Source organism: Oryza sativa, chromosome 1, assembly GCF_034140825.1.
Source record: "Oryza sativa Japonica Group chromosome 1, ASM3414082v1".
Classification (NCBI taxonomy): Eukaryota; Viridiplantae; Streptophyta; class Magnoliopsida; order Poales; family Poaceae; genus Oryza; species Oryza sativa.
The window spans coordinates 32,380,573-32,520,515 of NC_089035.1; the positions used below are offsets into that span (position 1 = coordinate 32,380,573).

At 45.3% G+C, this 139,943-nt stretch overlaps 12 protein-coding genes and 3 long non-coding RNA genes across 21 annotated transcripts; 6 read left to right on the top strand and 9 right to left on the bottom strand.

Moving 5' to 3' along the window:
• Positions 1-14,736: 14,736 nt before the first annotated feature.
• Positions 14,737-17,176, top strand: LOC4325145 (gibberellin 2-beta-dioxygenase 3-like). The gene is made up of 3 exons (XM_015793860.3): positions 14,737-15,281; positions 15,384-15,729; positions 16,416-17,176. The coding sequence occupies exons 1-3, from the start codon at positions 14,887-14,889 to the stop codon at positions 16,656-16,658; spliced, it is 984 nt and encodes a 327-aa protein (XP_015649346.1). The 5' UTR covers positions 14,737-14,886; the 3' UTR covers positions 16,659-17,176.
• Positions 17,177-26,814: 9,638 nt separating this feature from the next.
• LOC4325146 (uncharacterized) lies at positions 26,815-30,813 on the top strand. Its single transcript, XM_015793869.3, has 11 exons — positions 26,815-26,932; positions 27,033-27,176; positions 27,299-27,354; positions 28,116-28,181; positions 28,265-28,372; positions 28,600-28,666; positions 29,090-29,174; positions 29,543-29,703; positions 29,864-29,965; positions 30,181-30,403; positions 30,529-30,813. Exons 1-11 carry the CDS (start codon positions 26,930-26,932, stop codon positions 30,672-30,674), a joined length of 1,161 nt encoding a protein of 386 aa, XP_015649355.1. The 5' UTR covers positions 26,815-26,929; the 3' UTR covers positions 30,675-30,813.
• A 168-nt stretch (positions 30,814-30,981) lies between these two features.
• LOC4325302 (uncharacterized) lies at positions 30,982-34,188 on the bottom strand. The gene is made up of 5 exons (XM_015793877.3): positions 34,027-34,188; positions 33,741-33,899; positions 32,094-32,333; positions 31,387-31,446; positions 30,982-31,289 (listed from the first exon to the last, which is right to left on the bottom strand). Exons 1-5 carry the CDS (start codon positions 34,141-34,143, stop codon positions 31,185-31,187), a joined length of 681 nt encoding a protein of 226 aa, XP_015649363.1. The 5' UTR covers positions 34,144-34,188; the 3' UTR covers positions 30,982-31,184.
• Positions 34,189-38,857: 4,669 nt separating this feature from the next.
• On the bottom strand, positions 38,858-40,747 carry LOC4325303 (interactor of constitutive active ROPs 4). The gene is made up of 3 exons (XM_026024615.2): positions 40,532-40,747; positions 40,302-40,458; positions 38,858-40,198 (listed from the first exon to the last, which is right to left on the bottom strand). The coding sequence occupies exons 1-3, from the start codon at positions 40,543-40,545 to the stop codon at positions 39,230-39,232; spliced, it is 1,140 nt and encodes a 379-aa protein (XP_025880400.2). The 5' UTR covers positions 40,546-40,747; the 3' UTR covers positions 38,858-39,229.
• Positions 40,748-45,166: 4,419 nt separating this feature from the next.
• On the top strand, positions 45,167-45,773 carry LOC136355545 (uncharacterized). Its single transcript, XR_010739816.1, has 2 exons — positions 45,167-45,304; positions 45,425-45,773. It is a non-coding gene; the product is annotated as an uncharacterized lncRNA (long non-coding RNA).
• Positions 45,774-49,610: 3,837 nt separating this feature from the next.
• On the bottom strand, positions 49,611-54,197 carry LOC4325304 (pentatricopeptide repeat-containing protein At4g21190). Of its 3 annotated transcripts, XM_026021092.2 has the most exons (7): positions 54,068-54,197; positions 53,779-53,876; positions 53,589-53,687; positions 53,085-53,228; positions 52,653-52,865; positions 50,876-51,264; positions 49,611-50,427 (listed from the first exon to the last, which is right to left on the bottom strand). In XM_026021092.2, the coding sequence occupies exons 2-6, from the start codon at positions 53,866-53,868 to the stop codon at positions 50,923-50,925; spliced, it is 888 nt and encodes a 295-aa protein (XP_025876877.1). In that variant the 5' UTR covers positions 53,869-53,876; positions 54,068-54,197; the 3' UTR covers positions 49,611-50,427; positions 50,876-50,922. The 3 variants fall into 3 exon arrangements, with proteins under 3 accessions (XP_025876877.1, XP_015649404.1, XP_015649411.1); XM_015793918.3 differs by lacking the exon at positions 49,611-50,427 and having other exon boundaries at positions 50,635-51,264; XM_015793925.3 differs by lacking the exon at positions 49,611-50,427 and having other exon boundaries at positions 50,635-51,264; positions 53,584-53,687.
• Positions 54,198-54,305: 108 nt separating this feature from the next.
• On the top strand, positions 54,306-59,992 carry LOC4325305 (DNA polymerase eta). Of its 2 annotated transcripts, XM_015793887.3 has the most exons (14): positions 54,306-54,489; positions 54,614-54,734; positions 54,833-54,944; positions 55,033-55,200; positions 55,282-55,446; positions 55,550-55,653; positions 55,772-55,891; positions 56,099-56,222; positions 57,322-57,435; positions 57,544-57,735; positions 58,083-58,179; positions 58,260-58,408; positions 59,328-59,415; positions 59,494-59,992. In XM_015793887.3, the coding sequence occupies exons 1-14, from the start codon at positions 54,414-54,416 to the stop codon at positions 59,766-59,768; spliced, it is 1,905 nt and encodes a 634-aa protein (XP_015649373.2). In that variant the 5' UTR covers positions 54,306-54,413; the 3' UTR covers positions 59,769-59,992. The 2 variants fall into 2 exon arrangements, with proteins under 2 accessions (XP_015649373.2, XP_066160236.1); XM_066304139.1 differs by lacking the exon at positions 57,544-57,735.
• A 63-nt stretch (positions 59,993-60,055) lies between these two features.
• LOC4325306 (bifunctional riboflavin kinase/FMN phosphatase) lies at positions 60,056-63,715 on the bottom strand. 3 transcript variants are annotated; one of them, XR_001548115.3, is made up of 10 exons: positions 63,583-63,715; positions 63,271-63,457; positions 63,054-63,184; positions 62,617-62,686; positions 62,353-62,418; positions 61,660-61,814; positions 61,484-61,573; positions 61,190-61,348; positions 60,845-60,937; positions 60,056-60,606 (listed from the first exon to the last, which is right to left on the bottom strand). XR_001548115.3 is itself a non-coding variant. In XM_015793899.3 (10 exons), the coding sequence occupies exons 1-10, from the start codon at positions 63,647-63,649 to the stop codon at positions 60,508-60,510; spliced, it is 1,098 nt and encodes a 365-aa protein (XP_015649385.1). In that variant the 5' UTR covers positions 63,650-63,715; the 3' UTR covers positions 60,056-60,507. The 3 variants fall into 3 exon arrangements, 2 of the variants coding, with proteins under 2 accessions (XP_015649385.1, XP_015649397.1); XM_015793899.3 differs by having other exon boundaries at positions 61,209-61,348; XM_015793911.3 differs by lacking the exon at positions 60,056-60,606 and having other exon boundaries at positions 60,844-60,937.
• Positions 60,601-62,093, top strand: LOC136351801 (uncharacterized). Its single transcript, XR_010735021.1, has 2 exons — positions 60,601-60,957; positions 61,631-62,093. It is a non-coding gene; the product is annotated as an uncharacterized lncRNA (long non-coding RNA).
• Positions 63,716-64,202: 487 nt separating the features above from the next.
• LOC4325307 (heavy metal-associated isoprenylated plant protein 28) lies at positions 64,203-65,352 on the bottom strand. Its single transcript, XM_015790471.3, has 3 exons — positions 65,213-65,352; positions 65,032-65,107; positions 64,203-64,937 (listed from the first exon to the last, which is right to left on the bottom strand). Exons 1-3 carry the CDS (start codon positions 65,216-65,218, stop codon positions 64,543-64,545), a joined length of 477 nt encoding a protein of 158 aa, XP_015645957.1. The 5' UTR covers positions 65,219-65,352; the 3' UTR covers positions 64,203-64,542.
• Positions 65,353-74,549: 9,197 nt separating this feature from the next.
• Positions 74,550-75,630, bottom strand: LOC4325308 (dof zinc finger protein 5-like). Its single transcript, NM_001406236.1, has one exon. The coding sequence runs from the start codon at positions 75,520-75,522 to the stop codon at positions 74,887-74,889; it is 636 nt and encodes a 211-aa protein (NP_001393165.1). The 5' UTR covers positions 75,523-75,630; the 3' UTR covers positions 74,550-74,886.
• Positions 75,631-83,355: 7,725 nt separating this feature from the next.
• On the bottom strand, positions 83,356-89,382 carry LOC4325309 (phosphoenolpyruvate carboxylase, housekeeping isozyme). The gene is made up of 11 exons (XM_015775415.3): positions 89,278-89,382; positions 88,725-88,931; positions 87,503-87,894; positions 87,177-87,261; positions 86,814-87,036; positions 86,628-86,731; positions 86,456-86,546; positions 85,846-86,000; positions 84,763-85,761; positions 84,169-84,555; positions 83,356-83,854 (listed from the first exon to the last, which is right to left on the bottom strand). The coding sequence occupies exons 2-11, from the start codon at positions 88,890-88,892 to the stop codon at positions 83,558-83,560; spliced, it is 2,901 nt and encodes a 966-aa protein (XP_015630901.1). The 5' UTR covers positions 88,893-88,931; positions 89,278-89,382; the 3' UTR covers positions 83,356-83,557.
• A 5,584-nt stretch (positions 89,383-94,966) lies between these two features.
• Positions 94,967-101,627, bottom strand: LOC4325310 (phosphatidate cytidylyltransferase 1). 2 transcript variants are annotated; one of them, XM_015766561.3, is made up of 12 exons: positions 101,402-101,627; positions 100,581-100,672; positions 99,880-100,133; positions 99,597-99,748; positions 98,762-98,903; positions 97,912-98,068; positions 97,648-97,695; positions 97,466-97,552; positions 96,462-96,590; positions 96,309-96,365; positions 95,495-95,578; positions 94,967-95,415 (listed from the first exon to the last, which is right to left on the bottom strand). In XM_015766561.3, the coding sequence occupies exons 2-12, from the start codon at positions 100,656-100,658 to the stop codon at positions 95,326-95,328; spliced, it is 1,278 nt and encodes a 425-aa protein (XP_015622047.1). In that variant the 5' UTR covers positions 100,659-100,672; positions 101,402-101,627; the 3' UTR covers positions 94,967-95,325. The 2 variants fall into 2 exon arrangements, with proteins under 2 accessions (XP_015622047.1, XP_015622048.1); XM_015766562.3 differs by having other exon boundaries at positions 101,397-101,627.
• Positions 101,628-114,147: 12,520 nt separating this feature from the next.
• LOC9271377 (uncharacterized) lies at positions 114,148-115,724 on the bottom strand. The gene has a single exon (XM_026021100.2). It carries the CDS (start codon positions 114,972-114,974, stop codon positions 114,387-114,389), a length of 588 nt encoding a protein of 195 aa, XP_025876885.1. The 5' UTR covers positions 114,975-115,724; the 3' UTR covers positions 114,148-114,386.
• Positions 115,725-122,193: 6,469 nt separating this feature from the next.
• LOC136356231 (uncharacterized) lies at positions 122,194-122,916 on the top strand. The gene is made up of 2 exons (XR_010740900.1): positions 122,194-122,437; positions 122,541-122,916. It is a non-coding gene; the product is annotated as an uncharacterized lncRNA (long non-coding RNA).
• Positions 122,917-139,943: the final 17,027 nt, after the last annotated feature.

Sequence of the window (139,943 nt, forward strand, 5' to 3'; positions counted from 1 at the left end):
TGCCAAACAGTCCCTTAATTATCTGCCAGTCTTATATGTGTCATTTAACGATTTATCATCGAATCCACATGTCATACATATACGAGAGTCCACATGTTATAAACTATGAGCGGCAAATTATTAAATATCACATCTTAAAAGTAGCAAATAGTTAAATATCCCCGCAAAAAAAAAGTTAAATATCCCAAAGAGAAGCCCGTTCTAGTAGAATTCAATAGAGCAGAAAGGCAAAATCTTAACTAATTAAAAGATTTGGATTTTTCCAATCGTCACCTAATTTTTGTTAGTATACGCGCTAATTTTTCGTCCGTATATACTAAAAAAAAATTACTACGTGCTTGTGTCCGCCTTGCTCACGATCCCCTTCGTCCCTTGAACAACTTTTGTCCCTCTCTCCGTGAGAAACGGATCGAATCAGATACAAGCACGGACACATGAACAAATCAACCCAAATTCCCTACCCAAAACCTAATCATATGAAAAAAAATCGGAACAAAAACTTCTTGAAAAATCAAGATCAAGAAGAAAATAAAGATAAATGGAGTCGGAGAAGAGAAAAAATAAATTGTACACTGATCCTGTAGAAGGGGGAAATCGCTCTGTTCTCTGGGGTGGACGCACTGGGAGTGCCCTCGCTCGATCCGTGCCATCAGCACCCAATCCGGGCTTGATCCACGTCGCCCCCGTCCGATCCAATCTTCTCCAGTCTCCACAAACGCGCCTCTTATTCAGAACTCCAACCGGCACCAACGAGCTCCAGCTGCCAGATCCGGCCACAAAAGCTCGAGGTCGGCTAAGTCCGGAAGGTAGGAAGAGGGCGGGGAGAGAGAAGAGCTCGAGGAGATTACCAAATCCGGAAGCTCGAGACGCCGCCGTCGCCGCAATAATCTTCCTCCTCTTCTCCTGTTGTTACCGGCGTCGTCTTCTCACAGGCCGCCCCACCGCCTCCCTGCACAAGCTCCGAGAATCCCATGCACCGGATTCGGCATCCTCTCCTCCCTCCGGCTGCCAGATTGGCTGGCCACGAATCCAAAGTCACCAAGTGTCATGCCCCGAACTAGTCCCGAGCGGAACTAGCCCGTGACGCTCCAAATTAACCTGTTAATCGATACCAGTCCCAGGAAACAGTGCTGGTATCACAGGAAGACAGAATATCACAGCAACAGAGGTCTCTTTATTATAGAGTAGGAGTACAGTCATGTTGGGCTGCGGACAGATCCCGAGCTCACAACTGCATTACAAAAGGGAAGCGGAAGCCAAGACTTGGACCAACATCACAGGCGCGACTTGGGAACTAGGCCGAAACCCTAAAACTCACCGTAGCCGGCTTGCTCCTGGAAGAACTCATCGTCAGCGGGATCCGCTTCATCTTCTTCAGCAACTTGGGGGGGATTATTTATATAGAGCAAGGGTGAGTACGGGAGTACTCAGCAAGCCATGGGAAATAAGTGTTTAATGCAGACTTCAAAGAAAGGCCGTTGTTTTTGCGATTGATTTTATTTAAACTCTTTTCTGAAACAACTAAGGGAGTGCTTCTCAAACGACACGGATGAGACAGTGCGTCTCGTCCGGTCGGAGTATATGCAATGTATCAGTCTTTTGAATTGATCAAGATTGGCACCCGGCCAACAGCTTTCAAACGGCCACCCGGGCCTGGCTGATCCCATCAGCCGCAGATTTTCCAAACATCAAACCCATTCCACAACAGCAAATTTCACAAGGCAGTAGTCAAACAAAACTACGCTAGAAATCACCTCACATCCGCCCATGACCGTGGGCACGGTTGTTCGAACAGTTTTAATAACCTCTGCAGAGGGGGTACACTTTACCCACACGACATTACTAACCCGGATCATCCAGCTCGTGGGGATCAGCCACGTCGGGAGACCTCCAAGCTTTCATGACAAGGCATTTCCAAAGCCGACACATGTTTACCATATGCTGACGAGAGGGGTCCCAGACCAACAACAGGTTAGGTCCCAGACCATACTGTGCCAGGAAGCCCAGGGGTCCTCCCCGACACCACCCCGGCGAATCCACTTGTCTCTCAGCATCAAGGCTCCCCTGATTAGCTAATTACTCAGCCAGGGGTGTCCCATTCCACCCATGTGGTCGTACTTGTCTTATGTTCGGATGAAATTCCAAGGAAACGGTCCTTAAGTGCAAGAGCGGGAAACTGTACACCCGGTACGTTCCCCGGTCCTCAGTTTTGGAAATTCATTTAGTTCGCAAGCACCGACCCAAGTGTCGGGTTTTCCAAGTCTTTTGTAAAACCCAAGTTTTACCCAAGATGTTTCTCAGATTTTAAGTTTGAAGGCGACCGTTGATACCCGTGCAGAGAGCACGATTACCGAGGCACAACTAGGTGGGTACAAGGGAACATGGTATAACAATTACAATGGAAGGGTCAAATGCAACAAATTAGGTAGGTCCGCCAATCTGCCTTGCAAACGGGACAAGCAGATTAAGTGCGATCCTATCAATGCATAATATTTTTCAAGCAACATAATTAAGTTTAAATATAGGCTCAAGTTGTTCAAAGGTGGCTTGCCTCGCTCGAGATCTTGAGCTTGATCCTCGAAATCCTCGCACTGCGGGTCTTCGGGCTCCGAAACTACACGCGAAACGGGACAACTCAGCAAACGGCGAAAATAAAGCCCTATTATCGACCTCTAAGCGTGCCATTAGATAGATCTCGAGATTTGAGGAATTTTGGAAGTTGAACGGAGTCAAACGGACTTACGGTTGGGAAGATATTGAATTTCTAAGATTATTGGATTTTTGGTCTAAAGGAAAAGGATTTATTTAAATCCTTTTTGAAAAAGAAAAGAAAAGAAAAGAAGGAGGGAGGGAAATTAGACTTCCCTCGGGCGGCTAGGGCGCGGCCCGAGAAAAAAGGGGCGGCTCGGCCGAGCTTAATGGGCCGGCCAGCCCAAGAAGGCGGCCCAAGGCGCGCGCGCGAGCGGGGAGGGGAGAGAGAGCCGGTGGGCCGGGTCCATCCCGCGTGGTCCCGGGTGGGACCCGCTTGTCGGCGACTCGGCTCACCGTGAGCGAGGTGCACGCGGGGCGTGCTAGGGTTTGGGAAGGGAGGCGCGGCGCATGCGCGCGGTTCGCGGAGGACGCGGTGCGGCGGGCCCACGCGCAGCCTCACGGCTCGCGGTGGTCCGCGCGCGCGAGGGGGCGGAGGGAAGCGGCGGACCGGGGTTTGCTTGACCCGGTCGCGGCCGAGGTGGCGCCTACGTGGCTGCCACGCGGGCCGGCGGGAGGTAGATGACGACGCCAGCCGGAACGGACGGCGGACGACAGCGGCGAGCGGCGGAGCGAACCATGGCGATACAGGCGAAGGCGAGCACACTGGGATGTTGCACAGGACGAGGGGAGACGAGCCAATGGCTCGGATTCGCCGGGGGATGCTCGACGGCGGCGGATTGCGGCGGCGGCAACCGACGGCGGGAGAAGGGGGAAACGGCGATGAGGTCACGAGGGGCCGATTCCCGGCGGTGAGAGCATCTACGCGGCTACGGGAATCCGTTGCTAGCGTCGGATTGGGCGGAGCGACGCCGAGCGAGGCCGGCGACGAGCGGGCGCTACGGAGCACGGGCGGCGACGGCGGCGAGCACACAGCGAGCGGCGGCAACGGTCGGGGCGGCGCCAGCTAGCTACGGGAAGGCTACACATGCTACTACCGAAAACTAAGGGGAGGAGATGGATCGAGGAGGGAGAACGGGGGAATGCACTACCGAGATGAGGCGGGGCGCTGTGACGAGAGGCCGACGGCACGGGAGTGATCTCTCCGGCCTCGGGCCGGGGAAGAGGAAGTAGGCGAGCGCCCGGAGTCCCCTTCCGTGTCCTCGCTCGTGCCGGCTCCTCCGACACGTGCGACGGCGAACGGCGACAGCGAACAGAGCACGGGAGGCGGCGACAATGGAGTGGAGGCGAATGGGAGAGCAAAGGAAAGGGGGGAAGCTTGGGTTTATATTGGCGACAATGTCGGTTTGGTAGAGGGGAACCAACTTTGAACGGTCAAGCCAGCGAGCTGGCGCTCCGGCTAGCAGCCAAATCGGCGACAGGGAGGAGGGGAATGACGCCGGCGGAGGAAGAAAAAGGAAAAGGAAGGAAGAAAGGGGGCTTGCCCCTTGCCACTTTGGGAAAAGGAGGAGCTCTGCCTCCGTCCCTTGGAGGCTAGCGCGCGGAGGTGGCGGGGCCGGGTCGATGACGACGGCGATGACGGCGGACCGGTTTGGAGTGGAGCGGCGACACGGGCGGCAGACGCGGGGCAGGCGCGGCAGGCGCTGACGGCGGCGGCGACTGGCCGGTCGGCCACCACGGTGCGCACGCGCGCGGGCGGCGCGGCGATTTGGGCGGCATCGGCGGGAACGGCAGCGAGAGCGGAGAGGGAGGAGGGCTCGGCGCGGCTCACGGGCAGAGCGGGGGGAGAGAGAGAGAGAGAGCCGGGGAGGGAGGGGGAGATGGGCCGAGAGGGATTCGGCCCATCGAACCCGAGGGAGGCAAAATAGACTTTTGCGGAGGGATTTGATTTGGGAAGGATTTGTATTCGTGATTGAACTCGACGATAGATCGGGGATTTGAGATCTGAGATGGCACGGACACTAGACAACAAGCAAAGAAACAGATTTCGCAACTAGGGTTATTAAGAGATAGTTTTCTCGCTAGGCGCCACGACGGAACGGGCGCTACACCAAGCAACGCAGATGGATGCATTAGTGGCAGCGGGCTGAGGGGAATATCGGCGGCAATGAGGACGAGAAAAGAGGACGAGGGGAACGAACCGCTCACGCGATAAATTATCGGAGCGGCAATTCTGTTTCTTTTTTCCTTTTTTCTTTCTTTTCTCTAACCACTCACGCTCACGCGGATAAGGACGGAGGCAGCGAGCTGACGGGAATCACCCCAGCGAAGAAACGACGCTCTTTTTTTTTTCTTTTTTCTTTTCTCTTTTTTTTATTTTTTTTCTTTTCTCTTACTGCTTACAGTATAATTGTGACATATGAACATTAGATTAATTCGTGGATTAGTACTTTTCAGAAAAATCTTTTGTTACGGCATGTTTGCGTGTATAAGAATACTTCTAATTGACTAATTCAAATGTTAATATGATATTTTATATGATAGTATAGAGATAACTCACCTAACTAAATAAAAGGTGCTTATACACACCGTTTCTCTTATGAAAGTAACTAAATAAAATGGTATATTAGCTAGACTAAATAAATACAAGCAACCAAATAAAGGAGGCATGCGTATCCTCTTGGCCATATCAAACTCAGGCTAATAAATACAAGCAACCAAACAAAGGAGGCATGCGTATCCTCTTAGCCATGTTAAACTCGGGTTGTATAAGGGAGATAAGCCAGGCTAAGGAGATATGAGCTACCAAACACACGGGAAGGACGGGGTAGCTTTTGTTGATGATGCTGATGGTTCTTCATTCAAGGATGTTCTGGTCGAGTACTGCTTGAAGAACTTCTATTCCACCATACTTTAAAAAACATATTTTTTCAACTGTCACGTTTTATTTTGTTTGTCGGCTACGTGGACCACGTTGAATCGCGCGATTGAGTCATCCAACGCATTAAATCGCTTCGGTAAGGACCCCGAAAGTTAGAAGGAATTAACCCGCCTTGCTATCCACTTACCAATTCGATCCAATCGTTCACCATGCACACACCTGCTCCACCCTTATCCCTTATTCGTTTCTCCCATCTCTCAGTCGATGATGGGTAGGTACTGGCACCTGCTGGTCCCCTCCCTCGATCACCTATCCGTCGTTTACGCGTGACACGATCGGTCTGCACGTGATTTCGCGTACAGTTTTAGAAATGCTACACAATACTTGAGAAAGGGCGAGTATTATGAGAATATGAGTATATCAATATGCAATAGTAGTTTTTATCCGATTGATATTCTGATCAATACTTAGCCTAATAAATAATTTATTTGTCTTTTATCCATAGCTCTGTAGCGAAGCACGAGCATTTTGCTAGTATATATAAAAAAACAGAGTAAAGAAATCGTAAGCATATCATTGACATAAATTAAATATATAATTTTGGGGGCCCTAATTATATTTTTAAGGATCTTGTACGGTGGCACATCTTAAACGTAGGGACAGTCCTCTGTACGAAAACAAGGCTAAATTAAATACGCGCGCGAACCGGGACTCCTCTCTCAAATCCCGCTAAAACTACTATCAAATTGTTGCAGATCGAGGATGGTTTGAACTATGGACTTCCTTACAGAGATGGAAAAAATTTGTGTGCTCCGCATATATACACTAATACACACATCGATCAACATCAAGTGGCGCACGTACGTAGCTAGCCTTCCAAAGACCATGCAAACTTCTCCACTCAGGCTCCACCCCTCCACTCGGGCATGGGTCGCATGCAGTTGCCGTCACGAGGCTAGCTGCACGCGCCTTCGACGACACAACGTACGGGTATTTCTTTTTCCGTGTAGTGTCTCCTCGAGAAACGTAGAGGCAGCCGTCCACGCGTTTAATTAGAACGGAGTCAAACACTAGTTAGACCTGTACTCCATGCGGTACACTGCATGCACGCTGTCCGATTACGTGTTCCACGGATCGGATCCGTTGTTCTCTTGAACCGCGGATAAAACAATGGTGCGAGCACCGCATTTCTGCAGTGAAGAAACCCCCTTTTCCTCTGCATGCAGTCAAGAGATGATCCGGGCTACTAGCTTTTTTCTCAGATATTGTTACATGCACGTTACATGCCTTCAACCACAGCCTCGTAGTACAATGTTGCTTCACTCTTGTTTACGATAGTACACCGCTAAGGATCAGGGTGTCTGGAAAAACAAAGAAAATATCTTACAGCGTTTCTTTACGATGAAAGCAAGAATGAAATGATGAATAGTGAATGATTTCTGATAATTATTCGAAAGTAATTTATACTATATATGAAGTTCTTTCTTTAGAAAAACACCATTTAGAAACTGGGGAGGCATTTGCCACTATACCATTCTCATATAATGAATAGGCACTACTAAAATACCTACTTAGGTGCCTGTTGGAAACCCCACATGGATACCGGATTCCCCGACCGGCACCGATGAGGTGCATGGTTTGAAAAAAAAAAACTGGATTAGCTTGATTTGAACAAATGCTTCGAGCCCAAATATTTCCCAAATTTTTCTTCATCAAACACATTATTATTATCAACATCACAAATCACAAAATGAATCATAAATTTTTGGCATAATGCAATAATACTCAAATTAGAATACATCTGCTACCCAATACCTAACTATCCATTGCAGCATCAAAGGGAAAAACAACATCCCCAAATCCTTAACAGATAAGAGAACCGAATAAACTAAAGATCCCCAAATCCTCAAGATCAGCCGTCGCTTGTTGTTGGTTGTTGCCTCCATCATCGTGGTCCCATCCGCTATAGTCCGGATCTAGCCTTAATTAAGCTTGCATCAGCGCTCGACTGGGAGAAGGAGACGGGGAGCTTGTGGCAGCAGATTTCCCTGCCCTCGAGCTTGTGGCGACGGATCAGCTGGCATGAGGAAGTGAGGAGGAGGAGGCGATGCTGACTGCGGATGCGAGAAGTGGTTGTAGTGGTGGATGCGAGGAGTGGTTTGAGGCGGCAGTGGATGCGATGAGGAGGGAGGACGCGTCCGGGACGACGCTATGTGAGGTAGAGAGACGAGGCGGATTATGTGATCGAGTCACGCGTGGATGCAATCGAGTCTCGTGTTAAAAAAGTAGGGCAGCTGGCTGTCTGGTGGGCTCGACTCCCTCTAAGAGATCGATTTTTTAATAAATCGACACCAATGTCCTACATATGAGTGAGCTTTTTTGTCACGCCTCGAACTAGTCTCGACCGGAACTAGCCCGTGACGCTCCAAATTAACCTGTTAATCGATACCAGTCCCAGGAAACAGTGCTGGTATCACAGAGAGACAGAGTATCACAGCAACAGAGGTCTCTTTATTATAGAGTAGAAGTACAGTCATGTTGGGCTGCGGACAGATCCCGAGCTCACAACTGCATTACAAAAGGAAAGCGGAAGCCAGGACTTGGACCAATCATCACAGGCGCGACTTGGGAACTAGGCCGAAACCCTAAAACTCATCGTAGCCGACTTGCTCCTGGAAGAACTCCTCGTCAGCAGGATCCACTTCATCTTCTTCAGCAACTGGGGGGGATTATTTATATAGAGCAAGGGTGAGTACGGGAGTACTCAGCAAGCCAGGGGAAATAAGTGTTTAATGCAGGCTTCAAGGAAAGGCTGTTGTTTTCGCAATTTATTTTATTTGAACTCTTTTTCTAAAACAACTAGGTGAGTGCTTCTCAAACGACACGGATGAGACAGTGCGTCTCGTCCGGTCGGAGTATGTGCAATGTATCAGTCTTTAGAATTGAAACAAGGTTGGCACCCGGCCAACAGCTTTTCAAACGGCCACCCGGGCCAACAACTTTTCAAACGGCCATCCGGGCCTAGCTGATCCCGTCAGCTGCTGATTTTTCAAACATCGAACCAATTTTCACAACAGCAATTTCACAAGCAGTAGTCAAACAAAACTACGCTAGGAATCACCTCACATCCACCCATGACCGTGGGCACGGCTGTTCGAACAGTTTGTTAACCTCTGCAGAGGGGGTACACTTTACCCACACGACATTACTAACCCGGATCACCCAGCCCGTGGGGATCAGCCACGTCGGGAGACCTCCAAGCTTTCATGACAAGGCATTTCGAAAGCCGACACAGGTTTACCATATGCCGACAAGAGGGGTCCTAGACCAACAACAGGTTAGGTCCCAGACCTTACTGTGCCAGGAAGCCCAGGGGTCCTCCCCGATACCACCCCGGTGAATCCACATGTCTCTCGGCATCAAGGCTCCCCTGATAAGCTAGTTACTCAGCCAGGGGTGTCCCATTCCACCCATGTGGTCGTACTTGTCTTATGTTCGGATGAAATTCTAAGGAAACGGTCCTTAAGTGCAAGAGCGGGGAAAACTGTACACCCGGTACGTTCCCCGGTCCGCGGTTTTGGAAATTCATTTAGTTCGCAAGCACCGACCCAGGTGTCGGGTTTTCCAAGTCTTTTGTAAAACTCCAGTTTTACCCAAGTGGTTACTCAGATTTTAAGTTTGAAGGCGACCGTCGATACTCGCACAGAGTGCACGAATATCGAGGCGCAACTGGGTGGTTACAAGGGGACATGGTATAGCAATTAACAATGGAAGGATCAAATGCAACAAGTCAGGTAGGTCCGCCAATCTGCCTTGCAGATGGGACAAAAGATTAAGTGCGATCCTATCAATGCATAATATTTTGCAAGCAATATAATTAAATTTCAAATATAGGCTCAAGATGTTCAAAGGTGGCTTGCCTTGCTCGAGATCTGGAGCTTGATCCTCGAAATCCTCGCACTGCGGGTCTTCGGGCTCTGAAACTATACGCGAAACGGAACAACTCAACAAACGACGAAAATAAAGCCCTATTAATGACCTCTAAGCGCGCCATTAGATAGATCTCGAGATTTGGGGAATTTTGGAAGTTGAACGGAGTCAAACGGATTTACGGTTGGGAAGATATTGAATTTCTACGATCATTGAATTTTTGATCTAAAGGAAAAGGATTTAATTAAATTCTTTTTGGAAAAGAAAAAGAAAAGAAGGGAGGGAGGGAATATAGACTTTTCTCGGACGGCTAAGGCGCGGCCCAAGAGAAATGGAGCGGTCCGGCCGAGCTAAATGGGCCGGCCGGCCCAAGGCGGCCCAAACTCGCGCGCGCGCGGAAGGGAGGAGAGAGAGAGCCGGTGGACCGGGCTCACCACGCGCGGTCCCGGGTGGGACCCGCTTGTCAGCGGCTCGGCTCACCGTGCGGAGGGAGTACGTGGCTTATGCGCGCGGGCGGGGGAGGGACGCGGTGCACGCGCGCGGCTCGCGGTGGACGCGGATGCGGCGGGCCCACGCGCAGCCTCCCGGCTCGCGGTGGAACGCGCGCACGGGGAGGGACTGACCGGGGTCGGCTCGACCCGGTCTAGGCTGAGCTGGCGCCGACGTGGCGCCTACGTGGCGGCCACGTGGGCTGGCGGGAGGTAGACGACGACCCAGCCGCGAATGGACGACGGGCGGCGGCGGCGAGCGGCGGAGCGAACCACGGTGATACGGGCAAAAGCGAGCACACCGGGTGGTTGCACGTGATGAGGGAAGACGAGCCAACGGCTCGGATTCGCCGGAGGGAGCTTGACGGCGGCGAATCGCGGCGGCGACAACCGGCGGGGAGGGAAGAGGGAAACGGCGGCGAGGCCACGAGGGGTCGATTCCCGGCGGTGAGAGCATCTACGCGGCTTCGGGAACTCGACGCTAGCGTCGGATTGGGCGGAACTACGCCGAGCGAGGCCGGCGACAAGCGGGTGCTACGGAGCTCGGGCGGCGACGGCGGCGAGCACACGGCGAGCGACGGCAACGGTCGGGGCGGCGTCGGCTAACTACGGGGAGTCTACTCAAGCTACTACCGAAAGCTAGGGGGAGGAGATGGAGCGAGGAGGAAGAACGGAGGGAGGCACTACCGTGATGAGGAGGGGCGCTGTGACGAGAGGCCGGCGGCGCGGGAGTAATCTCTCCGGCCTCGGGCCGGGGAAGAGGAAGGAGAGGGCGCGGCCGAAGTCCCCTTCCGCGTCCTCGAACGCACCGGCTCTCCCGGCGCTTGGCGAAGGACGGCGGAGGCGAGACAGAGCACGGGGGCGGCGGCAACGGTGAGGAGGCGAATGGGAGAGGAAGGGAAAGGGGGAGGCTTGGGTTTATAGGATGGCAATGTCGGTTTGGGAACCGACTTAGGGCGGTCAAGGGCGCGAGCTGGCGCTCGGCGGTCGCGGCCAAAGCGGCGACAGGGAGGATGACGCCGGCGAGGAGGAAAAAGGGGAAAAGGAGGGGGAGAAAGGGGGCTTGCCCCTTTGCCGATTCGGGAAAAAGGGGGAGGGGAGCGGGGGCGACGCGGCAGAGAGAGGAGGGGCGCGGCCTCCTTCCCTTGGCGGCTTGCGCGCGGAGTGGCGGGGGCCGGGCGGTGACGACGGCGATGACGGCGGGCGGTTTGGAGCGGAGCGGCGACACTGGCGACAGGCGCGGCAGACGCTGACGACGGCGGCGACCGGGCGGTCGGCCACTCGGCGCGCGCGCGCGGGAAACAACGGGCGGCGTCCGCGCGGGCGCGCGCACGCGAACACGGCGCGCGGGAAGCGTCTTTGCGAGCGGGGAGCTCGCGCGAGGGGAGGGGCGCTCGGCGCGGGCGACTCCCGCGCACGCGCGCGCGGTGCGCGGGCGGGGCGGAGGGGGGAGCGGGGAGAGAGGCGCTCGGGGCGGCTCTCGCACGCGCGAGCAGCGTGCGGGCGGGGAAGAGAGAGAGAGAGAGAGAGAGAGCGGGAGAGCGCCCGGGGGGAGAGGGAGAGAGGGGCCGGGGAAGAGGGGAAGATGGGCCGAACCTCGGGGGAGGCAAAATAGACTTTTGCGGAGGAATGTGATTTTGGATTCGGAAATGAACTCGACGATAGATCGGGGATTGAGATCTTGAGATGGCACGGACACTAGACAACAAGCAAAGAAACAAATTTCGCAATTAGGGTTTTTAAGAGAAAATTTTCCCGCTAGGCGCCACGACGTAACGGGCGCTACATTTTTTTTATAGAAAAGGCACAAATATCGTTGGTGCCGATTTTTTTTTAAAAAAAAGGTACTTACAAGGGGGGTTATAGGTGTCGGTTCTCTCAAATAACCACTCGCAGGCACGCGTTCAGGTGTCGGTTATAGACTTTTCGGCACCTATAGTATCGTCTCTTTTTTAGTCAATATAGTACTGATGACGAGTGGCTCCGCTATTGACATATGTATATCTATTATTGAACGGATTGTTTCAGTAGATTATCTACTTATTAAAGAAATAAATATTTTGAGAATTAACAGACATGTTAGAATAAGAGTGGTTTAAGCAATACAATACTATAAAATTATTTAAGCAAACATGTTTTTAACCCATGAATATCACAATAATACTAATTCGGTAAAGTAGTTAAAATAAACTCGAGGTGTACCCGAATCACGAGGGCAGTTAAACGAAGGTGTCCAGCTGATTGTTGAGTCTCATGAACACATGAGATCGCACAAGGCCCAAGAACTCCACGTCAGGAGAAGTTAGTGATGCAATATACTGTACACACCGTGGTTTCCTGGCCAACTGATCTCTGTCCCCCCTGTGGTCAGATCTAGTCATTCGAAATGGAATATGGTCAACGACAGTTCCCCGGCCTGTACCACTGGAATCTCGAACGAAGGCAGTTTGGGGATTACTTTGCATGGAATGTCTGGTTGTACTACATGTGTGCGTGCTAGACATGCATTTCTGGCAGGTGTGCAATGGAGGAGTACAATAATGGAGGCTATAATGTAATTATGTAATGTGTGAACGTATCAACTTCAAGGAACATACCGTAGCCAACTTTATAATCCAAAAGGCAGTACTAGCAGATGTGTTTTATAATCCAAAAGGCTGTCCCATAGAGCGTGAGAAAAAGGCCTAGTTGCTTCAGCGGCATTGACTAGGGGCGACCTTTTTTTTTTATGAGATCGAAGTGTCCAACTGGCCTGCCGGCAGGCAGGCCGCCACCGTTGATCGCCGCGAAAAAGGCAGGATTAGATTAACAAAGGTTACGTGTGGCACGGATGTCAGCCGCGAGCCCGCGGCGCCGCTCATGATCGATCTGTGCGGCTTTGCTTTTCTATGTGCCGAATCAGCGGGATTATGCAGAAATCGTTCACGAGCCTCTCTGCATCTGCATGGACGTGAACGCCCCCGTGACTGATGAACCGATCCGATCGTTTATTATTGAAGTCCACCGTTCCCTCAGCAAAGTCAGCATTGCTTCCCTCTTCCCGATGCCATTGCCACCCTAGCATAGGTGACCCTCGCGGCCCTCATGCTGAGACCGCGAGACGGTGAGCACAACAATGGTACGGTCGTCTCGGTCTGTCAATATATAATCAGCAGTCAATTAATTTACTTACTTCGAAAGAAAGCTTTGCCTGCTCCTCTTTATCTCTTCCATAGGTTTCACCCCCATCGTTTATCCACGGGGAGAACCGGAGAAGAGAGCAATGGCGGCAATGCTTAATTATCTGCTGGAGTAAGAGATTAAAGCAGGCTCTAGCACGAGGGAAAACCCTTTAAAAAGACAGACAAGGCAGACGACGCATATGCATGCATGGTGACCTAACTAAGCAAGCACGGACGGTAATGGTATGGTGGAGTGTGAAGTGCGGACTAATAAAGCACGTATGATGTGAGGTTTGGAGTAGAAAATGAAGTGGATCGATCGGACCTGAGCACAAATCGGCGGGGTTCTCTCTCTCATACGTTCGCCGATCTCATCAAAACTACTTTTGCCAAATTAGATCGACCGGAAATTTTGGCTAGACCACAGCGGTACCATGCATGCTTTAATCGTGCGTGTGAGCTACTGCCGCTAATAATCTATCTATCTGTATCAATCGGATACTTCAAGAGAGTTCTCACGTTAACGTAAAAGAATGTAGTTATTGACTGGATGGATCCAGAAGCAGAATTTCATTGGTTTTAGAACCCTTTTAGTTTTAAAAGCATACTCTCATGAAACTTACTTGTAACTTAAATGAGAGTTGTTGTATTACTTACCTCCTTGCACAAATGTAAGACGTTGGTTAGTTTAATTTTTAGCTAACCAACGTCAAACAAAAAAATGGAGGGAGTATAAAACAAACTAACTAATTTTGAATGCTGAAATTCACCATACGTTATACAAGTTGTTTCTAAAATTTAAATTTTAAACTTGATTACTATTTTCTCCATCGAAATATTTTTTTTAGCATTTGACATTTAAATCACTAAAGGCATGTGTTTCATCCATTCTATTGCTAATTACTCATGCAGCTTATAATTAGCATTAGCCAATGGCAGGGGCGGATCCAGCATGGGGGCGGCGGGGTCTCGAGCCCCCACTACTGGCGTGAAGACTATGAGAGACCCCACAAAGACCCCACTAAAAATTTTTACCATATATAGATGGGAGGGGGACTGTAACTCTATCTAGTTTGCTCAGACCCCACTGCTATTTTTTTCTGGATCCGCCAATAGCCAATGGAGTCTTAATAGTTTTGAAGATCAAAATTAAAAAAATATAAAGTTGTTCTCCCAAGTTGCTGTATTTTAAAATATCCAAAATATTTAGCATAACCACAATATTGACAACAAATATCCCGTACCATACTCGACCAAAGATATTTCTTTTGCGTGTTCGCGTACACTGTGGCTAGTGGGTTTTTCACGTGAGGAAGATGTGCGTGCCTGGATAGCATATGCGATCACCTTATATGCACCTATGCAGCCATGGGCCGGCCGTTTCCCCGGTGGATCGTGTTCGGACACGTCGCGGCCCCTCCACGACGGCCTTGGCTCCATTGCCACCACCAGATAAAGTAGGCGTGCATGCGCCCCACCCCCAGGCGAGTCAGAGCAGCGCGCGCGCGCGCGCGAGCGAGCGACGCCGTGAGAAACCAGAGCACCAAACCGAACCGCCGTTTCTCGCGTCTCGCCCTCTCCGTGACTCTGCCCGCGGGGACCCGCGCTGCAGGGGGAGAGGCCCACCCAACCGGCAGGTGCCCTCCCCCGCTCTATATATACGCCCGACCTCTCCCACTTCTCCCCCACATGCACTTGCAGTCAGTGGTACAACACCACAGCAACGCACCACCGGCCATCAACCTCCTCTCCCCTGCTTCTCGCTCGCTCTCCTGCCCTGTTTCTTGGAGAAGTGAGCTTAAGTGAGAGCCTCTGTCCCTCGCACACGCTATTGGCCATGGTGGTTCTCGCTGGCCCGCCCGCCGTCGATCACATCCCGCTGCTGAGGTCGCCGGACCCCGGCGACGTCTTCTCCGGCGTGCCGGTCGTCGACCTCGGCAGCCCCGGCGCGGCGAGGGCCGTGGTGGACGCCTGCGAGCGGTACGGGTTCTTCAAGGTCGTCAACCACGGCGTGGCCACGGACACGATGGACAAGGCCGAGTCGGAGGCCGTCAGGTTCTTCTCCCAGACGCAGCCCGACAAGGACCGCTCCGGCCCGGCCTACCCGTTCGGGTACGGCAGCAAGCGGATCGGGTTCAATGGCGACATGGGGTGGCTCGAGTACCTCCTCCTCGCCCTCGACGACGCGTCGCTCGCCGACGCCTGCACCGTCCCGTCCTGCGCGGTCTTCCGGTGAGCCCTCAAAACCGACGGCGATATATAATATCAGCCCCGTCCGTTTCTCTCGGTTTTTTACCTAGTGTTTGACATGGTGCGCGCGCGTCATGCATGCAGGGCCGCTCTGAACGAGTACATCTCGGGGGTGCGGAAGGTGGCGGTGCGGGTGATGGAGGCGATGTCGGAGGGGCTGGGCATTGCGCAGGCGGACGCGCTGAGCGCGCTGGTGACGGCGGAAGGGAGCGACCAGGTGTTCCGCGTGAACCACTACCCGCCGTGCCGCGCGCTGCAGGGGCTCGGCTGCAGCGTCACCGGCTTCGGCGAGCACACCGACCCGCAGCTCGTCTCCGTGCTCCGCTCAAACGGCACGTCCGGCCTGCAGATCGCGCTCCGCGACGGCCAGTGGGTGTCCGTGCCCTCCGACCGCGACTCCTTCTTCGTCAACGTCGGCGACTCGTTGCAGGTACGTACGCGGTACAGCCCCGACCCTTGGCGCTGCCACGTGACACCAATTCCATCAACGCGCTACCTTCCTCTTTCTTTACCATACTTTTTCCTTTTTCCAGAATAATTCCCATTAAACTAGATGGTGTAGATTAAATTACTAAATTAAATGACGTGGACACGGCTGAAATGGCTGCGCCTAGTGAGCGGGTCAACCGGGACATCGTTCCAGTTCACATCGGTATTAAAAAGAAAGAATCATCATCTGGACGAATATACTAACCCAATTAAGACGAGACAAGCAAGAAAAGGAAAGGGGTTCACCTGCATGATAGCATATGGTACGATGGCCACAGCCCACACGGCAGGGACTGGGTTTCGTAGATAACTACGACACTCGAGACCCAATAACTGCCGCCACTAACGAGCAGATTCAGTACATGAACATATATATGTGTGTGTGTTAGGCATGAACACTTCTGTTATGCCTGCGTGGCATCTCATTGCGTCATCATGCACACACTCTTAAACACTTTGTGCACTTCCCATATACAGATGGACAATATTTCTTTATCCGTTAGCACAAGAAGCACAGATACGTTTGATTAATTTTTCGTGCTGACTATTACCGTATTACGCATGCTGATTATAACCGTATTACACATATGCTGATAGATATACATGTGGTTTCTTGGTCCTGTACAGGTTCTGACCAATGGGAGGTTCAAGAGCGTGAAGCACAGGGTGGTGGCCAACAGCCTAAAGTCTAGGGTTTCCTTCATCTACTTTGGAGGGCCACCGTTAGCACAGAGGATTGCACCATTGCCACAGCTGCTGGGGGAGGGAGAGCAGAGCCTGTACAAGGAGTTCACATGGGATGAGTACAAGAAGGCTGCCTACAAATCAAGGCTTGGAGACAACAGGCTGGCCCAGTTTGAGAAGAAGTAGCTAGCTAGATGCCTAGCAACAGAACTGGCCGGTCAAGCAACAACGACTTTACTGCATGGCAGCTAGCTACCTTAGCTATGTCTCACGCACACGTACGGTACACCATGACCACGAGAAGATGAAGCTGCTTAAGAGAGAAAAAGAAAAGAAAATAAAAACAGGAAGAAGATAATAACTTCAAGATGCACAATGTACAGCCAGGTTGGATGGATAGCTAGATTTTTCTCGTGTGGCTAATCACCGTGTGTGGTGAGGTGGGCTCCTTTCCTGTTTCGGAATACTGATCGATGGATGAACAGCCTCCAATAGTTAATGTTAACCAAATATAGCACAACAAAGGGGTTCTTTTCTTCCTTTGGTTGTTTCTTTTTTCCTCTTGCCTTTGATTTTCTCGTCATGCTTTCTGAGCATTAATTATGTGTGCGTGTATTTCGGTATACGTAACGTACTTTTACCTATGTGTGTATAGTACGTGGCTTGTGTTAACAAGTAAATATTATAGTCTCTCTCTTTCGTTATGCAACTGACTTCTGCGCGGTCCAAATGCATTGATGGAGATATATCTATTGGTGTACAATGTCACCTTCAAGATTAATGAATTTTCATCACTCAGGATATCCCTTTATTATTACATGTCATCTAAATAGTTATCAAAAAATTACTAAAATAGATTAATATGAAATATATCACTCCACTAACATGCAAGACCAAATTTGATTTGTACAAGTTACAATAAAAAGAACAAGTTAAACTGAAAATAGTTACCGTACATTCACATATATATTTGTTATTTTTGTTGTAACTTGTGAGAGAAAACCTAGATTGGATGAACGCCGTGCGTGCAACTGAACAATAACAAACTTACCAGCCATCTTAATCCGTTTGCATATGTGATAAGTTCAAAGTAGTTTAGCTAATCTAACACTGCCCCTCAATCTAAACATCTTATATTAAGATAACAACTTGTAGAAGTTAAATTTTAACTTACATATTTGTATAGTGATATATTTCATATTAATCTATCTTGTCTTTTTTTTAATTTTTTTAAGACTATTTAGGTGACATGCACGAAACGAGTTAATATCCCCTCCATGGATGAAATCATTTCCCAGATTTCAAGGGCTTCATTCTTATCAAATTTTGTTTTGCTTTTTTTCCCCTATCCTGCTTGGTGCAAGTGCATCGATCAGCTAATTTCTAGGATTCTCCATCGGAGCCTAGTAGCTTTTATCTTCTCTAACTGTCGTGCGTGCAACTGAACATGAGGTGCATAGGAGTCGTCTTGAGCAATTTATGGTTATCTTGTGGTATTCTCTTGTTCACCACCACAATAGACGTTGTCCGGGTCCCCCATGCATGCGTCCTTTTAAGTTGAATCAAATTTTTGCATCCTCCCTCCCTTAATCTCCAACCATGAGCTATATAACACCCACACTTTGGAATTAAAAAATGATTTTCAACTTACATCTCGTGCATTTTATGGTTGTCTTATGGGAAAACAATCAATTTTGCATGCACCTAAGTAGTAGATATCTACCCACCTTCCACACTGTTGGATGTGGCCTATATATAAATGTCTTTACGTACACACATAGGAGCATAAGTATGATATATCACAGGTTCATACTAAGAGCAAGTTTAATGCATAGTATAGCCAACTACTAGCTCCAAAATCATCTATAGCCAATGTAATAGTCAATTTATACAATAGTTGCTTACTACAAAATTAATACAGATCTGTAGCCGTTGTTCTTCTCTCTCTTCTTTTATCTCTTTAAAATATATTTATAGCTGGCTTATAGTCTGTTATTGTACATGCTCTAATACTACACCCCTCATCACTCGCTAAGTACCAGCTTAAGAGGGCCGGTCAAGATCGAAAAGGCCAGCATGGGAACAAAAACTGAATTTAACCGCCATTGTTTCATTTTCTAGCACATGAGTGACTGATGATATGTATTACAGCATGTTTCTAGTTGACTAGTTGACTACTTCCTCCGTTTCATATTATAAGACTTTAGAAAGTCTTATAATATGAAACGGAGGAAGTAGACAACAAACAGAAGCGGATTTGTGGTAATTACCTCGTGTTTGACCACAATATATAAAAACAAAATAAAAAACTACTTTATCCATCCCTAAAAGACTATAATTTCAGCATAAGTATTTGTCTCACAAAAACTGTATTTTTAGAGTAGGCCTACTAGCTAGATATTTTTAATATATTTTTTTCTCGTTTTAGCTATCGAAGTAGTAGTACTTCCTCCTTAATTAGCGTTTTCTCTCCATATTATCGAAGGATATAAGTTTTTTAACCTCCTAGTACTTAATTTGTAGTTGACTAACTATAGTCTTCAGGATGGAGGAAGTTATTAATGAGTACCTTTACGGTGATCTTATTATCAATAAAAATAATGTTAATTTATGAGTTCTACTATAAGTATAAAATATCAGGAATTGAGGTGATAGATATATATGATCTATCAAATTAGAAAATATAGATGGCCCAGATTGATTCTAGTGTCACGATCCATTACTGGAGAACTGATCTTTCGTGGGTCGGCCAAAAATCACATTAGCCTCTAAACTTTTTTTTGTCCCAGTTAAAAAGCACAACACCACTTTATAATCTTTACCAACCGGGACTAAAAATCATTTTTAGTTCCGGTTCAAAAAGCGTCTGGCCCCTACTATCTTTAGTCCCGATTGGTATTAAAAATCAACGTGTCATATGTAATGCCTTGCACTTATCCTCTCATCCTCGATCGCAAACTCCTCCTCATCTTTAACTTCCTCTCATCCCTTCCTCCTCTCTCTTCTCTCTCTTATGCTCTCCTTTTCTTGCAGTAGCAGCAGCGAGGAGCGAGCGAAGGCGATGGCGGTGGCGGCCCGTGCGGCCGTGTTGCCGACGCTGGCACAGGTGGCGAAGCGGGAGGGGAGGTACTTGGCACGGGTGATATGTTTGTCTGTAAATTTATTGATTTGTGATGTCTTTAGATCTGTAAATTTGTGATGTCTATTTGAGTATATTCATTCAATCTGTGAATTTGTGGATGACTTTGTGATGTTTCTATGAACGTGGATAATTTAATTGTTGAGTTTGGTTCAAAACCAATATGCAAACATCAAAAACAAATGACAAGAAAAAGAAAAAAAATAGACACGGTTGGTAACATCATCCGGGACTAAATATCGATATCTTTAGTCCCAGATTCGTGGTCCCAATTTACAACCGAGATTAAAGGGGTTACAAACCGAAACTATTATGGGTTTCTCCAGCAGTGACCATTATAAAACCTCTCTAGTGATAATGCCTTTTGGATTGGCCCTACTCCCTCCACCCAAGGCATGATAGTTGCATCTTTCACTAATGCTCGTCCTTTCAAACCACCCTCCGTTGCTATACTCTTCATTTGTGCAGCAGCAGAAACGATATATGGCTGAGGAAGAAAGGCCATTGAAGACAACCGTACCACCAGCACGAGCAGGAGCCATCCAGCTAGGTTACCATTCGCGTAGTAAAGGCGGCGCCAGCGGACTGTACGACCCGCAATCCAGCCTCCGCGGACCACGGGGAATAAAAGAAGAGAGGGCAAAAGCTGTGTCAAACAGGGTGGACTGCGTGCCTGCGGTGCGGTGGGCAGCGACGCTCGAATTGAGCCGGTCTCTCGCGTGGCTGACCGCTTGATGCCCTGAGCGCAGCGCAACGCATGCAGGGCTGTGGTGGTGGCCACTAGCTGGGCACTGCGGCTGGACCGCTGGATGTGCCGCCTAGATGCCGATACTGCTGCTGCTACCGCGCGCTAGCCAGCCAGCTAGTACACTGGTATGTTTTTGTTGTCAAAGGCTCTGTGAGATTAGTGGCGGATCCAGAAAATCGATTCGTTAGTGTCAGAACATGTCTATCCGTGTTATAGTATGCTAATTATTCTTAGATCATGGTGTTATAGCATGTGGATAAACAGTTTCGCTATAGGTTTTGTTAAAAGTTGTCGGTGTCGCTTGACACCGGCCCTTCTACTGTAGATCCGCCTCTGGTGAGGACGCCAGGAGCCCAACGAGGATGCAATCAATCCGCGAGCAGCCCACCGTATTTGCAACGCACGCATTATAACGCTGTATACATGCACCGTCGTGGTCGTGGTGGCAGTAATACGGTCGGGGCCTGCACGCATGCACGAGGTAGTTCGAGCATTAGCCAAACATCAGATCGATCGAGAGTGGCGTGCATTGGATGCATGCGTGTACGGACGACAGCCTCTGGCCATCGCCCGTACTGCTGGCAGTCTGTTGCTAGCTGTTTTGAACGGATGAATGCTGTTGCTAGCCGATCGACCTGTGTATGTTTTCCGTTCCCTCTCGCGTGGAGTTCTGGATTTGGCGGGGCCACCGGCCGGCGGCCGGGGACCAATTGTGCCACGCCGCGCCCGCTAATAGCTACTGACGCGTGTGCTACCGGTGGCTCGGTTGGGGGCCGGAGTAGATCGATGGATCCGTGATTGATGAGGCCCTGTTCCGAACTCCTTTCCAGCAAAGAGGGGGGCTTTGGATAATCTCCTCACACGGCCGCTAGTATCTGGCATTACTGATGACAATTGTAACATTAACTGCCTCTCTGTACTGTATTGCACCGGTCAGTTACATTGATCGATATTATTGCGAACCTCACTATCGCGCTGACGGGCGAACGATCGAGATCAGATCGTGCTGTACTGTTGATAATCTCACTAGATGACCTAACGGCTGGAAGCCTGGAACTATATAGCTATAGCTAGCATCGCTCTAGCTAGGTCAGCTGGTCCTATGCCCGCCCCAAACGGGCACATGCATGCAAGGTTAGGACTTTGGTTAGGAGGAATTAAATCATGCATCAGAGCAACGTACGTCCTGCATATATCATATCGAGTGCCCAGGCTTTACGAGTTCTGTAGCCTGGAGTCTTGTGGACCCTATATACTGTAGCTAGCTAAGCTAACCTATCATAGTAATCAATGGATATATGCGATTTTGCGAACTGCATATATCCTATGGCGAGTCGCGCGCTAGCTTGCTCTAGCACGCGACGGTGCGGCGCCACCAGTTTTAATTTTCTCCCAACCACGCGCGTAACGTACGTCGTCGTTCTAGTTTTGACCCTAGTGCGAATTCTCTCTTTCACGTCAGGACACCAGCTAGCCACCATGACCATGCCATGTTTGTGTCACTGTGTGTCTACGTCAAAGAGTCATGCAGCGGCTACTGTGCTCGTACCTGGCCGAGAGAGCATGCACGTACGCACGTCGGATATCCACACGTATATATATCCAACGTGCGAGAGCGTGTGACCGATGTAGCCGGGACGTCGATCGATTGGCAAGTTAACAACGACGACGACGCAGAGATATCGATCTATCGACGGCGATATTGTCTCGCCGGCCGGAGACGATCGCCGGCGAGCGCTAGCTACGTACGTTACAGCTAGCGTAGGTGGCCGCACACGTGTTTTTGGGCAGTGCCGCAGTTGATGTGCCGCCTGCAGGCTACAGGCTGCGTTAATTTCCGATGGCACGTCGCACGGACGCGTGTACGGTGGATAACGCAGGTGCATGCATGCGACGCGAGCGAAGTGCTCGTGCACCAGCATGTCAGAGCGGCCCTGGGCCCGGGCGAGGCCACGAACAGGTTGGCTAATTGGGCCCTGCATGCTGAAGTGGCTCAGGCTTTGGGCCTATCAACGCATCCAAGGGCCGGTCCAGCGTTAACGTTGCACCAGAAAATCGATCGAGCTGCTGGATCCAGCAAAGCAGAGAGACCGGACCAGCTTTCCTCGATGATTGTGTTTATTATGAACCTGGCACACTGGCAAAGCCAGAGAGATCTTGTTCTTTCCCCCTGGACGGGATCGCCAAAGCTGGAACGGAAAGTGAGAACAGAACGGCTCCCCTTCTCCATCATTCCCGTCCTGTCCCGTGTTAAGGTTCATGCACCAGTGATCACCACCAGTCGGAGACGCTAAACCAGTAACCACGACACAACCGGCAGTGCAGTTTCGGCTGCTTGTGTTGCCTTGTCAGCTGGGGTCCCTGCTGCATAGGTGCACTGCATTGTGGAATTGCCTTTCTATCTGCTACTATACCCCAATAATTCTCGAGAACGAACTCGTCAGAAATGAGTAGTACCTTTTGTTTCACCAGATACATTCTCTGAACATATTAAAAAAAAATCGACACGTTCTTGCAAGAAGGCTGCGTCGCCAAAAGCTCGAGAGCTTGCGGTGTGGCAACTTGCTGCTGGGGACAGCGAGCAGAATTGCGACCAGTTAATCCAGATCTGGGGCAAGCAGAGAATATTTTGTTTTAATTATTACGGAGGACCCCTAAAAACCTCACTGAACTGACAGGACAGCTAGCGGAGGAACGTGCGGCATAAAATATGTGTATTTTGCTTATGAGATTGAGATCCCGGCCAGGTCACATGTGAATCAGAATTCAGAATGCATGTGGTAGAAGAACAATGGTGTCATACTGGGATTAGCTCGGTGACGCAGCGTGGTTTGGGTGTTTGGCGCCGCCGCTCTCATCTTGCGGCGGCCGCGGCTGCTACTCGGTTGGCCGACTGGGCGGTTCGGTATCGTCGAGGAGCAGAAGCAGAGACAACGGTTCAGGGGACCAATTCGATCGTGAAGTTTCGTATGGGCTAACAAGCCCATTTTGATGCGTCCACTTCCTGAGCTGCGGTCTGGGCCCAAATAAAAAAGGCCGTGTGGCATAGGCCGGCCCGTTTAAGGACCTCGAGTTATACCTTGTTTGTCTCTCCGTGTCTAAAAAATGTTCTGCAGATATGTAGGTATGGGGATGGGATACGATTGATCTGGGATTGTGGAAGATGGAAGTTGTGGACTTGTGGTGCACTGCTGTCATTGAGTTGTTTTGTGATGTGCAGTAAGGTTTGGTTGGAGAACTTAAAATTATGAGAAATAGTGATCTGAAAACCTTAGGTTTCTCAACATTCGACTTCTAGTTTATTTTTCAGACTTTTAACTATATATTCTTAGAATCTAAATGAATAGTTGTATTTTTTTGGATCTTCTGATTCTAAGTGAAGCTACAGTTACCATAAGCTCTCCAAACAAGTCCATAGACTGCATTGGAGCTACCGCTGCTCATAGATGTGCACTGAATTATGGATATTCTAGTTCTTGGCGTTGGTAGAAAGCATGTTCACTTGTTGCCTCTTAGGTAAAATTTTGCTATAGGACATAGTAAACATAATCTTTGCCACATGACACCAAATAACATAGGATACTTGATAACAATCCGGCCCAGGTGAGGTTGGCCGAGGCCCCCGGACCCCAACAGTTCATAGGCACACCCACTCGGGGAAAGGCCCAATCACCCTAAAAGACTAGTCCGATAGGAGAAGGGTGGCTCTCTCTTTTAAGGTGGTTTCCTCCTCCTCCCAAGCTAAGCAATGTGGGATTATTTAGAGGCTCACACAGTCGCCGCCTGACTTTGGCGTCTTTGCCAGCGGGTAATAGTGGAGGATGTCCTCATCATTCACCCCTTAACAAGGACCCAGCTCTGATACCAAATGATAACGATCCGGCCCAGATGGGGTTGGCCGAGGCCCAATAATTTAAGGTTGCCCGGACCCCAACAGTTCATAGGCACACCAACTCGGGGAAAGGCCCAATCACCCTAAAAGACTAGTCCAATAGAGGAATGGTGGCTCTCCCTTTTAAGGTGGCTTCCTCCTCCCAAGCTAAGCAATGTGGGATTATTCAGAGGCTCACACGGTCGCCGCCCAACTTTGGCGTCTTTGCCAGCGGTAATAATGCAGGATGTCCTCATCAACACTTTTGAAATATAGTAATTTTTCTACCGAATACCACATACAATATTTTATCATTTGTGCTTTTGGAGAAAAAAAAAAGTGAAACGACAAGAGTGTCCTTGGACCAGATAGGATTATGTATCCTTAAGGGTGGCAACAGGCCGGGACCGGGTTGGGCTAGAACGTCCCAGCCCCCAGCCCCACAAAGGCAATCGGGTGAAAATCATCACCCGTACCCGCCCCTGTAAGGGACCCGACGGGTAACCGAGGTCCTGCATCACCCGGATGAAGTTATACTCCATAAAATATGACAATACACCAAATAATAGTATGAAAAAAATTTCAATAGCAATATATACTCATTGATCATCACACCCATACGTAAAGCACATGGTCAAGGTCAATCCACTAATACACGAAAGTAGCACATATACATACATGACACATTATGATTAGCACGTGGCAGGTTGGACGGCGGCTGGTTGCTTTAGGTCATGTATAATGGTCTTTATTAGCGGTCTCTCTTTATTATCATGTAAGCATATTTGGTGACGTGGAAGAGAGAGAAAGAAGGAAAGAGAAAGATGGTTGCTACGCATGACAACGGCATAGAGTCGATCTTAGCATTTATAAGGAAATTTTTCGTTGCATTGAGTCTAATAAAGGAAAGATGACTAGTAAAAAAGTATTTTGGTACATTAATGGTTAGATACCGTATTTTCTTAACTATTGTAATGTGATAGCCTCTAATTAACGTAGAGACCATACTAGTCTCTACCTTTGTACTTACCCTTAGTGACTCGATGACGAGACGACGTGGAGACGAATCGATGTGACGAAATAGGCGATAAGGAAGGGGAAAGCCGACGTCGATCGGGGCACCGGCCGCTGGAGACAAGCTGCTGCGGAGGAGTAGCAATTGGCGGCCTTCTTGCCACGGTTGTGTCTAGGATTGGGGGCACTGGTTAGTGGCTTGCTGCTCGCAACGCGTGTTGGGGCGGTGGGGTTTGGTTGAAGGAAGGAAAGGGATTAGGGTTGATGGGAAATAGGGTGTTGAGTTTTTATATGTCAATTTGAAATGGGCTTGCTGGACTTGTATTGTTGCAATGGGCTATTTTTAAAGAGGTAACTCACATCTGGGGTCACTTCGGGTCACCCACGGGTTTACTTCCGATCCTCGCCCTGGCCCGGAAATTTACGGGCCCCGTCCCCACTCACCCGTGGGTGAGAATTCTCCCCCGGCCCTGGCCCCGTAGGGGCGGCTCCCCAGCCCCAACAGGAAAAATGCCACCCCTATGTATCCGCTTTGACCAAACCATATGTTAGAGTGGCCACCTCCCCCTTAAACTTTAACTACAGCATCTGGACTAGTATAGTCCCAAGCGTATTATGGTTATTTTGTAAATTCTCTCGTTGAGTTGGCAAAAACAATAAAATATTGTAGGCGGGGCCTTAAAAAAGTAACAAAAAATCACATTTTTAAATGCCTATGAGCGACGAGGCCACGTTTTTTCCTCTCCAACAAAGACCGTATTTTTGGAATATCTTCTGATAAATTTTTTAATTTATGTAAATTAGTATGCAATGCAACTATACAATTTTCTAAAGGTGGAAAACAACTAACTACATGCATAGCATATGTTGGACATGTTCGACTGACCTATACAATTCTCACTGCCACCTTATTGCTAGCTGCTACAAAAAGTGAATTGGTGCAGACAACGGGGTAACACTATACTACCTCCGTCAGGTTATAAGACTTTCTAGCATTGCCCAAATTCATATTCATTAACATATATATGAATGTGAGCAATGCTAGAAAGTCTTATAATATGAAACGGATGAAGTATTAGATAGCCGAACAAGTCCACTACCCATATATAAACTAGTATAGAGGAAGTAGTAGACTACTTGAACATAAAAGCCATGTTCAGCCGGAGGACCCAAAGTTGCCGATGGACCACAACATTGTACTTTGATTTCATGATTAATTTTAGGCCGGTCATTGCTCGTGTCCTTGTTCTACGCCTACGTTAGCTGTCTAAAAAACCTACACTGCCAACGATTTTTAAAGAATTAATCAACTCCATGTATAATTTGTGAATTGTGGGCAGGTTTGCATCGCTGGTCCAGCAGCTTTGAACACAAGCACGGAGACGCAATTCTGGCATCCTGCGGGGAGGAAAATGCAGCGGCGGTGCAGTACTCTCCCCGGATCCGCATCCAGATCCTCCCCCGATCTCGATGGCATCTGGACAAAACTCCCGCGGGCCCCACCAACTGATGCCGGCCCCACCAACTGATCTCCCACTGTGTACCAGTCGCTGTGCCCGCTAGCTCCCCCAGTCTCCGGGGAGACCGACCGTGCGAGATCGCGACCACGTAGTGCGGCGCTCGCTCTCGCTCTCCCCCGCGGCAGAGTCAGGCGCCGCCCGGCGAAGCGCGAGGCCCGCGGAGCAATGGCGAGTCACGGAAAAGCCTCACTCGCTCTTCCTTGCGCGCTTTGCCTCGCGCGCGCTCTAGTTTCGTGAGATCAGCTGTTTCCTCATTCTTATTTCACAGGATTTCAAGGGGTTCTGGGAGTCCAGATTCGGGGGCAAGAAGGAGCAGGAGCCGGAGCAGAACGGGCACGCCAATGGGGTGGCGAACGGGAGCGTCAGGAAGAGGACGTCCGATTTGGCGGTCTACGAGCAGTTCGAGCAGCAGGTATTTCCGTGCGTTAGCGATCCTCTTTTGGTATGGAATGGTTTGCGTGCATGCAGGTGTTCTTGGACAGGCGTCTCGTCTCTTGTGTAGTCCTTGATCCTCGATCGGTGTTGCTGTTTCAGGCCAGGCAGACGGAGGTGCGCGCCGCGGCGATTCGCGATGGGAATGCTGATGCGATGTGAGGACTCTTTTCAGTTCATTGTTTTCTCTTTTTTCCTGATGGAATCTCGAAGCAATGCATGTGTGATAGAGCATCTGGCTGGGGATTGCTTATTAGATTAGATCTGAACTTTTAGGTTTGAATTAGCCTCGTTTTTGTAAGAAAGGGATTTTGATTCGCTGAAAATTCAGAGAGATCTAACCATCGTACTACTTTGGACTGGAATATGTAACCATTGGCACTTCATACAGACAAGATGTTAAGTTCCTTGAATCATGGATGTGTGATCCTGTTCTTCAAAGGAGTAGCATCAGAGGAACCTTAGAGCTAGAAAAAGGTTGTGTAAGGAAAAATCCCTGCTGATGAACATTGGTGAAATTATCCTGGAAAGATACCAAGCTGATAATTTGGTTTGGACTTGTGGCTTAAGCATTATATCTCACCCTGCTGATGAAGGCTAGATTAAATTGAATTAGGGCGTGCAGGCTTTCTTCTGCCTTGTCAAAAGCCTATACAAGATTGACATGCAGTTTATTTGTTAAAGGAAATAGCATCAATCATCTTTAAATATGCTTAAAGTAGCACACAACAAAGTGGCAAACTAACATATGAAAAATCATAGATACTAACACTCTAAAGTCTCGGTGATTCATTACTGGCATTTCAAGACACTTATTCCTGAAATAATGCTTTTCTCATGGCCAACTTTGATTTATTAAGACATTAACTCAATAAAATTATGCTCTCAAACATTACGATTTTGGAGTTTTCTTTTGCAGCCAGAAGCCCCTCCTACCTTCGTTTGAGTCAGCTGAAATGCGTAATCTTGCAGAGACATTGTTGCGGTAATTCAAGATTCACAAACTTTCGAAAAATAGGAAAGCACAAATTTGGCCATTGACTATATATTCTTGCCTTCATCTTTCAGGGACATTATTCGCGGCAGTCCAGATGTGAAATGGGAAAGCATCAAAGGACTGGAGAATGCCAAACGCCTTCTAAAAGAGGCAGTTGTCATGCCCATAAAGTATCCCAAGTAAGTTAGCTGTTTCATGTTTATTGGAATAGAAGGACATGGTCTCATACTGTAATTTACAGCTGTACAATAATTCAGCCTTTCACTAGCGGTAGACTGGTGGTATCCAGTATTTAGAGGCCAGTTATCTAGCTCTATATTGCAAATGTACAAAATATGTTTTGTGTGACATACAGATAATCAATCAATCTATCAGTTATTCATAATCATATTTTGGACTATTTCAGATACTTCACTGGTCTCTTGTCACCATGGAAAGGCATTTTACTTTTTGGTCCCCCAGGAACTGGGAAGGTTTGTATATGCGCTTGATTGATATGTTACTTCTGCTAATTGGTCGAGTACATCTATGGAGTATAGCAATACTTTCTTACCTTTTCCTATATTTGAATGCAACCTCTTAAGTAGGTGTCCCTAACTACTTATCTAGTTTATAAAGTACAATAACATATAACCTTAACTCCTTAAGATGTTTAACCTAATAGCGTATGACCTAAGGATTTGTGAACCGACAAACTCATTTAATGATTGGCAAGCTACCTCTAACAACTGACATTCACCACTGGCGATGGGGTAATTTTTTTTTTTATGAACATACATCGTTATTTTGTCATGCTATATTTGCATTGTGAGTACTTTGAAATTTTCTGATTTTGCAATATCTCTGTCTATTACTATATACTTCGGTAGTCAGTTTCAAGCAATTCCTATTTGCAGACAATGCTGGCAAAGGCTGTTGCTACTGAGTGTAAAACTACATTCTTCAACATTTCAGCATCATCAATTGTTAGCAAATGGCGTGGTATGTTTCTTTGAACACCTGGTCCTGACCCCATCTTTCTTTTATTGCACAGAAAACAAGTTGTTTTTAGCTATTCTTTTTTGTAGAGTTGTCCTAGTTGTTCTCTCTTTGACCATTTAGTTTCTATGTTCGCTGATAGTGATAAGAGGGCAAGAGGCAGTAGTTAATTAGTGAGTTCTTGTTGTCATCCTCTTTTTCATCAAAGACACAGACATCCTGGTCGTTGTTGAAAGTTTTTTCCTCCTGTGCTCCCACACAATTATTTTGATCAATCTAATTCAATCATGGAACTTAAAACTTTTGATCAATAGAAGTATTTAAATATTTAATTTTAATGTTGGTATTTTTCTGTGTGCGCGCTAATGCAGGGGATTCAGAGAAGCTAGTTAAAGTTCTGTTTGAGCTTGCTAGACATCATGCACCATCGACAATATTTCTTGATGAAATTGATGCTATTATCAGCCAACGTGGTGAAGCTCGCAGTGAGCATGAAGCTAGTCGACGCTTGAAGACTGAGCTACTCATTCAGGTTTCTGCTTGTTTGAACATATCAAAATTAAGCTTGCTAGTGTAGCACTCCAAGTCACGGTTTCCTACTTCATAATCTTTCAGCTTGAAACTGTCCCAACTCCCAACAAACAATACGTCAGATTTCAAAGTTTCTATATTTCTGTCAATGTTTACTGCAGATGGATGGCTTGACAAAGACGAACGACTTGGTATTTGTACTTGCAGCAACAAATTTACCTTGGGAACTGGACGCAGCTATGCTCCGCCGGCTTGAGAAACGGGTACATTTTTTTTACATTCCGGTACTATAGTCCAATAAGTAGGGGCGGGATTAAATTTGTAAATCTTCTTTGTAATAGTCATTTGAGCTTTGCCTTGGATGGATTTTCTTTTCTTGGTGCATACTTTAGCCTAAAGAAACTTATTTTAGGACATTTGATAATGCTCACTAAACATTTGAAAATTTTGTTGTAACCTTGGTGCCTTTGGTCGTCAGATTCTCGTACCTCTTCCTGAGGCTGAAGCAAGGCATGCTATGTTTGAGGAACTTTTGCCATCAACTACCTCAAAGCTAGAGGTTCCATATGATACTTTAGTTGAGAAGACTGAAGGGTACTCTGGTTCAGATATCCGTCTTGTGTGCAAAGAAGCTGCCATGCAACCACTAAGACGTCTTATGTCAGTTCTTGAAGCCAGAGATGAGCTGGTGCCTGAGGAAGGTTAGTTTTGGTTCTTTTCTCAGTGATGCTATTTTTTTTTCTGATGAAATTATACCACTGAACTGAAAAAAAATTCATGCTATTGTTACACATTTTTATGTGATACCTTTTCTCTTGGGTTGCAGAATTGCCCGAGGTTGGTCCTCTCAAACCTGAAGACATCGAAGTTGCTTTGAGGAACACAAGGCCGTCTGCGCATCTCCATGCACATCGCTATGAGAAGTTTAACCAGGATTACGGAAGCCAGATCCTTAGTCAGGAGCAAGCCTGAACTTCTCAAAGTTCAGACATACCATTTTCAGGACGCAACATTTTTTCTGCAGCAGTTTAAGTTGTGAGGCGAACGTTACAAACGGATGTTGCTGCTGCAGCAGTTATGAAATAAATAGCATCATGAATATCGAACGCAATTGCCTCCTTTTATATGTGCTCCGCATCGTCGAAGCAGAAGGCTGGATCCTATGCTGCCAGTTTTCCTTTGCACCGGCTAATACCACTAGTATGGTACGACCAACGTCCACATGATCCATCCCATTTATAACGGACGACCAGCGATGGAGCGCGCAAACAACATGACATCGCAAAAGCGGCCATTGGCACATAATCATTCCATTAAAGGCTGATCACACGCAGAAGTGATAATATCACACGAGAAGATGTTTTCTTCACAAATGAACAGGCCCGGCGTGACCGATTTCCAGTTCGTTACATGCAAAATAAGATAACCAAGTGCATTCAATCACAACGAACTGGCTCAGCAGAGCCAACGCTTCGGGCAAACTCAAGGTAATCCCCTCACTGAATCGGCGGTCTTCCCAGACCTTGCATCAGACCAGGCCTTGGCTATTGTGCGCTTCATGTCTTCGTCACCTTCCTCATACATGTTCTGCAGACATAAGTAGCACAACAGTCAGAACAGGATTTCCAGACTAATTGTTCAAGTCTGAAGTCATGACTCATCATTATGACGGGTAGGTGTTTACCTTCATCAAATCCATAATTCCAGACATTGGATCCTTCTCCTTAGCCATGCTTGGCTTGAACTGTCAGCAAATTAAAGTTAGCACATCTATATATCATTATCAGTACCATAACCAATTATTTTAGGAGCCAAACAAATTCTACATGTAGGTGTTATCCAACTTGCCCAGACAGACTATTGAAATGACCAATTTTATTTTCAAAAGAAAAACTGAACAAAGTAACTTGGAGCAATGATTGACCAATGACCAGCAGAAATAGTGCAAGACAAGTGGATACAGAAACTTCAAACAATTGGTCAGCAATGAGATTATCGGTTTAATCATTGCACAAAAGCACGAATAATACTGAAGTGCCATAACATAAAGTTAATTATGTTAGTTGTGATTGAGAACATACGAGCATATGATTTATCATGGCAACAGAAGGATCAAGGGTAAATTAGCATAGTGAGCTTTCAGTGCTTCCTCATTGATATACATGTACGTAAGTACATAAAATGCCACATGGAGAACTAACTCAATTCACGAATGTACACTCTGGTCACCAGTTGGCATCACCGCTACCATAAATTATTTACACTGGAGAATCCAATATTTTTGGAAGTATGTTCTTTGGTGTTCAGGTTAAGAAAATGCATTAAAGCAACAATCATTGTGCATTAGAACAAAAACAAATAAATAGCTTGGCATATCAACTAGACAATTACCTTATCCTCCTTGAAATGCAAGTCTAACCAGTTGCCTTTGGAAGCTTTGTAAAGCGTCACAATAATCTTTGTAGGCTTGACTAAAACCTTGCATTTCTCAGGAACAATTTCTTTGTGCAGCTTAGGTATGGCACATCGGTAGTTCTTGCCCTTCACATCATGGAATTTTGTATCTACTGACATAGGCTTAAAAGTAGTCTCCACCTTATCTTGCTCAACACCCTCCAGGAAAACATAAATCTGAAGATGGACAAAGCTAGATTATTATCTCAATGCTCATAAAGTCTCCACATGCAAATGCCACAGGATTTGATTAATAAACAGCATAAACTTTACATATGCACTTATCATATTTTCGTCATCTTCACTAGCCCTAAATGAAGCTAATGATCCACAAGATACTGACTGACATCTCATTAAGTAAAGCAGGATACATCACATTATTGTGCTTCCAAGTTTAACAACAGAGAATTTCCTCCTCATCAATCACTATTAATACATGAAAACCATGAAACACAATATGGTCAAGAATTATTATGCCTACAAAATATCATATTATTGTACTTGCCAGAAATATATTTGATATACGACATAAATTGAATTTAAGCTCAATTGAACGGAGCATAGGAAAATAGTTTTTGCTAACATGAAATTCTTAAAGTTTTTTTAAAAAAATATATAATTGCACCTTAGCGTTAGCATGGGCATATTACTAGACACTATTAATATATGAGAGCCATGAACTAATGTCTACGTAACACAAAATGACCAAAACAATCCTAAGGTCTTGTTCGGTTAATCCCTCTTTCAAGAGGATTGAAGGGGATTTGATGGGGAATAATTCCAGACCTATTGAGATGTGGAATTAACCTCGTTCAAATCCTTCCAATCCCTTTCTCCTAGGATTAACGAAACAAGCCCTAAAAATAGAAGAATTACGGAAGTTTGTATCACTGAGTTTTCTCGTAGTTGATAACATGGCAAGCATATGCTCACCTATATAGTTTAACAATCTTATTCAAGGTACATATAAACAAAACACTAAGAAGTTTTACGTTTTTTATTTCACTTCATAAAATCAAATCATCATTAAACATCCAAGATCGTCGATCTCTTCTGTATTTGCAATTCTGCATACAGAATACTTATATCGTTTCACTATCCTCTACTCCCTTCGTCCCAAAAAAAGGCAGACCCTAAGTTTCCGTACCAACGTTTGACTATCCGTCTTATATGAATTTTTTTTATAATTAATATTTTCATTGTTGTTAGATGATAAAATATGATTAATACTTTATGCGTGACTTATATTTTTTATGCGTGACTTATATTTTTAATTTTGTTCATAATTTTTTCGAAAAAGACGGACAGCCAAGCGTTGGACACGGAAACCAAGGTTTGTCTTTTTTTTGGGACGGAGAGAGTACTAGTCAATGCAATCATTCTGCTAATTGATTCCACATATACAACAGGAATCCCTAATCAAACATTGCAACTTCTAACATATCAAATGTCCCGCAAATTTACAAGAGCTTAAATTCCAACATTAACTAGATCATACTAGCAATCACAACCATCGATCCATCATTGTTAAGCATATGCCAACCATCGAACGAGCAAAATGTTTCATTCTCCAAAGCAACATACCTTTATCTTCTCAGCATCCTGATCCCAGCTGAACGACCCCAACGTCACGTAGCTCACCCCAGCAGCAGCAGCAGGTGCCGGTGCCGCCGCCGCCGCCACTACAGGTGGCGATCCCGCCGCGACGGCCTGCGGTGCCTGCGGCTCGGTCGCTTTCGCCAGCTATCCGCACACAAAGACAAACGTCAGGAATTCCGAATCCATACGCACCACCCAAGCCCCGAAACGAATCGGCGAAGAAGATCGCGAGAGTGAAAAAAAAAAGAAAGAAAAAAGGAAATGAAACAACCTTGGCATCGACGGCGCGGATCTCGTTGGCGAGGGCGGAGAGGACGCGGGGCCGCTTGGCGAGGCCCTCCAGCCGCCGCAGCTCCTCCAGGTCCAGCCGCAGCTCGTCCGCCGACATCTCTGGAAGCTTAGCTTTCCTCTCTCCTCTCTCTCTCTCTCCGTCGCCTCTCGTGTCTTTCCGGTGGTGGGATATGAAGGGTTTAGGTCGGAAGTGGAAGGGAGGAGAACGTTCTAGAGGAATGGAGATGCAGCGACGATTCCGTGGAGGCGTCGAGAACGAGGGGCGGGCCGGCGGCCCGAACCGTTGGGCCTCACCCGAGTCATGCCCAGGAGAGAAGATATTGAGCCTTGAAAATCCGGCCCATCAAATTGAAACTGTTTTGGGGGTTATTTTTCTCGCTTTTCCAAATTTTCATGGTCCGTTCAAAATTCAAATTCCTGATCTACTACTACTTCAGGAATTTTCAGAGGCCGTTCGCTGTATGGATGGATGGCATCTTCACTTGCTTTTAACGGTGACCAATTGCAACCACTACACCAATAGTCTTCCAGTACGAGTGTGTAGGACGCGCAATGCACACTCGCCCCTACATGTCGCGAACACGTACCGGCTCGCTAGCTAGCGACCTAGCGTGCAAATTAATGTTGGGCTCCAGCAAGAAGAAGCAAAGGAAGATGCAAATGCCATCCATCTGTACGTGCCGTCGTGGCGACGCAGCCGACCCCCAACACCGCGCGATCCACAGTTCAGCACTTGAATGTTGCGGCCTTGCATGATATGCGGAGCAACAGACTAAAGGGTGTGTTTGGTTCACGGTTAAGGCTGGATGGGATATGACGATCCATATTTTGTTGGATATGGCGATCCAGTTTTTTTGGTTGAGAGAATATAGTGATCTAGTTTTTTGTTTGGTTGTAGGGATAAAGATGGATTTGGTAATCCAATTTTTTGTTTGATTGGAGGGAGTAGGATGAATTTGTAGGTGTGGTCACTTCTCACTTGAGATGGTGAGTATAACCCCCATCAAATTAATACACAATACAAATCATAAAATTTCCACAAATTTTCACTTCTATCTCCATTATAAATACACATAGAAAAAAAAAGAGGGAAAAAAGCCGGCTAGATCTGGGCCTCTCGGGGGCTCGCCGCCGCCGCCGCCTCCTCCCGCCGGCGGGGACCTCGCGCCTCCTCCCCCCGGCCGCCGCCTCTCGCCTCCTCCGCCGCCGCCTCCTCCCACCGGCTCGCCGCTGATCCCTCCTCTCGCCGATGCAGCACGTCGTCGTCGTCGTCGCCGGGCATGCATCGGCATCGCTGTCGCCGCCCGCGTCAGCGCTCGTCGTTGCTCCCTCCTACCGGCCGCAGCACGTCATCGTCGTTGTCGCCGGGCACCAGCCATCTCTCTCTCTCTACGGGGTGATGCGACCGCTCGCCCGACTCGCTCGGGCGGCTAAATCCGGGCAAATCAGCCGGATTCATCCATCCGGCATCTGAGGGAAATATTCCCCTCTGGGCCACCATACCCTACTCCAGCCCACCAACCAAACACCTAAAAAAATGAGCCGCCATATCATATCCATGGATCCACCCAAAACCCTCTATCCAAACACACCCTAACAGTAGCTCGGGGACTTGGGAGGCAGCTAGGTCTCGCTGTGTTGCGTCTGCGTGCATGGACGCCCGCGGTGTGCCCGGCGCAGCTAACACACCACGCTACCCAATGGTTAGCATTAATAAGGAACTATTCAACGAACTGAAACGCATGTGTCAATGTGTGCCCCCCCTTGTACGACTTAACTCCGGTGCAGTCGCGACCGACTATGCATTGGCAGCCTGCTGCAGATGTTACAGCGCGCGCCTTACCCCCACATGGGAGTAGCATGGCAAGGATCAAGTTACCAAGTACTAGTACTGGTCGTGCCAAACTGCCAAGGACCAAGTTAACAACCAACCAACACCTTTGGTAATGGCGTGCGGTTAAATTGCACCGCGTCAAGAGATGTCTCCCAGTCTCCCGGCGCGCACTCACTCTCCCAGTTGCACCTGACGCTAAAACCGGTGTGAATACACTGTTATCTCGTGGGAATGCATCGGATGCTGCAAGGCGAGAAATCCCGTAGACAAGAGGTTGATGAGCTACAGCATCGTGCAGGCCGGCCAGCCGCTGACAGGCGCCCCGCCACTACTCCAGTCAAAAAGGGCGCAACTACTCGGGCGACCGCCAATAAAGCGACGAGGCGGAGCGCAACCGATCGGATCGGACCCCGCCAACCCCGGTGCAGTCCATGGTTCACACGCCCACCGCCCACCGGCCATCGGATCGGCAGACAAGACAGATCCACGGTCAAGCTAGCTGAGATACACGTTGGCAGCGCGAGGCGTTGCGGCGAGACGCGACCACCAGCGCGGAGCAGCCTGCAGGTCCAGGAAAGCAGTATGGCCAACAGGCCAAGGCCAAGAGCCCATGCCCAAGTGAATGGGAAGAGAGGGGAGGACTAGTGCTACAGTCTACAGGTGAGTATGTAGCGTGCGTGGGCCAAGCAGCAACAGAGCTCCAACAGCCAGCGACATGCCACTCTGCCCTACGGCCACCGCATGCGTGCCGTCCTCTCCTCTCCCCCAACAGTGGCGGGCTCGCTAGCTTTGCCATTGCCTTTGCACAGTGGCTTCAGCAAGTTTCGCAGTTCTGATGATGCAGACGCTGAAAAAAGCTCGTGGTTTGCATGCCACGGTCGAGGAAAAGCCAGACCCAGAGACGCACCGCTTCCCTTTACTCTCCACGGTGATCTTGCTAGTAGTAGTAAAACGTTTTTTTTTTTTTTGGGGGGGGGGGGTGGGGTTTGATTGACTGGTAGAGTAGCTCGATGCCTCGATCATGGGGAATCATGTTGATACAATATGTACTAATCGAGCCTTTTGGTTAGACAGTAGGCACCTCTCTGTTCTCTCCCAACCTCTCTCTCTTTTCGTTTCTGAACAACCTATGGGCTGTTTGTTTTCTATTATTAAGTCCCTTTCACATTAGATGTTTGGATATTAATTTAGAGTATTAAATATACACTAATTATAAAATCCATTCTATAAGCTTGGACTAATTCGCGAGGTGAATCTTTTGAGTCTAATTACGCCATGATTTTGACAATGTGATGCTACAGTAAACTTTTGATAATTATGGATTAATTAGGCTTAAAAAAATTGTCTCACGGATTAGCTCTCATTTATGAAACTGGTTTTTTATTAGTTTATATTTAATACTTTAAATTAGCGTCCAAACATTCTATGTGACATAGGATAAAAGTTTTAGCCCCCATCTAAATACCCCCCTACTCGATCATTCATGTGCCCCCACACCACATGCATGTCTTTTCCAGATCCCGTGTGGCCCAGCGCCTCGTCGTTTGCAGTTTGGCACTGCAAAGGTTGCCAAATGCACAAGGGAAAAGGGTTACTTTTGTTTCGTAACTCCACTGTTTCAGCCGGCCCTTTTTCAGTCAAATAATCAGGTGGTCCAAACACACGACCTTATTGCTACTATCCGCTATCCGGGAGTTTTCAAAACGGATGCAGAAGACATTATCACCTATGCATGCTCAAATCTTTGTCTGCATCCCCGAAAAATCCTCTCCAGAGGACTATCATGGTATCATCGAACAATCGACAATACTGTATAATGATGAGCTATTCAATTTCATTTATCTGCCAACGATTTTTAGAATAAAAACATATTGCTGTTCTCATACTATAGGGTGAAAAGATGTTGAGAACAATTTCAATATCATAAATGAGGACATATCCGGTGAAAATGAGCTAAGTGTTGAAAACTCGTGAAAATCATACCTAAAAGTTTCGTAAATTTATGAAAAAAATACTAGAGATAGGTGTAGATATAAAATACATTCTCACCAAATCTTAACTCCAAACTCAAGTTCGTTTATGAGAAACAAAAAAGACAAATTTCAGGTGAATAGTGTCATGTTACTATTCACCTGAAATTTGTCTTTTTTGTTACTCCTAAACGAAGTTGAGTTTGAACTTGAGATTTGGTGAGAATGTATTTCATATCTACACCTATCTCTAGTATTTTTTTCATGAATTTACAAAACTTTTAGGTATGATTTTCACGAGTTTTCAACACTTAGCTCATTTTCACCGGATATGTCCCCATCATAAATGGCTCAAACTTTGTCGCTATAATGGGCTGTTTCAGCTTGAAAGGAACTTCATGCAGTACGAGTTAGGAAATACTTCCTCCGTTTCACCATGTAAGACTTTCTAGCATTACCCACATTCATATATATAGATGCTAATGAATATTGAATGGAAATTCCAAAATAATTCTTCAAACTTCTAACTTTTCCATCACATCAAAACTTTTCTGCACACACAAACTTCTAACTTTTCTGTCACATCGTTCCAATTTCAACCAAAGTTTTAATTTTGATGTGAACTAAACATAGCCTGTAACTATTTTGACAAACTGTCACGTACGACAGACCTAAACCACAATACCACAACACTGCATATCTGACAACGAATTTATATCAAAACTAGATTAAGATTTAAGAAGATCAGAAGTTCAGAACACTAGCACTGTTTCCGTTATGGAACTAAAAAAATATTATAATTTTATATCTACATCTACAATTCTACAGTTTTGTGACAGTGTCTTAACGTGAAATGTTACAATATGCGGTTGAAGTCTATATTTTCTTATATTTTTTATCAAACTATGCAGTTTTATAAAGTTTGCTTAAATATGTGGTACTAAGTAATAAGGATGGAAAATCCAAATCCAAGCAATGATAATAAGACTAAGCATGGCAAGTAATGCTAGTTACAACATCCTGGAATCAGTTCATAACATCGAGATTTTTCAGAGTTAGCATCATCCCAGCCTCGAGTTCGTCTTCATGACAAAAATCCCAAAGGGCGATCCAGGATCAACAGCACTCTAGCATTACAGGAAAACACCAAACCATCTTGGTTGCTCCATAGTCAATGTAATGCTCCGGCTGTCCGGCACTTCAAACATAGTTTAATCTCACGAACATCATCTCATGATCATACAAACATAAGTGAAATCCGAACCAAAATGCAGTAAACGACGGTGCTAGTTGTTTATGGGTGCTGGAGCCAGCGAGCTGAGGCAGCTCACCACCGTGAACAGTGATCGGATACAAGCCTTGGCCATGCCATGTCACCTTCACTTGCTCCCCTTCTTCTTCCACAGGTCGCCAAGCATCCGGATACCGGCTCCCTTCCTCTTGCCACCGAACCCCTCGTCGTCGCAGTCGTCCGGCATCGTCGCGGGGGAGCCCCAGCCGTTGCCATTGTGGCCGACGAAGTGGGCATCCCCGCCAATCACCGCGGCGGCCGCCTCCGCGGCCTTTCGCCATTGCTCGGTCTGCACGCGCAGGCGCCGCATCTCGGCCTCCAGCGTCTCCCGAGCGGCTTCCGACGCCCTCAGCTGCTCGCCCATGCGGGCCTCCCGCGCCGCTCTCTCCTTCAGGTCCTGCTCGACCAAGGACGCCTTGGCCGCCGCCTCCTCCTCAGCTTTCTTGGCCGCCTCCGCGGCTTCACCAACCTGCTTCTTGAGCTCGGCATTGTCGGCCGTGAGTATGGCGACCTCCATGTCCTTCGCCATCAGCTTGGCCTTTAGTTCCGCGACCTCCGGGTTCTCCTTCTCGCCGGAGTCAATGGCCGTTGCGTCAATGCTCTCCTCTTCGATCATCTTCTTTGTCTCTTCCTCCTCCAGTTCCTTCTCAGCCAAAGCGGCCTTTATGCCACAGCTCACCTCCTCGCCGTCCTCGGCGCCGGCCGCGCTCTGGTTCTCCTTATCCCCCGATTCGGTCCGGACGACCTCGAACACATCCGTCGCGGGGGAGTTTATGCTGCTCTCCTCCTCGGCCGGCGGCTCCGTCACCTTCAGCTGCTGCTCAGTCTTCTTGGGGGTTTCGACCGCAACCGGAGATGGGGAGCGCGGAGACGCCGCGGCGGCGGAAGCGGGGCTCCCCTTGGTGCCAACGCGCTTCTTAGCCTCCTCGAGCGCGACCTGCGCGTCCTTCTTGGCGGCCTCGGCGGTGGCGAGCTGCTCCCGCAGCTTCTTGAGCTCGTCCTGCACCTTGCCCAGCTTCGTCTCCAGCTCAGCCACCCGCGTCCCCGCGCGCTTCTTCTGTAAACCCACCAATAACCGCCAAAAGCGATTGAGCCGCTGCTCCTTGGCCTCACCGGGAAAACTGAAAACGGAAGGAGAAGCTTCGCAGCTTATTACTTACCTCATGCAGCGGGCTGCGCGGCGAGTGGCGGTCGGCGAGCTTGGGGCTGCTCCGGTCGACGACTGTACGGTGGTGCGCGCCATTCGCATCCGAGCAGGCCGTCGTCTTGAGGTGCAGCGGCGCCCGCGGCGACGCTCGCTGCGGCAGCTCGGACCCCCTGCAATCATCAACCGCGTCAGAAATGGGAACACCTCGACGGGGAAACCACCTCGCTATCGCAGGTCACGCACCTGGATCTCGGCATGCTCCGCCGCGAGCTAGCTAAGCCGGCAGCCGGCGCTGGTTGCTCTGTCCGTCCGCCCGGCCGCCCCTGGTCTCTATCCTCTCGCCGCGTCCGTCGGTCGCGGCCTACGATGAGAGCAAACGCGGGGAAGACTGGCTCATGGAAAATGCAGGCGAATGTGGCGCTGCGCAGGTAGCGGCGAAAAGAAAAGGAGCCCTCGTGCAAGGGAAAACGGAATTGTTTGCGTATTAATAAATCGTGGCACCGCCTCCCACGAGGCCACCGCACCGGTGATTTCAAATTTGAACGCAGCTGGAACGCCTTGGGAACGCCACGCCACGCACCGCACACCCAGCCGAACGTTACGTGGGTCTCTCTGGTTTTCTGGTTGGTGGCGCACCGGCTGCACGGGCGTTAATGCGCGGGGTGACGCGCAGAGCCGGACCTGGAAGAGCCGTGGGACGACGCGGGGCGAGCGGTAGCCTGTGCGCGGAGCCGGCGCCGTCGCCGGGGTTGTGAGCCACACCCACATGGGTCATGGCGGGTGGCCAACTTGCAGGCACTGACCGTCTCGGCAGAGGGCAGGATGACGAGCCAGCCGGCGTTGATCGGCTCAGGGATCGCTGCCGCTGCTGCTCGAAAAGCGCATCGCTTGTACGGGTACGTGACAGGGAGATGCTTTGGCTTTGCGTGACCGTTTGGCTGCTTGCCAAGGGGGGGGGGGGGGGGGGGGGACAGTGCAAGCCAGCAGCTCGTGGACAAACGGGGCTGTACGCCAGAAGGACAAGCGGGGGCTGGAGTACAAGTACAAACAATTGAAATCGTAGTACAGTCTACAAGAGGGGGGGGGGGGGTTTCATTTTCATCGTGACGGGGTTAATACACGTAGTAGTAGTAACAGCTACGACAAGTGAGGCGTACTCCACTTTTGAAGCAATCAGGCGGCAATCCACGGGCTCTGATTTGCTTTGCCTTTGCATGCACCATTAGTAAGCTCACATGCTTCAGGCCCTCTCCACTACACTCGCTTTCGCGGTGGTTTGTACTGAACTTTTGAGCTCTACTAACTACAGTAGTTTACTGTGTGTGCTTCTGATGATTGTTGAATGTCCCCTATCAACTTTATCTCACATGTAGCTTTTCTGCAATCCTTTCTTTTTACAATTCTCCAACGAATACTACTCCCTCCGGTTCCATATTAATTGATGTTTTGGACAAGATTGAGATCAAATTTTTATAACTTTGACCATCAATAACTTTAAAAATATTTAGTTTAAAGAAACTAGAACAACATATATAGATTTGTCTTTTATAGCACTATAATAAAAGTAAACATGCATTTATTTATCTATTATATAATTAAAGAAAAAAAAAAGGAGCATCCACGTTCGCTGTCATGGCCTAGAAATTCTCACATTAATCGGAGAAAAAGAAAAAAACAAAGTCCATATAGAAATACAATTTAGAAATAGCTGAAATTCGGAATTAAAAAATAAGAAATATTAGAAGAGGTGACTAGAGTCCATATAGAAATACACTTTAGAAATAGCTGAAATTCGGAATTAAAAAATAAGGAATATTAGAAGAGGAGACTAGAGTCCATATAGAAATACAATTTAGAAATAGCTGAAATTCGGAATTAAAAAACAAGGAATATTATAAGAGGAGACTAGAGTCCATATAGAAATACAATTTAGAAATAGCTGAAACTTGGAATTAAAAATAAAGAATATTAGAAGTAGAGTATAGAGTCCATATATAAATACAATTAGGAAATAACCGAAATTCGGAATTAAAAATAAGAAATATTAGAAGTAGAGTATAGAGTCCATATAGAAATACAATTAAGAAAAAATAGAAATTTGGAATTAAAAAATAAGGAATATTAGAAGTATAGTATAGAGTTCATATTGGAATTTAATACCAACTAAAATTCGAAATAAAAAGGAGCCTCCACGTTCGCTCTCATGGCCTAGAAATTCTTACATTAATCAGAGAAAAAGAAAAAACAGAGTCCATACAGAAATACAATTTATAAATAGCTAAAATTCAGAATTAAAAAATAAGGAATATTAGAATATGAGAGTAGAGTAGTTATTACACATAGTAGTTTTGAAAAGTTATTGCAAAATTTAAAATTATGTTGTCATTGTAATATATTTTATAATAATATAATGAGAAAACATATATGCTATTATATGAGAGAAAATATAATTATGCTAGCCGCGCAATCTGCGCGAGCCACCATGCTAGTTATATATATTATAGTAGAAAAATAAAGTCAAACATATATCTTGTAGGCCATATCATTGTCCAAAACGTCAATTAAAATGGAACCGGAGGGAGTACAGTTCTAGGGAAACCGACAAGAAAGAGAAAAGGGCAATGCTAGAATTGCCGCAGGACAACTAGTAATGGACACAAATGAAGGAATTTGGATGGCTCAAGCCGCACAAGCGAATGGGCAGCAATTGGGAAATCAATGTACTAGGCCGGACCGCCATTGCTCGCAAGGAAGGTTGTCGACGCGCAATCGGCAATAGGTATGGTATTTATAGACTAATAATCTATAAACTGGAGTAGTTTTTAAGTAGGCTGCGAGGGAAGTTGAATTTGCAAGTGTAGAAATATCGGGCACGCACAAAAAGTCGTCAAGAGAAATCAGATGCCCGAATTGATCGATCGATGCGGCAGAAATAGATCTCGTGGCAAAGTCAGATGGAGCAGCTGAACGAATGCTACTTCATACCTAGCTAACTGATGTGCGCGATGTTACCAGCATATCTATAGCTTATTAGGGCATGTTAAATGCGTGACCCTAGAGAGAGTATCCCTAGCGATGGCCGTTTGCTTTTCCGTCCACGTCGTCCCCCCACGATGGAACGCGGCTCTCTCTGCGCCTCGCCAACTTTTTTGTGGGGAGTCGCAGCCAGGCGCCGCGTTGAGCGCATGTGGAGCTCGTGGGCATGGCGTCGTTCCCCCAAGTTTCCCCTTGCACCCTCGCCTCACTCTCGCTCTCTCCTCAGTCTTGTCGCACCGCGCCTCCTTCTCCGCTTCGTGCGTCCGCCGGCGCTGGGGTCAGAACGAGGAGCTGCGGGGCGGAGGGGTTGGCGCCACGCCCGACACCGTTGGCATCGCCACCATTTCCATCCCGATCTAGCCGCGGGAGGGCCAAATCCGCTAGCGTTGGCACCGGATTTGCCGCCCCCGGCCGGCGACGGCGCGAGGCGGAGGAGGCCGGGGAGGATGACAACGATAGAGAGAGGCAGAGAGAGCGGTGGAGCTAGTCCGCCGTCAGTCAACCGCCGTTCGTTGTCGGCCACCCCGCGTGCCGCTTGCCGTCCGCCACCGCACCCGGCACCGGCGAGGTGGACGGCAACGAGCTGCGGGGAAGAGAGGGGGAGATCGACGACGAACGGTGGCAGGAGAGAGAGAGAGAGGGCGTGGAAGAGGCAGACGGATCTGGTGAAGCGGGATCTGGTGAAGCGCGGTTAGGTGGACGGCGACGAGCGGCGGTGGGCCAACGACAGCGTGGAGGAGAGAGGGAGAAATCGGCGGAGTGGAGGAGAGGAGACGAGAAGAGACGAGGAGAGGGGAGGAAGAAAAGAGGAGCGCGTTGGTGGGCAGGGAGGGGTACTTTCGGAATTTTGTACTTGGGGCTACCTTGGACTAGACACCCATTGTGGGCTGAAGTATCTTCGTCAAATGGCCTCAGATTTTAAAGAACCCATTAGGAGTATCCTTCATTGGGAGGTGAGTTTCCTATAGAGTGTCCTCGGTTAGTGAGGACACTTTAATGGTGGTTTTGATTGTACATGCCCTTATGCTTACTCTGAGCTGGTGTTGGAATACGTCTCCTATGCAAACGAGCATATCTTGTACATGATAACACGAAGGTCTTCCGAGTTTTAGAAACTCAGAGGGTGTTTGAGCCATCTCTCCAAAAAAAATAAGTCCCTAGCCTCCCTCCCAAACACTCTCAGATAGCAGTATCTCGAAAGGCAAACATGACTATTTTTACTGTAAAAGGTTCCTTTTTTCTCAACAGCCAAGACTAAATTCCAACAGGCTGCAAAATATGGATGCTCTAGTAGGAGTAAATAAAAGATGGACAACGTCATACACGTACATGATGTACTGAAGTCAAGAGATCGATCCATATCTTGTGGCCGGCTGCGACATCACCTGCTCACCTACATGCGCATAGATCCAAGCGGAAATACCATAAATGATCACGACAGGTCACACACCTACTCCAACTTGGAACACATATAACACGAAGTATGGGCGACGAGATCGATCACACAAAGGAAACAAGACGCGCACTGCACACATGAATGATCAGGTCATCAGGACATCCGCTCCCCCACACAACTACGACTGTGTTTTCAGCGCAAAGTTTAAATTTTGGTTAAAATTGGAGATGATGTGACTGAAAAATTGTGTGTGTATGACAGGTTGATGTGATGAAAAAGGACTATAGTTTAGATTCAAAATCTAAACACAGCCTACACAAGCGAGTACTACCATATACCCTGGACCGGAAGTAGAGTACCAAGAAAAAACAACGCGTATGTATGTGCAAGGACGCATAAACTGTGGGGCTTGAGGACAAACGAGAAAGAGGGGGGGAAGGGTGAGGAGGAGATAAAGGTGCCAAAAAAAGCTCTCTTGTTGGAATGCACGTCAAGCCATGGAACATGGCGAGGCACGGCGAGATCAGTGAGATAATGAGATGTCCATGGAAGGTCGTGTGCGTGGCGTGGATGCTTGCGCTCATGTGCGGTTTGGTTCCTTTGCTGTCACTACAGCGGTCTTCTCGTTCCTAGTTTCTGCTGCTGCTTCTTTCGTCTCGAGGAAACTAAACTATTCCATTGGAATTGGCTTGTTCCATTTGCAGGTGATCGAAAACGCATGGAAGGGCTGCAGCTGCACTGCCTCGCGGAAGGCAAGGCGCATGGTGTAGGCAGGGGTCGCCTGCGCGAGCTTTGTGGAAGGCTGTGACTGAGTGAGAGCAATTTGGTTATAATCCCTCCAGTTAACAATATTTGAGTTGGGAGTATCAAGTTTAGCCACGTCAATTATTATCGAATAGAGAGAGCGACAGAGAGGAGGGCCTTAATAAGATTTATTTTCCGGATCTTCATGGTTTGAAAGTTGAAATATCAATGGCATCATGATCTAAGGTTGTATTCCTTGGTGCCAGTTAGGAGTCTTGGAAAATAAATTAATATAAATTTTTAAGCAACTTTCTTAAAGAAACTTTTGAAAAAAAAACACACAATTTAGTAGTTTGAAAAATGTGCACACGAAAAACGAGGATTGGGAACAAGGGGTGCCGAATATAGCCTAAGTCGGTTGAAAACGTTCTGCATCGTATATATCTTGTTGGGCCAATTGATATTTATAAATTTTCGACTATCCATCTACCCATTGATAAATTAATAGATAACACCTCTAAAAATAATACGAACTTTCAAACATCCAAACATCTGATAGCTGCAAGATTCATGGACACCCATAAACCCTAGTTCCACCCCCCTCTCCTTCCTCGTTCCCTTCTCACTCCTAGCACCGTCATGCGCGATACCAGACACCATCGCGACGCTTGAGCGCTCGGTCCCGAAACCACCGTCGCCTGCCTAGCCTCCCTAGTTGGTAAAAAGACACCAATATCCTCCCGACTCGCCTCTTCCCGATCTCCTCTTGAGTCGACGGTAGTGAGGTGCCCCGCCTCACTGTCTTCCCCGTCTCTTATTGCTCCCCACTACCAGATCCACCACCACCAGCCGCCTCATCCTAACTAGTCACTCTGTTTTGCCCCCACCATCCTCCTCCATCGCGATAGCTCCATCGATGCATCGCCTCACTACTCGCCCTAGTCCAACGTCCACTGCCAGTCCTCCGTTGCCCACGGCTATCCCTCTAAGCCACAAGGAAACCCCTATCTTCCCCCTTCCTCTGCCCTTTCCTATTTAACCCTCCAATCCCAAAACCCCAAGTGACTGAGGTTACTGCCGTCCCGTGGAAGCTACCATGACTTGTCGGAGTTGAGGAGAAGGAGACCAACATGAATTATATTTTTGCGTAAATTTAATGGTCCAAATTCGATAGAAATACTCCCCTCCTAAAAAAAGAAAAAAAATCTTTTGCAAAAAGGTTAACAATTCGGCAAAATTTAATATGGCCAAACAAATGTATTCAGTTTCATCCATTTTCATGGCTAAAATTGCAAGGAACCAGTTTCCTACGTTAGAGGGACGTTTAACTCACGATCTCCATCGCTTGTGCACCGGACAACTCCAGTCCGTCCTTTGTCCTTCGGCCCAGAAATGCAAAGTCCAGCATGCTCGTTCCGCCTATGCTCCACTGGGGCTCGTGGCACAAGGAAGCTCCAGCCCTCGGAGCTGCCACTCGACCCGTCGTCGTCTAGCCGGGGTATGCGGTGCTGCCGCCGGCGAGGGCGGATTCCTCTTGACCTCGATTTTGCTGCCAACCCTAATGTTTTGATAGGGCGGCACTTTGAAAATTTTAGTAAGGCCTGGTTTAGTTTCTAACTTTTTCTTCAAACTTCTAACTTTTTCATCACATCAAAATTTTTCTACACATACAAATTTTTAATTTTTTCGTCACATCGTTTCAATTTCAATCAAACTTCTAATTTTAATGTGAACTAAACACATTCTAAGGTAGGAAAATAAAACAAGCCTTTAATTTGTTTAGTCTGATGTGCAGCTAAGCAAACATTGGCCCTGTTTAGTTCCAAAGTTTTTTTTTCCAAACTTCTAATTTTCTATCACATCAAATCTTTCATATATACAACTTTTCTATCACATCGTACCAATTTTAACTAAACTTCCAAACTTTAGTGTTAACTAACACAACCAAAGTAAAGTAATGCTTGCAAATCTGCAATGCTGCGCCTGCCAGGCCTTGCTCAACGTAAATTGGTCAGCACGAAACTGTCGAAGTCCTCACTCCTCAGCACCTAAATGCAAATTGAGGAGTAATCTAATAATTGGAATGCGTTAGTTCAGAATAATAATTGGAGTCAGTAGTACCAATCAAACGCTAGGATATTACACTGTCAGTGCAAACATTTCCACGTGGTTCTCGTACTATGACACAGAATTGCGAAAAACAAATGCACTGGCTGCTCTGCACTTTACAGAATAAAGGTAAAGCTGGCGATGGCATTGGAACAGGAACTAAACAGTGGGTAAATTATGTATCGGTAGCAAGGCACAGTGGCGCCACACAGCCTCACCGAGGGCTACATGGAAACGGGTTGCCTCAAGCTGTAAAGGCCTCTGACAGACGGGGTCCCGTCTCCCGACCCATCCCGTTCGTTTTTGCACGCTGCAGCAAGCGGCCAAGCAGAGGGGCCCAGCGATCGGATCGCCCCCCCTCCCCGTCCCCCTCTATACGATACCACTGCTCCTCTCCCCCCCCCCCTCCCCCTTCCTCCTCCCCTTCTTCTATTCCTACTACAGTACATTAAAAATTTTTTTAAAAAAAGTTAAAAAAATTTATGTATAGAAATACTATATATAGAAAATTTAAATTCAAATTTAAATTTGAATCAGGTATGTAAACTTTTGACTTATAAACTTTAGGTCTATAAACTTTAGATGTACAGAAATACAATATATAGAAAATATTTGAATTCAAATTCAAATTTGAATCGGATATAATTCAAATTCAAATTTGAATCGGGTATATAAACTTTAGGTCTATAAACTTTAGATGTATAGAAATACTATATATGAAAAATATTTGAATTCAAATTCAAATTTGAATCGGATATTTGAATTCAAATTCAAATTTGAATCGGGTATATAAACTTTAGATGTATAGAAACACTATATATGAAAAATATTTGAATTCAAATTCAAATTCAAATTTGAATTGGATATAATTCAAATTCAAATTTGAATCGGATATATAAACTTTAGGTGTATAAACTTTAGATATATAGAAGTACTATATATAAAAAATATTTGAATTCAAATTCAAATTTGAATCGGATATATAAACTTTTGGTCTCTAAACTTTAGATGTGTAAATTTGAGGTGTATAAACTTTAGGTGCATAAATTTACTAAAATAGGAAAGTAATACGGTGCCAAAAATAGAAACCAGGTGGAGGGAGGAGGGGGGGAATTTGATCGCTCTGGGCGACGCGCTCGCTCAATAACATTTCCGCAAGCTTTGGCCCCCGCTCATTTCCACCTCGCATTCTCTATACTACAGTTATTACACCGTGCGTATCGGTCAGCGCACCGTCTTTTACGGTTTTACCGGAGGTGCCGCTTCCGTGGTTCCGTGCCGTGTAGTGGAGGACGTACTACCCGGCCTTTAGAGCAGTATAGCCAAATGTTACTAAGTCCAGATCACTTATAGCTAATCTAATAGTCCATTTATATAATAGTTATTTATAAAAATATACTACACCATTAATATCCGATCCCACCTCTCATACACACAAAACATCTTGGAGTCTATGTTACACTTGACTATAAATCCATAACCCGTTTGCTTCTCTTTCTCTTTTCTTCACGATATGTGGTTATAGCTAGCTTATAAGCTGCTATTGTACTGGCTGAGTCCCGGAGCAAAGGCTGTTGCCTTGTTGGCGTCGGGCGGTCGGGCCACGACGCACCGCACCGTCCCTGCCGCGTGGTCCGGGGACGCCGGGCCGGCTGCCTCCAAGGTTCCAAGTCCCCAACGGTGGGAGTCCCGCACGTACGCGTTGCGGCGATCGCATTTCGCCCGATGCCACGATTAGATCCATCACGCCGTCGGTGGACGGAGGGGCCCCCGTCGGTGGTTGTTCGTCCCGCCGCGCTCGCGCGGTGGGCATGCGTACGTGGGGGAGGTGAATAGGTGATGCAGTCCGGCCAGCCGCCAGCGGCCATGGCGGAAAAAGCGATGGGGACAGTACGACTCGGAGGGGCTCCTCCTCCCTTTCGGTCGGCGATGTCACTTTCATATAGCCATGCGACACGAGACAAACTGGAACGTGCATTACAATCTTGATCGGACGACAGAACATCGTTCCTCAGATCCACCAGTTAGACGCCAGCAGGAACAGCATCCACCATATATATCCACAGAGTACAATTCGAGTGCTGAAAGTTGTAGAGAGAATCAGGAGTAGTAACTGGGAACTGTAGACTGAGAGTAATCGTTCGACTGGACGACTCCACTAGCATGTGCTAGTGCCTTCAGTTGCGTCTGATGATACTGCAAGTGATCAAGGCTCATCTTCAATACCACAGCAACATTGCTGCAACATCTGTGAAAAGTCTCAGATTTGAGCCCTCTGGTACGGATTAAGATCATCTAATGTGAAGTTAAAAGGACGTGGTTACTGACATGTGGGCTTCACCATCCACAGGCTCACATGCCAATGACCACGTCAAGCATAAGTTCACATTAGAGGATCTGCTTCCCTACAATAGATAATACTACTGATAGAAGATACTAAGGTACTACTACATGTTTCTATCAACAGTCAACATGTTCTTCCTCCCTGAAAGGCTGAAATGGATGGACGACACGGTCACGTCCATGCATGCGGAAGCTTCCATTGGAGAGACAGCATATCGTGTATAGTGGCTACGAGGATATTGACACCATCTGTCTCAGCAACGACCAACCAGTTCAACCAACATATTAATCACATTGCACACAGAAGCAGCACATCTGCGCTGCACATGGTGGGAAGGCAGAATCTTCACTGGTAGATCTGTGAAGCCAAAAGACGTCAATGGTGTCCTGCCTCAGGTCCAAGATATGGTCTTCAAAAACTAACTATTATCCATAGCTTATTTCTGAAGCAATTGAATAAAGTCAGGCCAGTCCAAAGAATATTATGAGCTGTTCAATACCCGGACTGCCGCTGAAAAAGAAGAAGATATGCCAAGACAGTGTTTGTCAAATTATAGGATCACAAATCCAGCAACAGCAGCTGCTGCAGACTGCAGTATCCAATATCCCTCGACCCAAATTAAAGCCTAACTGGAAAGAAGCAGAACTGCGACAGGGTAGTAATGCCGGTACAACAAGTATAAGATTAGCTTTGTTCTACCATATTGACACATAAATCTAACAAGTAGAACGAGTGCTCTAAGGAATGATATCATAAATCAGTACAAGGACTACAAACTCCGAGGAAACTCTTGTTCTAGAACAACATGGCCTTGTATAACATGCTAATCGTGCTAATTAAATCTGTAATGAGCTAATGTTTTACATATTCTACATCTTCTAATGTGGCAATCCATGACTTCATGGCACAAAACTGAATCTAACTAGTCAGTTACTTCTTATCAGTTCATTGTTCTAACCTGCTTTGATGAAGCAGGCATGAATAATACCAAAGGAAAGCTCTGAACTACACAAATTCAAGGTCTCCACAAGCTGCTTCGTCCAATACATTCCTGTCCAGGCCTGCACTTGCCGCTTCTTCCAATTCACTATCTACATCCATGTTTTCTTCCTCTTCCACTTCATCTGTGCCAGCTTTTCTCATTGGTTCTTCAATTTCGTCTTTTGGGTAGACTTTTACTCTGATGCGTTTGCCTTTGATGCGTCGATATTCCCATTTTGGTGGTGGATATTTCTTCTTTAATTTTACATATTTGTCCAACATCCCTAACTTCTGGAATACCTCACCAAGCATTCTGATAATCGAACCGTCAGGTCTAACACCCAGCTCCTCCATATCAGCAAAGATCTGGCAAATTTACAAGAAAGACAACAATGATTAGATCTTTAGAATCTTGGCAATAAATAAGCAATTCTACCAATGTTTCCTTGAGTATAACTTCTCAACAACAAAAAAGGTTGGGTTCAGAACATGAGCGGGAGACCAAAACCACATATTTAGTCCAAAGTTGGTGAACTAACAGTTGTTTTGTCAAGTAACACAAATGTGTCTCTTTGTACAAAGAATGCAACTTTGCCCTCTTCTGGGAGTAAGTTAAAGTCATAGTAATAATGGATTATGTTTTCTCATCCAACATGACTACGAAAAGGAACAAAAATTCCTAAAACAGTTAATACAATAGCTGCAACAGGAACTGTGCCATCCGCTGTACTGAAATGACTATTGCTTATAAGCAAGGTCCTTTGGGAGCAATTCAGGCTTATTGCATAGGCTGGTTGAGATAGGCTTCAGCCTCTTGGCAGAAAGTGGCCTTGAGCTTCATGAGAGGACCAATAACCCACGCCCTGTTTGGGGTAGCTTAATCTTCTGGGAACTTTAAGCTAAAGCTTATCCTCCACAAAAAAAGGGCCCAAGCTACCAAGTCAGGTCGATATATGAAACACGAAACTTTCAAAAGGATAGAATCTTCGCACTTGACTTGATAATCTATCACAGGTGGGCCATGGGCTTGTTTCAACATTATTTGGAATCAGAAATTCCATACCTACCAAATTTTCTTTTTCTTTTCATAAAATATGCCTACCAAATTTTCATCAGTGGATATGTGTAGCATCTGCTTCTCAATAACATTCAATAGAGCTATTCAATTAAGATGCCATTTCGCAGTGGACCTTTCGAGGAGGACCTAAGATATTAAAACACTTGCAAAATGATAACAGTCTGAAACATCATCATGTTCAAGCAAATTGTAGCATAGAAAATGTAGTTTGTCAGTGCAGTAAGCAGCAATGAAGACTTTCCATTAAGCATACAAGCAAAGGCAGCACTAAAAAACATGGAGCCAAATGATAGTCACATGGAAGAAATAAATCCAACCCATGAATATTATTTCTAACATTGTGGCTGCTGATACATACCACAGGCTAATATCATGAGAAACTTACTAAACGATATCCAAATACCTAGCTCTCTAAGATTAGCACACTGTTAGGTTTTCCTAGTCCAAATATCTCTGATCAGTACACTGTTAGGTGGAAATAAAACCAGTAGAAAAACAAAGAAAAAATTTAAACAAAATTACAACTTACTATCTTAACAATACTTATGTGTTAGGCTGTTAGCAGAAAATTTTTACAAGTTCACTTCTGTTCCTCCATGCAAGGGAAACCATGGTCCAGAATTAACATAAGAAGGGTGTACATTAGAACAAAAGTATAATATATTTGGATTCCTACCTCAAACATCTTCTGATATGATTCTAGTCTGTAATATAAAGATATCATTCTCATGAAAAAGGTATGAGGCAAACCCTCCAAATATCGTGAGAATATTTTTCCATACAGCTCTTCTGCTTCCTCCACTCGTCCATCCTCAATCAAAGCATTCAACAAAGTGTAATAACTTCCCATTGTCTTTCCTTGACCTTTGTTAAACATCCATTTAATAACCTGAGTCACAAATTCTGTAGTTACTACAGTGTTTCAGAAAAAAAAAAGGTATATTATAAGGGAGCAGCTAATTCTTGACAGTCAACACGACACTAGAAATATGTAGTTTTCATGCAGGAGATATTTACAGTGTATATGCACAAGTCCAGTCTGAGATTTTTACTGCAATTACATGAGAGGAACACATTGGACACAATAATGAAACCAATGCAACAAGACCTGAATTATCCGTTTCCATTCCTTTTCATCTTCAAGGGTCTTAAGTGCCTTCTTTACTGCTATCAAGGGAAACTCCAATTCCCATGCAACAAATGAATCAAGAGCACCATATACTTCCTCCTTTACATTAGACAAGCCTTTAACCTACAGGAAAGGACAAAAGAACAATAATTTCAGGTACTCGAGGCATGAATAACACCAGGTAGTCTGAATCTGTTGCAGCAAAATCCGTCATGCAAAAATGTGAAATGAAACACTTGCAGTCTTTTGATGTTTGGCGCCTGCTTTATCAGAGAGAATACATAAGCTGCTTAATGAAAAAGAGGACAACCACAACTATCGCAAACTGAAGAGCTGCAGCAGCGGGTGAATTCTAGAGTAGCTATTGGTAAGCAGGTGTACGATAAACCATATAATTTAGCACCTCACCAGGAAGATGTTGGATGCAAAAGCGGATACAAACTGCAACTGAAATTACAGCACAGGAAAGCAGAAGAACCTCACACATTCGACAAGCTTTTGAGACTTGGAAACGGTTCCGATTCTCTTGCGAGTTTTCCACACACGAGGATATCTTGGCCTCGGGCCCCTGGCACCACATACCTACATCACAATCGTAATCAAAACCATCAGTTTAACTGCAGCTCCAGCACTATCGCAAGAACCACATGCAGTACAGCTGAACTGAACTTACCACTAAAGTACTGAACTTTGAAGGATGCGTAATGGCAGCCCTTTCCAATCCAAAGGCGAATGCAGGCGGCCCGCACCTCACAGAAAACATCGTGTAACCTGCCGTGACAAACAATCGGATAAACCTTCCGCAGCAGACAGTGCTGGTCCGTATACGAAACAGGAAAAGGGATAGCGAGCAAGAACTGCGCAAAGAATTGGGAAGAAAAAGTTCTAGCTGTCCTCTCCTCTTCCCCTTCTCGCTCGCCCCACCTGAATAGGGGAATCGAAGGGACGGGAGCACATCTCACCTTGTAAGAGGGGAGGAGCAGTTGCCGCCGTCGCTGGCCTCGGTGAATCCGTGCGCCGCGGCGGCTTCGTTCTCCGCGGGGCGTAGAGTCCGGGAACGGGAGGAGGGACGCAGCCGCACGACCGCAACGCAATCTCTCCGCCCCACTGGGCAAGATAATTTCAGCGTTGGATGAAAGGTGAGGCCCACTGTCAGTGGCTCAGGCCTGTAAGAGTAAGATATCAGTATCGTTTTCTGTCAAATAAAGAGGAAAAGAAAAAAAAAAGGAAAAAGGGAATAGGGAAGCGAGGGCGGAGTACGGCGCGCTTCGCCGTTGCCGGAGGCGGCGGGGGTGAGGGCAGCGAGCGATGCCGGTGGCGAGGCCGGAGCCGCAGGAGCCGCGGGTGATCGCCCATGTCGACATGGATTGCTTCTACGTCCAAGGTCACCTACCTACCTCCTCCTCTCTCTCTTCCCCCCTCGCCGCCGTCGCCACGACTCGACCCCCAAACTCGCGGAATGATGCCTCTGACGTGAGGGAGTGAGCGTTTATTTTATTTTGCCGCAGTTGAGCAGCGGAGGAACCCGGAGCTCAGGGGGCAGCCGACCGCCGTGGTGCAGTACAACGACTGGAAAGGCGGCGGGCTGATTGCCGTCAGCTACGAGGCCCGGAAGTTCGGCGTGAAGAGGTGCGATGAGAGCCCGCTCTCTCCTTCTCCGCGGAGGCGATTTGATCGGCTGGGTTTTCTGACGGATCGATTGTATGCTCATTGTTGTGGTTATTCAGGTCCATGCGTGGTGATGAGGCCAAGATGGTCTGTCCAAGTATCAATTTGGTTCAGGTTCCGGTGGCCCGTGACAAGGCCGATCTTAATGTTTACCGTAGTGCTGGCTCTGAGGTTGGTCTGTGCATCTTAATTGGTACAATTGACAATGGAAAATGAAGGTGCTTCCATGGCATTGACAGTTTTGCGTCTAAACTCTCAGGTTGTCACAATCCTCTCGACCAAGGGGAAGTGTGAGCGAGCATCCATCGACGAAGTTTATCTTGACCTTACTGATGCAGCCAAGGAAATGCTTTTAGAATCTCCACCGGAGTTATTGGAGTTGATTTTTGAGGAGGCCACAAAGTCAAATATCCTGGGCCTTCCTTCTGTAATATTTGTTCTCCACGATTTAATTGTTGTTTCTCTGCAATTTGATATGAATGTGACCAATAGGGCTTCATATGTGCAGGATGTCAGCAACAGAGAAGATAGCGTGAGGGCATGGCTTTGTCGAGCCGATGCTGATTACCAGGATAAGTTACTATCTTGTGGGGCTATAATTGTTGCGCAATTACGGGTCAAGGTTTTGGAGGAAACCCAATTCACATGTTCTGCTGGTATTGCTCACAATAAGGTTTATATGCATTCCTTTCTTTCGATTGAAGTTTGGTCTCTTTTACTCTGTAAACCTCTCTTCCTATTGCAATCCTCACCCAAGATGTTGCTGTGTTTTGTAGATGTTAGCAAAACTTGTCAGTGGGATGCACAAACCTGCTCAGCAGACAGTTGTTCCATCATCAGCAGTTCAAGATTTTCTAGTATCACTGCCCATAAAGAAGATGTAATGAGCTAATGTGACACCTCCATCTTTGCTAGTTTCTTGGTTTCTGTTGGACAAAGTTTTTCAAACATCCTATTTATCTGGTCTCATGGTTGTGTTGTTTGCTTAAATTATGCAGGAAGCAACTTGGTGGTAAGCTTGGGAGTTCCTTGCAGGATGACCTTGGGGTCAATACTGTTGGTGATCTTCTAAGTTTTACAGAGGACAAATTACAAGAGTACTATGGAGTAAATACAGGGTAACCTGGTGCTTGCATTTATTTTTTTGCTCTACTGTTGTTTGGTTGCCCTACTGATTTTATCTTTAGTACATGACTTAACTTTAGAGCTGATAGAAGGCTAGTTTTATGCATTACAAGGAAGCATACTTCATGCAGATTTTACAACTTTCGGATGTCATGTCTAGTTAATAATAACTCAGCTTATAACCGTTTAATCTCACGCAGGACGTGGTTATGGAAGATTGCAAGAGGTATTAGTGGAGAAGAAGTTGAGGATCGTCTTCTACCAAAGAGCCATGGGTGTGGAAAGACATTTCCTGGCCCAAAAGCATTAAAGAATAATGCTTCTGTAAGTACTTACACTCTGTCATTTTTGTTTAGGGATGCTTATAGCAAAGCATATCCAGGAAGTCTTTTGATGACTATGTTCATTTGGTATAAGCCTTGACTACTTGCTTTGGTCCATCAAAGTCATAAGTAGTGATATAAGCTCATCACTCCAATCAACAATTGTCATGGGCATTGGGTCGGGAGTCCGGCCCAATGGGAACGATATCCTCACCCCTCACGATAAGTACGTAACTCACTTGCATAGAGTCAGGGTCTGTTGGGATTAGGTTAAGGAGTTCTCCATCTATATAAGGAAGGATCCTATTCCAGGTCAGTTAGGCATTAGATTGAGTTATCTCTTAGTGCCAACCGGCCCTGCCTTCCCGGCGCGACGTCGATAGGACTCCGTCGCGCTGTTTAGGTTCAGGGACAGTGCTGTTACTTCCTCTTTTCATCCCAAATAATCCTAGCACGTGACAACAATTGATATTGGAAGAATCAGATCCTCATTTAGCTGTCATTTAGTGACAGTTTACTGATATATCCAGTGTCTGTGCGCCTTGATTGATCATGTAATAATCTAATCAGATACCTTCTACACCTCATTTCTAGAGCACTAGGCTGGAGCCTACCCTCCTACTTGAGTACCAGATGCTCCTATCAAATACTCCCTCCGTCCCATAATATAAGGATTTTGACATTTTGGTTGCACTGTTTGACCACTCGTCTTATTCAAAAAAATTCGTGCAAATATAAAAAACGAAAATTTGTGCTTAAAGTACTTTGGATAATAAAGTAAGTCACAAAAAAAAAATAATTCCAATTTTTTTTAATAAGACGAATGGTCAAACAATTCAAGCAAAATGTCAAAATCCCTTATATTAGGGGACGGAGGGAGTACTAGTTTGGCTAGTGGCATGTTGTTGTGTCCATTCAATTACATTAAGATATGTTGCGAGCCTAATTAAATAGGTCCTTTGTATTGCCTGATTCAAATCCCACATGTGTTTGCACAGCTCCATATATGTATTTCCTGTGTAGTTTAGAGAAGTTTATGTTCTAAATATTTTACAAATGGGAATTTCATGGTCCTTTAATAATATCAGGTTCATGTTTAGGTTAAGACATGGCTGGATCGACTTTGTGAAGAACTGAGCGAACGGATTCAGTCTGATTTGAACCAGAATAAGAGAATTGCTCAAACACTAACTCTCTATGCCAGGGCATGTAAGGTACTTGGTGCAAATTATCTTTTTCCCCCCTAGGATTGCATAAATTAGCTCTTAGTTTCTGTAACTTAAAATGAATATATAGTTTATTTACTGATTGCTTTGCTACAGAAAAACAAGTCTGATTCAATCAAGAAATTTCCTTCCAAATCTTGTCCGTTGCGTTATGGGACTGTCAAAATTCAAGAAGATGCAATGAAGCTATTTGAATCTGGGCTTCATGATTTCTTGGGTTCTCAGAACACAAAATGGAGCATAACATCTCTTTCTGTTTCAGCAAGCAAAATATTCGACATACCAATTGTATGCATACTTTAACTTTATCAGTAATAAGTATATCGATTTGCTCTCATGTTTAAATAACCAACATCCCTGGAGAAATAAGGATCAGAGCAAAATGATTATCTTGTTTCTTTGATTGCAATACACCATGCATTTATTGATATTGCATTAGCTTCTGCTCTCAAAAGTTGAGGGTTATTTCTGAAATTGTTATCTGATGTACAGAAGCTTTTTTAACATTAACAAATGTGCTATAACATTGTATCTAGTTTGTCACTACTTGTACTGTGTCAGCAGGCCTTGAATATGATTAGACATACAAGCACGTTATGAATTTATTTCCTTCATTTTCTTTTTATATTTTTCAGGGAACAAGCTCTATCTTGAGATACATTAAAGGACCAAATTCCACTGTTTCACCAGCTAACCTCGATTGTTCTTCTTTACCTGAGGATCCATCTCTTGGTAAGATTAATAAGTTCAGTAATACCAGTCTGTATTTTTGTCATCTCTTACAGTACTTATCTGTTGACATGCTTCTCTAGGTAACAAGTTATATATAGCACCTAATCATGAAGAACACTGTGAACCATCATTATCTGAGAAAGAAGACTATGGAAACAATAGTAATTTAGCCAAACAGTGTCAAATAAAGGAAGAAAAAAAGGTGTCAAAGAAGTTAACTGAAGTTAAGGTCAGATGTTCTTTCCCTCTTTGGATACATGAAACCAGCTCCTTGTGGATCAGTTACCGGGTCTTGAATCCTTGAACCTACATTACCAGGGTTAAGATTCACAAAATCATTATTCAGTTTAGTCAATCAAAATGTGGTTAGTTTTAGTTTACTTGTGTAGTTACTGGGCCTTGAATCCTTGGAAGTGATATAGAAGAATGCTATATTTGTGTTGGAAAAGAAGGAGCAATGTATCCCAGCAGTTAGTGATTTGTTTTTTCAGAATTTTTAGGAGTAATGATTAATGATGTTCTACTATGTCAGTAAATAGATTAATAATATTGACTCCTTTCTTGTGTATCTCGTATTCCTTTAGTTGCTAAACTTCCTTTTAAGTAGACATTTAGATCCTTGCTAATATATTTTTTCAACTACTCCCTCCGTTTCATAATATAAGAGTTTCTAGCATTGCTCATATTCATATAAATGTTAATGAATCTAGAGACACATATATGTCTAGATTCATTAACATCTATATGAATGTGGGCAATGCTAGAAAGACTTACATTATGAAACGGAGGAAGTAGTACAGAACTTCCATTATAATTATATTTTCCATGTCCTTAACTTAACCTGCCCCTTTTGCCCTTAGAATCCATTTTTAACCAGATAATCTGTAATCCAGTGGCATAATTTATATCTGCTCCATCTTATTATCCACAGTAAGGCGTAGCATGAGCCAAGATAGTTATTAAGTTCAGCTTGAAAAGTTATCAGCCCCAGCTGGTCCACCTCCTTAACTCTAAAACAAACATGTGTCCTGGTTTGAAAAATATCTTTACTCGCAAATTATGAAGTACAAGTCTGAAATTCTAGTTTCTTGTTAAGTTTATTATTTGAACCAATTACTCACCCAGATGTCCCACTGCAAATGGTTCAGGGAACTTGCTCTATTCTGAAATTTCTTTCACAAAGTCCTGTACTCAGTGAGAAAAGAAAAATTGACAGCTTAATTTGCAGTCATCCAGGTAAGGGGTGTTTTTATTCGCGCAATACAAATACTGGTCACTGCTACAATTGTTCTTGCTAATTTCAGATAATTTTAGGTCCTGAAAGTTCTTCAGAACCGAATAAAGCTGAAGAACACAAGGCTGCGCAGTATGTTGATAGGAACAAGTTTAACACTGCTGGGAGTAACTCTGCCAGCAGTAGCACATGGATGTTCAACGTTGAAGATATCGATCCAGCCGTAGTGGAAGAACTGCCGCCGGAAATACAAAGAGAAATACATGGATGGATTCGCCCGCCAAAGCAATCAAGCTCAAAGACACGGGGTTCTACCATTTCGTCTTACTTCCAACCTGCAAAGAGGTCAGGATAGGTAGACCATGAGATGCATATTTCTAACATGTTGATTCGTCTCCTGGCATGACCTCTCCCCTGTAGATTGTAGGAGCATCAGCTTGATGCGCCAACAAATGGGCGTCAACTGAAAGACCAGCAAAATGCCAAAGTGTTCGCCCTTGTGAATAGTATTTGCATTGTAAATTTAATTGACAGTGGAACTAACAAATACTATTAGTACTAAAATTTATTTACGGTCCAGTATAACAACCGTACGACTATAAACCAAATTAGAACAGGAAGCTAAGGAAACTTAAGTTGATCTGACGGACTGACAGTAAGGACACTTTATTGATTAATTGAATTCAGAAGACATATTAAACTGTATTTCTTCGTGAACAATCATTACATAGCCTTGTTACTCACTACCTGTACTTATGAGCTTAGGCGGAACAGAACGAAAAAAATTATCTCCCTGTATAACGTATCTCCTCATAGTATTCCCAATCCCTGCCTGTTACAATAACGTATCTCCTCAGTGGCCTTAATCCCTACCTAACACCTGTTTATTCTATCCCTGTATAAATATTTTCAATTACAATTTCGAGCGGTTTAAATAAGATCTAAAACTTCGTTCCTGCAGCTATTCTCTGCAAGCGATTCCTATACTGCTGTAATTCAAGGAAAACAGATGCTGCCAGCGTTTTCGCTTGCTAATTAAACAATAACCTGAGCATATAACTTCTGAGATCATGCCAAGAGAGCAGAAGGCCATTTTATAACTTCGCGTGTTCAGAGAAAACTGGGAGGTCCAATGCATCCCTTGCAATGGCTTGATCTTCGTCAGTTATGGCCAATGCTTGTGATATATTTTCCTGCATAGAAAAAATACTGAAGCTGCTAAGTATGCTTGAACTTGCATACAAGATTTATAAGCTGTGGATATAAGCAGAACTGTAATAAGTTATGCTTACTGATAACTAACAGATTTCTACCTTGCATGCCATGGAATGTCCATATAACATAGTAAATAGCCAAATACATACATTATGAATGGTTCCATATGGTCTACGATTCTTTAATTCATGATTAGGTCTAGGAGAAAGTCATCACCGTGCTTTGGAGCTTCCGGATGTACCCAACTAACTGCAGCTTCAGGGGCTCCTCCGTTGTTATCTTACAACAGGAATCAAGGAAATATATGTGCTGCAAAAGGACAGTCGTAGGTATATTCTTATTCCCAATTCTTACATAGGGGCATACAAAAATGAACAAAGTTTTACTATGTGCTAATACTACTAGGAAAAGTTTAGTTTGAAATGTATAAAAGGTCTTGATTAAAAACAAGGAGGAACATTCGAACAATTGGCCTTGCAAACAAAAATCCTTTGAGACCCGGCAAATAAAAAACCTTTGAATAGCAAAGAAAAGGTAACTATGATGAGATCTTAAGACCACCTAAATCTAAGATACAAACCATCACTCTTTCAACTGTCCGCAGCGAAAAGTCCCATCCAATGCTTATCACCGACCTAGATACTCCGCCTGCTTCTGGCTTGGCCCAACCAAAGAAAATTCCTGATATTTGGTCAGGAACATATTCATAGGTACAATCACCTGTTTGCATATACATGCAGTAACCAGTAAGTAAAAACGTGTGTGCTTAGGGTACTTTAAAAACTACTATGTGATTGAGAAGTTCAGTTTTGATGGCTATTGACGCATTAGAAGAGTGATAGTAAGGTGTCTGACCTGCTATTACCATATGAAGACTCTTTGAAATTGCATGGCCTATCTGGGCATTCAAGAATAATTGTTCGATTGGTAAAGCACCCTGAATGCCTAAAATATGAATGCCCCACATCAGAATTAGACTAATGAAAATTAAATTGAATGCAGTGGACAGGGATTAATGGAGAAAGAGTTACGATCTTCAAAAGGAGGAAGACCCCACAACTCAGGATGAAAGTCCAGCAGTGAGTAGAGGATAGAATCAGCAATTGAGTAGTGCTGCCTTTGACTTTGGAGTGATGGGACAGCAACTACTTTTGCCCCAGAAGCCCTGGCACCCTGAACTCCGACGCTAGGAGAATTTTGCAACAAAAATATAAAGTGTAACTAAATAAAGTACTGATTATCTGTTATGCAATATCATCGGCAATTAGCAAATCAAGACAACCAACCACAGAAGAAGGCACATCTTTACATCCCATCCGTCATGTGTAAAATATAACTAATATGTTGAATTGCTAATTGCTAATTTTCATTGTCTATTAAATGAGCTCTAAAATGACACACAAAATAGGTAATTACAAATGCCATATAAATTAATAAAATTGGCAAGGGCTCTATTTATAAATTATTAATCATAGGCAAGACAATAACTTTGTTTCTTATTTGGTTCTGTTACATAGAATCTTTCATGTTTTATAGCTGCTCCGTTTGTTATTCATCCAACCACGAAATTGTCTACTGTTGGATCAGAACTATAAACAGTTTTGTTCTCGTGCAATAAACATAAACATGGTTTTCTATTAATGCAATGATACACAGCTCTCTTGTGTATTCGAGGAAAAAATGGGCAAAAAGGACTTGTCCGAAGCAGTGTTTAGTTCACTTACAGAGAATCTTCTATGACCAAACATGATGATGGATTTACACCAAGTCCTTTTGCGGCCTCCAGAAATCTAGGGGTACCAACAGATTACAGAATCAACAATAACATTGTATGAACAGAGCTAAAGATCTATCAAGTTGTGATTAACCATCGTAGATGCTTTAGAAGTGTAAATCGTAGGACTAATATATCAGATGTATAATGTATTGCAAACTTGCAGATTGTTTTGTTGGATGGAAGCAACACAGTGATTCTAAGGGCCACCCACATGTCAGGGGAAGGTTTTCCACGAGGGACCTGGTCTCCACCAAGAATCACAGAAAAACAGTCTTTCCAATCTGAAAAAAATAAAAAGAAAGCTTTTAATAAATGAGAAACCGACTGTTTTTACTACTTAGATGTAAAGGTTTACTTTCTTACCTGAACTAATATGAAAGAAAGATCAAACCAAGACCCCAAACATATAATATTACACCAAAAAATTCCCTTTGTAATGTATTGGAGGATTTTTGGTTCCTTTAGTTAAAAAAAAAACAATTGCTTGTTGTATTCCAAATGGTATTTATCGGATGTCTCCGAAGAGACCAAATGGTATTTATGGAACGAACAAAATACTATAAGGTGATTTCATGTGCCATACTACAGAACCTTTAAAAGGAAAAACTAGCCGCATGGTGTACTGTAGATTGAAGCAAACATACAAACCTTTTAATTTTAACAGTTTGTGATCGATGTTTCTCCTGACGGAATTTGAAGCAAGTGCTAGAGGCACTCCGTTCCTATGAAGATGCTTGACAAGCCTCTCGACTCCAGGGAGTGGCTTTGCCTTTTGCCACCTGAAGAACAGTGAAGCCAAGCTAAGCGCTTTTCTGAATTTGCGACGGTGGTCAGCACATGCTTAGCACACTAACATGAAACGAACCTTTTCAGGTACAACGGGTATATCGCCACAGCGTACTCTTCTACGGTGAGCGGTAGCCCATAATCGGCGATGATCCCGGTGGTGGACTCCCTGTACATCTGCCCCAACCTCCTCTCCTCCTTCTCCTTGTCCGGGACCTTCCCGTACGCCGCCAGGAACTCGTTCAGGACGTCCCTCGTTGCCCTCTCTGCACCAACAAAACAACATTGGGAACCCGGGGCGTCAAAGGCCGCAAACGATTCGCACGAAACAGGGGGGCCGCTGGGGGAATCGGACAGGACGGCGCGAGGGAGATCGATCGGGTCGGCGTACCTGTGTCGAGGAGCGTGCCGTCGAGGTCGAAGATCACGGCCGAGACCCTGGGCGTCGTTGCCGCCATGGGCAGCGGAGGCGAGGGAGGCGATCGCGGGGGCGCGGAGTAGTCTGTGGGCGGCGGGGGTGAGTCGGGGAGGGAGCGAGTGCGGCGCGTCGGATTTAAGGGCGGGAGGAGGAGCAAGGGGACGGGAATCGGAGGCCATTTGGCGAGCTTGTGGGTCGGTTGATTTGCGGGTGCACCCCCTGCGTCGCGCGGTTCCGTGCCGATTGGCGCGTGACGCGGCAGCGGCGCACGCGCGCTCTGGTCACCGCGCGCCCGCCGCGGCTGCTCGCTGCGATTGCCTGCCTGCCTGCCTCTGCGCGCGCGCGCGGTTGTTGCAGCCGAACCACCTGCGGGCGGCTACGCTAGCGGCATTCAGGTTTCCGAAACCACGAGTGCTACTCGACGATCTGAACTTCCTTTCCTTGCTGGATTCTGAATCGAACTCACCTGGGTCACGTGCCTAGTTCTGCCTTCAACAAAGCGTTGGAATTAACAAGCTCGAGCGTTTATAACAGTAGTAGTTCTAAAAAAAAACGTTGTCAGGTTCGGACCGGTAAGTTGACCCTGATGGCTCATAAGCTCACCGGCCGGTCATTAGACAGGCGGAATAAACTATTGCAACAAGGAATATTACACACATGTTGTGTCCCACTGTACCGCATCTTGCTTAACTTGATCGTGTAGTGGCGTGCTAAACGGAATAATGGCAAGCGGATTCATTCCGATGCAACGGCCAAATTGTTTTTGTCACTGCGCATTGTGACATTGTCCTAGTTTGGATTGTGGAGACGAACCTTTCTTTTTATCCAGATTAGGGAATTGTACGAATAATATTTTTCACCTTTTGTGATAAGGTCATATGCCACAAGCACAGCAACAAAATTGCTCCACGCATGTGCGATCGATGGTTCCAATCACATGACAGAGCAGCTCTGCGGGTTCTCGTCGCTGAAGTAATCCGTGGCCCTGGTGCCGACGACGGCGGAGTTGGCGCCATGGTGGTAGTAGCCGCCGTAGAGGCGCGAGTCGTCGTAGCCATGCTTGTAGTAGTTGTACGAGGACGTCGGGCGCGCTGCGTGTGCCGCGTGCGCCTGCACCCCCGCGCCGGGGTGGTACTGGTGGTAGTTCTGCTGCTGCGCGAGCACGTGCACGGTGCCGCCCGCGACGACGCCGCCGCCGGTGTACGGGTGCGGCCACAGCACGGCACGCCTCCCCGTCCTCCGCACCGCCTTGAGCACCTTCTTCTGCTCCACGTTCCCGTTCACCGTCACCTTCTGCCTCTCCATGTCGATCTCCACGTCATCGACTCCTGAAATCGATCAACCAACATTCATATCAGAGATCGAGCACAGTAGTAGTACAGTACTGTGTACTTAGTCGGGCAACTCAGTTCGATTACGTACCTTCCATTCTTTGGATTGCTTTCCTTATCTTCTTCTCACACCCGGCGCAGTCCATATGCACGCTCATCTCCACGATCTTTCCATGATAGATTGACACGGCGTCAGAGATCAGAAAATAAACCCAAAAAGAATGTACAGAGATAATCAGATGAAAAATGCATGAAAGGGGAAATCAACTTACCGTCATATTCCTTCGCTAGTTTTATGCTTCCTCTTTTTGCTCTTTCTGAAGATCAACTACTAAGTCTCGATCGATCACTATGGGATTCTTTCTTCAATCCTCTAGCTAGCTAGTGTATCGCCCCTATATATACATGACGCGATACTTTGCCATGGCCATGTGATGCAGCAACGACTACCCTGTCCGGAAAGCAAGGGAAGGGCGGTTCAACCGCCAGGGGTCGGCGTGAAGGAGAATCAGTTGACGAACTTATTTTACGCTAAACTGCACGACTACGTCCTTCCCCACATATTCCCCGCGCGGCCTTGTCCCCGTCAGCGTCAGCGCGTTTCGTCGGAGCGAAGCGCGGGCGCGGGGCGGCGGGGACGGAGGGGTGAGACGAGCCGTTGCGCGCGTGGTCTGCGACGTCGTCCAGCTCACTGGAGCGGCAACCGCAAGCGCACGGTGCGTTCACGCACGCGGGTGCTGCTGCTGCAGCTGCACGTCTCGGATCTGCCTACACGCGGGGGAGTACGGTGGCTGGCGCCGCCCGCGCTGGATCCTGTCCCCCTTGCTAAATACTCTCGCTGCATATATGATCCAACCAATGCCCAGACAGGCAGACAGCCCATCGGGCGATGGCGCGTTGACAAAGTGAAAGGTCAGAACTCAGAGGGTTCAGAAGGAGCATTTGGGATAAGTAACTATGGGCTGGGCTGCAAGCAAGCACGGGCCAAGACGCCAAGTAGACTTGTACTCCTATGTGGAGATCACCAGCCCTTTGTCTTTTCCTGGTCTGGATACTTCACGTGAATCAACAAGTTTGGGCCGTGGACAGTGTGAAGGAACTTAGAGCCGGTTTGGCAACGCTCCATCTAAAAAGGGAGTGGAGTAGACACAGATACAAACTAAAAGAGTGGAGCGGGGTTCGGGTCATCTCATATCACCACTCTGGATTACACCCCTAGAGTTAGATTTATTAGTTAGGGCCTTATCAAACAGTCTCTTACAGTTTCAGAGATTGTACTAACAAAATTTCATCGCGAGCAAAATAGTGTCAGTCATGCTTTAGCTAGTAGAGGTCGTCGAGAGTCTTTAACGGCATTTTGGCCAGATGATTCTTGTAATTTCATTTCGCTCCTTGTCTGTAACGACTCTATAGATGAGTAATTCATCTCTTTCCCTGAAAAAAAAGTCTCTTACAGTTTCTGTTTTTCGACTCCATTGTTTTACCCCAACCATTTTTTATGGGACTTTCTATAGGGCATTTAACACTTTTTCGTGGCCAAAACACTCGAATTTTTCATCCACGGGATCCGACATTAACTATCATGGTTAAGTGGCTAACGAGCCTATCCGTGAAGTGGGAACCAACATCCCACCATCGGCTGCTCGAGGCCTCCAGTGACACATCATCACGGCCGGACGACCCAAGTAATCGACAATATACCGCAATGCAACATTTGTGAGGTTGTGATACACCCGAAAGGAGGCAGGTTGGAAGCCTGGGTTGTCGTGAACAGGGTTAAGCTCGGGGTCTCTCCTCAGGTTGTTGCAAGCTGGGATCCGAGCTTGGGGCTTGTTCATCCCTTGCCCCTAAGTTCGGCGTCTTGTGCTGCTCGGAGACATCAACAACGTGTTAATGGCAATGAGACACGGCGCGCTGTTGTGCTCTTATGTATGCAAGCTTTGCATTAAATACGATGAAAAAATTATCCACTCATGTGCGACTGGAACGACAGAATGGTTCCTGCACAGCCATCCCACACACCATCATCACCCCTATGGGGATGGGGCGTGAGTTGTCAGGCTACATGGTTGACTAACATGCCCCCCGATAGGTCCCACCACCTTTCTCTACATCTCTCCACCTGATGTTGCCAAACGGTCCCCTTCATCGGCCTTCAGGGTTCCAGCCTTCTTCTATCCCAAGCTTTCTCCAACCGCGCGAGACGTATGATAGATCAACACGGCCTCTTCGCAAGCTTGGACCCATGGAGGCTCATAAGGGGCCAACGTTTGGGTCCATTTGTCTACAAGTGGCAAGACTTCGCAACGTCATTGTAAGTTAGACAATGAATGAAAGATCAAAGAAAGAACGCTGTAGGAGTAGGGTATTGTGCTCTACGCCATCTGCACCTATATAACCGATTAAGTCTCATTTACTACCGCAACATATCCTGTCCTGCACTCCTGCTCCCTGGGCCAAAATCACGAGAGGAGGGAGGGGGTTCCATCCCAACCTGCTACACGAATATTGGAGTGAATCAGAAGGCCCAAAAATTATCTCCAGATATTGAGCTGTAACTTTTAACAGATCATATGGCCAACGAGCTGGCTCATTAGTGTTTTCTATCTATTCTGTACTCCCATGACAATATATAATGATGTATGTTAATAGAAAAGGAGTTGAGTATTGGGATGCTTCCTTCTTGTTGCTAGCGAGGGACACTTACTTCTACCACCCGATTTTTAGCAAAATTTTACAAAGCTTCAAAATAATTAGACTAATACGTACTCCCTCCGTCAGAAAAAACGCTAGCTAACTTCTGACTATAAACCTAGACATAGTCTACATCCAGATTCTTAGCTAGAAGTTGATTTTTTATGGGATGAAGGGAGTATATATCTTTTAACTTCCTATTTAACTACAATTTTATTTTGTTTACCTTAAGTTTTAATAGTGGAATTTGATTTGCTATATAAATTATAGCTTATGTTTCCATAGATACAGTTGTATTTTATATATAATATATTATGACAGTGTAACTAAATTTGATATGTAATTATTAACTTAGAAACCTTACTATTAATTTAGATTATCCAAGTAGAATTAAGAAGGCACGTATGGATACGATCCGAGTAAACCTCATTGGACCTGAATAGGACTATGTTTCTATTTTCTTATCTGAGACTCTTTTCTTATCTACTCAAGACTATTGTCATATGTATGAGGCTTCATTCCGTGTAAGATCTGATATATAGTAGGTTATGTCGAGGTTAGTACACAAGTATTGGGTATCAAATATTTAGAACACTAACAACACACTCACAAAATATGCTTATCGTCGCAAAATAAGTCCATTTTTCAATCATCTAACACATCTCTACTATTATAAAAATTAAAGATGTTTTCCGTCAAAATTTTGGTACGTCATCCGTATTTGAGTCAGATTTTCAATGCTTGTATCCAATTCGACATGAGTTAGAATAACTATTATATATACCCCTTCCTAGCCCAACCCTCCGCATCCTAGCCCAACCGAACCGCCCCACACCATCCCGCCGCCTCGTCCCGCGTGCCCCTCCCCCGATCGATGTCTTTTTTTTCTCTCTTTTTTGTTTTCTTTTTCTTCTTTTCTTTCTCTCAATAATTTGAATAATCAAAATTTTAATATTTGGTCGACAATGTATAGCAAAAAAAACCCATGCGTCAACTTATAGAATAGTCACCAAATCGATAGGATTTTTCGTGTGATGACGCATGAAACGAGCGCAACCAGGTTCAATGCTATATATGATTTTGACTTTGTTTTGCCATTATTCTATTTGTCTTGTTTCGGTTTGTCATCTAAATTGACAGAATTTTTATCAATCGCGAAAATTATTTTCACCTGTTGCATCACACAGTCTTTTTTCTATTATCAGTAAAAATAAAAGGATTAGAATACCATCGCTCTTATACGGAGGGTGTAGAAGCAGATGGACTTGGTGCCTCAGATATTTCGACAGCTGTTTTGCTCCTTTTTGACAAGTGGCTGCTAGTACCGCTATTTACGCTTTACAGCTTTTAGATGTCAGATGTCCGATCCCAACACAGTTATTAGAGCAAGTACAATAGCATGCTACAAGTCAGTTGTAAGCACAAGAGAAGAAAAGAGAAGAGAGAAGGAAAGCGGGCTACAGATTTGTAGCTAGCTGGAATACTCATTACAATACGTTATATGTGTATGAGAGGTGGGATCATATATTAATAATGTAGCACATGCTTATAGATAACTATTGTATGAATGAGCTATTAAATTGGCTATAGATGAATTGGAGCCATTAGTTGGCTATACTATTAAACTTGCTCTTACTGCCTCCCTCTAAACATTTCAATGTGCAACTACAAGTACTCCATTCGTAGAAAAAAAATAAACCAACAAAAAATTGGATGGAACATTTTCTGGTAAACTAAATCTGGATAAATTCTCATAAATTGGTTTATTTGAGAAGGAGGGAGTACTCGCCACGCAAATGTGTTTGGCTTGCTGAACATAGATGTATACGTTAAAACAGTTTATTAGGAAATAAAAAAATAATTTATAAGTAAAACTTTTGTATACTCCCTCCGTTTCAAAAAAAGTCAATCTCGTACTAGGATGTGACAATAATTCTGGACATACTCTATGTATAAATTCATTGTATTAGAAGGTGTCCTATCCTAGTACGAGATTGGTTTTTTTAGACGGAAGAGTATGTATTTAGAACCTTAGAAGTCAATATAAAAAAATTAATTGGATCCATACCATTGTAAATTTGCCTATTAAAAAAATAACATTATAATTCGTATATTCGTAGTCGTGCCATTGGAATTTTACAAAATTAGAACCGTGTCACCGCCACGTTTTCCATCCATCTCCTTCCTTTTCCGTCTTCTTTCTTCTTTCTCCCATCTTCTTCCCGAAGTCAAGCCAGCGAACCAGTCCTCGGAATCCTTGGAGCTTGGAGGAGGAAAGCGAGCGAGCTCACTGGCGAGGTGAACAAACTCAACCATGGCAGGCGACGGCGGCGAGGGGAAGGTGGCGTGCGTGGCGTGGATCCAGCGCTGGGAGGAGAAGGCGACACGGGTCTTCGCGGCGTACGGGCAGGCGGGGTCAAGAGGCAGGGTGGCGGCGGCGCATGCCGTGGGGGGTGCTCGGTTTCGACTCCAATGAGTGCTCCCTCTCCGAACCCCTTGTATGAGAGCTCCCTCTTCTCCTCCGAGCTCCAAGGATTGGCGACGCAGCATGCGACGTGATGAGCTTTCAGGACCTGCTCCGCGACATGGAGGCCGACGTGCTGCAGTCGGCGCCGCCGCCGGCGCAAGAGGTGGTGCAGGGTGTCTTGCAAGACCTGCTCTGCAACATGGAGGCCAGCGTGTCTTCCAGGACCCCCCCTGCACATGACACGTCCTGTCAGGTGAGCAGAATAGGATAACCTTTCAAGAACAAGAGTGGCGGTGACGGCTACTTCTCCTTTGACGACGGCTCGTGATGCGCGCTTTGTCCCCGCGCCTCCTCAGCCTTCTCTGCGCCACACCGCCGTGCGTCATCTCCTTGCTGCCACGTGGACTCGCTCCTCTCGCCTTTCCTCGCCGTCGCCAAGCCGGCGAGCGCGCACAACATGCCCTCCGTCTTGTCCGCCGCGAAGCCCTTTGCTTTTGCAGATGCGCCGCCGCTGCTAGGCCCGGTGATCTTGTCGCGGACAGCACCGAGGAAGGACTGCATGCTCTCCTGCACGGTGGCCAGCATGTCGCCACCGCGCCGGGCTCCTGATTCAGACGAGTCGGTGGCCTCCTGCTCCAAGCTGGCCATGGACTTCGAGGTCATCGTGAACGAGTAACAGAAGATTGATCGACACATCGCGGCAAGAAACCACCGCATTCTGAGGATTGCTTCACTAGCTTGACTCCGGAAGAAGATGAGAGAAAGAAGGAAGAATACGGAAAATGAAGGCGATAGACGGAAAATGCAACGACAGTGTAACGGTTCTAATTTTGTAAAATTTTAGTGGTACGGCTACGAATATAAGAATTGCAATGACATTTTTTGAATAGACAAATTTATAATGGCGTAGATCCAATTAAACCATTAAAAAACTACGCTAAAAACATCTTAAAATTAACTTCCAAAATTAAGTTTAAAAAATTTTAACTTTGGCTTTGATTTGATTTATTAGGCCAACCGATAGAGTACTTAATGTGTCGCCGTTATCTGGATATTTCTAGCTAGTTTACTGTATAAACTGAGAAGAATACTCATACAATTCTACCTTCAAACCTAAGCTTGATTTGGCCAAACAATAATTATCGTGTGAAAAGATGATCGCTTCCTTGTCATATTGACAGTGGCACCTTTGACAGTTTCAAGCTAATGGACAAATGAGAATGGAAAAGTTGAAGCTGTTCGTGTATACATGGATCAAAGTATTCATATGTGCTGGGGTATCTTTTCGAAGAAATGTACCGGGTTATCTTTTTCAGCTTTAGTCCATGTTTTTGTCCTTTTTCTTTTCAGAAAAGCTGGAATACTCCCGGTTGAAGAAAAGCAAAACTTTCTGGGCCATTTATATCTTCTCGTACAAAAGTCAAAATCACGTTCCAACAGAAGGTACCGGGTTGGTACTGTTCACAACTGATACTGTAGCTTGTAGTAGCAATCACTGCAGTCTTGCTTAATTACCATTGAGCAGTGAGCAGTACACATCGTAATATTTAGTACGTGCAACGGTAGGTTTCACTCTTTGAATGAACTGCCAGTTTAGTAGTTCCACATTACATCATGCTTAATTATTGCGAAGGAACACAATCAAGTGGTACTATTTATCTAGAGTGGTATGTTTGGATCTATGAGCTAATTCAAGGCTAAAAGGTGAAGAGAGAGTAGAGAGAGAGGGAGAGATATGTGCTTTTTTATGGTCCCCACACAAAATTAGCCCCATTCGCACCTTTTATGTTTTTGAGAGATGGGCTAAAGTTTAGCCCCTCTCTCCCAAACACCCCCTTGGAGGGGCTAATATTTTGAGGGGGGCTAATTCACTTTAGCCTCAAATTAGCCCACATATTTAGATCCTTGAGGGCTAATTCAGAGCTAAAAGGTGGGGGCTAATAATTAGCCCATGGAAACAAACATAGCCTAAACATTAGCTCTCAAAATTAGCCCTGAGCTAGGCCCTGTTTGGTTCCATGGGCTAATGTTTAGCCCTCATATTTTAGCCTCAAATTAGCCCTCAAGGATCCAAACAGGTGGGCTAATTTTGAGCTAATGTGAATTAGCCCCACTCAAAACATTAGCCCCTCCAAGGGGTGCTAATGGGGCTAATTTTGTGTGGGGACCATCAAAAAGCAGCTCTCTCTCTTCTCTTTCTACTCTCTCTCCACCTTTTAGCCTTAAATTAGCCCATGGATCTAAACATACCACCCTAGGCTAATGTTTATCCTACCAATTCATGACTAAACATTAGCTCTCAAAATTAGCTCTGGGCTAATCTTCCAAACAGGGCCATAATCTTCCAAACATGGCCTTACTTGACATGTATCCCGGGTGTTGTCAAAACACCATTAGCTCAGCACAACAATAGCTCCTCTGATGCCTACATGTATCCGTTTTTCTGGGGCTCTCTCTAATAGCTGCCTTAATTGCAGATGAACGCAACCCCCTGCATGGCCCGTTCTCGCATTGATTAACAAATAATGACCCATTAGTTCCTCGTAGCAGCATCAGATCAGGTCCATATCCAAGTTAACGACCAGAGCGCAGCAAGCCGGCCAAATCCTCCATCCGGATCGATCGGTCACGTACCCATCCATCATTCGTTTCCATCCACCGACGTGTGGTTCCAAAACCGGCGCGGCATGTACGTATTCCGTAACATGTGTGGCTACGCGATCCGCAGGTCGTTTTTAGACGCGGCGCGCACGGTGTGGGTTGTTCGGTTGTTCCGGTCCTTTTTGCGTTATCGTTGCCGAGAAAACGAAGGCGGTGAAAGGACACATGTAAGCCGCCGTGAGGTTTACCACTTTACCGGCGAAAGCGACCGAATCGGCAGTTCGACATGAGGAGAACGTATACCAAGCTAGCAGTAGTCGAGTAGAGATAGCTAGTACCACACCAGTAGTAGTAGTACTCTATCCACACGGTAAGTTTACCGTCAGTTTCGCCTACTTTTGTTGCAGATTCCTTTACCGGGGGCCGGGGGACGAAACTGCACGTCGTGGCGGCCGGTGCACTTTTGGGCGGGCGGGATAGCGTTAGCTTTCTCCGGCCGGCGCTGACGTTACAACGTGACACCTATTTGCTGCAGATAAGCACTCCGTATCGGTACGGGCGACTTGGACCATGCATCAGCTCCCTCTTTGGTACGTGCAGTGGGAGAAAGAGAGTTGCATTCGGAAGCTACACCTGCTGGTACTACAAGCTCGACGTGTCGCATTGGCGCCATAGGCCACTTGCACGGCCGCAGCCACGGGCACATCACGGCTTAACTCCGTTTTAAAGATGAAGCACATCAACGGTTTAATTAGCCGCTCTGATGAAATGGAAAGCCAGAAGTTAGCTAGGTATACACACGTCACCCAGCAGTGGACCTGTGGCTGTGGCCTGTAGGGATGACCTCGACTCCGGCCCAGCAGCGAAAAGGTCCCGGCGCCGCAGTCCGTCCGTCCGTCCGTCCCAACTCCCAAGTCCCAACCATGCGAGCGAGCGAGCAGTGAAATCTGCGCAAAAGGGCAGTGAAATCTGCGCAAAAGGCCAGCGGCGCTTTCGTGCGCGCCTACATAAAGTAACTTTGCGAGTATTAAAGCCGGGGGGAGGAAAGAAGGGGAAAGAAAGAAGACTGTTCAAAAGGATCCCCGGGGCTTGACCCTGACAAGTTGACGGTTGGAATATTTATCTCCTGGCCCTTTTGGAAAAGCTTCCATTATGGCTCTTTTGCTGTGCATTGATGGCCAGTAAGTCACCAGTCAGGTGCCTGTCCCCATGCCGTCCAGCTCTCTCTTGGTGTTGCGAGAGAAACTTCCCAAAAGGAAGTGGTGAAAAAGTGCCACGAAGGTTTACCGAAACGTGAGTGTAGGAACACCCACTTTTGGGCCATCCATCCACTGTGCAGTCAAAGCCGAGAAAGATTAAAAAAAACGGAAATGAGCACGGTAATTATAAATCCGCCACCAACTTGGCATGCAGCATGCTCCATCAATCAAAGATTAAAAATCCTTTGCATGAACAAGCAAGCAACCAAGCAAAAGGATATAACAACAGCAAAGAAAACCAAGTCCTGGTGCTTATTTGACCTCAGCAGCAGAGAAAGTAAAATCTTATCCGTGGCGTTTACTGAGCAGGCTCTACCTACTCTACATGCCAAGAAAGTGCAACTAGGCTCTGCAGTGCACACGGTGTACCACCAGAAGAACAAATTCAGCGATAAGCAAATTAGCGTTGGATCGATCGATCGATCGATCTCATGCCACCAGTTCCCAGAAAAGAAGAGGACACAAAACTCTCGCGCGGTGACTTGCGAGATCCGAATAAGGACAGGCATGGGGCCGCGTCGCATTCCGCCAAGCCGAGAAAGCGTATGGCAGCGCGCATAGCATAGTGACACACGTTGGACGGACAGATTTTCCACGGAGTTCGCAACTTGCCTCCGCAACCTCATCACTTCCATTCTTACATTACACCCGCAACCTTAGAAAACAACAAAAGGAGAAAGAGGAAGAAACAAACTACTAGCAGGATAGTAGTAGTAAGGAGAGAGAAGCTGCATGCTATGATGGTGGTACTAGCAAGAGGAGAAAAGAAAAAAAAGAAAGAAAAGCCCATTCGATATCTCCATCTACCATGTGTTTGTGTAAGCCTCACGTACAAGCAAGCCAAGCTAGCCTCCGCAACCCAGCTGCAGCAAGTCAAAGGGAAGCTATATCCAAGCCGGTTGGTTCGACTGGATGCATGGCGGGATCAAAACGGGCGGTCCGGGGTGACCGGCCACCGGTCGGTGTAGACCGGCGACGGGGAGGTTGGGGAGGACGGGTTGGGGAAGCCGAGGACGAAGCCGGCGGCCGCGCGGTGGTGGTGGTTATGGTGGGCGACCGCGAGGGGGCCCAGGGGACGGTTCTTGCGGCGGCCGGCGCCGACGGGGACGTTGCGGAGCGCGCCGCCGGCCGTCCAGTAGCGGTGGCAGGCCTTGCAGAAGTGGCGCGGCTGGTTGACGTTGTAGTTGTTGAAGTAGCAGAACTTGGTGTCACGGCTCCGGCACCGCGGGCACGGCAGCGGCGCCGCGGCGGCCGCACGCGCCTCGGCCGAGTCCTGCAACCGCCGCTGCGTCGGCTGCCCCGCCGCGTCCCCGCCCCCTTGCCGTTGCTCCTCGTCGCGGTCCGCGGCCTCCCGCTTGATCGACGCGCGCTGCCCCGACGTAGCAGCAGCCGGGACACGCTGCTCCTCCTCCTCCTCCTCCTCCGGTTCAACCTTCTCCCGGGCCACGACGAAGCCCTGCGCCTTGTCCTGTGTCCCCTCGGAAACGCCGCACTGCATGATGACCTTGCCGAACAGCTTGAACCCGCCGGCCGCCGGGGCCATCTCGACGTGGGACAGCATCCGAACGCGCCCTGCCTGCGGACCAAGAACCGGAGCGGGCAAGAGAAAGGAGAGGAAGGTAGGCAAGCAGACGACGAGAGAGGCAGCAGGCAGGCAGGGGGAATGAACGAGGGGGAGCGAGGGCCGGGGTCGCTGCTACTTAAATGCCATCAAGCCGAGGAGTAGCGAGACCGGAGAGGAGAATGGGTTTGGGGCGCAGCAGAAAAAGCGCAAAGAAAACGTTACGCGCACAGCTAGCACAGTGCCCGCGGATGAATATTTCGTCGAGTTCGTTTCGTCCCGCGGGGGGGGGGGGGGGGGGGGGGCGTACTTTACACCGGTGTGATGCGAAAGCGGGGGCGAGACCGGTGAGTTCGCGGATGGATGGATGGATGGATGGATGATTTGGTTTGCATGTGGGGGATTGTGATTCGAGGGGAATCTCCGGGTTATATAAAGCGAGCTCCAGCTGCTCGCCGATGGTGCGTCGCGGACTCGCGGGTCGTGTGCGCGCGCGGGGCGGCGGGAGAGGCTTTGGGGTGGTGGACCTGGTAACTTCTGTTGCGGAAAAGCGAAGGGATGGGCGCGCCCTCCGATTCGGGTGTGTGGCTGGCGACTGCCTGCCTCGATCTTCTACGCCATGGATGTGTGTATTCCGCGGCTTTACGCTTTGTGCTACATCCAAGGTGGTGTTGCACAGTTGCTGTGGTATCTACGCGGCAACTGCATGTTAAAAATGATTGCACTGGAGAGATAGATAACACTGTTACAGGTACCCTCCATTCCATATTATAAATTGCTTAACTTTTTTCGAGCCAAACTTCTTTATGTTTATCTGAGTTTATATAAAAAATAATAACATTTATAACACCAAACTAGTTTCATTAAATACAACTTTAAATATGTTTCGTTAATGTATTTATATTGTGTTAACGTATTATTATATTTTCCTATAAACCTAATCAAACTTAGAAAAGTTTGACTATAAAAAAAATCGAAACGACTTAGTGTGAAATGGAAGGAGTAGGAGTCTGAGGAACACAACTAAATCCACATGTGACCATTGTACTTTTTTGAACTATCATTCGCACATGCTATTGGGAAAAAAAAATCATTCACACCTACTATTGAGAAAATACACAGTATACCATTTGGGTCATGTGTTTTAGTATCATTTTTCTCTTTGAGGTATTTGCTAGGTATCCAATCATGTGACTAAAATTAGAAAAAAAAATAACTATCTAGGCTTAGCTGTTATTAGGGCATCATCTTCAAGGTCTGGACGAGGGGGGAGGAGGAGAGATGCTGAGATCATAAGCATCACCACCTTCCAAAGTCAGCGAGCTCTTTCTCTCCGACACAATTGATGATTGCCAACGATTTCTCGAAACAAAACCTAAATTAGGGTTTTGAGTTAGAGATTGGATCGGACGTGAACATGAGGGACGATGTGGGTGACAGCCATAGGCGGCAAATAAGTGTCGGAGCCGCTAGAATGACTGAGATTAGAAGTGTGGCATGGAATTTAGTGTGAAGCCAGGACGTAGGAGGGCCTACTTGGCAAGGACTTAAAAAAATAAGGCACTCTTTAGATCTCACCTCAAAATTTTTCACCTTATCACATCGAACGTTTGAACACCTGCATGAAGTGCTAAAAAAATATAGGCTAAAAAATAATTAATTACACATACTGCGACTAATTTGTGAGACGAATCTTTTAAGGCACCTAATTGCTCCATAATTTGACAATGTGATGATACAATAAATATTTGCTAATGACTGTTTAATTAGACTTAATAAATTCATCTCGCGGTTTACTAATGGATTCTGTAATTAGTTTTTTTATTAGTGTCTGAACCAGAATTTCACCTGCGACACCCTATATAATACCCGATGTGACACGCAAAACTTTACACCCTAGATCTAAGCACCCCTAACTAGAAATAGGAGTTACTTTCAAAATGGCAGTCTAACCGAACCAGAATTTCAAGCACATGACTGCTCTAACACATCCACTAATGCACATGCCCTTTAAGGTAAGAAACGATGTTCCTTTCGACCAACAAAAGAACGGAGTGCTACTTACATGCTGATGCTGGCAGCCAACTAGTATAGCAAATGTGTGTAGGGTATTGAATAAGTACATTGCATACGTGCACACAGGAAACATGTACTCGGAGATTCTAAATAATGCAAGTTTCTACCTATTCATAAACGGCTGCCCACTCTTATGTAGTACTGCTTGCATAGTGTTGCTGTTGAATGAAAAAAAAAAGGGAATTCTAAACTGTCTCCTATACTTTCCTACTACATTTGTTGATTTTTATAGGGCATATATTTTATTTTGAAAAAAGCATTCATAATTACAACTTGACCATTCCCTGATTATAAAACAAACATTTTTAAAAGCGCCTTTAAAATATAAATCTACGTATATGATTTCTATACACTAAATTTCTAATCGGACTAACTTTGATAAATAAAATAAAGTTTGACTACCTTTTATAATCAAAATACTACTACTCCGTACTCCCTCCGTACTCCCTCCGTACTCGTAAAGGAAGTCGTTTTGGACAGCGACACGGTCTCCAAAACACAACTTTGACTTCTTGTTTCTATAAAAATATTTATTAAAAAGTGACATATGTATACTTTTTATGAAAGTATTTTTTAAGACAAATCTATTCATATAATTTTTATATTTTTAAACTCAACAACTTGAGAGTTATTCAAATATTGTCCTAAACGGCTTTCTTTATGAGTACGGAGGGAGTACATCTTATGAAAAAAACCAAGAAAATACTATTTAAGTGAAATTTTGCTGATTTATGACCAGATAAAGTGAATTGCCAATAGTGTTTTTTTTTCAAATAAGAAAAGAGAGCGGCCGATGGATAGCTGTTTGCTCTCTTTTAACAAAGACTTTTTCGGACTGCTCTGATCTTCCAGTGATCATGCAAAAGGCAGCCAGTGATGATACACAAATCTACAGAGAAAACCATGCAGAAAAGGCATCGAAAAAGGTGCTTTAGAGAAAGTCTTGTTCTGGAAAAAAAAGGACCTGTAAAAGTCTAAACTAAATGGCAACTTCAAAAGGCTACGCATCGGCTCTTTTTAGCTCGAAAGGTAGAAGGAGCATAGATTCTCTACACTTCTACAGCAGGCACCACACATGGTTACCTCTCCTATTTGGTAACGGCAACAGCCAATCTAGGTACGTGCAGCCCTTTCTTTACTGAACTTCTTCCCTAGTAATTCCTTTGTTTCATAATATAAGTCATTCTAGCTTTCTCACATTCGTATTGATGTTAATGAATCTAGATAAATATATATATCTAGATTTATAAACATTAATATAAATATGAAAAATGTTAAAATGACTTATATTGTGAAACTGAGAGAGTAAATCATCAGCATATTATGTCAGTTCTATTGAGATAACAGATAATTACAAGTTCTCGCAGTGCTAAATCATTTTTTCCACTCCTTTCATAAAATAGAATCCAATTCTAAATATAAATATAAATATAGTATATTCTCAAGATTAGAATTTTTATGAATAGAGGGAGTACAATATAGTAGGAGTAGCATACTTCCATTTCCCCCGCATACTAGCTACTACTAGTAGCACATTCATTTATCTATTCGGAACTGTTCATAGAATTATGTATACTTTTCTATAGAATTATTGTTGAGAGATCATATCACCGTGTCACAGATTAAAATACTTTTCGAAATAACCATGTATACTTCAGTATTTTGAATGTGCCAGTATGATCTGTACTGGGAAGTGCAGGTAGTCGGCGGAATGCGGCAACACATGTACTCTATCACAGGATTGGTGGCCATCCTGTCCAAGAGATGATCCTGAACAGTACTCGTACGCGTTTGGCCCGGAATAAAAAAGCCGCACCATGCCGGAGAAAAGCAGGGTATGGCTGTTTGCTTGCTCAGGAAATCCGAGCTGACGTCGATTACCAACAACTAATCCGCTGGTAAATAATCTTGGTTAGAATAAAGCAAAAGAGCAAGCACAACGGTGGGCTTTTCTTTTCTCCTTTTTCCTTTCCCTTTTTCTTTTCTAGGGTTCGTCGATCCCACTTCCAAGCATACGCCGTTATTTTACACAAAAGTCCATGGATTCCCATCCAACCTTGATCTTCTTTAAGCCTTTGGGAACGAGCTCAATGTGGGTGCATGTTCAGTTTGGGGATTAATGTCTAGAACTGTTAAAGCTCTACTCCATGTACGGGCACCAGAGAAGCTCTACTCCATCTACTTCATGAATGAATTAACAGATATTTGTGCTCTCAATCTTCCTTATTAAAAGAAGTAAAAGACTATTAAAGATTATATGATGATATCTTTTCTGAAAATATAATTAAAATATGAAGCACAATGTATCCCTGAAAATATTGTTGTTAAATGCGATGTACTAGCATCATTCTTGCAAAGTTCTCAAGACATCATTCTGTTGAAATTTGGTTTCCTCCATAACCTAAGACTAATTCCATTTTCCCGGCCAAGTCTCTTGGCCAGAAGTGTCAACGGCGAGCCTGACTTGTTTAGTAAGAAACCAACCTACTAAAAAGAAATACAAAAGGCACCTTCCATGCTTTCCAATCAACTGATTACTTTTGGGGTCATAAAACAATCCAAAACAAGAATCTATCCCTTTCTTTATCCCTGAAAGAGATACGCTTTTAGTGCATTTGTACCTTTCTTTTCCCGTATAATAGAGTAGTACTAGTTGCTTTTGATGAGGACAAAAGTAGGAATTGCTTAGGTTGGAAAAGCCAAACCATGCTGCTCTTTCTTGCTACTAATCCAAAAGCGATGCTTTGCAGTTTTGCACTTCGATTAAAATATGCGCGCGTCACATTCGCTTCCAATTTTTTCTCAGCACTGGACTGGACAGATTGTATCTAGATGGATCAAAATCACACACGGTACATGACTTCTGAGCACGATTGGGTATGAGCTTTTAACAAACCCTTATCGTGTTATGAGCTCATGATACGCGAGCACCGTTGAATCACCGTGGTTCACTGTGGTGTACAGACTACAGTGGTGTATGTCGTCCTTATGAATTGAGATAAGAAGGGGGAAAAAAAAGAACACGTGAAAGAACACCAATCAGTACGCAGCCGTATCAATGCAGCATGTGGCCTTTCAGAAAGATTTTGTTTCTTTAACCTTTCCAATCATGATGGGCCGGCCCAGAGGCCCATTGCCGCCAGTGGAGGACAAAAGATCAGCATGCTGCATTGCTGCCGTGCAATTCATTCCACGGCTATGAAAATGATCACCATTTTTTAGCTGGTCGCAAGAGCTGCTACTGCTAGTGTATCGGCCGGGAGGTCAATTCCAGGCCGCGAAAACTACTCGTATTCGTATCACCAATCTCTAGCGCCGAGCTCGAATCCACGGCTGAACCATCTCGTTCTTCTCCCGTTGGGGGGGGGGGGGGGGGGGGGGGGCGGTGGTGAGCATAAACAAGCAAGTTGCTATGAATCAACAGGGCCATAACTTGAATGTGGCCGTACGTCGTCCTGCCTCGGCACTGGTTACTCCCTCGCTCGCACACTATTCCCTCCGATGCTCGGCGGGGGGGCAAGAGAACGTGGGTCGCGTCGCGCGCCGGGCAATAAAACCGATCGGGGTGTGTGTGATCTGATGATCTCTCTCCCTCGCGCATCGCGGGAGGATTGATTGGTGGTTGCCGGCGATGCGTGGGAGACGCGGGCGCCAGTCCGGTCCGGTCCCCTCCCCCCTCCCGCGCTCTCACGGATCAGCCTCAGCGGGGGACGCACATGCACGGTGTCGGTCAGCATCCGGTCGCGTCCCTCGCCGCGCGCGCGCATAGGCAGGCCAGGGTCGGCAGCCCGCCCCGTCTGGCTAAGCTGCTGGGTCCTCCTCGCCTGTGCGTGCCACGCTCTCGCGGCGTGGCGGACCACGCATCGCTAGGCGTGGCCTGCCGCCGTGAGACGGCCATCAATTCGGGGGGGGGGGGGGGGGGGGGGGGGGGGCGCCTGCCAACACCGGGGCAGCTGCAGGCGAGGCGCGGCAGGGCAGTACGTGCGTGAGAGTGGATGATTGAATGGTCCTCGACTGAGAGGGGTTTGTTCATCAAGAAGACAACAACTACTGTACTACCGTTGTTGGGTCAACTACGATGATCGATGTTCCTCGCATTTGGCATTGATGGCTGGCTGGGATCATGAGCTCCGTCGCACCCGGAAGCATAGGAATGCGTGCATCCATCCGCACCTACTGACCTACCATCGGATCCAACGAGCTGCCTATACGCAGCAAATTAACTAATCTAGGGCGATCTTTGTGGATAGCAAAAAAATGGAAAAGTGCACCGAAATTATAAGTGCTAGTAGTACCGGTGAACTGAAAACAGGATTTTGGGGACCCCCTGAACCGAATATTGCGGCCTACAGCTAGGTCGGGCCGGGGTCAGGACGAATAAATTCGCGGAAACAAAGGAAAAGAATGGGGGGCGGGAATAAATATGGCCGCGTGCGTGATGTTTCCAAACACCAACGGCATGTTTGGTTGGAGGGAGCTGGTGATGGGGAATGAGAATTTATGATATCTGGGAGTTTATGTGTATTTTGGTTAGAAGACTTGGGAATTCGAGAGGGTTTGAGATGGGGAATTAAGAGGTACAATTCCCACCCATCTTTTACCGGGGAGGAGGCATGTTAATTCGTGAGACTTGAAGGAAATTCGATGTGAAACCAAACAAGAAATGGAGACTAAAAATATAACTTCTGTGACCAATCCCACTATCAACTCCCTCATTAAACCTTCTGTTCCTCTTCCCTTGCCAAACAGGCCGCAAAGTCTTGCTGCTACTACTACAGAGGTTTCTACAATCTTTATTGATACGGAGTAGTACTACATTTTTGCGCGGGAGCAAGCCGAGAGCACACGAGAACACGAGCGGCCGCGGCCGCGGGCAGTGCGCAGCAGCAGCTGCAGCGCGTGCGACGTCCTCGCCTGTCGGCCGGCACAACAACCGCACCGATGGCGGTGGCTGAACGGCAAACGCCACTGGGCACTGGGAACAAACACCGTTAGCTGCTAGGCTAGCCCCTCGGATCCAATAGGTTGGTCACACTGCGACTCTTCGAGTGCGTGCTGGGGCTGCCGGGAGGGAGGCAGGTTGGCCGGGGCCGGGAGTGAACATCGAAAATGGGAACGAAGATAGCAACATCACTACATCAGCAGCAGCAGCTTGTTCTGCTAGTACTGTAAATCAGTACCCTGTCTTCTGAGACAATAAAATAACATCCAGCAGTAAAAGTACATATGCAAACGCTCGCCAACGCGTTGATACCGGCTATCAATATCTACTCCCCCGTCCCAAAATATAAGGAGTTTTGATTGGATTTACTAAGAATATTTTAGGATGGAGGAAGTAGCTCCTATAGAGATCATCAACCAATGCTGCATTTAGCCTAGTGGTTACAGTGACCTGAGTAGTACCTCAAGGTCCTGAGTTCAAATATCTTATGTAGCGAATTTTAGATTGGGTTGTTTGCAGGGTTAAGTTCCCTACTTCAATGGCCGTATATATCTGGTTGAATGTAGAGGCCAGGTAAAAAAAAAAACCCTTCCCAAAAAAAAATCAACCAATGCTGCAAGAATAGATTTTGTTTTTTTTACTCACTTCCAGTTCCTGTTCCCTTCCTCTTTTGGTTTGTATGGCCCTTGCTTTATAAATATATTTTATGTCTCAAAGATGCGCTTGTTGTGTATTCCCGAAAATGGTATATGCAAACGCCACTCGAAACAATGACGTGAAAACGCAGCCTGGGGGGCACATACAGGACTCGTCGGTGAACAGCATAAGAGTTCGATATATAACATGCTAAACAGGTAATATCCATGGATATAACCAGTCTTAGTTATACGTTGCTTAGCATCCCCTTATTTACATATAGAGTTCAGAGGTGCAAACTGCAAATAGTGATTGCATAGAGGTGCAAACTACACTAATTCATGACACCATAACACACCATCAGAACGAACCAGTTCTACTTCACCCAGTGTTCTGCATACCAGCAGCGATGCCCTTCATGGTCAGGATGAGAGTGTCCTCGAGGCCTGGGCCGTACTCGCTTGTTGTGTTCAGCTTCACAAGCTCAGCGGCTGGCTTCCCTGAGTCCATTATGTCCTTGGAGAGGTGAGCTCGGGGGCTTACATGGAAGCCAGGGTCCCTGATACGCTTTAGCGTGCAAGCTTGGCAAACATTCAGCGCTGTGATGTAGGAATCACGGATACGCAGTCTCTGCCTCAAGTAAGGATCTCCCTCCAGAAGGTCTTTGTGTCCAGCAACCTGAGTTCACATAGCAGTGAGTGGGCAGATATAGTTAAAAAAAAAGATCAGTAGTTCGGGACTAGTGATAAATATGTTTTTTAGACACTAATTTGGAGATACATTTCTGTGCAGCATTTTCTAGAAGTATCTGGAGCTTAATTATTGCCAATATATAAAAGATGCTTGATCATTTAGTCAGACAAATGCAGGATATACAGCTTGGTAAATTGAAGGAAAACATTACCAACCAGTTGCCAGCAAAAACACCAGCAATTGGAGGCAATTATACTATCTAGCGGTATATAAATGGATAAAACGTCTTAGAAAATCACCTGTAGAAGAAGTTGCTTTGTTTCTTCATAGTTTGCTCTAAGACGAGCACCAAATGGCCACAAATCCTCAGAAACTAGCAACTTGTCATACAGAGCTGCTATACCAGGATCACCCTTAGCAAACACCATCTCAACCAAGTCTATTGTAACCCTGAAAAATGGCCATTCGTTGTACATCTCCTGAAGGATCTGAAGATTGCGTATGTCCTTCTGCAAGACATGCTTGAACGCTGCGCCAAAACCAAGCCACACTGGTAGGTGGAATCGAGTTTGTGTCCAAGCAAAGATCCAAGGAATTGCACGAAGTGATTCAATGCCTCCACTAGGCTTTCGTTTTGATGGCCTACTTCCAATATTCATCCTACCATATTCCAACTCTGGTGTTGCCTATTTGACAGCAAAGAAGCAAAATTGAGATTATTTATACAGACCATTAGAATAATCATTAGCAAAATAACAAATTTATGAAGGTGACTACAGAGTGAAGTTGCAATTTCAAGATAGCTATTTCAAGACAGCATAAAAGGTTTAAAATGAACAGTATTTTTATAAGCATAAAACAAAAACTGAAGTTATTAAAAAAAGAATACTTACAAGGCGGAAATATTCAACAAATCGTGCCTCTTGGAAGACAATGGACCGGTATTCTTTTGTAGCAACAGCGGCCATTTCATCCATCAAAGCACGCCATTCTGGCTTTGGTGAAATTGGTGGATGCATACCATGCTCAAGAGTAGCAGATGTAAAACGTTGAAGTGTCCTAAAACACAAATGCTCCTCTCCAAAAGATTGCTCAATGACTTCACCTTGAACAGTCACACGAAGTGATCCATGAATGGTATCTGGAGGTTGTGACAGTATAGCAAGGTGTGTAGGACCCCCACCTCTTCCAACAGTTCCACCTCGCCCATGAAACATAGTCAACTTAACCCCAAACTGCTTAGCAACTTTAATAAGCTCCTCTTGAGCTTTATACAGTTCCCAAGCTGCAGAGAAACGGCCAGCATCTTTTCCAGAATCTGAATACCCAATCATTACTTCCTGCTTTCCGTCGATCCTATTTCTGTACCAGTCAACAGAGAAAAGTCGGGCAAGAGCTGCTGGTGCTGCTTCCAGATCTGCTAGTTTTTCAAACAATGGCACAACTCTCAGTGGCTTCTTCACATGACATTCACGTTGCAGAAGCTCAACTGCTAGAACATCTGAAGGAGCTGTTGCCATGGATATTACATATGCACCAAAGCTATCATAGGGTAGTTCTGCTATCACATGAAAAGTATCTAGGGCATCAGCAATTTCATCCGTCTGGGGAAGGTCAGGACCAAATAATGGCCTCTTTCCATTGAGTTCTGACAGAAGCCATTCTTGGCGTTTCTCCTCTGACCATTCACGATAGGATCCAATTCCAAGGTATTGAGTTATGGCATCCATAACATCAGTATGTCGGTCAGATTCTTGCCTAATATCAAGTCTAACAAGGGATAGTCCAAATGTGGACACTTGCCGTAGAAAGTCAAGAAGACTGCCATCTGCAATAGAATTATCACCACAGGCACAGAGAGACCTGTAACAGAGCTCAAGAGGCTCCAAGAACTGCAAAAGAAGAAACCTTCAACCAGAAGGACAACCAAAACGTATAGCATAGTAAGCAAGTTTTTTGTATCTTAGCCTATGTACCTGCTCAACATCAGTGAATGTTGCTTCGTCAGGAATTTCAGAAAATCCACTGGCTAATAAATGGCGTGCTCGCTCGCGTGTATTGTACAACTTATCTCTGACATTGCTCAGTATTACACGATAGGGTTCACTCGGAGGAACTTGTTTCCAGAACTCTGCATTCAAGAGAAGCATATCAGCATGCATTTCACTCCACCTAATATATCACAGTTGTAAAAAAAGGAAAGGGAAAAACACAGTAAAGCTAACGTGGAACAATTTGGGACCAATGCTAGTGGTATGTTCTAAAGTTCACATGTAGGACTCCAAAAATTAACCACATGAAAGAAATGAAAAAAAAAGAGGCAAGAAACTGCCACGGTAATCATGTGGGACTTATCCTTTTATGTTTTTCTTATTATTAAATGATTTAGATGATGAATTTTCATTAAAGTTTAATCCTTCGAGAATCCTCATGATGATTATCGGTAACATACGTAATAATTATATTAATTATGGGGTGAAGACTAATTTGGTAAACCTATTTGGAAGGGGATGATAAATAAGGCCACTTATAATAGAAATAAGGTGTGCAGAACTAAACTGTAATGATTCCATACGTGATACATACCTATATAGTGCTTTGTTGTGTTTTTCTTTGCGCAACGGTGTAACTGATCAGCTTTTACACGTAGTTCATCACTACAGCGCCACATAGATAGCTGCAGGTGGTCAAAATTTTGTGTGAGATCAAACATCAATACAGCATATATCCTTTAAATAGTACAACCTATTATTTTTACCTCAAACATCAGATCCTCTATCTGTGCATAGTATAAGTTAGCAGCCATCATTCTAGCTAACAGGCATACGTCCCTTGTAACCTCTGGTGTGACTCTTGGATTTCCTGTAGTCCACATCAATATTAAAACCATAATTTCACAATTAATTAACTATGTTGCAAACATGATATGATAGATGTAACATACCATCACGGTCTCCACCCATCCAAGAAGAAAATTGAATAAGAGGAGCATTATAGGGCACTCGCTCGTTTATGCCAATGTTCTTAAGGGCAGTATCAACCCTACGTAAAAACTTGGGTACACCCTTCCATATTGTCTCATGAAAATAACTCATTCCAGCACGCATTTCATCCTGTGGTGTAGGAGGTGCTCGCCGAATTTCATCTGTTCTAAAGGCGGCTTGGATCTGAACATAAGAAAAAATATAAGGAATTAGAATCATATAAATATATTTTTGATGTATGACAAATCTTGCTGATTGTTGAAATAATCACTATAGTGGTCTTGTGCCACTCATAATCCAAGCTCCTACAAAAAGGAAATCACCTCTCTCTTAAGTGCTTCATCGAGTTCCTGCTTCTCATCTGGAGTTATGTCTTTTGCATAAAGTTTTGTTAAACAACTTCTTATCCTGCATATAGGAAAGTGAAAACCTTATATTTTGTTCAACACTTGAAAGATAGATTTGTCGAATCCGACAAACCTTGCATCTAGCAAGCATTCTTAGTGAACTGAACTTCTCTAGTGCATTGAACAAATATTATACTTAACAACTAAAGACAATGCAGGATGCAATGCAGTTGCATTCCACTCATTTCAAATGCCCTTTTATTGGCTATATTTATTTTGGTTGTGCAAAAATTGAAACTAACCTGCCATGCTTTTGTAGCAGCGACCTCCTGACTGACTGAGTTGGATGTGCTGTCAGGACCAGGTCGATTGTTTGATTCTTGAGAGCATCAAATACCTCATGAGGGGACTTCTTAAGCTCACCAACAAGCCTTTTTAGGGTCTCCTCAAAGTTTGATTCAGTTGTAGCAGAGTTTTCATCAGCAAAATCACCCTTCTTCAGTTTTATCCTCCTACGATACGCAATCTGGACCTCCTCAGCCAAGTTTGCCAGGATAAGCATGTGTGAGAATGACTTCGTCATCACAATGGAGTCTCCAGGATCTAAACGAGTTAACACATTCCCAATTGCATCCAGCTGTTTGGGGTCAACCTTACTTTCATACTCAGCAGCTAATTCATAGCATTCTTGAACCTACATATACCAACAGAAGTGCAAAATTTTGAACACATTATAGATGTTTAATTGAAGAAAGCTCATTATATTGCAGAAATTGAAAGAATCAAGCTATTCATTAAAAAAAATCAGCGCAACGGTATAGCAAACAGATGACACAAAAACTCAATGATACTAGCAGAACACTCGCAGGCCTCATAGTTTTATAGATTGCTTGACTGGATTAGCCAACACGTGTCCAGACAACTCAATGATGTCGAAACTGCACAGTGAAATCATGTAGAACAACATACAGAAACAAGATGAAGGTAGAAGTATGGAAAACTATACACCATTAACAAATCGTGACACATTTGTTCACAGACTGCAACATATCAACAATAACAAAAGGTTATAACAAGACCCCATTCCTCAAATAAAGGGGCGTAATTCCACTGGACCATCGGAAAGTCGCAATGACAGCAAGCGATCCGCCCATCTTTGCATAGCTACTACTTTGAACAGCATGGCAATCTACTCCCTGGCTAAAACATGAGTTGCATACGAGAGTACAATTCCAGGAAAACGGAGATGACAACAGAAGAAAGGATTTGACACTATGTTTTTTTTAAAAAAATAACATTTCCACTACCAAAGCGCATAAAACATGCAAATAATATAACATGCAGAGAATAAAATCAGTGAAACACACAAATCCAAAATGCCTTAAGATAAGTGGCCAAACCACCTCCGATTTGCGCACAAAGCGATCTTCGAGCATGCAGTACTCACCCCACCCAGATCAACAAGAGAAAAATAAGGAGAAACCAAAATGCATTATGGCATGGAGCGATCGGGGGATCATTTACCGTCTCCCTGATGTCCTCCCCATGCAGATCCTGGAGGATGTCGAGGAAGCGATCGAGGAGCAGCGCGTCGTACTCCACAAGCTTGTCGTCCTCCGAGAGCTTCTTAGGCGCCAGGATCCGCAGCTGCGCGTCGATGGACGTCCCCTTGTCCGCCGCATTGCGCGCCATCTCCCCGAAAGCCGACTCCTTTTCCCCCTTCTCCCCCACCTGCAACACCAAAACCGCAGATTAATACCCCACGAGGAGCCAGCGTACACCAATTCAGCCTCCAATCCGGCGAAACCCAACACCTTCACGAAGCGCCACCGCGATCCGAACGGCCAATGCGAAATCCTTTGCCCACCACCTAGCCCTAATCACACACAAACCTAAGAAAAAAAAAAAAAACGATTTCCCCCCCTCCCAAACGCAACAGGTTCCGATCAAACACCGCAAACACTGCCTTACCCCCAATGCATCGATCAACTACATACTCCAATAAGAACAAGGAGAACAATGCCTAAGGAAAATCTGAGAAATAAAGAACAACTTTCAGAAAACGGATTGGGAATACCTCCGCCTAGAACAAGTGTACCAGGGCCAATGCGGGGAGAGATCAACCTGACGAAAAGCGTGGCTTTGCTTTTGCGCTTTCGACGATTTCCTGTGAGAGAGAGACAGACGCACACACCCCTTGGTGGACTATTTATAGGACAAGACGCCGTTGTCGCTTCTGCACCTGAACTCGCGTGATCCGACTCGAGTGCCCCCCCCGATTTGCAACTAACAGGTGATGTATACGGAGTGATTTTCCTGACCGATTTGATATTCTGTTGAACAAGTTCAAAAGAACTCATCGAAAATTGATATTTTGCTGTAAAAGCTTGAAACAAACTCTACCATCCATCGCAATTCGACAGGTTATGTACGGGGTGATATTCCGGATCGATTTGATGTTTTCTACTACTATGGCTACTAGGATGTGTTAGTTAATAGATGGCGGATACGATTAAGTTGCATGACTTACGCATGATGTTCAATAATTAACCGCTCACTCCTTCCTGTTTCTCTACTACTACTGCACAATCGTCCTTGCACTCTCTTCGTATGTAGGAGGTCGTGCGCTGCTACTACTACTTTCTTCTCGATCCATTCTATCCACCCAGCCAATCACTGACTATTACTCCCTCCATCTACTTTTGATAGTCATATTTCATCTTGGCACACAGAATAAGGATAAATAATTCTACTTATTATTCATTTAAATATGCTACTAGTCATTCCTCGTAAACAAGCGATTCATTAATATTTACATTTCTCGATGCCCATGTAGCCGATCTTGTATGGAAAAATGGAGAGTCATGCATTAAATCCGAGAAAGTCATTAAGATAATATGTTGTTCAATTGAAATATGCCTATCAAAAATAAAATTTTCAGATTTAGAAATATGACTATCAAAAGTAGATGGAGGGAGTATATTATCAATTTACCTATCCAGTCAGTATATGATCCGATGTAAAGAATGGACATATTACTAATAAAAAATGCAACATTTTTACCTAACAAAGACAATTCACTTTGATGTTGGTTGTTTAGAAAATTAAAGAACCCATGATAGGAAGAAGGTTGACCGATATTTTGGTTCGACTTCGGCACACATATGAGCAGTTATGTGTCAGTTAAATTTCATACCGATCATGATAGGAAGTATGTGACGTTTTTAACTATCACTAGCAAATTACTCATGCCACGTCGCAGGATAATAAATGAAACAGTTTTGCTGTGTTTCTAGTAGGCAGTATTTTGTTTTTTGTTCTAATCTTTTTGTTTAATTTCTCCTAATTGGTTGGTTTTCTAGAGAGGATGGGACACGTGATCGGTTTTCTTTACCAATTTTTTCACAAACACGTGGACGGGGGAAGTGAAATGCAGGGTGGAGAGGAGGATGACTCCTCTTATACTGTAGTTGAGAAAATCATCCAGCATTTGTAATTGGACGTGCAAACTAGGGTGGAGAGGAGGCTCAACAAGATTTCTTTCTTTTCTTTGGTGAGGAACAAGATTTCATTATCTGATTATGAGTAGAGTCCAAAGAGGTGATTGAACAGTATCCAATAGAAAAGGTTAATTGATTTCATGCTATTACAAAATATGTCACTTTAGATAAATATCACTATTATAATAGTCTATTCGTATCCACGCTAGAATTCGCACAAAATTTAAAGCACGCCATCACCGTCATGTTTTTCGTTTTGTTCCCCAATTTATTCTTCTCTCTCGAGGACAGGAAGCGAGCAAGAAACAGTGGCGAGCAGACTGACCAAGAGAGAGTTCGACGAGGCTACCCAAATCTGAGTTGACTGAGAGCAGCGACGATTCAATGGTTTTGCGGTTGTTTTGTGGAGGCTGAATGGAGACTGGTGGGCCCTCTGATGGCTGCAGCTTGTGTGGCGGCGAAGGGCGATGGCGGGATTAGGATTCTAGTGAGGAGCCCCAATGGGCTTTAGGCAAAGTAGGCTAGGTGCGCCAGCGGCCGCAGCACCTAGGGGAGGAGGAGAGAGGAGGATTCTTTGCTCCTTGGTCTTCCCTTTCTTTTCTTCTTCTTTACTCTGGCGATGGTGGGCCTCCGGGAAAGGAGCTAGGGTTTCCACGGAGGGAGGAGGAGGATGGTGGTCGGGGATGTGATGCAGTGGCTGTGCAAGGAGCTCCCTCGTTCCTTCTCAGGCCAGCGGGGACGACGCTTTGCTGACGTGCTGGTCACTGCCTCCTGCATGGACGCCCTCCTCACCAGCAACCACATTTGAAAATGAGGTGGAGAGAGATAGGGAAGAAATAACAGGGGAGGATGGAGGAAGAAGATGGAACTAACATGTTGGTTCTATGTCTAGAGGTATTTTGGTCTACATGATGACGGGAAACGTAACAACGATTGCATGGTTCTAACTTTATACGAATTCGAATAACATGTATACGAATAGATGAATAGTAATGATATATATCTAATATGATATATTTGTAAGCATGATCCAATTAACCTTAAAAAAAGGGACAGCTCGTTGAATTAAAAGAAGATTAGATATTCCCTCCATCTACTTTTGATAGTCATATTTTCAAATCTGAAAATTTTATTTTTGATAGGCATATTTCAATCCAACAACCTATCATCTTAATGATTTTCTCGAATTTAATGTGTCTCTCCATTCTTCCACACATGATTGGCTACATGGACTTTGAGAAATGTAAATATTAATGAATCGCTTGTTTATGAGAAATGACTAGTAGCATGTTTAAATAGATGATAAGTAGAATTACTTATCCTTGGTCTATGTGTCAAGATAAGATATGACTATCAAAAGTAGATGGAGGGATACTACTTAGGCCATTCTCAACCCAAAACACTAGACATGGTTTCCATAAACTCCACATCATCAAGAAACTAGTACTAGACACCACTCTTCCAATGTAAACACCACTATTCCATATTTAAATTTAATGCCCTCACATGATGTCTTGGATGTTGTGTAGAAACCATGTCTTATGCAAGACATGGTTTTATTCTCTTTCCTCATTTATTCACTTGCCACATCATTTTTCATTCTAGATGACAGTTTATTTAATACTATGAACACCATCTAGTCATTGGATTGGGAATGGCCTAAGTGTCATAGGCATTAGCATTAGTATAGCTGCACGAAATTCTTGGAGAAGCGAACAAATGCGTCGGTAAGGAGCTCAAGATAGAAACAACCGGTATGCTAGGGGCTCCACAAAAGAGTTTTGTCCGGAGCGGATATTCCGAGGGTATAATCGTTACTGCTACGATTTATTCTAGTCCTTCTATATTCGCAAGTGGGTGAGACAATGATATGTTCTACAGTTCTAGGCCTTAAAAATTGTTGGACTTGGCAAATAAGGCGAATAGAATTGTGAAAAAAATTTTGCTGATCCGGCAAAAAAAAAATGCTTATGCCATATTTTTTTGTCACATGAACACACTAGCACATACACCACTACGTACGTACACTGGTGGAGAAACCATCTTTGTTCGGTCGACCCAAATCCACAGTAATCCCGGTTCCATTAAAAAACAGGAGAAAAACGATTTTTACTCCCGGTTTATAAGAACAACAGGACTACATGTTACCAACCAGGACTAAAGATGTTGGTAACACCAATCTTTAGTCCCGGTTGGTTCCCTGTCAGATCGTGTCAGGCGCCTAGGATCTTTAGTTCCGGTTTATAACACCAACCGGGACTAAAGATCTATCTTTAGTCCCGGTTGTTGTTACTAACCGGGAATAAAAATCTAACATGTACTATATAATCCCTATTACTTATCCTCTTATTATATCGTCCGCACAACAAACTCTCTCTATCTCTTTTTTTCCTCTCTAACTCTCTTCCTCTTTCCCGCCTTATCTCTTTCTTTTTGGATAGATCGAGTGAGAGCGCTGCCTTATCTCTATCCAGATCGAGCGAGAGCGGGTCGGCGCGGCGGCACGGAGGGCCGCGCTCGGTGGCGCGGAGGCGGCGGGCGGCGCGGCAGCGAGCGGCGGTGGCCGGCCGGCGTGGAGAGGAGGCGGCAGCGGCCGGCCGACGTCTCTGTGAATTTTTTTTTTTGAATTTATGATTTATTGCATGATCCTGTGATGTATTGATTTGTGTGTGATGTATTTGCGATGAATTTTGTAGAACTTGTGATGTAATTTGATTTGTGTGCAATTTTATTTTAGGATTTGTGATGTATTTGATTCGTGTGTATAAGTAACTTTAAAGATTTGTGATGTAGATTTGGGATGTTATCTTGATTTGGTATTTGGGGTTTAATTTGGGATACGCATCTCACTTGATTCGGGAGAAAATTAAAAAGAAAAAAAAAGAAAAAAAGGAGGGGGCATCTAGACTGCTGTTATCTCCTATTTAGTCCCGGTTGTTAACATCAACCGAGACTAAAGATCCCCTATCTTTAGTCCCGGTTATTTCACCCGGGACTAAAGATAGCGATCTTTAGTCCCGGATTCATAGTTCCGGTTGAATAACCGGGACTAAATGGGGGTTACGAACCAGGAGGAAAGATGGTTTCTCCACCAGTGATACGTACTCATAAAATACGTGCACACGCAGAAGTATACTTTTGACATGTGCTTAAGATAAATTCATGACCTAAACACTAAAAGTAGAGTTAAGCATCCTCGTGAAAAGAAAACAAAGTTATATATTCACAACTCTACCACTACACAAAAGTATTCCCGTCAACCATCATATGTCTCTTGCACTTATGCAATTCACTAATATCAATTTTACATTGAGATCAAATCAAATATAAAAAGTGATGTAAGCGTAGTTTAGGTTTTTTGTGGTGGAACTAGCTTACCTATCAACAGCGAGACGTGCCTGTGGCAACTATATCAATTTCAAGATATGTCGGTCAAATTTTTTTAAGATATTTACAAGGATAGGGTGTGCGTTTATAGGGGTGAGTATGGGCACATTATGAGCGTCTGCATTTTTTAAAAAAAAAACAAATATGAAAAGAAGCTGGTATATGGGCAAATACGAAATCAACGTGTACGAGTGAAATAAATTCCAAATTGGCTCACAGTACCCCTTTTAAAAAAAATAAACTTCCAAATTCAAAACGTGCACGAGTGAAAACATTTCCGTGTGCACCATAAAGGTTGAATGCATGCAATATGTTGCCAGTCCTCAAGCTTACACATGTAACAAATCCATGTCATTCTAGTATATATATACTAATACTGAATTTGTTAATGTTTCCAATTACACATGAGAGATCACGGACGAGTCATTTACGCGTTGGTATCAACCCCATCCTAGCGATCAGTTTCCTGCTTCCAAATCGTCGCGCCCGTAAACTCCACGTAGACAGTCGCCAATACAGGATAATGAAATAGGCCTGGATTGTATCTATCAGGAGGACAAACATGCAAGAGACCTAACATTTTCAGGTACTCCAATCCTCAATGACTATCCAACACACCAGCACATGAATAACCAAACAAGAGAACATTAAATACAAGCTAGAATAAGAATCAACAAGCGTGCAAGCGTGCAGCACATGAATAACCGAACACGAGAACATTAAATACAAGCTCGAATAAGGATCAACAAGCGTGCAAATGTGCAATGTGCTGACCTTGGGCTTTTATGTGCTTTGGCACGCGCACGAGTGTTTATCATAAAAATTATGCAAATTGCAGATGAATAAACGATAAGAACTGACCCATACCACGAAAATATCTTTTAAAAGGGGAATAAATTTTCCTCATTTCCTGTGTTATCTTGTGCATCTTGCACATATTTGATGTGAGGCCAACACACGAAGTGATATACACGAATACAACCTTTTCCGGTTCCCTTGTTACAAGGGCAGAAATGATGAGAATTAGCGTAAAAGGATAAACCGATCGCCAGAGAAGGCAACGTAAGTGGAGAGCGAATCAAGTACCTAAATCGCTAAACCCCATCCACACTCTATTCTGTACAATGGTTTGGAAAGGGACGTTGCTCTATCGCCGTACAGAGAAGCTATGCTGCTATACATGGAACCGAGCGCTCAAAAACAACATACTGTATGCTTCATCATAAGCAAACTAGTTCTCAGCTCTGCATTAATTGCCTTTCACGGTAGATTTCCCCAAGCTGCTGATATAAGAATTTCTGCTCCTCAAAGGTTAGATTTCTTAGAATCTGGATGACAAAAGATCGGAAATGCATAAGAATCACACAAGACAATAGTAAACAGGCTCAAATGAAGCATGGTCCTGACCTGTTCCAAGATTAGCTCAACAGAGTAGTTTTGGGGCGATATGAATGATTGGTGATATATGTATGCAAAAACTGCCATAACCATCTGGGGAAAATGAACAGGAACAAGTTTAGCAACTTGCAACATGAAAGCTTGTTAGGATGATAAAAAATAATCATGCATGTCTAATACTGACCAGAATAAATGAATGTGATGTTAGCATCAAACATCTATTTCGGCTTTTCTATGTATATAAGTGACAACTTTGTCATCTTGAAAATTTCCATGTCAAATTTGAATTTTCTAAAGCCAGAAAATAAGAAAACTACATGTGGAAGAATATTGTGTAATGTTAAAAAAATAAGAGAGAAATTAAAGGGCAATCATAAGTGCAATGTAGAGAAGTTGAAGTGGGCGAGCGGCAGATTCACAACCAGCACCATCACTAGTATTTCTTTTAAAAGGAGTAAAGATTCTGCAGAAGCTATTTTTAAATTCTATTGTTAATACTCGGTATAAAGGACTTATTTGCTATGTACTTGCTTTCTATTAACATTAGTCAGAATAACAGTAAAGTGAAGGAAAATAGGGCTTAAAACTTTGGCACATCTAGCTAGCTCAGAGGGGAAATTCGTAACACAGGGAAATACAAGAAAGCTAGCCAAAAACAACTTGCCACAGTGGAGTTCACAGGCAAATAACTTGACAACAGGCCCCTAACAAATTTCATATAGCTACAATATGTATATAGAAACACATATCGCTTTCATATGTATGTATATTATATGGGCAGTGACATTTTCTTATAATTAGAATATTCTTCGAGATTACTTACCTGACAATCCATTCGGTCAGTAATCCCACCATGCCCAGGTATGCTGTCTCCAAAATCCTACCACATCAAAAGAGTGATCAACAGAAATAAAAACAGTACAGTTTCCATACTTCAAGAAGTAATCCCGAGGAAGCAAAAGGAGGCACTGCTTACCTTTATTTTAAAGGCCCTCTTGAAGCCACTTGCAAAGAAACCTCCAAAAGGTGCTATTATTGATGCAAACAAACCTAGTGCTAAAGCATGCCACTGCACAGGCAAAAGAACAACTTCCTTCCAAGGGAACTGTCAACAATACATGTAATAACTTATTAACTTTAGCCAAAAACATCCATTGCTTGGAAAACATGATAAAAAACAAAATTCAAACGAAAAACAAAAACAGATTAATATATACAGTAGGGGGCTCCCCTACTGTTTTCCAGTGGAAAAAAGAACAACTAAAACAGATGACTCATCATGGTCAGGTATCATTAATTCATAAAACAAGGAAATTGAATGGAGTTTCAAAGAAAGTAAATGTGTTGCTTAAGTAGAGTTCATGCAAAGGACATGATTATGGTTGTCTCGCCTTTTTCAAGGACTAAAAAGGGGATAAACTGCATTACTCATTCAAGCATTCATGTGATCACCTGGCATCTTTTTGGTCTTTTATAGACTTTCTACTTGTTCTACATCATTCTTCTTGTATAACGAGAAAGCGGTAATTATTCTGCTGAATGATATGACGAATTTACAGTGTGATAACTAGTGCACAAAATAGTATTAGATAGAAAGCCCATTACTTTTTTGAAAGAAAAAAGAATATCCCAATAATTCTTATTCCTAAAACTTAGAATACAAAGGCTGGTGCTTTTTCAAGTATAACAGGACGCAGCATCTTGACTTGGAACAAGGAACTTTGCTCCTCTTGTGATTTCAACGGAATTATAAACAAATCAACTAACTCAATTCCATGTTCCCAAGTTTTCCAGTCTATAACCCAAAAAAAAAATCAGTATGATAATGGGTATGAGAACTGAAAACTTTCCTTGGCCACATTGATAATATTCATGGTTAGGCTTTACCTTAGGAACTTAACCTAGAGGGGTAACGTAAACAACCTATAACAGCGAAAGTAAAATAAATAAATTGAACAGAATAATGTTCAATGTTCTTACCCCCTTTGGCACCCATTCTCCCAAAGAATAATGTTCTGGCTTAAACATAGGACCAGGGTCACAACGAAGCCACCCTGTCGACAGGTCCTGAAATCATTTGCGTGATAAATATAAGAAAAGAATCACAGTAGCAAATTGTGTAGACAACTCACAATCACATTCCAAAGGAAATGATATCTCACTTTTCTTGGGCATGTCAACCATTGGAAACGGCCCATTACATTTGCTAACTGCCAAAAAAAAAGGGAGTGAAAAACAGTGTCAAATATAACTAGAAATATAATGTCCAGATATCATCTTTTGCATGAAAAACTGAAATGAATTATTATTTAAAGCTACCCCTTGAAGTGGCATAGTAGTCTTGCGTGAAAATAAACCATGCTAACTGACATAGACTAGCATAGTTAGAGAACTACAAAAACAATTAACAGAAGCTTTCATCTCACCACAAAAGCAGATATGATAGTTGTCACAGATGCACCAATAAAACCTTCCCAAGTTTTCTTTGGAGATAACTTGATCAGAGGTGTTCTCCCAAGAAAGAACCCAAATAGATAGGCAGCAATGTCGTTAATCACAATGAGAGAAGCAGGCAACAGAAACCTGTGTAAGTAGCATTACAAAGGAATTATATGGAGTTTGTCAAATGGTGTCTATAATGTAATCTGTTTCTAGATAAATAGCATGCACATAATATGACAAGTTCTCTACAATCTACAGTACATCATTTACTGATGTGTGGATGACATTCGATAGTTCGACCCAAAAAAAGAACTCTACCTGCTCATAATTGGTACGGTGCAAAAAGGAAATAGCAAGGCACAAACATACTGTGTATGACTGTTTCATTTTTGCAAATGGTGCTCCTAAGATTTTCTGCTTTTTCCCTGATGGAGTACTGAGCATCCCAAAATTGGTAGGTCCATGGTGCAAACAGATATATAAATAGGTCAAATATGGCTGGCCCAGTGACTATATCATTGTTACAGTTAATATTCCTTTTAAGTTGAAGAGGATCAGGGTAAATTGTTTTTTGCAGCTGCCAGACAAGTTGGGCAGCATGATGTTACTACTGTAGAATTCTGCAAAGTTAAGCATAGAGCACAGAAGATTTAGAGTCTCAGAAAATTTTTGTGGTGTTTTTTGTTTAACTTCTATACATGAGGAAACTTCTGAATGATTAATTACCTAATAAAAAACATGTTAGAGTCACTATTAAATTAAAATTGCTACAAGAAATCATGCATCTAATTTTTTTTTAACACGGAGGTGTTAGCAAGGAAATATATGGCTTACCAGAACATCCCTTCAAATATATTTGCCACGGTAAAAGAAGATTGTGCAAAAACCGTTAAAAGGATCATGTGCGTCCAGGCATATTGTTTGAACTGATACTTGTATGTCTTTTTCTTCAGAGTCAAAATAAACCAGACAAATCCTGGATCATGGCAGTTTACATTATACTTTTTGCCAGACAAGAACTAGATATCGCCAAGATGACAGATTACCAAAGTAGGACTGTATATAGCATAACTAATCCAATCGAGTGAATGGAAAAAATTGTCAAAGAAACAAGCATGTGCACATTAGATCCTTTTTGAACACTTAGGCAGGTCTGCAATGTTATACAAGCACTGAGCTCTGAACATTTGAAAAGGGCTCATGGGATGATGCCAAGTCCAAAACAATTGAAATGAAGTGGATTCTCTGCCAACCGGTTCAAATCAATAAAACAAAGAGGAACCAAGAAGTTCGCATGAATACTTGTTTTAATGCCAGAGCTAAAACTATACTCAAGACAACTAAAAAGATGAAAACTAAATAATGAATGCAGAAACTGTTCTCTAGATAATATTCAGTTGGTGTTTTAATGCCAGTGCTATAGATGAAATGATACCACTCAAGACAACTGAAATCATGAAAAACTAAATAATGACTGCGGAAGTTGGCTGTGGGATTCTTTAGCAGCGCAGGGGGCCATAGATGATATGGGTACAATGTAGTTAGTTTGGACAAGCTCTTTAAAGCTATGATCATGTAAGAAACACATAACTATTCTTGAGTCTTTTTAAACACAATGAAATTCTTAATGAATAGTTATTGTTTCAAATTAATTGCACACTGTACTTACCAGCAATGTAAAGAAAATAGCAAATGAACATCTGATACTTTATGAGACCACTGACAACCTTATACAATAAGTGATCTGAAGTTACTGTGTTAACAAGCTGTCGACTAAGAAAACGCCCATAAGTAAACAACATTGCTGTGAAAAAGAAGTGCCTGCAAAAAAAAAACCCTTACATAAAGAACTTGAACAGAATAGGCATACTTTTGAAAAGCATTGCATTGATGGCATCTACGAGATTAAAAAAAATTCCAGCTCAAATCATAGTACAATTGAAATGACCTACCAATTCAGTAGCCTGAAACCTGGTAGTTGTTTTTCTTCACTGGATTTTCTGAGTAGGTTAAAAAGCTCTTTGGCCATGAATATTTGAATAACAACCACCATGGCCCAGATATAGAGGTGACCCATATAAACTATCAACACAAAGCCTCCAATCATCCATACTGTAGAATATGTACGGATAAGCATTGACTTGTACTTATTCTGATCATTGACAAGCAAAGCTGGTCCATTGGTTCTATTCCCATCTGCAGTAGCCTGAACAAAAAGGTATCAATAAGCTCCAAAAAATGTGTGCCAGGTGTAACACAAAACAAGTTGTTGCTTTAGCTTTGCATCGTGCTCCTGTTTCAGTGACTCGGAAAACTCAAAAAATAATAAAAAGGAAGAATGAAGAGATGGAAGAGTAAATAAATGTAGTAACAACAGAGCAAACAATTTTTATTCACATCAACAACTCACCCTACAGGTATGGTTATGAGAAGTCCAAAATAATTGAGAAAGTAAAGTTAAAAGATAGGCATTTTGGTTACACAATAGCACAGCAAGCTCACTATACAAACAAAATAAATGAACCACTCTTCCCAACCACAAGGGTCTGCCCAACCACAAAAATAAATAAACACGGAGATATGAAGGCAATGCATACTGAGAAACCAAGGGGCCTTTCTGTTTGCTAAAATTTGTCATAATGAAATAGCCTACCTCAGTAGGACGTCTTCGCTGCCTGGCACGTCCTACATGAGAAGCAGAAACATCACTAGAGCTTGTGTCCCTTTCCATCGCTGCTATTTGATCTATATAAAATCATAGTAGTCAATCAGACCGGATTCAATAAGAACACATACTGACTATAGCGAGTAACTCATAGAATACACAGTAAACAGAACTTTACAATTTAGAGATGGTTCTGATAAGTAGAATGTGCAACAATTGGAGATCACAGTACAAAGCTCGCTCTAACACTAAACTGCCATAATAACAAGTAACTCGGCAAACTAGCAGTTCGTGCGTGTGAAATGATTAGATGACAAGAAGCCAACCATGCAAACTTCCTTGCTGTGGCACGGCAAGCGCCCCCCTTTGCCCCACACCTACAACACTGAATATCCAACGTCCACGCAATAAACTAAACACATCGCTGTCACGATTATTGATTCCTGCTCGCAGCCGCTCATCTGCAGGCCGTTCCCCAACTCATCTCTCTTAATAACAATTTGGTTCGAGAGAATACCTCCAGCTAACCAACTAAAAATCATTCGCAACAGCAGCATTCCATGGCCAGCTAAAAAGCCAGGGCGTAATATTCCCCCCGGAATTCGTTTTTAAAACGAAAAGCAATCACTAGCCCACTGTGCCGCATCAATCACAACCCCAGAGTCACGCACGAACACCTGATAACGAATCCCTCAACAACACAAACATCAAACAAGCCCACCCCTAAAACTAGCACGGAACTGCTTGCAATCCAACCAGCAACCAGCAAAGTAAGCGAAAGGGACGAGCGGGTGAGATTGAGACCTCACCGCGAAGCGAGCCCTCGGGCCGGAGGAGGGCGCCGTCGCCGGAGAAAGGCCCCGAGCTCGCCGGAACCCTAACTCGGCGAGGCGCGCGGCGCGGGGAGAGGAGGCGGCGGCAGCGTGCTTCGAGAAGGGGGAGGAGAGAGAGACTAGAGAGGGAGAGGGAGTTGTGGACTTGCGGAGCTGTGCGTGGTGGCTGGCTCTGCTTCGTAATTATCGTGGGGGAAATTCCAATTCCTTGCTTGGCTTTGCGGGCTTAAATAGCTCGGCTTCCGAAACAAGGCTCGGCTCGGGTCGGTTCGGTCGGTCGGGGGAGAATGGAATGAGAAAATGGGTGGAAGCAATTCACCCAAGTACACCGAGCGGGGCACACCGGGTGTGCTACAAGTAGGCTAGGGCCCCACCTGGGATGCGGCTCGCCCAGGGACTCCCTCCCTCTGAAGAAATAGATCGTGTCCGTGTGTCCTTTCTATAACCCGGGAGCATTTTCTTTCGTCCCCGCAAACGAAACGCGTGAGTCGCGTGACAGTTATTTCTGGCTGGCTCGGCTGGAAACTGAGCGCGCCAGGCACACGAAAGGCCAAGGAGAAAAGACCATCAAGTATTACTAACGGGGTGTTTAGATGGGGCTAAAACTTTTTAGCCCATATCACATCAGATGTTTAGACGCTAATTTAAAGTATTAAACATAGACTAATAAAAAAACTAATTTTATAAATGAGAGCTAATCCGCGAGACGATTTTTTTAAGCCTAATAATTAATCTATAATTATCAAAAGTTTAATGTAACATCACATTGTCAAAATCATGGCGTAATTAGATTCAAAAGATTCGTCTCGCGAATTAGCCCAAGCTTCTGAAATGGATTTTGTAATTAATGTATGTTTAATACTCTAAATTAGTATCTAAACATAAACATCCGATGTGACAAGGTGGAAACCAAACAGCCCCTAGTACTTGCGTACGTGCGCACTATACGCTCTGGACTGAGTTTCAGTACGGAGTAGTACTAGCTAATACGGAGTACGGAGTACTAGCCAAAACGACTTTGAGTTTGTTTAATGAATTTCCTACTGTGTAAAAAAACAAATTCTAACAACAAACTTGGACATGTGTCGAAATTTGTAATTAGAATTGGGTTCTTTTTGGGATGCCTGTTTTCCACGCGCATGTTTTTAAACTATACTCCCTCCGGTTTCATATTAGTTGTCGTTGAAGCAATGTACTCTGTGGATGATAATTCCTGACGTTTGAGCATCTCTGTGGAAGTTAATGACGAATTTGCCCATGTTAAACTAATTAATGTCTTAATGGTATTGCTGTTTCCAATATCAGCGCTTACACTACCGTGATGCATGACTAATCAGCTCCATTGCATGACCTGCACGGTGCGGTCTTCCAGTTAATTTAATAGGGGTAAAACAGGAATAGTTATCTTAATTAATCATGCCTTGTTTCAGGGTTATAGATACCACATACCTAATAGTAGTTGACTAAATCTCGGCAGTACCCACCACATACCATGTCCTATATGGAAACAACCTGCGGATATAGGAGGAGTTCCGGATAAGGAAAGACAACCAGAGTTCTACATGGAAACGACAAGGACTACTCGGATTGTATCCGTATTGGTTTCCCTAGTTCTACTTAGACAAGGAGACACCTATGGGTATAAATACAAGGCCCCCTATGAAGAGAGGGGACACACACGATCAACACCCACCATAGAAGACACGACAATCAACACACCCACCATAGAAGACACGGAACAACAGAAGCCAACATACGCCAAGACAAGACGCCGGATATCGACTTCAGAGATAGGCATGGCTAATCCCCTACGGTATCTCCGGATACTGTCAAGAGAGACGAAAGCGCTGTCTCTGATCTCGTCGGGCACGAACTCGAGGAGGAAGACTACCCTGTTGTCGACTACGAGTCAGAACTTCAGACCGCCATGTCGACAACAGTTAGCTAGGCTACCCCAAATATTGTACTGGTGTGATTATGGTGAATAAGAGCAATACCGGCTTCGGCCAACAGGATGTATGGTTATTACCTGACATTTCAGGGGCCCGAACCTGTATAAAAATCATATCTCCATCTCTTTTACCTCAGTCTCGCGTATACCCTAGTACCGACGATCCCCATACCATGCAAATACCGGAATCACGACATCAAACGTCGACACCTTGGTATGTGAGATTATGTCTAAAACGTCAATTAATATGAAACCGGAGGGAGTACTTAATAGTACTTCCTTCGTCTTGGAATATAGCAACTTATAATCAGATGGGACGCGTCCTAACTCTACTAATCTGAACATGTGTTCTAAGTTGCTATATTCTGAGATGGAGGGAATATATGTTTTTTCAAAAAAAAATCTATATTGAAGTTGTTTTAAAAAATTATATTAATTATTTTTTAAGAAATAGTTAATACTTTATTAGACATGTGTTAAAGTATCATCCTTTTTTCATGCGGGATTAGTTCGTAATCTACCCTATAATTCACCAACTACACTCCTACAAACCTCATTCATCAAATCCGATGGTCAAGAATGATCGAATCCAATGATTCGAGATCGTCGTGGACCCTCTCCCTTCCGCACGCGCTTGGCACCCACACCTGCCTGCATTCCTCCTCTCCCCTTCCCTCACGCGCGTCCCCCAATCACGCCGAGAACCCTGTCTCTGCCCTCCTCTCTCTCGCACTCACCCAGCTCCGCAGACGCTGCACCCTCACGCCACCGACGCTCCGCCATCGCGACGCCGCCTTGCCACCCGCGACGTCGCCTCGCCCCTCACGCCAACCGCCGCCGACCGGCGCCGCCACCAGCATCACCGATTCTCCATCGCGCCCTATCGTGGCCCGCATCGCCAATCTACCCTGACCGGCGCCGCCGCCCGCATCACCCATCTACTCCGTGCCTCCACGTCAACCTCCATCGCCTCCCCGGGCTCGAGACCGTCGCCGTCATCGGGAAGACCAATGGCGCCAACCTCTTCGCCTGGGATGACCGCCGGGGCCTCCTCGCTGTCGGCCGCTGGAAGCGCCTGACCATTTTCCGCCTTGACAATGAGAATTCAGCTCCGCATTGCCTATTCTTTCTCGGTTGTGATTTGAGTGTCTATGGCTATGGTTTGACTGTTACATCATTTGGGTTTCGGTGGAAATTGAGATGGCCTGTTGGTAGTGCTCAATTTGGAGAATGGGAAGTATGATACGGGGGATTATCTAATCAGGTTGAAATAGATATTCAGTGGAAATTAAATCAAACACTGGAAGAGTTGCTTCCAATCCTCACTGTTCTGCTGTTCTTCTTGATAATGGCTGCTTCTAGATTCTTGCCTGATGCTTGCTTGGTTGGGTTTTGCAAAGGATTAATGCCTGGTTGTCGTGCATTGGATCCGGCAGGAGTGCCCCAGGTCAGAGCTACTTGTTAGCAGAATAATTGAATTCTTCATGCTGTTAATTTTCAGGTGCTTTTAGCCACCTGTAGCAAATGTTGACTGCATGATAAAAAAACTAAACTTTGTTTACTTGTGAATTGTTGCATTACGGTGATCTACAAAAATCTACCTTTTCATTTTATGTTCGAACTGGCGGTGTCGATTTTGGTTAAACTTTGACACCTGAAGGATCTTAGCTTGAAGATAAATGTGCATCTGCTGTTTTAGATGCACTTGGTTCTGTCCAGGGAAGATTAACTGTGGATTCTTTAGTTACTGAAACATTTGGAACAACTGGCTATTAAAACCACAAATTCACAAGCTATATTACTTAAGTGCTGCTTGTGAATTTTGGTTAACTTTGACACCTGAAGGATCTTACCTTAAAGATAAATGCGCATCTGCTGTTTTAGATGCACTTGGTTCTGTTCAGGGAAGATTAACTGTGGATTCTTTAGTTATTGATTATTAGTCTTTACAGTCTAGCGTGTGAAACCGTGAATGCCACTTCTGCGTTTCATTCACTTGTGTTCAGGTTTTAGCAAACATAATTCAGATTGGTCTGGATGGCATAGTATATGAATGATTATTGAAGCTGCCAGTAGTTGAATAATGCTTTGACCATAAGTAGCACCCCGAATATGTTATATGCAGGATTATCAGTACTTGTTTGCGTTTGTTGCACCGTCTTTCATTTTTGTAGCCATTGTCTCATGATGAAGCAAGATCATTATTTGCGTTTGTTGCACCGTATGTCAATGAAGCCAAGGAGACCAAGAGCAGTAGTTCTCTACCTCAAAAGGTAGCTGAATCTGAAATAGAATTTTGCTTTTTCATTTATGTTATATATTTTCCTTTCTGTATTGAGCTTGGAGATCTCAACATGATTTAGGATTTATACATGTTGATTGGTGAATGTTAGCACCTATATACATGTTCTATTTTTTTTCTTAAAGATAATTGCTTTTTTTTTTGTATTTCGTTGTTTCCTAAGATGTACCAACATTTCTTAAAGACGATTTCCTCACAGACTTGCTTTTCATAAGAAATATGGTAAAAAATGAAGTATGTAATTTAAGTATTACATTTTGTGGATAGGATTATATATTTGTTATATATTTTTTGCTTGCAAAAATATATGAGGGCACTATCAAATGTTGCTGTAGCGTAAGCAATAAGCGCACACTTATTTTTTTTCCCGTGTGACTATTCCACTTATTGCTATTCCATGAGCTTCTTGATTCAGCTCACAAACACAAGACAATTGATTTGGAGTCCACTTTTTAATACAGGTATATATATTAGGTGTCTTATATATTAGTCTAATGACATCATTGCTTCTACATGAAACAAACTAAGTGGTCTGCTACTACATTTTTTGGTATTGTCATTCTTATAGGTGCTTAATGTTGAAAGATATATTCTACGGAATATCCAGTAGACGAATCTCTTGGTTGCTTTTTACTAGGACTCATGTCTTAATCGCCATTTTATTTTTTTAATCCTTTCGAATTGTTTACCCAGATTTTAATCCACGTGACTTCCATATTTATGATGATTGCTTAGGACTTGATCATAGAAAGGGAGGTTAAAGAATGCAACAAAGCCATCACTTACCATCTTCAACGACTTGGGCGGCGAAACAAGGGTTTATTTTCAATGATACGAATTCATCCATTTATTATCTTTGTTGCCTTGTCTTTATAACCGCGAGACATTATTTTTCACCAGTAACTCTGATGAAATGTAGTATTATGTCAATGACCAAATTTGTCATAATCTTTATATGCATTTTGACACGGTATCTTTTCCTGCTATATCACCTATATTACTGCTTATCAATTTCTAGTTTTGGTAGCAAGCCATTCAAGTGACACCGTAGCGTTAGCACGGAAACATTACTAGTACTACTAAATAAGAGAACACAGCCTTTGAGTAGTAGACTAGCGTAGTAGCCGTCCCAGTCCCCGACTCCCCGTGTATCAAGATGACTCGTGTGGGATACATTCGCCGTCCAGATGCAACGCGGTCAGAAACCGTCTCCGCACCTCAAAGTTGAAGCAGCCGACCCGAGTCACCCGACCCTTCCAGTCGTCGCCCGCGCGCCGTCTACAAGAAAACCGACAATGCAGAACGATCCGGTCCAGTGCGATCGCGACGGCGTGTAGCCGTCAAGACGGAAGCGACCAAGTTCAAACTTCAAAGACGACGAGAAAGAAATTGTGAAGCGTGGTCGCATGTTCGGCACCACCGGAAAGTGCCCGCGACCGCGCGCGACTCCTCTCGGTTCACCTCGCATCGCATCTGCTTTTCGGTGGAGGTGGGGTATCCGTCGCCTTTGCTTTTCCATCGCCGGCCCACGTGGGTTGGGTGCCGAGGTAGTGGGGGCATAAAAAGACGACAACAAAAGGGAAGGGGAATTTCAGCCCACGTTGCGGAATATGGGATCTTCCATTTCTTACTTGCTTTAAGTTCACTTTAGGTCCCTAAATTTATCGCCAAGTCTAAAATTTATTCATGAACAGAAATACCAGGTATAAATACTCATCCTCCAACTAACAATACAATGTTGTCATGTTTACGGATAAGGCATATCTCATATCCGACGACTTATGGAATATATGAGTATGGTATACCTTCACGTACACGGGTTGTTTCCGTATACGTTGTAGGAATCCGTTACAAATTATAAAAAATATCTCTAAGAGTCAAGTGATTTCCAAAGTCCTACTCGGAGGGGATAAAGTTTCTATTATATCATACGAGATCCGATGTCTCCAAGTCTTACTTAGAGATCAAGATGATTCACGGTATAAAAGGGACCCCCGAGGAGGGGTGCAAGGCATTGAAATTCATCGCCAACACACCCGCCATAGTTTACAAAGCCGGGGTACGCGGAGCCAAGCCGCCGGGAAATCTCATCGAATAAATCGACTACGATCTTGTCGGTATCATCGAATTCATCTACTTCCACAGTACTTGTTAACAACCAAATTTGGTAACATCGGCATCGGAAAAGAAGATTAGATCGAAGTGGAGTCGGAGGCGGAGATCGATTCGGGAACAGAGTAGGAATCGGCTAGAGTCCAGATCGGCTACGATTAGGATCAGCTGAGTTTGAGTCAGACTAGGTAGGCTGATGCAGCCGATTCCGACAATACAACTTGGTGTGTGACATCGGGTTGAATTGAGGTGCTTCAAGATGATTGCCGCACATGGATAGAGTCCTGAGAAGGCAATTGTATCTATTAATTAGGATATTTTATGTAATTTCCTTAGAGATATGCTTGGGCAAAAGTCTGCCGCAAAGACTTATGGTATATTAGAGTTTGTTAGAGATAATAGTCGTGTCCGGTATGGACATATCTTGTAATTCTCGGGTATAAATAGACCCTGAGCCCTATATAATTCTTAACACACACGTTCAATACAATTTCGGCGCATCGCCACCCTTTTGCTTTAGTTTTATTTCGATGAGTTCTTGCTTTCGGGTTAAGCTGCATCGGTTTCGATCTTCAAGAAGAGGTAAAACTTGTTATGACGGCTTGCGTTCTCGGGATTAGTGCTTCCATCTTTATGACACTCTAATCTTGTTTATGTAATTCATCGAGTTATCATATATCTTACATAATCTCTAGCAATATCGCCATCTAACCCACAATCGGCTAACATCTGTTAATAGAGGGCAGCCGATTAGGTTAAATATCGACGTTGGTTTAGATTATATAAGATATCTACCACTCTATGAAACTTTCAGCGGCTTGATTATCTAGATATTGTTCTTCTTTTCATACTTAATGCTGCATCAGTTGAGTTTGACTGATTAAGTCGTGCTTAGAATATCAATCTCTAGCCTGCCTTCTGGTTGCCGATTAGGGTAGTATCGGAGTTTCAGCCGATCTTATCTGATTTAACTATATTTGCTCTATATGCTTCATTGACACGTTAGATCTGCCCTTTATGTCAATATATTATTGCATTTAAGTATATTAGGCTTCTGTTTGGTAGATTCTGCTTGTTTCAACATCTTAACATAGAGTTGTATCGGAGTACTAGCCGATACATGCTAGATCTATCTGATCGGCTAAGCTGTAAACACATATAGTTATGTTATTAACATATATTTCAATCTAAGTGATTTATATTGTCTCGGCATGGCGATCGATCTATCCCAATCACTTGATTTAAGTATATGTCGATATAAGATTTATATTCTGTTAACATCTACAGCCGATCGAATAGATTTAGTTCTTTATTATCTATTTATAACCGCCGATCGATTCACATATGACATCGGCTCAAAGATAAATGATATGTCATCGGCACATAGCCGATCGGCTATCATTTATGGATTTAACCGCGGTTGTCTTGTCTTTGTTTCTTGTTGATTGCAGGATCAAATCAACTGGCACGCTAGCATACCCGAAGGCGAGCTTTGGACCTGCACTGGAGTTAAGCAGATCTCCCAGGCCTCGTGTTTTTCATCAACAGTACTATGTGGTTTTTTTATCATCAATCCCATATAAACTGGACTAGGGCTATTACATGATAAGGGGCCTGAACCAGTATAATCCTTGTCTTTCTGTTTGCTTAATGTCGTACTACGTAGATCCTTGTTCTAATGTACCCCAATACCCTAATCATTCGATTTACGAGTATCACTCATCGACACATGTCAACTTTGATCCTTCGGTAGCAGAGTAGTCGGTTTTGACGGACATGGTGAGTGGGACCCCTGTGGGCCCCACATGTCAGTGGCCAACTCACCACGTGGGGCCCATATAGGTCCCACTCACCTTGTCAACCAAAAGTTACCACCATATTGCGATATTATGAGTTTAGAGATGGCCTATACCTAATATTTCGGTTTAGGGATGAATTTCAGACTTGGCGACAATTCGAGGGACCTAAAGTGAACATGTTCCTTCTTACTCGAATCCCTACTCCCATCCTCGAAAGGGGATCTCTGCTCCAGTAGTCCGGTTCCATGTTGGGTCGGCCTGGCTAAGCGTTGCAGAGTGCAGACTTGGGCTAGAAAGGTACTGGACTAGTGATATTTTTTGCATAATAAATGCAGGCCTCATTTGATCTTCTTGTTTTGTCTCAGAAAGAAGATTTTTTTAGTCATTTTTAGTTTTCTACTCTGATTTTTTTTCTTTAAGTGTTATGCCGACATGGGCATATTGATATCGTATAACAGCAAAGATCGATGGAGTTCCTCTGGTAGATATTATAAGTCTGGATTATTGGCGACGAAGATCTGTTCAGTCAAGAGGGCACCAAACCACGAGGTACACAGTTAGCTGAAAATAACAGATCCAACGGGTAATGGAATTGGGATGCGATGATGATATAAGCGCGTTTCCGTCCAGCTGGCCCAATCAAAACTATTACAAAGATAGCCATTTTCGCCTGCAATGCTATAGTGGATGCATACTAAGCCACACATAACTGACCAAAACGACTTTGGCGAAGCCGACGGTGATGCTTGCAGAGAGATGCAAGAGCAAGACGTACTGTTGCTTCTCACACCAACATAGTCCATTAGTCCCTACAAGAAGCGGATGATTGGATCGACTTGCACGTAACATAACAAGTTGATACATAACAAAAGCAGCGCAAACGAGGTTTTGGTACTCTCGTCGTCCTCGTCTCTTGGTATCTTTGGTTAGAGAGAAGCGCTCGTATCTTCGACGACGTTCTCTCTCAAGTGCTACAAGTGATCGATCGATTGGGTGGGCGGCAGTGGATGGAAGCGAATGGTAGCCCATTAGAAGTCCTGTTTACCGGCCGTCTTGTCCTTTTTGCTACTAGCTTTTCCCGTTCTCTAGGAGTTCATGTTGTATGTAATAGATTTTTTCGGCTTCGTTCCCCATGTATCCCTCGGCGACAATCTAGACGGGTTGCAGAGATGTGATATTTTTCCTCTTAATATACTGACGTGTGTAAAGCTTTTGCAAGTTTGTTAAAAAAGTTGAGACATAAGAAAATGCTCAATGGTTTCTAGTTCTCATTCTGAATCAGTGCTGCATAGAGTGGCCTCTTTGGCTCTTTCGTCCGAGACTTCTCTGAACTCGGAACTCAGCTTTGATGTCGTCAAAGACCAAAACTGTCTTTGATATCGCACAGAATAATTCAGCTTGAAATTTGACTCGACTCGATTCGGTTCAGAGACACCACATGGAAAGAATGATCAGACTTTGTAGCAAGTAGTTTGGTTCTAGGTTCCATAGCATGTGCGCCCGGAAATTAAACTGGGCTTTACAAAAGCACTTCCCATAACTTCAGGCGTGTGCCAGTGGATCGAAGAACTCACGTAGAAACCAAGCATGATAAATACTTAAAATAGAAGACGAACTTGCACAGAGGACAAAAACAAACAATGTAGTAGAAACGAGGATCACGTACGCTAATTAGCGGCAGTGTCATGTCATGTCATATCGCTCAAGCTAAGCTAGCAGGTATAAGGCTCAATGGCTCATCTCATCCAGTTGCTAGCTAGCTGCTAGCTATTTGAGATTGATTTGGTGGCCACTTTTACCTGGAAGCAGTTGAGCCCCTCCAGCTTTTTGCCAAAAGGCCATCCAGGCACATGAGCGCCAATTTGAGAATTGACATCAAAAGGTGGCCGTGAGAGAGGAGGAGCAGTGACTTGTGTGAGCTTGTGCTTAATGGAAGAATGGCCATCATGGTGCTTGTGGTCCATGCCATTGGCTTTGCATATACATATAGCACATATATAAAGATGCATTTGGTCCACTCAAAGCCTAGATCAACAATATATACTTTCTCTGGGTCCTTCACCCAAGGCCCACACGAACCAACACTCTTCCGCTCTTATCTATCTCAAAATTACACGCACAAGTGCACAACTACACAACATGTTTGTATCCCTCCAAAAAACAAAAGCAAGAAAACTACACAACCATGTACGAATCACTTGCCCACACATGCATAAGCACAAGCTTTTAAGTTGGCAAGCGCCCTAATTAAAGTTCATTTGATTAGTTAGCCTGATCAGGGGTCCATCACTTGGAAGCCAACTAATTAGGTCGACACCTTCACGTTCCGGTACATGTCGTTGCCACGAGAGACGGGTGTGGTGCTACTGATGGCCTACGTACTGTTGAGATAAAAACAGCTATGAATTCCTACTCCAAAAGAGCTCGGCGACACATGAACACATGCACTCAATCAGCTCTATTTTATATTTAAACATTGGCATATGCTTAAAGTTCTCTTATATCTGCATCAAGCTCTGCTGCACCACACCAGTTGCCATTACAATTTTAGACGTTGCAACTTCACAAGCCTAAATGAAGTCATTATGGAAGTGCCAATTGCCTTCCCTCTCATCATGGGTAGATGGTTTAGCAGTTTTCATGACAGATAGCTCTAAGTGGTTTTAGGAAAGAATAAACTAAATCAATATACAATACTACTAGTTCACCTCAACACCTGAGCTGATCATGGGAGAGCTAGCTGGTCGAGGATTTAACCGGCAGAAAGAAATGGACCTCCCTTGCTGTTACAGCAATTTAAAGCTAGGTACGTACTCCGTTGCCTTGTGGCTGCTGAAGAATGTGCCAAGAGTTTATTAACTGTACAATCATTCAGAGAATTCCAGGCCAATGATTATGCAGGATTTCTGAGAATTTGGTTATTGGAGTACATGGGGGCTAGCGGCGCTCCCCAGTTGACGGCGTGGTACGGCTGAATTTTTGGAGGGGCTAAACTACTAATTATGCGCCCCATTAGGGAAGCAAGTTAGCTTAAGAATCAACTAGTAAAATCTCGAGCAGCATTCTCATGGGGAAGAACGATTAAACAAACGGAGTGCGTGGAGATGGTTGAAAGATAATCATGTAGTGGACATCCCCAACAAAAACAAAACTCCATTTGAGCCCCAGGCAAGATCAGTGGAGCAGTATAGATTAAGTATATCTTTGCATGTGGTATCCATACTCTAATACTATACTGCTAGTGTCCAGTGATGATTCATCAGCACCATACACATACATATATACTCCGACCTTCTAACTAATCCATGACCATCCTCTTTAAAAGAAAAAACAATTCCATGATGAACAAATTTATGGAGAAGATCAACCGTATTCTTTGTAGATTACAGTGTTGCCAAAGCTCCCAGCCGTAGTAACTAACAAACATCTGTTCCACTACTGTTCACGTGTACTCCACTGATTTGTGGGAGGAATAACAAATGAGACATCCTTAGATAAGGCAGCAGCTGCGAGTGGTCTTCCTCCCTCTTGATTGAATGAAAGAAAGAAAATAAAGAATGAGAAGGAACAAATTGTACGTACCCATCTTTATGTCAAATCCATAATGCTTACAAAGAGGAAGCTTTAGTTTGCAACTTTTTTTTAGCGAAAACAACAGAAAAGAAAGAGTAATATAGTCCTCTGTACTAGCTACCAGTATACTAAATTAACCAGCAACAAACAAACCATAACCTACACGGAGATCTTAAAGCAAAAGCTAGCGGAGCTCCTAACGCATCAATTTAGAGGCATAATCAGCTAGCTCCAGCCTCCAACAGAGGGAAAGCCGAGGGAGGGTTTATCCTTATATCCTGCAGCTCTGCTTCTTTAGCTTCAGTAGTTGCAACGGTTGTTGGGTGATCAGTATGTGTCATATGGCTTAAAGCTGCAGCTGCTAGTGGAGGGAGGGATGGCCATGGCCGTGGCCCGGGGCCTCACTGGCAATCATTGGCCTACTCATTGATTGCTTAAGCGTTCAGAACTTTCGCATACTCATGATGATCAGAACAATATGCACCGAGGGGCCTGCTCTTTCTTTCGTTCTTTCCTTCTCACACTCTGCCATCTTGCAGGACAAAAGAGAGAGCGAAATATGGAATTTAGGGCGCAGCACGGAATACTAAAATTTCCAGAGGAATTTACAAGTTCGCACCAATATCAAAGTGACAGTTGGTTTAGTGGTATAGCGCTTTTGGAGAAGAAAAATAGTGAAAGGGCAAATAGATGGGGGCTCCTAGCTAGGAGTAGCTTGCTGGTGTGAGCGTGGAATGTGTAGCAGGCTAGCAGCATAGTAGCAGAAAATTGAGGGGAAGATCAAGATCCATCTATTGCTGGTGTGATTTGCACCTCATACCTTTCAGAAAAAAAATATATAATTGCACCTTTGCTAGAAGGATGCTAGAGAAATATTGTTTACACAATTTTAATATGTATGTACAGAACAATGCAAACTGCTGTAGCAACTAGTAACTAGTTGAGCCCATAACTGGATCATAGGTGCTGTAAAGATAGAGGGGCATAGCAAAAATTGTATCTTTTTCTTCACAAAGACATCATTTCACCCTGTAAAGGAGCAGGGAAGAGGATGATGCTCTAATAAAGGAGACGGGCCGGGGAAAGAATGGCAAAAGTAAAAATAAAAAATAAAAACCCGGAGGGCAAACAGAAGGAATTGGCAAAAGAAACTAAGTAAAAAAACAAGAACCCAATGGGAAAAAATAGAGAAGAAGAAGAAAAAAAAACGAACACCTCGTTTGATTACAAGTCATCCTCGGTGATGCTCTCCAGGTGAGGTCGCCACACGGCGACGCGCCCGCGCCGCCGGTCTCTCGCCGTCGACGCCTTCTCCTTCATGATCTCCGACAGGTACCTCTCGTTGGCCAGCAGCCGCTCCTTCTCGCCCTCCGAGCCGACGCGGGTGGGCGGCGCGGCCGCTGCGTTGCTGGCAGCTCGGCCGCCGGCGGCCTCATCAGCGGTTTCTTTCCTCCTCCGCCGCCTCCTCGCCGCCGCGGGCGCCTGCGCTTGGGCCGCCTTCGCCTTCTCCTTCTCCTTCTCCTTCTCCGGTGGGGCCATCACCGGCATGAGGAAGTAGATCTTGCCCTTCTGCAGCTCGGCATTGGGCGGCAGGATGACGGGCTTCTGGACGACGATCCCGCCTCCCCCGCCGTCGGCGGGGCACGTGGACGGCGGCTTCCGGAGGACGTGCTTGGGGTACGCCTTCATGATCTCGCCGGCGAGCACCGGCCGGCTGATCTCCTCCACGCGGCCGTTGGAGTGCACGATGCGCACCACGTCCAGCGCCCCGCACGGCAGGATGCACGCGATGCAGCACCGTATGGTGTCCATGCCCGACGTCGGCTCGCCGGCCGGCAGCACGTACGGACCGATCTCCTCCGTCCCCACCGGCACTCTCCCCCTCTCTCGCCGCCGGCCGCTTCGCCGAGCTAGCTAGCTCATGGGGTTGCAGGCTTGCAGAGCGCGCACGAGGAGGAGGAGGAGAAGAAGAAGAACTCAACCGAGCGATGAGTTTGTCCGCTACACGTGCGAGCGGGCGAGCGAGAGAGCTCACCTGGCCTTGGGTCTTTTTGCTGCGGGAATGGTTCGCGCTTTTGTGTGTATATATATAATATATCTAGATATATACCACATACATATAGTGTCACCTTAGGATACTAGCTAAGCTTAGCTTAGGGATGCAGAATTGGTTCTTGTTCTTTCTAGCTCGTGTGCGAGCAAGCAAGTAGCTGAGATCACTCTACTACTATGCCTCAGGACCTCTCCTCTATATTTTTTCTACCACCAGCTGGTACTCAACTTGTTGGCTTTATGTAGTAGATTGAAAGATCAGGGGATATATAGAAATGAGATGGGACTATGTGAATTGTGGATACATTCATCTTTTCTTATTTTCCTTTTATCTATCCTATTGGGCCTTTGAGTGGAACCCCTGGCCTAAATCATTGCTACTCCACAACCATTGTACTTTGGTTAGGGTTAGCTAGGGGACTGGTTTTCATGGCCTCATCATGTGTGGGGGACTGGGGGATGGTCTGTAAAATTTCGGATTAGTGCACACCGATGGGATGGGAAAGAGAGGAACTGATGAAATGTGGTGATCTGTGTGTGGTACCATGCATGCATATTAGTAGATGTGGTCTTGGGGGGAATGGACCGGATAGCGCATATTAGCTTGTGATGTCACTGTTGTCATGATTAAGGACTAGTTGAATATGTTTCTCATTTAGGGACCTCTAATGGACAAGCATGCATTTAATTAGGGGGCAAATATACCATCAAACAAGAACCTGTGTCTCACATCCATGAGTATATATGTCTATCTGATTCTGAAGGTTTGAACCGACGTCCAAAACGGGGGAAATTGGGGTTCATGACATCGAAAGATGCGGAGTTTTGAAATATATATCATCCAAAAACATCGGTAAATTTTATTACCATCCAAATTTACAGTTCACCCGTTCACCGAGGGATCAAGCTAGTCGGTCTGCAGCACGTTTAATTCCAGACCTTAACATTGCTGAGCTAATGGTTGGTGGTGCAATGTGCATCTGAGCCATGACGGCAAAGGGAATAATGGAGAAACTGAGCAAGGAAAGGGTAAGAATGGAGCCAATTAACGGTAGGAGGTAGCAACGGCCGGTTCGGTGCTTGGCTCGATCCTCTCTCTATAGTTTGTATTTGAGCGGTTGGCGTGCGGCTTTGGAGCTTGCACTTTTGGTGCACATCCTTTCTCAATAGCCAGCTGTCGATGAAAGATTTTCTTGTAATTTTTTCCCCTATTCCAGATGACCTCCTTCGGTCGTTATCCCTACAAAAAGGTAAATGGGATGGTATAAATCTTAGCTAAGAGTGATCTTCCCGTGCTATTAAATGTACCATTTTTGAAGGAACATGTACCGGTCATTTTGGATAGTATATTTCAATCTGAACTCAACAAGATGCATAAAGCTGTTCCAAGTATTACTATTTCCATCTATTCAATCAAATAGGCAGTGTGTGCTTTTCAGGGCCGACCTAAAGCATATGTGTAGGCATTGACTAGGGCATCCCTAAAATCGCAATTTTCACAATTTTGGTATGACTATACCTATCCATTTCATATTATAAATTGTTTTGATATTTTTCCTAGTCAAAATTTTTTTATTGACCAATTATATAAACTAAAACAACACATTAGTTTCATTAAATATACATTGAATATATTTTGATACTATGTTTGTTTTGTGTTAAAAATACTATTATATTTTTGTAAATTTAATTAAATTTAACAGAGCGACTTATATTTAATATGAAACGGGAGGTGGTATATGAAGAAATCATTCACGACATTATAGCAAGCATGGGCCTAAACTACAGAAGCATGAAGAACGCTATATCCTTCCGCATCCATATGATCCATCCATTAGCGGATGCATCCGTCCATATGAGGTGTATGATTCAAAGCCATATATACACGCGAGGCACAATAAACGCACACGAACAGGCACGTTGGAGCACATTGCACAACGCACGCAACGCCACCAACGCTCGCATCATATCCCGGCCGGGAGCCACAGGAGCAGTCCACGCGACGGGACGGACGTGCAGCCATGCAACTGCTGGTTGGACACTTGGACTGGTCTCTGCGAATCAAATAAATAAACAAAATGCAGAGCAAACGAACAGATAAAACGGAGTGCACTGAATCTGCTCCAGGTTACCCACGGAGGGCATGGGTCGGTCGCAACACGTGGAGCGAGGCCAGTGGCCGGCCGGACGTGTCACGAACAGCGTCAGCGGCCCAGCCCCGCGTGGTTAATTTCCGCGCGCACGCTAGATGTGCGGAGCTCGAGCTTGCCGGCCGCGGGCGGCGCCGCGAGTTCAATTCGCCGGCCTCTGCCGCATCGCGTGCGCGGTGGCTGTGTGGCTTCCGCGGCCCGCGGCCGGGGCTCGCTAGCCGCCATCGCGGCCTGCGGTTCGCGCATCGCGGCGCGGCGCGACGTGCGGCGACCTGAGACGTGACACCGGTATTACGGCACGCGGCATAGATTGGGAAGAAAGCCCCTGCGCAGCTACGGCGATTGGGGCCGTGTGCACGCGCGTCGATCGCTCCGCGGCGAGCGAGTGGCCGGTGTTTCTAAGCTCTCGTACGTGGTCGGCGCACGGCAGCAAATCGATTTTACTACAGGTTGCTAGCTACTCCAGCTTATAGACGGTGTCACACATATGCCTGCCATATAGCTTCCATGTGACCATGTGCTGCACGATAGCGATGGATGGTTGGATACGTGACAACTTCATCGGTCCTGCAAAGAGGATCGACGGATTAACTCGTAGCCCATCAATGGCACCTCTTTATCGTCCAAAGTACGTTCCACATGTTTTGTCAGGCACGTTGTGCTGTCAACTCCACAGTAATGCAAAGCAGCAGCAACTACTACTCGTACTAGCTTGTCATCTCAGGAGTCGATCAGGAAACAACTGGTAGTATGGCCCTGTTTGTCCTTTTGCAAACAGTTGCGGGGTTTGAGCTTTAATAATTCCAGGAGAACATTTCGGTCCCTACGAACACCGGGAGGATGGCACTTGCTTGACATCATGCACATTCAGCATGGATAATACCGCTACGATTGATGACAGAAAATAAACATATATAATTAATCTATACTGGTAGCTGACAAAGAAAAGAAATATTAAAAGGGATAGAGATCCATGCAGCCAGTTCCACGACAAAAACCGAAAGCAATAAGGTGTGGATCGATTGAAAGTTGATCCATATATAATCCGCGTATGCATCTTCCTGAGTAGCCTGTTGAAGAACTCATCGGCGTTTGCTATTAGAACATTTACGTGCACAAACAGTAGTATTTGGTAACGCTATATAATTTTCGTGTAATATCGATCATTAGGACTCTTATTATGTACGGTTTCTCTCAAACATCTACACAGGGCTGTGTTTCTTTTAGAAACCTCTCCCCTCCGCACGCAAGACAAAACGAATATGTCAACCCCTCCCGAATCCTAAACAGCTAAAGATACAAACGAAAAGTTTTACGGTGTTTACATTCAAAAAACTAGCTGGGTAGCCTGCGCAATTGCGCGGCTAGCACCAATACAAAATTATCTATTTTTAATATGATTTATTCAAAATTTGTTAAATAGCTATCTTATTGTCTTAAGACATTAAAAGACCAAATCTTATCATTCTCGTATTTCTAATTATATAGTTTTTAAAAGTCACACCAATTACTACCCCTTATGTCATCTCCTTCTTTATTTACTTGCTCGATCTACCACTATTTCTATTCATACTTCTTGGAATCTTTAAAAATTGGATTTTATAGTTTTTAGAGTTTATTGTCACGTTGGGTTTTATTTTTATAATTTCTAGATGTCTCGTCAAACGTTGCCATTATACTCCTCTACGACCTATCAACCATCTCATCTCTTTATTGTCATTGAGATTTTAAAAATCTTATCGTTTTGGTTCATTTTTACTTTCTAGAAGTCCCACCAAACCGTCAGCGACTTTGCCATTGTACTCCTCTACGGCTCGCCCGCTGCCTCCCTTCTTTATTGTCATTGAGATTTTAGAATCAAACATGATTATCATTGTATTTTTTACTTTTTAGAAGTTCCGAACCTTTAAAAATTGGACTTGTAGTTTCATTTTTTATAATTTTGAGAAGTCCCATCAAACGATGCCCGTCCGCCGCCTACTCTTTATTATCCTCGTGATTCTAAAAATCGAACATAACTATCGTTGGAATTCATTTTTTATTTTCTAGAAGTCCCGTCGACGGCTCTGCAACTATACTATTATACACCCCACCCGCTGCTTCTCCTTTTTATTGTCATTGAGATTTTAAAAATCGAATATGATTATCAATGGGGTTTGTTTTTTTTACTTTCTAGAAGTCCCGGCAAACGCGTTACTCATTTGCTTCGCGGCCTGCCTGACGTCCCTCCTTCGCAGCAATTGTGTTTTATTAACAATTTTTATATGTCGTATCAACCGCCACCACTCTACTCCTTTATAGGCCTGTTACTTAACTTATCTCGTCATGTGTTTTAGATGATCTTTTCTTTCAATAATCTTTATTTTTATCAAAAAAATTGAGTTATTTATAAATTGTATTCCTAATTGAAATCTTAATTTTCTTTTTCTAATTTCAGAAATTTTTTTAAAAAAATTAGTTAATACCGTATTGTGTTCTTTTAATGTTTTAATTTCAGATTTTATTTTATTTTTATTTCGAATTTTGATTAATCTCATATTGGGTTCTTATATGGAAATTTCTTTTAATATTGCTTATTTTTAATTCCGAATTTCAGCTATTTTTAAATTGTATTTCTAATTGGACTCTCTTTTCTTTTCTAATTTTAGATTTTATTTTATTTTTATTTCAAATTTGTACTAATCTCGTATTGGGTTCTTATATGGAAACTTCTTTCAATATTGCTTTTTTTAATTCCGAATTTCAGCTATTTTTAGATTATACTTCTACTTGGACTCTCCTTTTCTTTTTTTCTTTTTCTCCAATTAATGTCGGAATTTCTAGCCCCCACAGCGAACGTGGTGCCTCCTTTTCGAGCTGTCTTAATAATATAATAGATAGATAGATAGATAGATAGATAGATAGTAGAGATCCGATGCTCCACAATTAAAGGGTATTTAAGTATTGCTATAAATACTTAGGTAGGAAGGGTAAAACGATAATTTTCTTAAGAGATGAAAAAGGATATAATTGTCATGATATTAGCTGGAGGTACATTGATACCGCATTGGTAGTCATTACCATCGGATGCTCTAATTCTCCATTATGCTATTTGCATTTTTTTTTGTGATTTGCATATTGTTTCTAAGAACATGATCGATTAAAGTATCACCAAATTATTGTGTGCTTCATGAACTTTGCGGTTGGTTAAAATATTCAATCTGAGATATTCACAAACTAAGTAAATAAACAATCAACCATGTAAATAGGCAGGTGAGATCCTACCCATGCATTTGAGCCTATAGGCGTCAACTCTATCTTTTGCCTCCAATTCAATCGGAAACAGATCCCTTGACTTTGTGCAGTTTGCATTTGTGCCACTGACATGTGGGGCCCACATGTTAGTGGCACAACTGTAAACTGCACAAAGTCAGGGGATTTGTTTCCGATTGAATTGGAGGCAAAAGATAGAGTTGACGCCTATAGGCTCAACCCACATGTCAGTGGCACAACTGCAAACTGCACAAAGTTAGGGGATATGTTTCCGATTGAATTGGAGGCAAAAGATAGAGTTGACGCCTATAGGCTCAAATGCATGGGTAGGATCCTCAATCAATCAATCACTAGACCATGGTAGCTCTTCTCCCTTATCTATTTCTAATGCAATAGTTTAAACCCTAAAAAAATTGAACGAGGATTAAAAAAAGTAGATCTTGATATTTTTCTATAGCCATGATCAGATTACCGAATAGATGGGAAATGTACCAATTCAACCAAGAAAGGTATTCACATAAAACGAAATTACCTCTAATTTATTAGTTAAGTACTCCAATGCCATTGGTTACAATAATTTTATTTCATATCTTGCCCTCTCTTGATCAACTATTCATATTGCTCCACCTCTTAGTAGATCTACATACCTCGCATATACCGTAAAACACCTCGATACAAAAGGTATATATCCTTCGTGGCATATCACCATTATATAGGCCCCTAGCTAACTAAGGGTAAGTACAAAGGTAGAGACCGCGTTAATTAGAGACTATCACGTTACAGTAGTTAAGACAATACAGTCTCTAATCATTAATGTATCAAAATATTTTTTTACTAGTCATCTTTCCTTTATTAGACGCAATGCAACAAAAAATTTCCTAATAAATGCTAAGAGTCGACTCTATGTTGTTGTCATGCGTAGCAATCATCTTTCTCTTTTCTTTTTCCTCTCTCTTCCACATCACTAAATATGCTTACATGACAATAAAAAGAGACCGCTAGTAAAGACTATTGTACATGCCCTAAGGCGCGCTGTTGCGCCGGTGGTACAGTTAACAGTTGCGGCTAAATACGGTCAAGATCGCCAAGGATCGTGATTACACGTGGGACGACTAATTGTGGTCAACAAAAACACACGTACAGGTCGAATCGCGGTGAACACGGAGACCAAAACGCGAGCCGCGATCGATCAAAGACAAAAGCAGGAGTACGTGGAGGATCGATCGTACCGCTAAAAACTGCACGTTGTAAACGTCGGCCAATCATGCATGCAACCGGTCATTCGTCATGCCATATTGCACGGACCGCCCATTGATCTTTGATCCGCGATCGATCATTGACGCAGTTCGCCATAGCTAGCTAGGAGTACTCCTACTCCAGCTAGCCGTCTCGAGACAAAGCTGAAATGACAGGATCCGAACTGATCAGTGTGTGTGGATCGATTCCTTTCGCGTGCATGCATGATTCGCCTTTCCTGCCATCCCCGGGATCTGCCGTGGCGAATCGCAATTCCTCGCCGATCCCCACCGTGGCGTCTATGCGTATCTTCATCTTACCTTCCCTTGTGATAGAGATTTACAGGGAGGGAGCCTCTCTCTCTCTCTCTCTCTCTCTCTCTCTCTCTCTCTCTCTCTCTCTCTCTCTCTCTCTCTCTCTCTCTCCGCGCCTTTCCTCTGGAAACTGAAAATTTCAGTAGTGTTTAAAGCAGAGGCACACTAGCAGAGTTGCTCATGGTTAGCTCTCGACCGTGTCCTCGCGTAGGCGATGTATGACCGGGCAAACACACGCTAATAAGGGGATGCAAGCTGACAAGGCAGCCAGGTTTCTTCGCTTGACAGTACATATGATTTTTCTTCTTTTCTTTTTTGCAAGTTGTCTATATGCTGATCAGTTTCTTCGCTTTTCTTTAATTTTCTGAAAGCAGATGCAAACAAGGCTCTATTATTTTGGAGGTCGGCCCCTACGCTTCAGGCCATATAATGTGTCATCCATTCGTGTTGTCCATGTCGAATCGCTTTGGCCATTTGTGGATCCTTGGATCATCCACGATAGCTAAAGCCATCGATCCTGATGTGCTCAACTCAAACAATGGAAACAGAGGATTTCTCTGCTTAAACCAAGCTAACCAGTAGGAGTGTGGCTGTGTACATCATTCGGGATGTAAATGCTAGGTTTTATTTAATCCATTATTAGAAAAACAGTAGGAGTACTTGACAGGGATTAGTGTGACAATAACACGGATGTATTTAGCATAACTGGGACAGTAATTAAAGAATGCACCCATCAAGATCAAGAGAACAGTACTGTGCTGGAGTCAGGCGTTACAGTGCGACGTCTGCCTTGAGAAGGGGACCGAGCGTTTGCAGTTAGCTCAATCAGTCAGTTAGGTGTCTGTGGTCACAGGCCCCAACTTCTATACTGACAGATTGGTTGCATTCGACCCATCGGTCAGCTTTGCTTTGGCTACGATAAGCTGTCCTCTCGTCATCTCGAACTAGCCCAGTCGGTTGATGTGCTACCGGAATATGCAACAGGACACCGAGTGCTCTTCTCGGCCCCATGGATAAAAAATATCTGGCCATGGAAACCCCACTTCAATTTACCTGAACCTGAAACTTTGAGCGTGTGGCAACTGGCGAAACGCACGTCTCTTGTAAAGCTTTTCGGCGAAAACGAATTAAAAGCTTCTAAATCTTCCATCCTGGATATGTTTCTTTTCCTGACATCGACTGAAGATGGAAATACATTCACTCCATTGGAATAAAAACTCTTCGATGATATAGCAACCCAAATCTAAAAATAGGTGCTCTTTCAAAAAATAAACTCAAAAATAGGTTAGCGAAAGAGAGAGTGGTCAAGGAGGACAAGCTTCATCGTTAGTGGTTCAGCTAACGGGAACCATATGAATATATGTGATGCAAAACCTGCTACGCGTGCCTGCGAGATTACACCGGCGCCGACGTGATTGACGATCCGAAATTGTCACGTCCGTGACACAGCAGCGGCACCGTCAGGTTGCGACTAATCAGAGCCGACGGCAGCAGCAGCAGCCAACGATTCGAGCCAATTAAAATTCCCAGCCCTACAGGAATCCAACGCGCATACTACTACTGCTGCTGGAAATTCCACTGCTGCTATGGCAAAACACCAAAACGATTTCGCGCTCCATCCGATGATTACTCCCCGGATCGACGCGCGCGCCATCGCTTTCACCAAAAGGCTGGAGATCGCCATAAATTAACGCATGAACGACGCCGCGTGCGAGCGTGTGTACGTACTATACGTCCAAGGCTTGCGACGCATGCATGGCCAAGCGAGACATGCATCCCATATTCCCATGGGCTGCTAAGCTCAGCTAGCTTGTTCCTGACCGCTGATCCGCTCATGACGCGCCAATTATGGATTCCACATGCACCAACCGGGTCGGTCAGGGTCAGAACACTAATGATCGATCTCTGGCTAGGCTATCCACACCTCTGATCTTATCCTGAGCCCAATTTTAACCGGCTCAAATACCTGCAGACAGTGGCGAATCCAGAACAAAAATTACTGGGGGTCCAATACATACTAATTATCTAATTATTGACTAATATATTAATTAATATAGTGTAATTTATATAGGATTTGAATAATCTACCCGGTGTCCTATGACACCGGATAGTATAACGTAGGCACGCCCATGTTCAGAGATGCAAAAGTAGGCCTGCACAGAGAGAGAGAGAGAGAGAGAGTGCGGTTGATCATGGGGGCTGGATCGGCGGCGACGGGTTGCCTTGCCCCGGCAAAAGTCAATGCCTAAACAATGGCCAATCTTTACAGCGGCCATGCACGCGCCTACCTGCCCGCGAGCTTAGCTAGTGCTTCCATGTCACAGTCAAACGCTACTACTACTGGCCCGGCCGGACACGCCACACCAACGCGACGCAATCGAAGGGAAAGTGTAGCGCCCGTTCCGTCGTGGCGTCTAGCGGGAAAACTATCTCTTAAAAACCTTAATTGCGAAAATTATTTCCTCGCTTGCAGTCAGTCTCCGTGCTATTCCGGATCTCAAATCCCCGATCTATCGTCAAGTTCAACTCCCGAATCCAAATTCAAATCCCTCCGCAAAAGTCTATTTTGCCCCCCTCAGGTTCGATGGGCCGAATTCCTCTCGGCCCATCTCCCCCTCCCTCCCCATCTTCCTTCTCTCTCTCTCTCTCTCTGCCCGTGAGCCGCGCCGAGCCCTCCCTCTCCGCTCTCGCTGCCGTTCCCGCCGACGCCGCCCAAATCGCCGCGCCGCCCTCGTGCGCACGCCGTGGTGGCCGACCGCCTGGTCGCCGCAGCCGTCAGCCTCTGCCGCGCCTGTCCGCGCCTGCCGCCCGTGTCGCCGCTCCGTTCCAAACCGCCCCGCCGTCATCACCGTCGTCATCGACTCGGCCCCGCCGCGTCGCCCTCTCTCCCTCCTCCTTTTCCCCAAAGTGGCAAGGGGGCAAGCCCCCTTTCTCTCCTCCTTTTTCCCTTTTCTCTCCCGCCGGCGTCATTCCCCTCCGCCTTTGTCGCCGTTTTGTCCGCGAGCGCCGAGCGCCAGCTCGCGCCTTGACCGCCCAAGGTCGGTTTCCAAACCGACATTGCCGCCCTATAAACCCCGGCGCCCTCCCTTCCTTTTTTTTCCCTCCCAATCTTCCCCGTTTTTCGCCCGCGCCATTGCCGTCCCTCTGTCTCTCTCGCCGACCGCCGCCGTCGCGTGTGCCGGAGGAGCCGGTGCGCGCTAGGACGCGGAAGGGGACTCCGGGCGCTCGTTTTCTTCCTCTTCCCCGGCCCGAGGCCGGAGAAATCACTCCCGTGCCGTCGGCCTCTCGTCTCCGCGCCCTCCTCTGCAACGGTAGTGCATCCTCCCCGTTCTCCCTCCTCGCCCCTCCTCCTCCCCTTAGCTTTGAGTAGCCGCTCGAATAGTACCCCAGTAGCTAGCTGGCGCCGCCCCTACTGCTGCCGCCGCTCGCTATGTGCTTGCCGCCGTCGGCCCGAGCTCGATAGCGTCTCTCGTCGCCGGCCTCGCTCGGCGTAGCTCTGCCTAATCCGGCGCAAGGGATGGATTCCCGTGGCCGCGTAGATGCTCTCACCACCGGGAATCGGCCCCTCGTGACCTCGTCGCCGTTTCCCCTTCCCTCGCCGCCGGTTGCCGCCGCCGCAATCCGCCGCCGTCGAGCTCCCTCCGGCGAATCCAAGCCGTTAGCTCGCTCCCTCTCGTTCTCCCTCGCCATTCCGGTGTACACCCCGTCGCCCCTTGTCGTCGCACGGCGTCCCGGAGAAACCGCCGCCGCCCGCCGTCCATTCGCGGCCGGCGCCTTCGTCTTCCTCTCGCCGGCCCGCGTGGCTGCCATGAAGGCGTGACGTCGGTGCCACCTCGGCCGCGATCGGGTCGAGCCGACCCCGGTCGGCCGCTTCCTCCGTTCCACCCTCCCTGTGCGCGCGGTCCACCGCGGGTCGTGAGGCTGCGCGTGGGCCCGCCGCACCGCGTCCTCCGCGAACCGCGCGCATGCGCCGCGCCTCCCCTCCCCAAACCCTAGCACGCCCCACGTGCATCTCGCTCACGGTAAGCCGAGCCGCCGACAAGCGGGTCCCACCCGGGACCACGCGGGATGGACCCGGCCCACCGGCTTCCTCTCTCCTCCCCGCCCGCGCGCGCCTTGGGCCGCCTTCTTGGGCCGGCCGACCCGTTAAGTTCGGCCGAGCCGCCCCTTTCTCTCGGGCCGCGCCCTAGCCGCACGAGGAAAGTCTAATTTCCCTCCCTCCTTCTTTTCTTTTCTTTTCTTTTCTATTTCAAAAAGGATTTAAATAAATCCTTTTCCTTTAGACCAAAAATCCAATAACCTTAGAAATTCAATATCTTCCCAACCGTAAGTCCGTTTGACTCCGTTCAACTTCCAAAACTCCTCAAATCTTGAGATCTATCTAATGGCACGTCTAGAGGTCAATAATAGGGCTTTATTTTCGCCATTTGTTGAGTTGTCCCGTTTCGCGTGTAGTTTCGGAGCCCGAAGACCCGTAGTGCGAGGATTTCGAGGATCAAGCTCAAGATCTCGAGCAAGGCAAGCCACCTTTGAACATATTGAGCCTATATTTGAACTTAATTATATTGCTTGTAAAATATTATGCATTGATAAGATTGCACTTAATCTGTTTGCCCCGTCTGCAAGGCAGACCGATGGGCCAACCGAACTTATTGCATCTGATCCTTTCTTTGTTAATTGTTATACAATGTTCCATTGTAACCACCTAGTTGCGCCTCGGTAATCGTGCACTCTGCACGAGTATCGACGGTCGCCTTCAAACTTAAAATCTGAGAAACATCTTGGGTAAAACTCGGGTTTTACAAAAGACTTGGAAAACCCGACACCTGGGTCGGTGCTTGCGAACTAAATGAATTTCCAAAATCGCGGACCGGGGTACGTACCGGGTGTACGGTCTCCCGCTCTTGCACTTAAGGACAGTTTCCTTGGAATTTCATCCGAACATAAGACAAGTGCGACCACATGGGTGGAATGGGACACCCCTGGCTGAGTAACTAGCTAATCGGGGGAGCCATGATGCTAAGAGACATGTGGATTCAACGGGGTGGTGTCGGGGAGAACCCCCGGGTTTCCTGGCACAGTATGGTCTGGGACCTAATCTGGTGTTGGTCTGGGACCCCTCTCGTTGGTATATGGTGAACCTGTGTCGGCTTTCGAAATGCCTTGTCATGAAAGCCTTAAGGTCTCTAGTCGTGGCCGTTCTGCACGGGCTGGATGATCCGGGTTAGTAATGTCGTGTGGGTAAAGTGTACCCCCTCTGCAGAGGTTATCAAACTGTTCGAACAGCCGTGCCCACGGTCATGGGCGGATGTGAGGTGATTCCTAGCGTAGTTTTGTTTGACTACTGCTTTGTGAAATTTGCTGATGTGGTTTGGGTTCGATGTTTGGAAAATCTGCGGCTGATGGGATCAGCCAGGCCCGGGTGGCCGTTTGAAAGCTGTTGGCCGGATGCCAACCTTGATCAATTCAAAAGACTGATACCTTGCACATACTCCGACCGGACGAGACGCACTGTCTCATCCGTGTCGTTTGAGAAGCACTCACTTAGTTGTTTCATAAAAGAGTTTAAATAAAATCAATTGCAAAAACAACAGCCTTTCCTTGAAGCCTGCATTAAACACTTAATTCCCCATGGCTTGCTGAGTACTCCCGTACTCACCCTTGCTCTATATAAATAATCCCCCCCAGTTGCTGAAGATGACGAAGCGGGTCTCGCTGACGAGGAGTTCTTCCAGGAGCAAGTCGACTACGAAGAGTTTTAGGGTTTCGGCCTAGTTCCCAAGTCGCGCCTGTGATGTTTGGTCCAAGTTTTGGCTTCCGCTTTTCCTTTTGTAATGCAGTTATGAGCCCAACATGATTGTACTCCTACTCTATATCCCAACATGACTGTACTCCTACTCTATGCTCGGGGCTAGTTCGGGGCGTGACAGAAAGCCTAGCTTTAATTCTCATCGATCACAGTACGTTCAATTCACCGATCGATCGGAATATTTGTATCGCCGGTGGCGTGCATGGCCTACGACGATCGATGATCCAGCGCACTAGCTGCATATCGATCTCCTTTTGGGGATGATGGCCGGGGACCGGAGAGTATTTACTCTCTCACACGCCTCACCTCGCCGCTGCTGCCTGAGCTGCCGCTTTTTGCCGAGAGCGATCGATGGAACTCGGAGTTCTCATTTTTTTTTCTCTTATCTTTCTGGTATCCAGATTTAGATAGCGTGGTCGGCTTTCTCCGTGATCTGTAGCTAAAGGCTGTGAATTATTCCGCCCTGATGAGATGAGAGGATCACATCGATCGTGGTGGTGGGGAGCGCGTAGTACGTGCAGTGCGCCCGCGGTTCGCTGCATTCGTGTGGCTACCCGGGCGCGTAGGAGTTTGATCGATGGAGAATCTACGTGTCCCGAGCACAATCAGCAGCGCGAGTTTTGGCTTTCCGGTTATTCCGATGGGCCCTGTAGGCTGTGCATGCAGGCGTGCAGCTATATATGGAGATGCAGTGTTAGCCCAAAATCGGGAGACGTTGGCCCAACCGAGAGAACACCCCAAAAGGTAGTCACAACATTGGTGCCTCTTAGCCCGCCCTGACCGGGTTTGGCTCTGATACCACTTGTTAGCCCAAAATCGGGAGACGTTGGCCCAATAGAGAGAAAACCTTACTACACCCCAAAAGCTAGCTCAAAAGGTGAGGGGCTCCCTCAACTTTTAAGTTGGTTCAACTTCTCCTAGATTAGCAATGTGGGACTATTCCCAATATGCAGGAGGAAGAACCGCCCAATGTTGATGCATACTGGGGATATAATGCTTGTGGGCCGGACAATAACTGCACCAATCGATCGCTGCTGCTAAGTGCAGATTTGTTAGATGTTGCTGTACGATTGTCATCATGCCAGGTCATGACATGCATATATGCTTTGCTGAATTATGTGGTCGTTTGTCAGGGGTTGCACGGATTGGTGAATTGGTTGTTTGCAGAGACCTCTGCCTGACTGCAATGTGCATAGGACCATAGTATGTGTGCGTGTACGACTAAGCTGGTGAGTGCGCCACTAGCGATGACGAACAGTTCGTTCGAATAATTTCCACCGGGGGGAGGAATATATCCGTGCCTTTGTAAAGCTTGGGTTGAGCTTTACAGATTTCACGTCAACGAGCTAGCTCCTGAAGATCATTTCTTCAGTGAGTCATGTACCCATCTTTTAGTCCTTTACTAGAAGACCAACACATCGGTCTCCATCTAAAGATACACTGTGCATTGTATCTTCATGCTCGATCTACAGGTTAGATCTTTGCTACCGTCTCGTTGTTGGGTTGTCCCTGTTGTCTGCCTATACCTGGAGATCAGTTTTATTTATTCCGTCACCAGCAATAGTGCAGCCTCTCATGTGAGATCATGTCATCTTTTCACTGTTTGTCAGGATAGAATTCTGAATTCATGTAGCAAGCTACCTGAGCCATCCCAGTTGAGAAAATCTGTTGCTGTTTCCAGCATCCTAGCTAGGATGTTCAGATGCTCAACCAAAGAAGATGTGCATGTAGTGTTGGCATGGATGCTAAAACTGAAGGTTTTATTTCAATCAGCCATGTTCAGTTGTTCAATCAAGAACGATAATACCCTTTCTTGCTTAGTCAGTACTCCACAAGAATCAGGATATTGGGGATTATGTGCCTGAAATAGTGAAGTGTCAACTATTCATGTGTTTTCAGCACGACGTTTGTTTGTATTCTTGGATTCTTCTCCAGTCACTTGCGAGCCCACAGGATAATGTGTCGGTAAGTACTGGTTTAGTAACAGTGAGAAAGAAATTAAGCATATGATCGTGTGGCACCTGATGTTAAATATATTGCTTATTTCTGACGAGAATCTTCATGTCCAATCGTGTATTTCCCCTAACCTATCCTGTGTAGCTAAATAGGGAAATTCCAAATGGGTTCCTCTCTGTCTCCTACAGGATAGCGATATAGCTAACTCTTCTCCTAATTAAATAGCACGAGGTGAAAGCACCAGCTGGTATCAGGGTATGCTTGTTGTCTTTCTGCAGAGTGCAGAGGATATTTGGCAATGAGTTTGGGCTGGGACCAGAACGATGATTGCGAGGTTGGACGATAGAGAACAAAAGAGCAGGGGATTTTCAGTCGGAATAAGTTCATATAAGGTCCCTTAACTTGTCAACGAATCCGATTTTTGTCCTTCAACTGCAAAACCAGATACAACGGGTTCCTCAACTATCAAAACCAGTGCAGATGAGGTCCCTCGGCGGTTTTGACTAACGTGGCGCCTACGTGGCTAATTTGACTTGGTCTTCATCTGACATGGCATTGACGTGTCGCTTACATGGCAATTTGATCCGAAAAAAAATAAAAAACTCATGGGACCCACATGTCAGCTTCACATAGAAATTAATTTAAAAATAGTGGGGCCCTCCTCTCCTTCCTCCTCTGTCCCCTCTCTTCATCGGTTCATCTCTCTCCCCTCTCGTCTCTCGCGACGGAGAAGCAGCGGCGCGCAGCGGCCAGCGGGAGAGGAGGGAGACGGATCCACGTCCACACACTCGCCTTGCCCCGCCGAGGCCGCGGGGCTCACGGGCAGGCACGAGAGCGCCGACGACCTACCTAGCTGCGAGCTCGCGGGGTCTTCGCTGTCGCCGTCGACCTCCTCGTGCCGCTCTTCGCCGACCTCCTGCAGCGCAGACCAGCGAGCGAGCGAGTTTGGCGGGGAGATGGGCTGCCGACGCGTTCTTGTCCCCGACGACCCACATGAAGTTCACGCCGGAGTCCATGAGCCCCATGCCGAGCTTTTGCAACCTGCTCGTGCGGGAACCAGGTGAGGCTGCCGAAGCAGACGTACACCACCGACCGCGCGGGCTTCGCATCGAGCCATGCACACCAACGCGCGCGCGGCGTCCCTGCCGCGTCCGCGCTCCAGGACGTCGGGGCCATTTTGGTGAGGCAGACTGGCCCCGACAGCGACCATAATCTCCTATGGAACAATGCACAGGATGAATCAGATGAACTCGTGCTCAATTCCTATAGCAAATTTAACCCAACTGATCTTGTAACTGATCTAGTAGCTAGTTCTGTGTCACGGCGGCAAGTTCTCTGAAGCTGGATTCAAATCAAACTGCAGCGGCCCAGCCTGTTAGGCGATCCAAGCGTGAGGCACAACCCAGTATCCGTTTTCCTAAGAGTGTGTGGACCCAGTAGATAGAGGCTGGGCAACTATCAGGGAGAGAGGCTTGTTAGTGCATTATTATATAAGCCGGCAGGTTAGAGAGAAAAGGGGATCGAATCATGTAAACAATACAATTCAATCTAATTCCAATCTCTCTGCTTGTTCTTTTCTGCTCTCCTCTCTGTTCTTCTTCTTCTTCCTCCTCTCCAAGTCTTCTCCAACTCTCTCTCTCTTTCTCTCTACCTCGCTTGAATCTGTTGCAGTGAGACGCGAGACCGTGACAATTTGGTATCAGAGCTTCATCCTGGAGAAGCCACGCTACACATCCCGGCTACAGCTGCAAGTGGAGGCGATGGAGAAGGCAAGGTTCTGATCGAGATCCAAGAGTTGCTGGCGGCGCTGAATCGTGCTCAAGGCGAGACGCAAGCCGCCGTTGTCAAGCTTGACCAAGGCGTGAGTCACTGGAGGCCACAGATGGAGTCAGTCGGCGAACTTCACCAACAACTGGATCTTGTCAACAAGTTGAACCAAACTTCTTCAACGACGTCTTCCCCTCGAGTTCCGTTGACAGACGAGGAAAGGAAGGCGCCGTTGCTGCCTACGCCGCCGATTCCATCTCAAGCGGCTGCTGCGGCTGAAGGCGGAAGCAAGATGGCCAGTGGCCGCCTACAAGTTCATGAACACCGGGGAAGGGCACTGGGAGTGGCAACCACCCTGGGCCCGACTCCGGTCAAGGGTACGTATGAATCTCCTTCCACATCTCTGAAAAATTTTGAGCAATTTGAGTTCGGGAATGGGGATTGTGATGGGGATCAGTTTGGGCGCCAGTATAACCATAGGGTTCCTAAATTAGATTTCCCTAAGTTTGATGGTTCAGATCCTGTGGATTGGAGAATGAGATGTGAGCATTATTTTGATGTGAATAACACTTTCCCAGGGCTTTGGGTTAGAATAGCAACCATTTACTTCTCAGGAAGAGCAGTATCTTGGTTGCGTTCCTCTAAGGCTCATGTTAGGTTTCCAATTTGGGAGAATTTTTGTGTAGCAGTGTCTGCTAAGTTTGATAGAGACAAGCATGAAACACTTATTAGACAAATGGACAGCATTAAACAATTGGGCTCGGTTTGGGAGTATTATGAAAAGTTTGATGAGTTGATGAATCAACTTTTAGCTTATGACCCAGATTTGAATATGAGATATCTAACTCATCGTTTTACTGAGGGATTGCTTCGGGAGATTATGAATGCAGTACTTATTCAACAGCCCAAAGATTTGGAGACAACATTGGCAATTGCTTCTTTGCAAGAGGAAGTAATTATGGAATCTGCTACGGTGTCAGCTTCAAATCTAAAAAAGAGTGACTCTGGGTTGCAGTTCCGACCAAATCCTGCTTACAAGAGTGCTTTGCCCTTGCCCTTGCCGCCTAATCGTGGGTTATCTGGTGGCAGTATGATGCGAACAGAAGAGCGCAAAGTTGCTAATAATTCTAAGATTGGAAACAGTTCTGACAAAATTTCTGTTCTGAAGCTTAACGCAGAGCTCAAGGATTGTGTTATATCTGTGCAGAGAAATGGTCTCCCACTCATAAGTGTGCTAATACAGTGCAATTGCATGCAGTTCAGGAATTAATTTCGACATTGCAGCTTGATTCAATGTCAGATCAAGTTTCTGTTGATGGCACTGAAGCTGTAGACAGTCAAGGGTTAATGGCAATATCAGTTCAGGCTTTGCATGGTTCTGAATCTGTGGGATGTATGCGCATGTTGGGATATATACAAGGAAAGGAGGTATTGATTCTGGCATTACAGCTAGTTTTATCAGTGCTCATGTGGCTCAGGCAATTGATGGTGTATTTCCTTTAACTGCTAAAACTATGGTGAAAGTGGCCAATGGTTCAATCCTCTCTTGTTTGGCTTATGTGCCTAATTGTGAATGGATAACTCAGGGATGGGTCTTCTGCACTAATTTTAAGGTCCTCAATTTGGGAAGCTATGACATGATATTAGGAATGGATTGGTTAATGCATCATAGTCCTATGCAAGTGGATTGGGTAAAGAAAACTTTGACAATTTCTTGGAAAAATCAATCTGTGACATTACAAGGAATTGTGTCAGAAATTGAGCAATGTGCACGGCTTTCTTCTCAGCAGTTTCAGAAGTTGAAGGACAGACAAGCAATCTCTCACCTCATTCAGTTATGTGCTGTCTCTGAAACTTCAGAACAGGAATCCATTCCTTCTGTCGTTCAACAAGTGCTTTCTCAATTTGCCCATGTATTTGAGGATCCTTCTGGATTACCTCCTTCAAGAATGTTTGATCATGCAATTCCTCTTCTTCCTGGAGCAATGCCAGTGAATGTCAGACCATATCGGTATACACCTGCCCAAAAGGATGAGATTGAAATGCAGGTTAAAGAGATGTTAACAAAGGGAATAATTCAGCCTAGTTCTAGTCCTTTTTCATCACCAGTTTTGTTAGTGAAGAAAAAGGATGGTACATGGCGTTTTTGTGCCGACTACCGACATATCAATGCTATAACTATAAAGAACAAATATCCTCTTCCAATTATCGATGAGTTACTCGATGAGTTGTCAGGAGCTCAGTGGTTTACCAAACTTGATCTCCGAGCTGGGTATCATCAGATTCGAATGCAGTCAGTTGATGAACACAAAACAGCGTTTAAAACTCATCATGGCCATTTTGAATTCAGAGTCATGCCCTTTGGTCTCACTAGTGCACCAGCCACATTTCAGAGTTGCATGAACAGCATTCTGTCTCCTTTGTTGAGAAGATTTGTTCTTGTTTTTGTTGATGATATTTTGATTTATAGCAAGACTCTTCCTGAGCATGTCAAGCATCTTCAGATAGTCTTGCAGATCTTGACTACACATCAGCTCAAAGTCAAGAAGAGCAAATGCTCCTTTGCTCAACAAAGATTGGCTTACTTGGGTCACATTATGAGTCCTAATGGAGTTTCGACTGATGAAGATAAAATTCAGGCTGTCAGCAATTGGCCTACCCCTACCTCTGTTAAGGAGTTACGTGGTTTTCTGGGTTTAGCTGGTTATTACCAGAAATTTGTGCGACATTATGGACTTCTCAGTAAACCATTAACTAATCTGTTGAGGAAGGGCCAACTGTACATTTGGACTGCTGAAACTGAACAGGCTTTTCAAGCTCTGAAGCATGCCTTAATCACTGCTCCAGTATTATCGATGCCAGATTTCAATGAACCTTTTATTGTAGAAACAGATGCCTCTGATAAAGGGATTGGAGCAGTATTAATGCAGAAAAATCATCCTGTTGCCTTTTTGAGTAGAGCTTTGGGTCCCCGCCATCAAGGGTTGTCTACTTATGAGAAAGAAAGCTTGGCTATCATGTTAGCTGTGGATCATTGGCGCCCATGCAGAGTTTTTTATCAGAACAGATCATCGCAGTCTATCTTTTTTGGATGATCAACGACTCACTACTCCGTGGCAACATAAAGCGTTAACTAAACTGCTTGGCTTGCGGTATAAAATCATTTACAAGAAAGGCACTGAAAATGGAGCTGCTGATGCTTTATCGCGCTGTCCATCTGCTGATAAAGTGTTTGAACTTACTGCTATATCCTCAGTTATTCCTAACTGGATTCAAGAGGTGGTTGATGGCTATATGTCTGATCCTGAGGCTTCTAGTAAGGTTCAAACATTGTGTATTAGTCCAGCTGCTGTTCCAGACTTCACTCTGAAGGATGGTGTTCTTTACTTTAAGAACATAATGTGGATTGGTAACAATGTTCAGGTTCAACAAAAGATTTTGGCCAACCTTCACACTGCACCAGTAGGGGGTCATTCTGGTATACATGTCACTTATCAACGGGTTAAACAGTTGTTTGCTTGGCCTCACTTACGTTCTACTGTGATGCAGTTTGTGAATTCTTGTTCTATCTGTCAGCAAGCAAAGTCAGAACATGTCAAATACCCTGGAATGTTACAACCATTACCTGTTCCAGAACATGCCTGGTTCTGGCCAAAGTTGGAGAAGTGGCTTATAAATTGGCTTTGCCGGCCACTAGTCTGATTCATCCTGTCATCCATGTTTCCCAACTCAAGAAAGCTTTGGCGCCCAGTGAATCACTGTATCCTTCTTTGCCCAGGATTCAGTCAAGGGATGATCCTCATGTTGTCACATGGGAGAATGCTCAAGAGCTGCGTCTTCGTTTTCCTCAATCTGAAGCTTGGGGACAAGCTTCGTCTCAAGGTGGAGGGAATGTCACGGCGGCAAGTTCTCTGAAGCTGGATTCAAATCAAACTGCAGCGGCCCAGCCTGTTAGGCGATCCAAGCGTGAGGCACAACCCAGTATCCGTTTTCCTAAGAGTGTGTGGACCCAGTAGATAGAGGCTGGGCCACTGTCAGGGAGAGAGGCTTGTTAGTGCATTACTATATAAGCCGGCAGGTTAGAGAGAAAAGGGGATCGAATCATGTAAACAATACAATTCAATCTAATTCCAATCTCTCTGCTTGTTCTTTTCTGCTCTCCTCTCTGTTCTTCTTCTTCTTCCTCCTCTCCAAGTCTTCTCCAACTCTCTCTCTTTCTCTCTACCTCGCTTGAATCTGTTGCGGTGAGACGTGAGACCGTGACATTCTGCGGCATTTATTTTTGCTTCCAGTAGTACAGCACGTGCGAAGAACTCACTTTCGCGGGACGTTGTCCTCTCTTGCCGCGCGTGGTGGTAGTGGTGGCGGCGAGGCGCCCACGGAGACGGCCGAGTCGGCCGGCGGCGGCGTCTCATCTAGCCGCGGCGGCGAGGTAGACGGGGAGGCGCTGGCCATGATGGAGAGGCAGATGATGAAGGCACGGGAGACCTCCCCGAGGATGAATGTGGCGGTGGCCTCGACCTGCCCCTGCCCCTGCCCGCAATCACGTCGTCAGCTCGTGCCTGCGCGTCAGCTCCCTCACCACCGCCTCGTGCTCCTCGCACGCTCCACCCAAGCTAATGTCAGTATGTCACCGCTACCGCTTCATGGCTGGTTTCCGTTCGTGTTATGCTCGCTCTCGCGCGCGCGCGTTGTTGGCGCAGTGCGGTTGAATTCAATTGGGTTTTTGGAAGCGATGGATGGTTGGTGGCGTGGAAGGGAGCGCGCGGTAGAAGTAGAGGAGAGCGGCGAGCGAAGCAGAGAGGAGGAAGAAGATGAGGGCTGAGGATGACAGGTGGGGCCCATGTGGGCCCCAATATTTTTTAATTAATTTCTATGTGAAACTGACATACGTCCGAAGAGTTTTTTATTTTTCCGGATCAAATTGCCACGTAAGCGCCACGTCAACGCCACATCAGACAAAGACCAAGTCAAATTAGCCACGTAGGCGCCACGTCAGTCAAAACAGCCGTCCAAACCGCCGAGGGGTATAATCTGCACCGATTTTGACAGTTGAGGGACTTGTTGTATCTGGTTTTCTAGTTGAAGGACGAAAATCGGATTCGCTGATAAGTTAAGGGACCTCAGATGAACTTATTCCTTTTCAGTCGAGTTGAAGTATCAGGGCCAAACTAGATTCGTGACCCAGATTCTGGGCTGAAAATGAAAGACGGCCTGGCCTATTTAAAGACGTGGCAGTAGGTATTACTCGTTGTGGGCTTGAGGCCGACAGACATAGGTGTATTTAGCTATAAGGAATGAAATAAGTCTATTTTTACTACCTTAACTCATGCCCTTGTTTAAGTCGTGTCCCTCAACCGCAAAACCGTGTATAATCTATCCTCCAACTCATAAAACCATTGCAAATCAACTCGTCGGACGGTTTGGGGGACAATTATGTCCGATGTGGCATGTGACTCCGTTGACTTGCTAAGTCAGCACGTGGACCCCATATGTAAATGCCTTGTAGAGGCGGTGGTGGTGCGCGGCGGTGGCCATGGCGCGACAGTGAACAAGGGTGCGGTGGAGAAAATCGAGGGCACATGTGAGAAGAGGGGAATACGACGATCCTTATCGACGCAATTACGATGACGAGCGGCGACAAGAGTGGCCGCTGGCCGACAGCGAGCTTGAAAAGGCAGTGCCCTCGGGTTGATGTCGACGGCGGTGTTTCGGCGATGTCCAAGCGAAGCGAAGGTGCAGCCAAGCTTCTCCTTCGTCTTGCAAACCCGACGGTGGCGATAGCCACCTTAGGCAACGACGGATGTGGCGACGCGGCTCGACTGGAGCGGTGGCCTTCGGCGAAGAGAGAGCAAGCGCAGGAAGGCAGCTAGGGCATGGGAAGAACTTGGACTAGGGTTGTTGGAATTGGAAGAGAGACCTTGGGCAAGCTATACATAGGTGGAGGAGAGGGAGACCAGGCTAGAAACGGGATTTGACGATAGGAAACTAGGCTTAATCTTGAGTTTGTTAGGATAAGAACGAACCAAATTCGCAGGATTTAACACGAATATTGATGGGGTTTTCTTGGTGGGGGAAAGGATAGGAGATCGAGAGGAATCGATTTCTGCAACTAATTTGGAAGGAGAGGCGGCACTACAGTGCATAGGCACGAACAGGAGATCGGCTGGAGAAGGAAGAATGCAGGGGAGGTAAAGTAGACTTTGGGTACTACAAGGCACTAACATTGGGGCCCATGTGCTGCCTCAGCTAGTCAAGGGGTTAAGGATGCCACGTCGGACGAAACCGTCTCTCAAACCATCCGAAGAGTTGATTTGCAATGGTTTTATGAGTTGGAGGACGGGCTATACCCAATTTTGCGGTTGAGGGATCCAATTCAACCAGGGCATAAATTGAGGGAGACATAGTACACTTATTCCATATGGGCTGATACAATGCATCATGGATCATGTCATCTGTTTCCTTGCACGCACGCACTCATGCTCTATTCATATAAGACATAGATTGGCATGTCTTAAGATAGTGAAAACACCTTTATGTCGACACTGTATCGCTTTTCACTGAGAGAATATCAAACACACACGTCTCGAGTCAGGGACTTAAACCCGAATAGGCAGGTTCAAGTACAAGAAATCTGAATGGGCATGTTCCTGTCACTTTTAAATGACATTGTACAACGCAAAATTGGTTAGTGATTTAGTAATGAATTTGTTGTCTGATACAATTAGGGCTTGTTTAATTCGTGAAAAGAAAATTTTTAGGTGTCACATCAGATATTTGATCGGATGTCGGAAAGGCTTTTTGGACACGAATAAAAAAACTAATTTCATAACTCGCCTGTAAACCATGAGACGAATCTTTTAAGCTTAATTAATTCATCATTAGTACATGTAGTTTACTGTAGCATTTATGGCTAATCATGAACTAATTAGGCTCAAAAGATTCGTCTCTCGATTTCCTCCATAACTGTATAATTAGTTTTTTATTTATCTATATTTAATGTTTCATACATGTATCAAAGATTCGATGTAATGTTTTTGAGAAAAAAATTTAGGTACTAAACAGGGCCTAAACAACATTGGGTCGAGGAAGTAGTACTACAGACTACTACATTGGGTCGAGGAAGTAGTATTTGCTAAGTTGGCACATGCGGCGTCTGCAAACAAAAGTTAGGAAAAAAAAAGGAAAATGAAATACTTATTTCGTGACAAGGAAGAGTCTATGACCCTTTTAATTGCAGCATGATCACAGGCTGGAGAGATCTAGAGCCCCAACAGTCGCCGGGCCTCATATTGCTTCGAACCTAAGAGACAGGGGGTATCATAAAACTTTCTTCCTCGAGATCAGGGAACACGAACAGTACCTGATAATCAAGGCAAAAAACGAAGCATGTCGACCAATTTCTTTTCCCTCTCGTGAAACTCGAGCAAACTCCTTGTAGAAAGACTACGTTTTGTACAACGACCGTGATGTAGCGTACACGATGACTTCAAAAGAGGAGAGTTCACACGCACGGATCGACGGATCGGTTTCGCCCCGGTGAAATACACGGTGACTTGAGGATAAAAATACAGGGTGACTTGAACTCGGGGGAGGAGTTCACACTTCGCATGCACGGATCGGTTTCGCCCGGTCCGTGCTCCTTGAGAAAAGCAGAGTAAATTCTCTCTCTCTCTCTCTCTCTCTCTCCGTGTGGTACCAGTAGTACCGGTGCACCACTAGGCAGACTAGGCGCAGAGCTGTTTATTCCCATGACAACTCACAGACGTACGTACCCGACGGTGGGGCAACCGAAACTACCGGACACTGCTGAAGAAGAACCCAGACCTGGCAGTAGAACAGAAGACGGAGGCGTCCGGCGCTGCGACGAGAGGTGGAACGGACAGTGGGTGGGCTCACGGGGCGGGGGCGGGACGCCGGGACGGGAACGGGATGCATGCGTGGTGGTGGACGGCGCCCGGCGGCCGGGACCGCGTGGCCCGACAGGTTTAACGAGCGAACGAATGGTTGCCGGTTGATTCAAGCGCACGATACCTCGGTCGGTCGATCTCCTCATGGTCCTTCTCCCGTCCCGTGCGCGCGGGCGTACAGCGTACGTACGTGCCGAATCGATCGGCTCACACAGTCACACCGTCACACATGGGCGAGACCGCGGTGACCCGCGGGGCACTCATGCAAGGTGTGCCTGGTCCTTTTCCTGCCGGGCTAGCTTGCTGCAATTGCAATGCCGCTCGAGTGAACCGCC

What these genes read in the sequence shown, in the direction of transcription:
- LOC4325305 (XM_015793887.3), top strand. Translation starts at nt 54,414, where the DNA reads ATGCCGGTGGCGAGGCCGGAGCCGCAGGAGCCGCGGGTGATCGCCCAT. An exon ending in CTGGTATTGCTCACAATAAG is followed by an intron (nt 55,447 to 55,549) that starts GTTTATATGCAT and finishes TGTGTTTTGTAG; the next exon opens with ATGTTAGCAAAACTTGTCAG. An exon ending in ACCTGAGGATCCATCTCTTG is followed by an intron (nt 58,180 to 58,259) that starts GTAAGATTAATA and finishes ATGCTTCTCTAG; the next exon opens with GTAACAAGTTATATATAGCA.
- LOC9271377 (XM_026021100.2), bottom strand. Translation starts at nt 114,974, where the DNA reads ATGGACACCATACGGTGCTGCATCGCGTGCATCCTGCCGTGCGGGGCG.
- LOC4325302 (XM_015793877.3), bottom strand. Translation starts at nt 34,143, where the DNA reads ATGTCGGCGGACGAGCTGCGGCTGGACCTGGAGGAGCTGCGGCGGCTG. An exon ending in AGGATGCTGAGAAGATAAAG is followed by an intron (nt 32,334 to 33,740) that starts GTATGTTGCTTT and finishes GTCCATCTTCAG; the next exon opens with ATTTATGTTTTCCTGGAGGG. An exon ending in TGCATTTCAAGGAGGATAAG is followed by an intron (nt 31,447 to 32,093) that starts GTAATTGTCTAG and finishes ATTTGCTGACAG; the next exon opens with TTCAAGCCAAGCATGGCTAA.
- LOC4325304 (XM_026021092.2), bottom strand. Translation starts at nt 53,868, where the DNA reads ATGTTTTCTGTGAGGTGCGGGCCGCCTGCATTCGCCTTTGGATTGGAA. An exon ending in CAAAGTTCAGTACTTTAGTG is followed by an intron (nt 53,688 to 53,778) that starts GTAAGTTCAGTT and finishes ATTGTGATGTAG; the next exon opens with GTATGTGGTGCCAGGGGCCC. An exon ending in CATATCAGAAGATGTTTGAG is followed by an intron (nt 51,265 to 52,652) that starts GTAGGAATCCAA and finishes TAAATTTGCCAG; the next exon opens with ATCTTTGCTGATATGGAGGA.
- LOC4325145 (XM_015793860.3), top strand. Translation starts at nt 14,887, where the DNA reads ATGGTGGTTCTCGCTGGCCCGCCCGCCGTCGATCACATCCCGCTGCTG. An exon ending in CCGTCCTGCGCGGTCTTCCG is followed by an intron (nt 15,282 to 15,383) that starts GTGAGCCCTCAA and finishes TCATGCATGCAG; the next exon opens with GGCCGCTCTGAACGAGTACA. An exon ending in ACGTCGGCGACTCGTTGCAG is followed by an intron (nt 15,730 to 16,415) that starts GTACGTACGCGG and finishes GGTCCTGTACAG; the next exon opens with GTTCTGACCAATGGGAGGTT.
- LOC4325309 (XM_015775415.3), bottom strand. Translation starts at nt 88,892, where the DNA reads ATGGCGCGCAATGCGGCGGACAAGGGGACGTCCATCGACGCGCAGCTG. An exon ending in CACAACAAAGCACTATATAG is followed by an intron (nt 86,001 to 86,455) that starts GTATGTATCACG and finishes TCTTGAATGCAG; the next exon opens with AGTTCTGGAAACAAGTTCCT. An exon ending in TTGTTGAATATTTCCGCCTT is followed by an intron (nt 84,556 to 84,762) that starts GTAAGTATTCTT and finishes GCTGTCAAATAG; the next exon opens with GCAACACCAGAGTTGGAATA.
- LOC4325310 (XM_015766561.3), bottom strand. Translation starts at nt 100,658, where the DNA reads ATGGAAAGGGACACAAGCTCTAGTGATGTTTCTGCTTCTCATGTAGGA. An exon ending in CTATTTTCTTTACATTGCTG is followed by an intron (nt 98,904 to 99,596) that starts GTAAGTACAGTG and finishes GCCATGATCCAG; the next exon opens with GATTTGTCTGGTTTATTTTG. An exon ending in CTGACCGAATGGATTGTCAG is followed by an intron (nt 95,579 to 96,308) that starts GTAAGTAATCTC and finishes CATTTTCCCCAG; the next exon opens with ATGGTTATGGCAGTTTTTGC.
- LOC4325308 (NM_001406236.1), bottom strand. Translation starts at nt 75,522, where the DNA reads ATGCTGTCCCACGTCGAGATGGCCCCGGCGGCCGGCGGGTTCAAGCTG.
- LOC4325306 (XM_015793899.3), bottom strand. Translation starts at nt 63,649, where the DNA reads ATGGCGGCAACGACGCCCAGGGTCTCGGCCGTGATCTTCGACCTCGAC. An exon ending in TACCCGTTGTACCTGAAAAG is followed by an intron (nt 63,185 to 63,270) that starts GTTCGTTTCATG and finishes ACTGTTCTTCAG; the next exon opens with GTGGCAAAAGGCAAAGCCAC. An exon ending in CAAACTGTTAAAATTAAAAG is followed by an intron (nt 62,687 to 63,053) that starts GTTTGTATGTTT and finishes TATTTTTTTCAG; the next exon opens with ATTGGAAAGACTGTTTTTCT.
- LOC4325303 (XM_026024615.2), bottom strand. An exon ending in CGCGCAGCCCGCTGCATGAG is followed by an intron (nt 40,199 to 40,301) that starts GTAAGTAATAAG and finishes GTGGGTTTACAG; the next exon opens with AAGAAGCGCGCGGGGACGCG.
- LOC4325146 (XM_015793869.3), top strand. An exon ending in AATTGTTAGCAAATGGCGTG is followed by an intron (nt 29,175 to 29,542) that starts GTATGTTTCTTT and finishes GCGCTAATGCAG; the next exon opens with GGGATTCAGAGAAGCTAGTT. An exon ending in TCCGCCGGCTTGAGAAACGG is followed by an intron (nt 29,966 to 30,180) that starts GTACATTTTTTT and finishes TTTGGTCGTCAG; the next exon opens with ATTCTCGTACCTCTTCCTGA.
- LOC4325307 (XM_015790471.3), bottom strand. An exon ending in AGCAATCCAAAGAATGGAAG is followed by an intron (nt 64,938 to 65,031) that starts GTACGTAATCGA and finishes GATCGATTTCAG; the next exon opens with GAGTCGATGACGTGGAGATC.